Below are 144,179 nucleotides of genomic sequence, written 5' to 3' on the forward strand. Positions count from 1 at the left end.
AGGATGTCTTTGGAGGCGGAACTGGTAAATGTTTTATACTTATTTGAAAAACTGGTATAAATATTTCAGGTCACAAGTGAGCTTTCCACGTTAAAGCCCATTCTTCTGTTTCTGTATGCGTAAGTTTTTAGCTGTGGAGTGAAAGTACTGTTTTAAAATAATTGTGTGTCAGGGGGATGGGTTGGGAGAGTGGGATTGACATATACATACTACTATATGTAAGGGTAGATAACTAATAGGGACCTCCTGTGTAGCTCGGGGAGTTCTTCTCAGTACTCTATAATGACCTGTATGGGAGGGGAATGTAAAGAAGAGTGGATATATGTGTATGTGTGACCAATTCACTTTGCTGTACAGTAGAAACTAATACAACATTGTAGATGAACTATACTCCAATAAAAATTGAAAAAAAAAGAAGCCTGACTAATACGATGGCATATAAAATCATCAATTCTAGAACTTGGAATTTCAGATCATTCTGATCTTAACCCAGTGTCTTTCCAAACTGAATATTGGCTAAGACTGGGCCATACTAATGAATAACACTTTCTCCTTATCTAGAAGTGAGTTGTAAGAACCAGTGCAATCGTGCTGTTCCACCCACATCCATGCTTATCCCATAGTTCCTGCACAATATTTTTTTTCAAAAGACATGGAGAATGTTGTAGTATAATAGAGAAAATAGAGCATTCTCAAGTGACCGGTTTATTCATTTTAGGAGAGAGTATGTATAATGAAATGGATTTTTGCTCAGAAATGAAAAGGGTCCTCTCTGCTATTGTCAAACATGTTTTTATAAACTCCTATTTTACATTTTATTTTGGTACTTTTGGTATTTTGAGTACCTTATTGTCAGGTCTTCATTGGTAAACCCCTTCCCTATGACAGTTCAGTGTGTACTCAATTTTGGAGCATGGAAAATACATGTACTTGTTTTGTACGTGTAGTTTGGATATATAATTGACATCTTTGTGCTTTGGTGTTTCAACAATTCTAAGGCTGTGATGAGGAGTCACATTTACAATATATTCTCTACAATGAATATGCTCCCTTAATTAAATCATGATGCTGGAAAAACACGCACACACACACACACACACACACACACACACACACACAATAATTGTGAAGAGCCTAATTCCATGGTAACCATGACAAATGGACTTTTGCTATAATAGGTTTTGATGAGCTTATTTTCCATCAGAACAATGACATTTTGTTATTAAAAAATCCCTTAACCTAATTTGATCTCTGCTTTTCAGCTTGCTCTCTGTTAAAGGCTGTGGTGGGCTAGAGAAATCAGAATCAATTTATTTTTCAAACCGATAGCATAACCTGTGAATCACTGTTCTCAGGAAGACTTGGTGATATTTGTTGTAGAGTTGGTAGATATCTTAAATCTTCCTTCTTTTGTTTCTGCATAAGAGAAAAATCAACGAATAAGCAAAAAAATCTTTGGTACTTTCCATAGAATTTCATTCGAATGTGCAGTAATGGATGTGAGAAATTTTCATTTCCCCTTAAGTCACTTTTAATGTCCTACCCATAGATGGCAGCAAGTGACTAGACTGCTGGGCCTTCTAGCCCCTTCTATCAGACCCCTGGGTTGTAAAACCCTGGTAAAGGAAAGAACGTGGAAGATGACAGATTACCTCTCTGATGGATGTTTCATTTAGTTGTCTGAGATGCGGTTCTTCTCTTCAGAGCTGGAGAACTCTGTTCTGCTTTGATTCTTCTTCTGAGGCTTCGGAGAAGAACCCCAGCAGCATCGAAGCAGCGGTCATGGCCAAATAAGGAGGCTGAACAGGAAGGGCCGAGGCCATGCAGGGAGGGCACGTGGTTGAGGGCTTCCCTGGATTGCCCAGTGCCTCCGCCTCCTGCCTTGACTCATTCAAATCAAGCCTTACAAATTGGAGGTGCTCTGACAATTCAGCCTCGTCCATTTGGTCCCTGCGGGTCTGGAGTCCCTCTTTCTAATTTCCCAACCTCTCAGCAAATTGTATTCTTAGGCAGCGCCTATCTGAGTCCTGATGTGCACTGCTGGCCCCAGGAGGTTGGAGAGTCAACATGCAGATGATTTTAGACAGAATAATTGAAAGTCAGCATAAACTGATTGGTAGGTATATGCCTTTTATTCCGTGCTTATTATTTGTCTAGTACTATATATACAACTTCTCATTTACCACTCATAAGGGCTCTATAAATTAGAGATTATGAATTTCATTTGACCAATGCAGGAGTGGAAGTAAATTAACTTGTTCAAGTTTGTAAATCTGGTTTAAACTGCTTTGGCTAGTTTAAGGAGGCCCCTTCTTGAGATGTGGGAAGACTTTGACCTTCTCAGTTAGTATGTACAGATTACTTCCATGTGCATCGTGAAAGATATAAATGTTCCATATCTTTGAAGACTTTACAGTGGGAAGGCTTACACACATCAAAATGACATCAAGGCAACAGAATTTGAGAAAACCCAAATTATGGTAAGTGGGGTCTTTGGAAGGTACTGGAATAAAAGAGTTTTCATAGATACGAAAGAGGCCTGGGTAGAAATGTAAGCTAAGTAGAAGGCATATTGAACTCAAGATGAGTTATCCTATTCTTTCAGTTTCCCTTGATTGGTATAACATTAAACACATGGCTAGTGTCCTTACCTGGCAAGGGTCAAATTGTATGAACTGGATCTTCTCAAGTTCTCTTGGGAACCTAGGACCTGGATCTGCTCTCAGAATATCTCTGGTGATATGTTTCCTGAAGCATGAGCGAGAGGTATTTTATAAAAATCCAAGGCTTGCAAATGGCCAATAAGCACATACAAAGATGTCAACAACATTAGTTATTAGAGAAATGCAAATCAAGACCACAATGAAATACTACTTCCCACCCATTAAGGATGGCTAGAATCAAAAAGTCAGAAAACAACAAATGTTGGTAGAGATGAGAAGAAATTGGAATGCTTATGCACCGCTGGTGGGAGTGAAAAATGGTGCAGCCCCTGTGGAAAACAGTCTGGCGGTTCTGATTAAACACAGAGTTACAAAAGGACCTAGCAATTCCACTCCTTGGTTTATACCCAAGGGAAATGAAAAGGTATGTCCACACAAAAACTTGTACGTGATTGTTCATAGAAGCATTGCTCATAATAGTGAAAATGTGGAAACAACCCAAATGTCCATGAATTGATACACGGATATAGCCATACAATGGGATATTACTCAGCAATAACAAGGAATGAAGCACTGATATATGTTACAACATAGATGGACCTTGAAAACACTGCGTGCCAAGTGAAAGAAGCCAGTCACAAAAGACAACGTACTGCATGCTTCCATTTATATGAGATGGCAGAATAGGCAAATCTATGGAGACAGAAGTAGATTAGTGGTTGCCTAGGGTTGGGGGGTGGGATGTGAGGGGATAGGATGATAGCTAAAGAGCATGGGGTTTCTGTCTGGGGTCATAAAAATGTTCTAAAATTGAGTGTCATGGAGATTGCACAACTCTAAGTATACTGAATCATACATTTGAAGTGGGTGAATTGTATGTATGTGAAGTATATCTCAATAAAACTGTTAAAGAAAAAAAGAATACGTAGTCTGCTACAGCTACTTCCTTAGAACTTTGTCAGGTACTCTGCTAAGCGCTTTACATATGTTAATTTTTGTGATCTTCACAACAATCTCATGAGGTGGGGACTTTAATCTTCCCTATTTTACAGGCAGGGAAACCTAACCGTAGACACGGGGGGATTGAAGGATGCTGCCCAAGGTTATTTAGCTTTCAAGAGGCTGAGTTAGAGTCTTTTGGGTAGAACTAGGAATCTCTGCTCTTAATCATAGGTCATGCTGCCTGTGAGAGAGGAAATCACCTGGTTAAACCCCTCCTCATTTAATATACAGGAAGAAAGAGCACACGTAGGGTGGAGCTGATACAGATGCCTCATCGACTGCTCCCCATCTGGGACTCTTCATTGAATCCTGTCACCGACGCACAGAAGGTTTAGCAAGGACAAAATCCTAGCCATTGGCGGACACAGGAAGACAGTTTTCTCTTAAACTCTATTTTTATTATTTTTGAATCTGGGAGGAGAGGTAGGTCAGAATGCATAGATGGTGTTGGAGGAGTATTAAAAATAACATGATGGAGCAGGCAATAAAATTGGTTGGGGATTTGGGATTTATGAGTGGTAAAGTGAAATAATATGCAAGCATGTCCATGAAATAGTGCCTGTTTCATTCTTCAATATGTATTATCAGAGGATTTCAAGGCAACTAAATTTGCAGAAAGATCTTGCCTGAAGTTAGAGTGATTCTTTTTTGTAGGAGAAACTATTAGGTATTCCACATTCCACTTCTGCTTCACTGTTAAGTCTAGTGAGAAAGTGGGTGGCTAGCAGCAGGCTATGGAGAAAGATGGGGGAGCAGAGACAAACCTTGACATCCTAGTAAGTGACTTAAAGTCAGAGTACCAATGAAAGCCTTCGGAATTAGCGTATGATCGAATTCCCCGTCACTGTTCCTCCTCCTAGCTATCTTTCATGCATCATTCTCTTATTTACCTAAATCAGCCTTCTATAGCAGACCTCCGACAGCTCTCGTGCTCCTCCTGTCTCTTTACAATATGGGCAGTCATTTGGTCCAAGGTCTTCTGAGATTTCTTTGAGCCTGAACTACCTTTCTGTTCCCTGGCATTTTCATCTGCCTTCTTGAATTGTTCAATTGCTCTGTTTGTTCCCATTGCTGTCTCCTGAACGGCTCAAAATGGAGCTGAGCTTCAAAGAACACTCTGATACTTGTAGTCTTACATTAGATTTGTAACTGTGAAGGTTTCCCTTGGGGGGAATTTCTATGTCTGTGGGCAGCATTAGATTGCAACACGGTCAGAAGAACACGGCAGTGGATCTGTGAATCCAAGACACGAGGGAAGAGCCATCCCTGCAAGAATAAAGGAAATAAATTTGAGGTGAGCCAGAACAACCATAAAAGGAAGGCTGTAAGGAAGCATCCTGAGAAGCGGTGATAGAAGATAAATGGCAGCTGTAGTCAGGCTAGCAGGAAGTGACAAAGGTTGGGTGACTCAGTTTGAATGAAAGCTCCCAGTTACGGACAGATGGAGAGGAATTTCCCCACAGGTCGGGATAAGCCTCCGGGGCCCAGTAATTATACACAGCCACTATTTAATTTAGCAATGAGTGTGAAAAGAATAAATAGTGATAGCCTTTCGGCTTAATTTAAGTAAACATAAGATAAATGTTTTCAGTAACCCCGTATAAACATATCCAGGACAATGAAACGAACTATAGCTTAAATCAAGAAGACAGCCTTGGTCTTTAAATTCAGCCCTTTATCATCATCCTTTTTGATGATGATGATAATAATAACAACAATAACAGTGGGCTATTATTATTATTTGATTTGGTTTGGATTAACCTGTATGGAAAGTCCTTCATTCACTCTTATCCGTACTGATTTATTGCCCATAAAGTACCTTCTCAATACTGAACTAGATGAAGAGCAGTGTACAGTACTTAGCAGGTACAGTGGGCTGCCTGCCCAATAACCCTGTCCCCTTTTTCTTGCTCTCAGAACCTATTTCTTTTTTTTACCTGACAATGTGCCCAGCTCCAGCGAATGATGTCATTGGTCTACACCGATCATGGCTTCAGAATTTCTCTTCAATGGTGATTGGCCCAGGGTGAGCATGTGACCCAATTCAGTCCACCAAAACTAAGGCTGCTGAGAAATTCTGGGAAAAAAATATTCCTCCCTGATTAAAGGGAGGAACATGATGAAAAAGGCCTTTTGTCACATCCCATTTCTACCTATTGGAGGTAGTTGTGTGAAGACGTGACGTTTGCAGCCATGCTAGCCATTTGGGGACACTGGCAACTACTGGGAGAGGACAGCAAGGAGACAGCAAGAGCCCATCCTTTGCAGATGTCATGAGAACTGCCTTCCTGCAGAACTGCCTTCCTCTAGATGTCTTGTTTTATGAAATAAACACAATTATTGGTACTACTTTGGGTCAGTTATTTCCTTCCTAGTAGTTGAAGGCATCCTTCCTGCTCTAAGTTGCTATGGTCTGAATGTTTGTGTTCCCCCCAAATTCCTATATTGAAACCTACTTCCCAATGTGATGGTATTAGGAGGTGGGGCCTTTGGGAGATGCTGAGGTCATGAGGGTGGCCCCTTCACGAACGGGATTCATGCTCTTATAGAAGAAACCCCAGAGAGATCCTTTCTCCTTCTGCCATGTGAGGTTAGAGCAAACAGATGGCTGTCTATGAACTGGGAAGTTGGCCCTCACCAAGATGACTCTGCTGGCACCTTGATCTTGGACCTTCCAGCTTCCAGAACTGTAAGCAATACATGTTTGTTGTTGAAGCCACTCAGTATATGGTATTTTTGTTATAGCAGCCCGAAAGGACTAAGACACAGGTACTTTAATGTAATTGATCATTTTGTTGCCACAAACGTGAAAACAGTCAAGACGAATATCTGGGACGTATGCCGTTTGTTTGGCCCAGTGTCCCCTGAGGCTGAGCTGTCTTTCTGCTCCCTGGCATTTCAATCACTTTAATCATCTGATTTTGCACACACGCATTCCAGTTTTACAAATAAAGTCCCTGAAGAGAAAACAAAACCAAATTAAAAGTTTGCTTAAGCAAATTGATCCTATAAAATCCTTTCCGAGGAAAAGCTGACGAAACAAGTGTGTCTCTAGCGCTAGGGTGTTCAGGGCTAAGCGGGGCAAAAGTCCAAGAAGGAAAAAAACCTCCAACAAAAGAAGCCCACGTGAGTAATTAGGGACGCAGGGAAGGAAGCTCAGATTGCAACTCCAAAGCTGGGCTTTTGTGCCTTCAGAGCAGTGGGATGAGTTAATTTCCAGGCCACGTTTTACAAATGGGCACCTCTTCAGTTTGCCTTCACTCAAAACCCCCAACAACAAACCACCACTTCCCACACGAAAGAGAAAAAACAAATCGTTGATGTGCACTCTTGTCTGACAACTAAACAAGATGCCGCAGCAATGACCCTGATGGAAGTTATACCTAGGCTGGGAGTTCTGTGTGGGATGAAATACTTACCTAATTAATTCAACAAACAAACTGCCTATGGAGGGCAAGACACCAGGCTAGGGGGAAAGAAGCCATGCTAGGGGCTATGAGGGATTCAAAGAGAAGACACCAAGCTTTGTGGTTCAGGAGTTTTTGTTCCTGACATATGCAAATACCACCCTAGCACAAAATGCAAGGTGGTAAGCCCAACAAGAGAGATGCAAGGTCATGTGCTATGGGAGCTACTGGGTGACTCTATCCCACCAAAAGGATGACAGATTGCTTCAGTGAAGGATGGGCATCTGAAGTGAGCTTTTGAAGGGTGGGTAATATTTGAACCCAGGGAAAGTTGGAGAAAAGGGCACTCTGAGCTGAATAAACCTGTCACTACAGATGGACAGTATGTTTTAGTTCAGCTGTGGCCCGAAGACAATGTAGTAGGCATTACAGTGGGAAAAGTAAGTTAGTGCCGGATCGCAGAGAGCAAAAGAGTTGGGCAACGTTGTCTTTCTGTAGGCAATTGGGGGGTTAACAGAGTGTCCGGGAGCATAGCATGGCCCGTTCAAAGCTGTGCTTTAGGAAGATGAGGCCAGAAACAATGAGTCACATGACACAACGTGAGGGGAGACTGAAGGTCACATGACCAGTTCAAAAGCTATTATGATATTTCAGATAAAATATAGTAAAGTCCTTACTAGAATTATGAGAATGAAAGTGAGTAGGAGAGTGGGTTTGAAATTTAAGTAAAAACATGAAATTGACAGAATGTGGCACATTGCCAGAAAGCAGAGAAAAAACGTTCACTGGGGGTTTCCTCTATAATGTGAGTTTCTGAAAGGACAGAGTACCTCTCAGCCAACAGGTTTTGTTTTCATGAAAATCAAACTGTTCTAATGAATGTCTTTCCTGTTAAATGAGTTAACTGAAGCCCCTTGTGATTCTGCGATCTCCGTGGGCCTACACAACAGGCAGCTTTGGAGGATTGCTGGCTCGCTGCCTTTCTCCGGCAAGCTGTCATTGAGGATGTTGACAATGGCGCTGGTCTTGGCGACACTGGATATCCATCCATGGGAACCTGGACTGGGACCAGCCAGCCTCTTAACTTCCAATACACTTCATTATTAATCACATTCTGCTTTAATATTTGCTCAGCTCTTTTGAAGGCAGTCTCAAAGAGAATGTCAAACAGCATTCCAGAAAGGATGTGTGTGTGTGGGGGTGTGTGTGTGTGGGGGGTGTGTTCACCTAGAAAATAAAGTCCCAGCTCTTCAGCTGGAAGAACTAGGGTCCCCTGAGGCTGTTAGTATTGAGAGTCACCAGGAAGTGGGAAATTCCATGAGGGAGGCGAGTTAGGCTCTGTGAGGTCCTGTTCACCAGGACAGAATTTTTCCAGGGCTAGATTTTACTATCCTGAGTTTTAATTTTACTAAAGAAAAGGACTCTTCCTTACAAAAGTCCATACAATCTGGTCTTTGCTACTGTCCCAGTATCATTCCTGCCACTGGCCCATAAATACCTTGAATTTTGGCCACACTGAATCAAGGTCTCAGAATATGATACACTGGCTCAGCATCTTAGCGCCTTGCAGCTGTTGTTTCCCCTACCTGGAATGACCCCCTTCCTTTATTCAAGAGCCAATGGGAAAATTACCTTCTTGGTGGCCATCAAGACCCGAAGCCTGATCTGCAGACTGCTACAGAAGGCTCACCACCTGTGCTACGGTTACTGTCACCCTTATCTGCCCTGCGGGCTGCCTTGCCTCAGGGCTGGGCTGCCCCTTCTTTGCCTCTGGATCTCTGGCCTAGCCCGGAGACTGCACATGGAAGGAATAAAACCTTTGAATTCGCTAACGTTCATCAACAGTGAAACAGGCTAGTGTCTTACTAGTGGATTATTCTTCTCTTGGTATATCTGTTCTCATTTGTTAAAATGTCTGTGGCTTTTCTTTTTATTAGAGGTTGACCTATTTGGTGCATTCCCTGGTCTTCATCCAGCCCCTCTGCTGAATTCGATTTCTCCGTGTAGACATCTAATTCAGCGGCAAGTATGGCCTTTTGCTGGTGAGGTCAAGAAGCCACTCGAATGAGATCAAGGAAGAGAAAAGGTTATTATAAGGACATGGCTATTTTATGGCATCCAAGGGTAGAAAACAATTTATGGCCGGCTCCCTGCGAGCTAGAACCTGGAGCTGGGAAACCATCCGGTTCAGAACCCCTTCACCAGGCCTTTACTGAGTGCCCACCATGCCAGCTGCTGTTCTAGGGGTGGGGGCATCAGCATGAAAGGGCCAGAAAAGTCCCTCTGGTCTGGAAGCCTGCATCCTAGAAGCAGGGGTGGTGGACAACGCACATGTAAGCGAATGACAATTTTAGAAGATGGTGTTTTGAAAACAATAAAGGAGGATTATGATGTGATAATGAGAAACTGGGTGCTCTTGCAGATTGGACGGCTGGGAAAGTTTTCTTTGAGTGGGTGACATTTGAGGGGGTATTGGAAAGATACAAGGGAGGCAGATCTGGGCAGGGGACTCGGACAGGAACGCACTTGATGTATTCAGAGAACAGAAAGCAAACCCGTGAGGCTTTAGGCCTCTTAGAGAGTCACACAACTCTGGTCTCTGTTTCTGTCTTTGCAGTTGCTTGTCCTCCTTGTGCCCTGGGATGAGCATGGTGGTCAGCATTGGCCGTGTATCACACGTTCCAGCTCCGTCCACTTCTACCCACTCTTCTTTCAGGAGAGAGAATCTCACTGGCCCAGGTAATCTCCCTCAGCACGGAATCCTTCACGGCAGGCCAGAAACCTAGAAGGCATTCTTGGTGCAATCCTCTCCTTCTTGTGCTGGAGGAAACCCCTTCCTAAGACTTCTCTGTTCTTCCTCTAAATGCCTCCTTAATCTTTTCACTTGTCTCCACCTCCTCTGCCATCACCCACCCAGCCCAACTCAAAATCATCTCCCACCTGATCTACTGCATTGATACACGCATGAGTCTTCCTGTTTTCATCTTGCTCTCCCCAAATCCGTTCTCCATAAACTACACAGATCTTCAAAACATTGCTAACTGGGGAGACAGCCTCATTCATGTGGTCATGCCTGTTAGAAGCTTTGGGATGGATTTTTTCAGACTCTAGTATCTCCTTGCTGGGAAATTTGATGCACTTCCGGGTTCTCAGGGTTCTTTGGTTCTGGGAATGGTTTGGAGGCAGAAACATTGAGAACCACCCTTCTAGCCCAATATTTTAAGACTCACTGTCAGCTCCCTCTTGTCACTGAAGCCTTGATCTTGTCCCCTGTTCTAAGAACAGCCTTCTTCCTCTCCCAGAGCTTCCTCACATCTGCCCTCACTTCCTTTGTGGACCATTCACTGGCACTGCCATTATTAGCCATTGACCATGAGGATGTTGACGAGAGATCTTGTTCTGCCCACTAGCATAGGTTCTTCCCAGGAGCTGCATCTGTACCTGATGTTGCCTGATTTAGCAAATAAAGATAGAGGATGCCCAGTTAATTTGAATTTTAGATAAACACAAAGAATAAATGTTTTGGTATTGGTATGTCCCATATATTTCACGTCCTGTATTTTATCCGGTAACTCTACCCTGCCCTTTGCCTGGAGTCCTCTCCACCCCACTGAGCAGAGTTTTTCTCCCACCTCTACCCCTGCCTAAGCTGCCCTGTCTGGCCACTGTAAACGAGCCTACGTCTGGGTATTTCCTGTCATCTGTGCCTGTCCAGCAAAGCAAGGTATGCTCTCAGAGTGATGGTGAGGCAACAGTGGGAGGCTGCTGGGCATCTTTGCCTCGATGTGCTGTGTGCCTCGTCCACGAAGAGCCTGTCTGGTCACAACACCCATGGCTCTGATGGCGCAGAGCTCTTCATTTATAACCTTCAAGAGACCTGGTCAAAAGGAGGGGCCTTCAAATCGTTTTACTATTATAACGATGTGTACAGCACGTGGTTTCCCTTTGATACCAATTCTAGTCTCTCACTCCCAAAGTATTTCAGCATTAGAATCACTCAGAACCTTTGATCAATGAGCTTTACTGAACGATCTAATTCAAACTTATGACATTCTTTACTGGGAATAAGGGCAGCCTTCAATATCCTCATTTTATGGATGAGGAAACTAGAAACAAATCATTTCCATTCTGCTAAGAGCTAATTTGCAGCTCTGTCAGGGATCAATAAGTAAATGAACTATGAATTTAAAACATAATGTTGGAACTGGTTTATATTCGGACACATTTTTGCTGCTGGAATGAGGTAAGCTGTGAGTGTGGAGAAGGTCTGATGCCAGGGAGCCCTGAAAAGAGGTGTGAGCCTCTGTCAATGACCCGAGAAAAGGAAGCAACTTTTTTTTTTTTTTTGCGGTACGCGGGCCTCTCACTGCTGTGGCCTCTCCCGTTGCGGAGCACAGGCTCCGGACGCGCGGGCTCAGCGGCCATGGCTCACGGACCCAGCCGCTCCGCGGCATGTGGGATCTTCCCGGACTGGGGCACGAACCCACGTCCCCTGCATCGGCAGGCGGACTCTCTACCACTGCGCCACCAGGGAAGCCTGAAAGCAACATCTTTACACTGCCTCTGAATACAACGTTTTTGAACACAGCCCCAAAATAATTTATTTAAAACAAAACTTATTTAAACCAGATTAAAGCACATCAAAAAGTTTAATAGAATCTGGTCGATATCACATTATACTTTTGGCTGAGGTATCATGTCGGATCTCTCCATAGAGACCTCTTGGCAAGGAACTGTGATGTATTTGCTTGTTTAACTCTCTGTTTCCCTGCCGTTTTTCCCACTGGCAAATAATATGTATATATTTTTAATTGGGCTGCACAATAAACACCAGGGGCTAAGAAATGTTCAATAGGACAGTGCTTCTCAATCCTGTCTACTTTTGCCTGTATTCTCCAGGATTCCTACAGGATACACTACTCTAATTAGCAGCAAATTTCTCACACTGATGTTGATACGTCAGATAGCTCAGTGGTTAAATACATCGCCACTTCCAATTATTGACAATAATTTTTGCAATACCTGGATAAAGAGCAAGGTAATTTCAAAATTCATCTTATCTTTGTGGAATGGATTGCAGTGAAAAGTTAGTCCTCCTTCAGCCCTATCAACAATAATGGATCTGTTTGGCCTTGGTAAGAAAGCTAGCTAGAGCCATTTGGGAATCCATAGTCTTTTGTCAACCAACACATTACACAAAGTGCTCATTTCAAGTTAGGTGACATTCTTGTCATTTGGTTGGATCTTTATCTCTCTAAGAGATTCACTCTGATGAAGGAATTGAGAATGTTAATTGGGCATCTCTTGGAGCCTTTGAAACAAATATGATTTAAACTGTCCTGTATGGCCACAGGTTTTTTAGTCCAAGGGACCCAAATACCTTCTTCGAGCAAGGATGTCCATACCACTTACGGGCAGTGCGTAAAGGAGTGTGTTTTTCTCTACTTGCGAGGATACGATAGTCAATATTTGCCTTTAAGCACAGATTTGCCTAGTGTCCTGGTTGACGGGGGTGGTATTGGGAGGAGAGGAATTTGTGACTTCTGAATTTTTAGCTTCTGTAGCCTCTGCAGGATGTTTGGTTTTTTGTTGTTGTTGTTTTTATTCTTCCCCAAGACTTCTAAATGGCTGGAACTGGGCTTTTCCAATAATTTTGAAACTATCCATGAAGAAAATTAATTTAAAAATAGACAACAGAAGTATTTTTTTACATGTGTTTCAAATGTGTCGATATTACCTCATTAAACAATGTCAGAACATGACTAGGAGGCAGGGGTCAAAGGAGATATACGTAATGAGGTTGTAACTGGAGAAGACTGAAGTTTGTTTTTTTTTCTCTGTTTATTCCTAAACTCATAGCTTCATGGGATAAAACATATTTGAGCTCAAGTTCTCAAATAATTTAAGGAAATTTCTTAGTGTGTAGTGCTTAAGAGTCTAGGAGTTTGGCTACTAAATAACTGTGTGTAATAAAGATTAGCTATTATTATGATTTATAATTGAAGAAGAAATAAGGACTCGGGTAGGGTCAAATTCCAAATTATAGAACAGGAAAATTTTTATATAAATGCTTCAGTCGAGATATCTTGTTTATTTTACATATTAGGGATTTGATGATAATATATAGAATGTATATTATCTTGAGGGTATTTGTTGCATTTTGTTAAACCTGGAAATCTTATCTTTTATCAAAATGAAATTATTATGAATGCTGATGTAATGGAAAATTTTCATTTATTTTGCTATTTTAAAATGGATCAAAATATCTCTTTGATTTTGATAATAATTTTATAACCAGTTCAGGGGTGAGGAGAATTAAAATTGGATGGCTCAGCCACAGTGCCAATCAGTTTATTTAAAGGAAGATGGAAAGATTTGTTATGACTAACCAGACAAATAAAGACTAACCAGAATTGAAAGTTAAGAGAATAAGTGACAGATTTGACAAAGTATAATAAAAATAATAGTTAAAATTTATTCAGCATTGTATATGATCAGGCATCATAATTAGAATTTTTCATACATTTTTCATACATTTTTCATACATTCATTTATCTCATTCTCAGAACAACTCAACGAGGTAAGTACCATTACGATGCCCATTTAGCAGATGTGGAAACTGAGGACCAGATGTATTAAACTGCTTGCCTGGGTCATGTAGCTAATAAACAGAGCTGGGATTCAGGCCCAGGTAATCTAACTTTGGTGTCTGTGGTAAAATCATTCTAAACTATAAGCAAATGAGCTACTATTTGTCTACGACATTTTTCTATAAGTTTAACATTTTCAATAGGTTGAAAACATTGAACATAAATTGCTATATTATGGCACATGTATGAATTGGAAAGCATTAATGAGGTAATTATATTTTGTTTTAACCAAAAGTTAACTTTGGGTTTCTTGATGATTTTTAGCATAAACACTAGTAAAATTCATTACTTTACATATTTCAAAAATGGTGAGAATAAGAAAGGCCAGTCATGCATCCATACAATAATTTTCTCAGCTGTACTACCTTCATTTCCAACTTAACTCATTGGATTAATGGCTGCCACTTAACTTGTTCAAATGATATGTCCTGGCAGGTAAGGTGACAAATTTTAAATGGATGGTTTCCTTACAATCTTGTAATTTTGTCTGAGAGCTAGAATGGGGTAGACCTTAAGATAAAACTAAATCTCCTTGAGAAAAGCGAATGTCTACAAGAATACCTCACAGAATAAGGGAGAACCAGGTCACGAAGGAATTCACTACGTGTGGGCCCAACGTGGGCTTTCCCAAGCCTTCAGCATCCGGGGTTAGGGGTGGCCAACTCAAAAGCTATTCTCTGTTCTGTATTTAGTTCTCAAGCAGGCAGCAATGCATAGGTCAACAAACACTTATTAAGGGTCTTTTGATTCTTCATTGAAAAATTACTAATACTTGCTCACTGAAAAAAAAAAATCAGACCAAATCGAATTGCATATAATTCTTCAATTCTTAAACGGTAGTTTCAGAGGTAACCACTATTAACAAGTAGGTGTGTATTTCCCCAGACCTTTATCTATATGTCTATGTCTATGTTTCTATCTACCTAGAAATTTCTTGTACAGAAATGGGATTACCCCATTTACATTGTTCTGAAGCCCCTCTTTTTTATTTAATAAGAAATCAGTATCTTTTTATGTATTTTATATATTTTGTTCTTTTTTAATGGCTGCATAGTGTTACACGGTGTAAGTGTGCCAAACGTATTTAAGCACATCACTACTGATGGACATACAAGTTGTTTCAAATTCTTGCTATTACATAGTTGCTGCAATGCACACCATTGTACATCTATCATTATACACTTGTGTATTTCTGTATGACAAATTTCTGAGAATCGAGATAGCTGGGTGAAAGGGATGTACATTGAACACTTTGACAAATACTATCCAACTGCTTTTCAGCCTGTGGGAAAGACCTCGTCGCTTGACTTCATCTGGAAGTACCAATGTTCCCAGTACAGGAAAATGGCCAACCGTTCTGAGGAACAAGCTGTTTCTATTCTCCACCATAAAATGAATCTTCTATTTTCATTAATTAATATGTGTAGCTTCAATTGGTAATAACATTGTTCTGCTTTATGGCTTCTCAGATAGGTAGCAAGCCCAGAAAACATCAGCGACCCTGGGGTTTTGTTATAAGTAATTGACATTCCTTTGGTGATTCACAAGTGCCAGAAAATAAAGGCCATGCTCCCTGGGGTCTAAACGAAGACGTTGTACGTTTTGGGTTCAGTAACTGATGTTTCAAGAAAACATAGTATGGGGTGATGACTCACCCCGTGGTAGCTGTCCTCCAGCTCTGTCCTTTGGAGGAAGCATTACTGTGGATGTGCTAGTACTTTTCCCTCCTTCACCAAGAATTTCCTTAGGAGAGGATGCCTAGCATGTGCCATGGTTGGCCTCACCCTTATCTTCTATGGAGCACGGTGGCCTGCAGTGCGCGGTCCGGGCTTGGCACAGAGAAAGCCAGCGCTCAAGGTAGGCGCTTAGCAGTCACCGCCAGTAGCTGAGCAGTGGAAGCAGCAGAGATTCACAATGCAGCCTCAAAGTTGAGTTTTAGCGTGTAAGGTTACAAGCGTATCCTGTGTTTACGATAAAAACTGAAGCCCCCTTCCCCCTCTTTCCTACTGGGGCCCTCCACCCGATTCGGGTGGAGTGAGCGCAGACCCGCTGAGGCGAAGCTTGGTAAGAGAGGGAGGTGGCGGCGGCGGCACGTGCGTCTCGGCAGCTCCGAGGTTGCGGCGGCAGCGGCCGCAGGAGCACCAGGACCAGTTGCTGCACGCTTCATCAGTTTGCACTGCTTTCTTCTCTCTTCAGTGAATTTCCATTTTGAGGGTATAGCTCCAAAGGAGAAAGGTGTGGAGGGGGCTTTGGAATGTCCAGTGTGGGAAGCCAAAGGGGGTGCCCACTACGAGGCAAAGAGGAATTGGCTCTGGCCCCCCTTCCCCTCTTGCTAGGGCGAGACCGACGCTTTGGCAACGGAGCCTGAGAGAGGGGTGTGTTTGTGGTGGTGGCGGCTCCTTAGGGGTCCTTGTCTCCTCGGAGAAGCCAGACTGCTGAGGAGAAGGGCAGGGGTTCCGGCGGCGGCCCGGCGGGTCCCTGACCCCGGGCGCCGGGGGGTCCCCACTGGGCCTGGGGGCCCCGGCGGTTGCCATGGTGACGCAGGGTCGGTGGCTCCGCGCAGTGGAAACAAAGCCGCTCGCCTGCCCGCCAGCTCCTCGCCCGAGCTCCTCCTCCGCCGGCGCCGCCCTCCCCTCCCAGGCGCCGCCGCCGCCGCCGCCGCCGCCGCCGCCGCCGCCGCCGGAGCGGCTCCCGGCCCCGTTCCCGCCGCCGCCGCCGCCGCCGCCGCCGCCGCCGCCGCCACCGCCACCGCCACGGCTGCCGCCGCCGCCGCGGGCCAGGTAAGGCGAGCGCGCCCGCCGCGCGGAGGGCTCCGGACGGGCGCCGGGGGTGGGGGTCCGTCCGCACGCTGCGGGGAGCGGGCGCCGGGGCCCGGCTGCACCGGAGTCCCCGAGGGGCGCGTCCCCACCGGTGACGGTCTCCCCAGCCGCCCCGCAACCTCGGAGGCGCCCGGGGCACGGCGGCGGCGGCGGGCGGCAAACTTCGCGGTCGGCGCAGGGCCCGAGCCTCCTCCCGGCGCGACGGCCCTGCCAGTCCCGGCTCGACGGCGTACGGGGCGTGGAGCTGCCCGGAGACGGCCCGGCGCGCGGGTGAGGCTGTGCGGAGAGGCGGGGGTGGTACCTGCCTGCGTTATCCTTTCTCTCTCTCCCTCTCCCTCTCGGCGTGTTACCGAGGCTTATAGAAAGAAAAAAAAAAAAAAAGATACGAAAATATTTACCTCTGGACTTTAATATTAGTTTCCTAGCTGATTCTCTTTGAGGACGGGATGATGCTAAGGTCTCCGAGGGAACAAACGAGACTTTTTTAAAAAACAGTCTCTGAAAAGTGAGCCCAGGCTTACATGCCTGGGACGGGAGCATTTTGAGGTGCTTCTGAAGTTCGTTTGGATTTTGAACATAACCGCCTTTATCTTTGGAAGGTGTAACTAAATGGGAAAGGTAGCCCGGTTTTCCCATCCGGCAATACCAGCGTTAATAGGATCAATACTTTGTAGATTAGATACTTGGTACCGATGTCATTGCTGCTGTTTCTGGAAGGTATTGTGTTCGTGCTTTAAGGAACTGGAAAATGCCTTGCGTTTCTATGTGTGAACCAGGTGCAAACCAAAGCACCTCTGAGGGCAGGTATCTGGGCGGTGTTTGCATCTGTTTATGAGTGTGATGCAGAGGGTTTCGATGGCGTTGCTAAGGGCATTCGGGTACTGGATGGGGAATTGCTCAAGTTATGGGTAACCTCCTCTTTTCTCAACGGCCCCAAGCCTCGCCATCATTTCGTGATATTTAGTTTGTTGCAGACACAAAGAATGGATTAAAAATAGGATTGTGAAGACTGTTTTGTAGCTACTTAGGTATCATCTTAGGTGTACTCATGTGAAAGACGGAAAACAGTTTTCATTTTTAGAAATATAGCTGATCAATTCAGAAGGAAATAATGTATTTGTTAATATTTTTTAAATTGGGGAGAAATGTCACATTGATAACTGGAAGATAATTCAACTTATTAAATTGTGTACCCAACTTAGTAAAATAATTTATAAGTTGGAAGAGGTCAGTTAGAGAACATTATATGGAAAGCAAGAAATTATATTTTTGCTAAAAGGTAGTTAACGAGAAGAAATCATTGGCAGTGATCATTTTGAATTGCAGTTAAGTTGATTAGCATTACGGATGTTAAAGCTACTTGAGGTGTTAGACATAAAGTGATATTCCTCTTCCCTCTTTTGGGATTTCAGCACCTGTTAGCTAGCTGATTACTAGGTTTCTAAGTCTGTTCATATTTGCTAGTAATTAAAATTTTTTTTAAATTTATTTATTATTTTTGGTTGCGTTGGGTCTTTGTTGCTGCGAGCGGGCTTTCTCTAGTTACAGCAAGCGAGGGCTGCTCTTCGTTGTGGTGCAAGGGCTTCTCACTGCAGTGGCTTCTCTTGTTGTGGAGCACGGGCTCTAGGCACGCGGGCTTCAGCAGTGTGGCACGCGAGCTCAGTAGTTGTGGCTCGGGGGCTCTAGAGCGCAGGCTCAGTAGTTGTGGCACACGGGTTTAGTTGCTCCACGGCATGTGGGATCTTCCAGGACCAGGGGTCGAACCCGTGTCCCCTGCATTGGCAGGTGGATTCTTAATCACTGCGCCACCAGGGAAGCCCTTTGCTAGTAATTTTAAGTCATGTCACTTCATTAGAAGATTGTATTGGAAACTAAAGAATTGAGTTGCCACAACAATTTGCAGATTATTTCACAATTGGGTTTGTTGTTCAACTGAATTTTACCTGTAGAGTGATTCACAGATATTCTGCTAAATACTCTTTGATGATGGTAATGAAATGGGACATTGATTAAAATGAAGTCTATCTGTTTTCAGAAGATAACCAGGAGAGAAAAATAAGTATTTTCTCATTTAAGCATGAAAGGCAACCAGGATATTGAATCCTGGTCCTGTTATATAGACAGAATATAGTTTCATGTTTTGTAACAAAAATAATCGTTTTTGTGTTCTTTTTAAGGCACCAAGAGTACAGCTTTATTCACATCCCTGTTAGCAAATCCAACATTCAAGTGAAAGTATTCTGGACCTGCTTTTCAGCCACATGGGCCCCTCACTATGAGTTCTAGCCTGTGGCCCTTAGTTTGTGTTCTGAAGAAAGGAGATAGCCAATGTTAGTTCAGCACAATAAGGACTCATGTTTTGCCTTTGCTGCTAGCTCACACAAGGCACAGGATTCAAGACAGTTTGGCATCTTTAAAGCCGTATCGCTTTCTGCCAAAAAACTAAAGTCAGTAAACATCAGCAATAAACAGGCATGTATTGCAAGCACCGCTTTGTTCTAGTGGTTTATTTACACAGGCTCTGAAACAGGAAATGAAGCTTTTGTCAGTGAAGTGAAAAACAACAATTTGGCATGCTTATATATGTTACTAGCATCATGAGGTAGGTGCATAACCAAATAACGAAAGCAAAAAGTGCTGTGATATCCACAGTACCTTCTTAGGAAATGCCAATGGGAGTGTGGTGTACGTCCATGGTTGAGACTGGCCACCTGGTGGAAGTAGGGAACAGCACACAGCATCCTCAGGTGTAGAATACCAGTTGTCACTCTCGCTCATTCACAGTAATAGGAGTCTTCTGCGATTCTAGGCTTCAGAGTCTTAAAATTAGAAAAGTCTTAATTTTGTAAAATTATTTTATAATTTTGGAAAGTCATAGTTTTATAAAGTCTTAATTTAATGATTAAAAAAAAAACCTGGTCCTAATTTTTGGTTTACGTTGTAAAATTTGGTCTGATAATTAAAACCACAGCCATTGTTCTACCTGAAGAAGTATGTAACTTGACTTACCAAGCAGGTCCAAAGAGATAAAAAGAGCCAAGGCATGTTCTTGTTTAAGTAGGATTAACCTTGTACTTGTGCCATTGAAAGTCATTTGTTTGTAACCGTATGAACCTGCATGGACAGTATTAGGCCACAGAAGCCTTTGTTGGCTGTTTCTGGGTCAGTGTTCTCTAGCAATTTCTAGCACTGTGGTAACGTGATGACTGCTTGGTAATTTAGCATGTTGTACAATGTGTTGTAGCATTTGTAAAAGCACATTTCTGAAAAAGTGATAGTTTCTTTTAAAAATGATTTCTTCATTACCAAAACACTTAGGTTTGGATTTGTGGCTGGGGAGAATAATGTTAGCCCCGTGACCTCGAGGAAAAAATGCTATAAATGTAAGGTATTGTCAACTGACCTGCTGTGCGTGGTGGGTATTGATTATAACCACTGTGCTGAGAAAAGGCATGGGAAACCCATGCTGGTGGTGATATGAAGGGGTGTTTTGTGCCGTGAATTATTAGCAGAGATTGACGGAGGCTGAAAAACATTTGTGGGCCCATACTTCATTTTTTTTGTGCCCTCAGTTAAAATGAGGATAAGCTCTCTTAAGCCATTTTATAAACCACTTTACAAAATGGGAAACACATATTTATACAGTCTAGCACAGAATTGGAGTGTTATAAACATAGTTCGAGGTCAGTGATTGATTTCCATATGTGCCAGTTCTTTGTAGCAATTATATAGTTTTGGACATCAATCAGCAAATGTTTATCAGGTGTTTCCTTCTCTTTATTCCGTATCACTTGATAAAGTCACCTGAGCTCTTATGGTTGAGGACTTACTTGTTTTCCAACTACTATGATTATTCTTTTATTGTATGTGTAACTCATTACATACAATACCCAAATATTCTCCATTGGCCTAGTTTTCAGCCTTCCTTTTCTTCTGGGGAAAAGTTACCAGTTAATTCTTAATGCTATTTAAGTAATTTTATATCCCCAGGGCTTTTAGAAAATATGATTTGGTTAATTTCTTATTCAATCAGAAAAATATTAGAAACTTAGTTTATAATGGTGTGTAATTAAAAAAAAACCCACAACACATGTTATAATCCTTAATTTCACATTTCAGACATGTACAGAGGTTGTGTGGTGGATAGGAAAATTTGGGATCCTGTTAGGTGACCAAGTGCTCATTTCCCTAACTGCCTGGATCTAGATCTCTGCTTCTTTACCTCATAATCAGTTGAAATGAAAGCCAAAGAACCTCAAAGTGGAGGCTTCAGTGAGTTAAAAAGTCTTAGAAAGGGAGATTAATACACACTGAGACCCCGCCTGGCTTGGAGTGAAGGGGAGGGGAGGAAAAAGATGGATGGCACTGATCATCTCTTCAGCACCTTATGGTTCAAACTCCTGAAGCAACTCCCCACGGGCTGTTTACACGGTTTCCAGAGACTCTGCAACAGAGACGCGGTTCTCATCACTTAGCCCCGCTTTTTCTCCTGACTGAGTAAAAAGTGACTCCCCTGAATTGTGGTGCAAGCACACTTTGAATATTATGAACCACAAATTAGGGCATAAGAATAAAGATTTTCAACGCAGATATATTATATAATCTAATTGGTCAGGGAGAACAGTTAGATAATCAAGACAGTAATGGAGCTATAAAATAAAACTATGTGTTTGTCCCACATATTTGGTGTGTTCAAACGAGAAATTGTTGCTCTGAGTATCAGTCCATTATGAACTGTCTTCCCTCTATGATAACCAAAGTCGTTCACGGGAGACATGGCATTTTACACAATTTTATCACTACGTGTCGTGTCAGGCATAGTTGTATTGAAGAATAGATGCTTACTCAGACTCTTGAATGGTAAACCTCTAATGAAAGGTTTCTGTGTGGTCTTATCTGGCATTTCGTCTTGTTTCATATAGTTTCCTCTGACCCTGGTTAGTATGATTGCAGTTCCATCTTTTTTCTATCAATCAAACCCTTGCTAGCACTTCCTAATAGAAGCTGTGTTCTAAACACTTTACAAATATTAATTTATTTAATCCTCTTAAGAACTCTACGAAGTAGGTACTACTGTGATTCCCCATTTTCAGAAGGAGGAAACTGATGTGATCTTTCTCTGTTATATTAACCTACAGATACACAAAATGTACCAGATTCCTGGCTTCTTTATGTCAAGGAATGCAGCAAGCTTTGCTGTTTAATTCACTGAAATAAAGGCACTTGGGCTTTTTTCTTATTTTAATGGAAAGAAACAAAACCTAAAGTCATAAAACGAGAATTATTTCTTCATAGTGTATTGTGACATATGCCAGTGTGTTCTATACTTTAAAGAACTAGAATAAGCTAATTTATACAAAAGATACTTTTGAAGGTAGTTGTTCTTTCACTTCTTATTTGTATTCATATATTGAAAGAATATATATTCCCTATGGTGTTAGCCTTGCTATATACATGTAAATATATCTTTTATATGTGTCTATTTTTTATTGCCTTATGTAGACTATCATCAGTCTAGGCTCACCTTTTAAAAAAATTGAAGTACAGTTGATTTAAAATATTATATTAGTTTCAGGAAGACAGCATAGTGATTCCGTATTTTTGCAGATTATGCTCCATTATAAGTTATAATTCCCTGTGCTATAAGCGCACCTGTTCTTTTCTCAGTAGCTCTAACCTGTCCGGAGGACCAGGTGATACTCCCTTCTCACTCAGTCTCTTCCAAGAGAACTCTGTGTATACCATTTTTTTTTTTTAACAATTTAGCATGTTGTTGGAAAATACATGTATCTGTTTTTTGTGCTAGACTGTAAACTTCTTAAGAACAAGAACTTACTCATTTCCAAAGATAAGATAGGTACAAATGTGCTTTTCTTATTTGAATACTTAAAAGATTTTTTATGTGATATTAAATTATTATTTTTAAATCTAGTTCCAAAGTCAGTGTTGAGGGCCTTAAAAATGTCAATTTTAGGGTCTTAGGAAAGTGACTCAAATTTCTTAGAGTAGTATTACTTCAGTTATCCAAGTTTCAAAATGTATCATTAGGGCACTATAAAATTACTTTGAGCTTTTAGTTATTTGAAGTATGACATTAGAAATCAAATACCACAATTTCATTTTCAAATTATTTGGGTTCCTGAGGGTCTTTTCTTAAAAGGTTATATGTAAAAAGCATAAAAAACACTAGCTAGCTTAATTTTATACCAGCAGTTATGCATAAACTTTTGATTATTCTAGTCAAAGAGAGCAAAAAATGGATCTTTAAAAATCATTTACGTTTGTCTTTATAATGCTTTTAGTATTTTACCTTCTAACCTCTCTCCCCCTTATAAGCTCATGTTCTCGCTGTCTCCATAGAAGAGTGATTAAGTGTTTTAATTTCAGGGGGCTTTTCTTATTTAAGCTATATGAAAAGTAAGATTAAATAAGAGACAGGTGTCCATAAAAGCAAGTAATGAAATATAGTTCTGTAGGTTCTTTTAATAATAAATATTGTAATAGCTATCATTAGTCTATTAAGTATGCTACACAAAATATCTTTTTGAACTTCACAATAACTCTTGTTTCCTCATGTGTAAAATGCTAATAAATAGCTTATCCAAGATCGCACAGAGTTGGTACATTTAAAAACATGATTTGCGTGATAAATCACAATCTGAAGTTGACTATGATTGCTTTGTTCATTACCAGCCAACAAAGAAGGCCTTCCTGCTGCAGTGAAGATGCTTTTTGACTATGTATGTTTTGGAAAGAGTGCAGTTGAGGACTGCCTGGTGGGGCAGATTCAGGATGGTGGGTGTGGTCAATTTCGAGAGGGGAGATGGTTCTCAGGAGGTAACCAAAACCATATGTCCTTGTTTATGTTCATCGATGCAGACTCTAGGTGGGGTTTTGGTGTAGAAGGAGGGGGAGAAGTTTCCCCTGAAACCTATTTTTAGAATTAAAAACAAAATGAAAAGGAATTATCTTCTCTCTCCTGAATTTGTTTTATTTGGTACTGTGCCCTGGATTCAGAATTAACCCCCAAAAGGGCCATATGAGATGTTACAGGATGAAAAGAAATGCAATGAAAAGTAACTCAATAAATGTCACATCCCTCAGGCTGGACTTCTCTGAGGGTCAGAGCAGTATGTTCTCTGTCACTGCGGGAGAGTTCCTTGTCTTAGGAATCCGGAGGCCTGGAGTATGGGGATCAGAATGAAGTCAGAAGCCTTGAAAACTGTTCTCATTTGGGTCACTCCCTTTTGTACATCATGGTTTTTTCCTGGAATTCCTACTGCAGACCTTTCTTGGTAGCTACTGGGAAAAAAGAGGGATGAGAGACTTTTAGTTAAAATCTTAACAGCATGTAAAAGCTCACTTTTTTGAACAATTAGTTATTTTTGTCGATGTGAGCCTTTTTTCAGGTTCAAGGGCAATCTGAGGGTCAGTAAAGCACAGTGGTTAAGAGCATGCATTTTGAAGCCAGGCGGCCTGTATTTGAATGCTGGCTGTCCTACCATCTAGCTGCATGACCTTGGGGCAGCTCCTTCATCGTGCTGTGTCATCATTTCTTGACTGTGAAATGGGGAGAATATTTACTTACTTCATTGGGTTGTGAGGATTAAGCGAATAAATATGTGTAAAGTCTTAATTATTAGCAATTAAGAGTATGTTTTGTCTACAGAAAGAACAACTGATATTTGATGTTTTTACAGGTAAAAATAAAAATCGAGTTTCCTTTAGGCCTCTAAGTTCCAACTTACTTATCTTCTTATTCTGCTTATAGAACTGGTAAATGTGAGCCATCACCTTCACTTTTTCTTCGATGAAACTTTAGTTCAAATCGAACAGATTGAGCGCCTTAAACTGTCAGTCTCATTGATAAACTTAGTTAAATTTCAACCCTTAAACATTTTCAATTGTGTATATAAATTTCATATAGTTGATTTTCTTTTTAAACAAATCAGATGCTTAGTGGGCAAATGTACGACTCACATGAGTGAAACCTTTCCAAATACTTAGCTCAAGTTCCTTTGACTGTTCCATCACTTACAAAATTAATATTTTATAGACATAGCCAAATCCTCTTAAACATTTCAGTCTAAATAAATCATATGCCTAAATATAGCACACATTTTAAACGAGAATCACGGGGCTAATCTGTCAGTTTATGTCAGATTCTTCTAAACATTAAAAACATAATAATTATGCACAAACTGTTCCAATTAATATAAAACGTATTTCTAAACTTTTCTAAAAAGTATTAACGTGAGTCTGATTTTCTTCATCATGTCTATACACTCTAAACCTTCTCTAGATTGGAAAGGCACTTACCCATTGGAAAGAAGTTTATTATCTCGGGTAAGCTGGAGGTACCATCTTAGGTGAACTTTCGTTATCGTACCATTCCACATTGATTTCGAGTTACTGCTTGACTGTTTTTCATTAAAACATGGCTCCTTATTGATCATAGATTTAAGGCTTAGATGCTGCACTTGGGCTACATACATCCTGGATAATTCTTCCTGTGACCTTGAATGACAGGCTTCACCCTCTTTTGTAGTCACCATGACAACAGGTGACTCCAAATTGTGCTCTTCAGATAGTACTGGTGTTTTAATCCTTAGACCAGTGCTGTCCAATATGTCATTTTAAGTTTCAGGTAGCCATATTAAAAAAGTAAAACGTGATTTTAATAAGAGATTTTACTTAACCCAACATGTGCAAAATATCATTGTAATTTCAACATGTAACAATATAAAAATTACTAACAAGATTTTTGACATGCTTTTTAATTTTTTCGTGAAGTCTGGCATGTATTTTACACTTACACAATTTCTCAATTTAGATGCGAAATTTCCACCAGTTACAATGAAGTGTAGTCCTGCGCAAATGGTAAAGTTGTCGTTGATGGAAAAATATTGGACATTGCTTCAATTTCTAAATTTAAATTAATTAAAATTAAATAAAATTAAATTATCTTTTCCATAGTTGCACTAGCCGTATTTCACATGCTCAGTAGCCAGATGTGGTTTGTGGCTACCATATGGACGAGTGCAGCCCCAAACTGGATTCAGATTTGCTTCTCACCTAATTTTTCTGTCATCTCCAGGCTAAGCCCCGCTGCTGTTTCAGATATCTTCTTCTACTCAGTTGGGTTCTTCATTTCTCCAGCTCACAGTAATTTTAATGGCATCCGATTGGCTTGAAAGGCATTTTAGTGTCATTTCATTAAAGCCCAATTTCAACTCTTTTCTACTTTTACAACTGGTTTCTCAGACAGTTTTCTCATTTGTTCATTTACAGCAGTAGTAGTTTCAAAGGAGATGCACTGTTTCATCATACGTGGTTTGCCACGTAGAGAGAAATGTTAAGACTTCAATGTAACCCGTGTGTGAGCCCAAGCGGCTGATTCTGGCAACCCTCCTCCTTTTCCCTGTCTGCTCACTATCCTGCCATCCTCAACAACCATCTCTCGTCTTCTTCTGTCCCCTCAAACATGTGCCCCCTCTTGCCTCCTTGCCCTCTGCCGATGACCTTGCTTCTAGAGAACTTGCACAGGCTTCTACCACTGCGTCTTCAGTCTCACCTGCTTCTGAACGCACGCCTACTACCATCTCCTCGAGGGACCCCAAGTGGCTGGGCTCCTTTCTAAACCCTCCCCCTCCACTTGTGCGTTTGTACCTTCCCCTCTTGCCCACTCACAGATAATGGTCTTTTTCTCTATCATCAGTTTCCCCCCACTATTGGATAATTTCCATCAGTTTATATACTGTAATATTATAAATTTTTTTTTTTTTTTTTTTTTTTGCGGTACGCGGGCCTCTCACTGTTGTGGCCTCTCCCGTTGCGGAGCACAGGCTCCAGACGCACAGGCCCAGCGGCTATGGCTCACAGGCCCAGTGGCTCCGCGGCATGTGGGATCTTCCCAGACCGGGGCACGAACCCGCGTCCCCTGCATCGGCAGGCGGACTCCCAACCACTGCGCCACCAGGGAAGCCTTATAAACTTTAATAATTTAAGCTCACCTTAAAAAACCCCACAAACACAATACTTCCTTAACCCCTACATTTTTCTTCAGCTTCAACACCATTTCTCTGCTCTCCTTTATAGCAAAATGTCCTGTAAGAGTTGATCTTTGCTTTTTCTCTCCTCCCATCCTTGAATCTATCCCAGTTAGATGTGCACACCCACCATTCCACTGAAAGTGCTTCAAAATGACCTTGCCAAATCCGGAATCAGTTCCCAGTCTTCATCTTACCCAGCCTTTCAGTAGCATTTGAGAGTTGATCAATGCCTTCTTCTTGAAAGACTTCCTTCACTTGGTGTATGCATTCACTGGTGCTTTAGTCATGCTGCGTTACAAACCACCCTAAAACTCAGTAGCTCACATTTAATTTTTCGTTCATAGGTCTCCTAGGTAGGCTGCATTTCAACTGATCTAGGTTGGGCTGAGTTGGGTGGCCCTGCTCCAGGCTGTGGATTGGGTTCAGATCTGCTCCTTGTGTATTTGTTCTGGGATTTAGGCTGAGGAGACTACGCAGGGTCTGCTCTTGTCATGGCGGATCATTGGGGTCCCACAGTGAAGTCGAGCCACACAAGCACACCGAAGGCCTTTTCTTCCGTCTTGTCCACTAATGTTCCTGTTGGCCAAAGAAACTCACATAGCCAGGCCTGACATCGGTGGGCAGGGACGCCACTCCATCCACAGTTGGGAAGGGAAGGGGAGTGAATATTTGCTGAACAGTCATTCAGCACATCACACGTGGCCTCCAGGACACCTTTCTTTCTTGCTTCTCTGCCCATCTCACTGGCTTTACAGCTGAGCGTCCTTTGACGGTTTCTGCAGATTTCTCTAAGCATTGCACGGCCTTCAGATCTAGTCTTTGGAGTCCTTCCTTTCTTTGTCTACCCCAGTTTTCTAGGTATCTCATCTTATCGCACAGCTTTAATATCATCTTACCTGCTGATGAATCCCAAATTCTTATCTTCAGTAGAAAATTCTTCCCTTCATTTCACGCTCATGTGTCCACTTGACATTTCGACTTGGATGGCTAACTAGGCATCTCAAACTCAACAGGTCCAGGGATGTACTCCTGAGTCCCTGTACCAATACTGCCCCAACCTGCTCCTCCCACAGCTTTTCCCAACTTCGTAAATGGCATCTTCGTTCTTTCAGTGGCCCTGACCCTAACTTTGGAGTCATCCTTGACTTCTCCCTTTTCCCTTCCTGTGTTAAGTTGAATCCATTAGTGAATTTGTTGACCTTGCCTTCAGATTTGATCATTTGTCACCACTTCCACCACCCCCAGTAAGTACAGTCTGCTACCATTACTCTTGTTTTACCTCAGGTACCTTCTAATTGGTTTCCCAGCCTCTGCCCTTAATACCTTACAGTCTGTTTCCTTTGTAACAATGAGAACAATCTTTTGGAACTTGGAATCAGCTACAATCATTTCCTTGCTCAAAGGACTGTGATGCCAAGAGAAAACAAAATACAACCCCCGCCCCCAGGTTCCCTTCTCACTTAGAATGGATGGCAAAGTCAGTTCAGGGGCCTCTGAGGCCTCCCCACATGCTCTGGCCCCTGCTAGCCCCCACCCCGCCCCCTGCTGGCTCATTGCACTCCAGGCTTGCTGTTCTCTGAACGTACCAAGCCTGCTCTGGCCTCCAGATCTTAGCACTGCTGTCCCCTTGGCTGGGACTCTTCTTTCGCCAGATATTTGTATGACTTAACTTCCTTGTTCCTTTCAGGTCTGTACTTGAGTGTTATCAGAGTGACTTACCCCAAACACTGTAAAAATGTAATCTTTTTGTCTCTCAAAGTCTCTGTCCCCCTTACCTGTTCGTCTCAATAGCACTGTTACCACCTAGCACATCGTGCAAACAAACAAAAAGTATATCTTTGTCCTCCTCTTTCTTCTACTGTATAAAACCCATAAAGACAGTGGCTCTGTTTTTTTTTCCTGCTGTATTTTCAGCTTCAATGCCTAGAACATAGTAGGTGTTCAATAAATATTTCTTGACTGAATAGAAGAATTTTATCGGATGCCTGATTCCAGCACAGGGGAGCAATCTTAGAAAAACTCCAGAATATTATAGAAGAGTTTTAGATTCCCATAGTCACGCCTTAGTGTTGTCAAGTGGTTGTCTCTGTAACTTACTAAATGATTCCAGAGAAGAGCACAGAAGATGCCATCCTCTGTGCTGGTAAACAGATCAGAATTACTTATGTGGTAGAACTTGAGACATCTGTAATCATCGAGACATGAGCATCTCCACGGCAGAGACTTTTTCTTTTAGATGAGGGCTTATAATAGTTCCTTTATACGTTAACTGTTTTGTTGAAGTCTTAAAAAAAAAAAAGGTATAGTTCTGTCTTCTCAAGTCTTTGTCAAAATGGATATAAACCATTTGAAGATCATTTTTGAACTCTTGCCAATGTAAATATGAACTAGAATTTCTTATGTGCAACTTTAGGTCTAAGAAATAAAAGGAGAACACCTAAAACCCACTTCTCTATAAGCTTGAATTAGCAGTTTGCTTGCAGATATTCAAATATTAATGATAATAACAAGCACTTTAAAAAACATAGTGTCCCAAGAGCTAGAGGCTGCAAAATCAAGTAAGTCTAATAGATTTATCTCTTTTTCAAACTGAAGTAAATGTATTTTGGGGAGGAGAGGGGTTGGAAAGTTGCGCTTTAGCAGAGCTTTTAATTATCTCATAATCACTGAAATGTGAACAGGACTATAGAAAATACAAAATATATCCCCACTCTCAACCTATGAATTAAAAAACAATTTTGCTATTAATTGTAGCTGATGTGTGGGTGTCATTTATGAACTTTCTCCTTTTGAGCTTGCGTCCATGTGTCCTGAGAAAGTGAATAGACTTATCGGAGATGATTAAGTTAGCGCCTAGGTACTAAAAGATGGAAGTTATTCATTGGTGCATGGTCTGCCTTGCTGGCTCACGGTGCCTGCATTGCACAGACATGAAGAGCATGGGCTTCCTGGTGGTCCGATCTGGTCCGAGTCCTGGCTTTGCCACCTAGTGACCTGCGTGACCTAGAGTAAGTTCCCTTCCTTACTACAAAGCGGAGCGCTAATGGTACCTATCATGGTGAGCTGTCTGGAGGGTTAAAAGATTAAATGAGGGAATTCCTTGGCAGTCCAGTGGTTGGGACTCCAGGCTTTCACTGCCAAGGGCCCGGGTTCGATTGCTGGATGGGGAACAGAGATCCTGCAAGCTGTGCTGCACTGCCCAAAAAAACAAAAAAAAAATTTTAATGAGGTAATATATGTATTTATTGTTATTTATTATCAGCTTATGTATTATGTTTCTCATTAGCTATACAACATTATTAATTTGGGGAGATTATAATAGAAGTGGATAGTAGTAATTACAGTTTTATATGGGGAGATGGTATAACTATCTTGAACATAACCTTTTCTAGTGCTGGGAATTGATTTGTGTAGATTTAAAGACGTTTTTGTCATTTAGCTCCTTTGTAAGTGATGGTAGTTTCATTGGAGTTACAGAGCACCACGTTTAGAGTGTGTGTTCTCGTAACTGATATCCGTCTGCAGGTGGGAAGTAATTAGATTTAGCTCTTCCTCTGAAGAGAGGGCTGTTAATGAATGATTTGGAGAATGTTGGGAATCAATAAATCTGTTAGGATAAGGCAGGAAGTTCACATTTTAAAGAGTACTCTTTTTGTTAAAGCTCTTATTATGTATAGTTCTGGTGTCAATCCTATACTCAGCCCATGAATTTTTTGTTTCATAAGAGAATATGTTCATTTACATAGCGCATTTACAGAGGTAAGATAAATGACACATATTACTATTAAGTAGTTTAACATTAAAATGTCAGACATACTTACTATAGTATCAATAATATCTCAACGAATAGAACGAGTGTTTCTTATTAAACTAGATCTACAAATAAATTTTCATCAGTTGATGTGTTTTATAAAACATCTTTCATATAGCAGGTTTTTTTTGTTTTTTAGTTGGAGCAATCATTTGAAATCAGGATAGAAAAATAAGAATAGAGACGATTAAATTATGGGATTTAGGTTAAATTTATTGTAGTAATGCCTTTTAAAAAAGTATTACGTATTGAATACATTTTAATCTTTTTTATATGCCACATTTGGTTTTATTATTATGAAATAATTATGTAGTGTTTTTTACATAGAGCTCTTGTTTTTGCTCAGACTTGACAGGCGTATTAATCTCATTCTGTGAGAATTGCCTTTATACCCTTCAAACAGCTAACAGATCTCTCCTAACATCTTTCTCAGCTATTACTTCCTTTTGGACTCTGACCTCCAGTCTCATGCATCTTCTTTTAAGCCCTCATTTGTGCAGTGTCTCCTTCTGCCCCTGCGCCTTTGCACTGGCTGTTCCTTCTGTGTGGATGTCCTTCCCTTCCTTCTTCCCTCAGTAACTGCTGCTTGTTTTCCCAATTTCAGCTCAGTTGTTACTTCCTTAGGGAAATCTTCCCTTACACTCCTGACCAGGTCAGACACCACTATTCATTCAACAGATATTTATTGAGTGGCTGCCGTGGGTCAGGCAGAGTTCTAAGCTCTGGGAATATAAACAGACAGGGTTTCCCTATATCTTATAGACAATGATGGAAGAGTTTGAGACCTTTAAAAATATTTACTGCAACAGTGAGACACATAATTAGGAGGAGCTTAAAGCATTTTAGAACTCAAAATTATATCTGGACTGAGGTTCGTTTATTCTTTGGTCTGCAGTAAATTTAAATGGTTTGATAATTAACCTCTAGGTCACGGCTGATTGGTCTATAAGTGGTAGACTTTTCTGCCAGAGAAAGTCCACTTAAAAAAAGAGACACTGGCTGAGATTTGGGTTAGGATTTCATTGAATTTGTAGATCAATTTGGGAGAGTTAACATCTTCACAATATTGGGCCCTCTAGTCAATGAACTTTATAGAGCTGTCTGTCTAGGCTGTCTTTAATTTCTCTAAATAATGTTTTCAAGTTCTGTTTGTAGCATTCTTACGTATCTTTCATTAAGTTGTATTCTTTTCGTCGTTACTGCAAATTACATGTTTTAACATTTCACCATCTAATTTTTGTTGCCTGTATAAATCTACTGCAATACGATAGATTTTGGTGTGTTGACCTCGATTCCAAGGATTTTGCTACATTCATTTCTTAGTCTTAATAGTTTATCCATAGGTTCATTTGGATTTTCTGTGTGCATGATCATTTTATGTGGTAAAGAGTTTTATTTTTTATTGTCCAGTTCTTATACTTTCCTTTTTTTTTTATTGCCTCATTGTACTAGCTGGGACATTGTTTATAATTTTGAATAGTAGTGATGATAGCATATGTTTGTCTTACTCTCATTCTCAATTTCAGGGGAGAAAGTTTTCAATATTTAAAGTAGGCATTTACTTAGTGTTGTTGAAACCTTTTTGCTAAATTAAGAAAATTCTCTTATTTCTAATTTGATAGGCATTTAAATCATGAACATGTGTTGACTTTTCTCAAAAGCTTCTTCTACATTTATTGAGATTATCATATAATTTGTTTTTCCCTTATTTTGTCAACGTGGTAATCATATTAAAAAACGTTAAAACAATCTTGCATTCCTGTCATAAACCCAACAGATGTGCTATCATTTTTCTGTTTTGTTGGATTCAATTTTGTTGGATTCAATGCTAATATTTTGCTTAAGAATTTTGTATCTATGTTTAGGGAAGAGATTAGCTTGTAATTTTCATTTTGTGTAATGAACTTGCCTTGTTTTGGTATCGAGGATATGCTGGTCTTATAAAATCAATTGTGAAGTGTTTCCCTTTTTCATCCAATTCTCTGGAAGAGATTGGTATTACTTCTTCCTTCAATGTTTGAAAGAAAATTCATTAGTGAAGCCATCTGAGACTGGGATTTTCTTTGTAGTAAAGTTTTAAATTATGGATACAGTTATATTAAGTATAGACCAATACATATTTGCCATTTCTTCTTATGTCAAGTTTACTATTTTTTGGCTATAATTAGCTGTTATTTTTCTAACTTTTTGTGAGAAAGATACTTAGATAATTGATTTTCAGCCTGCTTTTCTAATATATGCATTCAAAGGTCTGCATTTTCCTTTAAACCATGGTTTTAATAGCATCCTATAGGTTTTGATGTCATATTTAAATTTTTCTGCTCAAGAAGTTTTAAAATGGCCATTGTAGTTTTTTTTCTATGACCTATAGGTTACTTAGACACTTAATGCTTAATTTTCAGTTATTTGGGATATTCTAATGATCTTCTAAAACTGATTTCTAGCTTAATCCCATTATTACCAAATAACATGCTGTAAAGATTTTAGTCTTTTGATATTTTTGAGACTTGTTTTATAGCCTGGTTGTGGTTACTCTTGGTAAATGATACGTGTACACTTGAATAGACTGTACAGTATATTCTGTAGTTATTGGTGTAGCATTCTATATCTGTATATTAGATCAGATTTATTAATTGAATTGATCAAACTTCCTATCCATAGGGTTTTTTTGTCAATTCTGTCAATTACTGAGATAGATAAGCTAAATCTCTCGCTGAAATGATGAATTTTTATGTCTCCTTTTAATTCTGTTAGCTGTTTCAAATATATTTTGAGGATATGTTATTAGATACATACAAATGTATAATTGTTATATATTCTTGTTGTGTTGGATCCTTTTATTATAATTAAATGCCTTTAGTTCTAGTAATGGTTCTTGACTTACAGTCTGCCTGTCTGATATTAGTATAGCTTTCCTTTGGTTAGTGTTTACATGGTGTATCTTTTTTATACTTTAACTTTTCAGACTTATTTTTGAGTTGTTTCTTTTATGAGCAGCATGTAGTTGGATTTTGCTTTCTTTCTCTCACCTTACAAATCTTTGGAGTATCTAGTAGTCCATTTACATTTAAAGTAATTGATAATATATTTAGGTTTAAATTTACCATTTTACTCTTTGTTTTCTAATGATCTGATCTGTTTTCTTTTTTAATGATCTGATCTGTTTTCTTTTTTTCTAATCAAGTACTTAACGCTCAGTTTTCTTCTCTTTTGGCCTGTTAATGATATACTCTGTTGTTATTCTTTTAGCCATTATCCTAGAGAGGACAGCATCTGTCCTTCACTTGAGAATTTAAATTGTTACTTTAACCACTTTCCTCAAAATGCATGGCTCTGAGAATAATTCAACTAAATGAATCCCCTGCTCCCTTCTGTGCTGTTGCTGTCATTTATTTTAATTTCACATATGAATAAACCTCATGACATACTGTTATTGCTGTTTTATGCAGTTAGTATTCATTTATATTTACCGTTTCTTTTCATTCCTTCATGTGAGTCTTTAGTTCCCTCTGGGATTATTTGCCTTCTGTTGGAAGAACTCCCTTTAGTATTTCTTTGTATTTTTGTTTGTTTGAAACGTTATTTTTTCTTAATTCTTAAAGTATATTTTTGCTGCATGTAGAAGTCTCAGTTGTCAGTTTCTTTCATTGCTTTAAGGATGTAACTTCATCATCCTCTGTCTTCTGTCTTCATCATCCTCTGTCTTCCTCTGTCATCCCTCTGGTGGATGAGGCTATCTAAGAGGCTTGTGCAGGTCTCCTGATGTGAGGGACTGGTGGTGGGTAGAGCTGGGTGTTGCTCTGGTGGGCAGAGCTCAGTAAAACTTTAATCCACTTGTCTGCTGATGGTTGGGGCTGGGTTCCCTCCCTGTTGGTTGTTTGGCCTGAAGCAACCCAACACTGGAGCATACCTGGGCTTTTGGTGGGGCTAATGGCAGATTCTGGGAGGGCTCACGCCAAGGAGTACTTCCCAGAACTTCTGCTGCCAGTGTCCTTGTCCCCACAGTGAGACACAGCCACCCCCCGCCTCTGCAGGAGACCCTCCAACACTAGCTGGTAGGTCTGGTTCAGTCTTCCCTGGGTTCACTGCTCCTTCCCCTGGGTCCTGACGCGCACACTGCTTTGTGTGTGCCCTCCAAGAGTGCAGTCTCTGTTTCCCCCAGTCCTGTCGAAGTCCTGCAATCAAATCCCACTAGCCTTCAAAGCCTGATCCTCTAGGAATTCCTCCTCCCGTTTCCAGACCCCCGGCTTGGGAAGCCTGACGTGGGGCTGAGAACCTTCACTCCAGTGGGTGGACTTCTGTGATATAAGTGTTCTCCAGTCTGTGAGTCACCCACCCAGCAGTTATGGGATTTGATTTTGCTGTGATTGCGCCCCTCCTAACATCTCATTGCGGCTTCTCCTTTGTCTTTGGATGTGGGGTATCTTTTTTGGTGAGTTCCAGTGTCTTCCTGTTGATGATTGTCCAGCAGCTAGTTGTGATTCTGGTGTTCTCACAAAAGGGGGTGAGAGCATGTCCTTCTACTCCGCCGTCTTGACTGCTCTCTTACCTAATAATTTTTAAAAGCCATTTTCAAAACAGATTTTTACTTTCCATAATACAATGAAAAGTATTAAATTCAAAATAAACTAAAATGAAAAATTAAGCATTCTGTGTCATTTTTCTAAAAATTATTTTTTTAAAAAATTGACAGTAATAAGTTAAATATTTGTGTTTTTCAAATAATAAACTCAAATAACATGGTTCTTAATATTCCACAAATTACAAATAAAGATCTACACTAAAAGTCATATCATTTTTTTATAAAATTGCCTTATATATTTATAAGTAATTTTACTGTAAGAAATAATAAAGAACTGATTCAAAAGAAAGTATTCAAGACACCAAAATTATAACAACACTGCAGGTCAGTTTAGGCAAAACAGTTTAGTCTCTTAGCTACTGATATATATTGAGTAAAATTTCTCTAGTTCAAATTTTACAAGATGATTTTTTAGCCTTTCCTGTCTAGTTATAATATCTTCAAGAGGCTCCTGATTATTCCAAGATTCTAATCTAGAGGAAAAAAAATTGCATGATCATACATCTCTTTGTCAACTTAGATCAAATAAAGTAATAACCCTAAGAATGCTTTTGGAGTTCCACTTCCATAAAGAGTGAAGCAGTCTGTATAAGACCAACGATCCCATGAAGAAAGAGGGGACAAAATTTACAAAAGCAAAAAAACTGTTTAATTTCTTAAACAGCAACCAAAGCAACCAGGACTTGAGGGACCAAGTTGCTGGAAAGAAAGGAAATGCACTAAAGTGGGCCTGACATTCTCTGCCACTTCAGTGTTCAAGGCATTTGCCAATTTTTGGCACAATTGGGGGCCAGGAGGCCAAGAAGAAAGTGGCAGCTCAAGTATTTTGGTTCACTGCAGTATGTGCTCAAAAATTAGAGTTCAGGTTTACCAAAGTGAGTAGGACTGGACGAGCCAAGACCCCAAAGGAAAGAGAAGTGCCGAGAGCAAGACCAATATTCTACATAACGTTTCCCTTCAAGATTCCTAAGCTGCGAAACATGAAACACCAGAAAACCAGAGAAAGTGGCATACGTGAGGTTAAAATACTAAGTAGAGCTTTTGGTAGATTTGTAGGACTGAGGAAACAGAAAGTGGAGCTCAGTCTAACCAAGGAGGAGGACCCCAGTAAACACTTCAGGTTTTCAGTTGGGATCTCTAAAAGGCTATGCCCTAGGAATAAAAGAAAACCAAAGTACAATATTCCTCAAAAAGAATGAAACTCAGAATCAAATCTTTTCAATTCGTGACTGAATCAAAACAGGCGGGCCCTAACTCTGTCTTCCAGAAGAAAACTAACTGCACTCTGAAGAAAGATAACATCATTCTGAGCATCTACAAGTTTTTCAAATACACTGTCTGACATTCTGTCAAAAATATCATGCTAGGGGACAAGACCAAATGACTAAAATTGGGACAGAGGAGTTGGGGGTGGGGGGAGACATAAGACAAAGTGACGCACTGGTGATCCAAATACTGAACTTATCAGGCATGGACATTAAAAGAACTATGACTAATATGTTCAAAAGAATAAAATGACAAGTGAAGAATTTCACCAGAGAACTGGAATCTTTTAAAAAGAAAAAAGAAAGGTAAGAATCAAATAAAGATTGTAAATCTCAAAAATACAATAACTAGAACAGATTCACTTTGGCATGATGGAGTGAAGAGGTTGATAAACCCTCTCCCCACAAAGCAACTATAAAGCCAGTTAGAACAGTCAAATACAATCATTTCAGGATTCTGGAAATTCCAGCGCACAACAAACTGAGAAGGTGAACTTTGGGTGAGATTAACATAAGTATTGTAGTACTCTTGCCTGGGGCCCCTCCCATCACCCCATGCCCCCCTTCAGCATGCTAGTTGAACCAGGGCAGAACCAATTGTGAGAAATAGCCACTTTGCTGCCACGTTCAAGGAAGCTCACTTGATATGAAACAATGTTGTTCAAAGTGGTGATCTCAGTCACAAGTTAATAGAGACAGAAGTTCCACGAGCCTAAGAAAACAATTGTTTGAGACAAGCCACAGATATGGTGTTCCAGAAGTTAAGACAGCAAAGGGAGGCTTGAAAAAGTTTCCACGTAGCCTGGGTTAACCAGAGGCTGGGCGCGTACATGGTAGAGACTAATGTCTAACACACTAACATATTCACAGCAAATAGAGTCTGAATACATGCACAGAGAAGATATGAGTGCCCATGGAAGTAAAAACAAGGGCAGACTTGAAAATGCCCTGAACTTTGAATGGACTCCCCAGGCCACATGCAGATCTCTCCATAGACGGTGGAAGCCTTACTGGCTTGAGACATTTGAGCACAACCTCTATCTCTGGCTGAACCTTCAGCTATGCAGACACAGAAAAGATCCCTAGGAAGCCAAGCTTTAAAAATAAACAATGAGGAAAAAAACCTGAGCAAAGACATCAGCTACACATCATGCAGGGACTTCACAAATTTAGGCCAATTATTAATCACAAACAAAATAAAACAACAACAACCACCCTTAGCAGGAAATAAATCACAATCCACAGTTGCTGTGATATATTATTAAAAATGTCCAGTATTCCACAAAAAAAAGATAAGATATACAAACAAACGAGAACGTGACCTACACTCAGGGGGGAAAAAGTAGTCAATAAAAACTATCTGAGTGCCCCCAGATATTGAGTTTAGCAAAGACCTCAAGCCACTACTATAAATACATTTACAGAACTTTAAAGAGAAAAAAAAGGTTGAAAAACTTACAGGAAAGTATGATAATAATGACTCAACAAATAAAGAACCTCAATAAAGAAATATTATTTTTTAAAGAACAAATAGAAACTCAAGAGTTGAAAATTACAATAACTGAAATGAAAAATTCAGCAGAGGGGCTCAATGCTACATTTCAGATGGCAAAATAAAGATTAATATTAAGATAGATGAGGTGATATTATCTGGTCTGAAGAACAAGAAAAAAAGATCATGAATTAATGAGTAATTAATAAATAGCTCCATAGACCATTGCGATAACATCAAGTATACCAACATACATGTAATGGGAGACTCTGATGGAAAGGAGAAAGAGAAGGGGGCAGAAAAAAATATTTGAAGATATACTCCAAAAAAATCCCAAATTTGATGTAACAAAGAGATCTGTACAAAGACACACCACAAACTGTTGAAAGACAAAGACAAAGATTAAATCTTGAAAGCAGCAAGAGAAAAACCATTCATCACATACAAAGGAATAATGAGATTAACAACTGACTTCTCAATAGAAACAACAGAGGCACTGGATGACAAAGTTTTGGAAAGAAAAACAGTCTATCAATCAACTGAGCAAAACTGTGATTCAAAAACCAAGGTGGAAAAACAGATATTCCTAGATAAACAAGGACAGAGAGAATTTCTTCCTACCAGACCTGGCTTACAAGAAATACTAAAGGAAGTCCTTCAAGCTTTAAGAAAATGACATCAGACATTAACTTAAATTGACATGGAGAAATGAAAAGTGTTCCAAACGCTAAATATGTAGTAAATACAAAATGTTCTATAAATAAATATATTTTTTCATTTCTTCTCTTCCTTAAAACACATAAAATTGTAGAAAGCAATAATTATATATTGTTGAGTTTGAAGTATATATAGAGGCAATTTTTCAGTTCTTAATATATGTAAAGAACCCAAAGGAAGGGGGAGGAAAAGGATATATATTTGAACAAAGTTTCTCTTTTCACAGAATTAAGTTACTGTTAATCTGCAGTACACTTCTATAAATTACAACACATTGTAATCCCTAGAGCAACCACTAAGAAAGTAACTACAATGACAACAACAAAAAAAGCATATTTAAAAATTAACAAATTAAAATGTCCCACTAAAAACTAGTTAATACAAAAAAGTCAAGGAGGAAGAGAGGCATGAAACAGAGAGCAGAATGGCAGACACAAAATCATATCAATAATTACATTAAAAGTGAATGGATTAAACATTCCAATCAATAAACAGAGATTGTCCAACTGATTAAAAAAGCACAACTGATGCCCTGAGAAACCATAAAGAGTCATGTACCACAATGTTCACTGCAGCACTATTTACAATAGCCAGGACATGGAAGCAACTTAAGTGCCCATCAACAGATGAATGGATAAAGAAGATGTGGCACATATATACAATGGAGTATTACTCAGCCATAAAAAGAAACGAAATTGAGTTATTTGTAATGAGGTGGATGGACCTAGAGTCTGTCATACAGAGTGAAGTAAGTCAGAAAGAGAAAAACAAATACTGTGTGCTAACGCATATATATGGAATCTAAAAAATAAAATAAAATGGTTCTGAAGAATCTAGGGGCAGGACAGGAATAAAGACACAGACAGAGAGAGTGGACTTGAGGACACAGGGAGGGGGAAGGGGAAGCTGGGATGAAGTGAGAGAGTGGCATGGACATATATACACTACCAAATGTAAAATAGATAGCTAATGGGAAGCAGCTGCATGGCATAGGGAGATCAGCTCAGTGCTTTGTGACCGCCTAGAGGGGTGGGATAAGGAGGGTGGGAGGGAGATGCAAGAGACAGGGAATATGGGGATATATGTATGCATATAGCTGATTCACTTTGTTATATAGCAGAAACTAACACAACACTGTAAAGCAATTATACTCCAATAAAGATGTTAAAAAAAAAAAAGCACAACTGAACTAGATGCTATCTAGAAGAGAAACATTTCAGGTTCTAACATACAAATAGATTGGACAAAGGAGAGAAAGATCGATACTGTAAATAAAGATTAGAAAGAAAATCAATGAGCCAGAAAACAATAGAGAAAATCACTGAAACTAAAAGTTGGTTTGTAAAGGAAAACCCAACAAAACTGACAAACCAACTAAGCTAGTTAAGCTAAGTTAGTTAAGCTTCTGTTAGTAAAACAGAAGATGTGAGTTGTCAGGTTATCAAGTTATATACAGAGAGGACATCACTATGGACCCTACAGAAATGGAAAGGCTTATACAAGAATATTATAAACACTTTATGTCCACAAATTAGACAACTTAGATGAAATAAGCAAATTCCCCCCAAAAAATACCAAAATGGACTCAAAAGAGAAACTCTGAATAGAACTATACAAGGAAAACAATTGCATTGGTAAATAAAAATCTTCCCACAAAGAAAAACCCAAGGCCAGATGGTTTTTTTTAAAAAATGTTAAAAAGAAATGAAGCCCATTCTTCACAAACTCTTTCAGAAAATAAAGGAAGGGAAGAGTTCCCAGCTCATTCTATAACACCAGCATTGCCTTGATTGCAAAGCCAGATAAAGCTATAACAAGAAAACTATAGAGCATAACTCCTCACGAATACAGACACAAAAATCCTTTTAAAAAGCAGACTGAATTCCAGAGGGCAGACAGCAGAAGCAAGAAGAACTACAATCCTGCAGCCTGTGGAACAAAAACCACATTCACAGAAAGACAGACAAGATGAAAGGCAGAGGGCTATGTACCAGATGAAGGAACATGATAAAACCCCAGAAAAACAACTAAATGAAATGGAGATAGGCAATCTTCCAGAAAAAGAATTCAGAATAATGATAGTGAAGATGATCCAGGACCTCAGGAAAAGAATGGAGGCAAAGATCGAGAAGATGCAAGAAATGTTTAACAAAGATCCAGAAGAATTAAAGGACAAACAAACAGACATGAACAATACAATAACTGAAATGAAAAATACACTAGAAGGAATCAATAGCAGAATAACTCAGGCAGAAGAATGGATAAGTGACCTGGAAGACAGAATGGTGGAATTCACTGCTGTGGAACAGAATAAAGAAAAAAGAATGAAAAGGAATAAAGGCAGCCTAAGAGACCTCTGGGACAACATTAAATGCAACAACATTTGCATTATAGGGGTCCCAGAAGGAGGAGAGAGAGAAAGGACCCGAGAAAATATTTGAAGAGATTATAGTTGAAAACTTCCCTAACATGGGAAAGGAAATAGTCACCCCAGTCCAGGAAGCGCAGAGAGTCCCATGCAGGATAAACCCAAGGAGAAACACGCCGAGACACATAGTAATCAAATTGGCAAAAATTAAAGACAAAGAAAAATTATTGAAAGCAGCAAGGGAAAAATGACAAATAACGTACAAGAGAACTCCCATAAGGTTAACAGCTGATTTCTTAGCAGAAACTCTACAAGCCAGAAGGGAGTGGCATGATATACTTAAAGTGATGAAAGGGAAGAACCTACAACCAAGATTACTCTAGCCAGCAAGGATCTCATTCAGATTTGATGGAGAAATCAAAAGCTTTACAGAGAAACAAAAGCTAAGAGAATTCAGCACCACCAAACCAGCTCTACAACAAATGCTAAAGGAACTTCTCTAAGTGGGAAACACAAGAGAAGAAAAGGACCTACAAAAACAAACCCAAAACAATTAAGAAAATGGTCATAGGAACATACATATCAATAATTACCTTAAACGTGAATGGATTAAATGCTCCAACCAAAAGACACAGGCTTGCGGAATGGATACAAAAACAAGACCTATATAGATGCTGTCTACAAGAGACCCACTTCAGACGTAGTGACACATACAGACTGAAAGTGAGGGTATGGAAAAAGATATTCCATGCAAATGGAAATCAAAAGAAAGCTGGAGTAACAATACTCATATCAGATAAAATAGACTTTAAAATAAAGAATGTTACAAGAGACAAGGAAGGATACTACATAATGATCAAGGGATCAATCCAAGAAGAAGATATAACAATTATAAATATATATGCACCCAACATAGGAGCACCTCAATACATAAGGCAACTGCTAACAGCTGTAAAAGAGGAAATGGACAGTAACACAATAATAATGGGGGACTTTAACACCTCACCTACACCAATGGACAGATCATCCAAAATGAAAATAAATAAGGAAACAGAAGCTTTAAATGACAAAATAGACCAGATAGATTTAATTGATATGTGTAGGACATTCCATCCAAAAACAGCAGATTACACTTTCTTCTCAAGTGTGCACGGAACATTCTCCAGGATAGATCACATCTTGGGTCACAGATCAAGCCTCAGTAAATTTAAGAAAATTGAAATCATATCAAGCATCTTTTCTGACCACAACGCTATGAGATTAGAAATGAATTACAGGGGAAAAAATGTAAAAAACCCAAACACATGGAGGCTAGAGAAGAGCTAACACCCATCCTTCTCAAACTCTTCCAAAAAATTGCAGAGGAAGGATCACTCCCAAACTCATTCTATGAGGCCACCATCACCCTGATACCAAAACCAGACAAAGATACTACAAAAAAAAGAAAATTACAGACCAATATCACTGATAAATATAGATGCAAAAATCCTAAACAAAATACTAGCAAACAGAATCCAACAACACATTAAAAGGATCATACACCATGATCAAGTGGGATTTATCCCAGGGATGCAAGGATTCTTCAATATATGCAAATCAATCAATGTGATACACCATATTAGCAAATTGAAGAATGAAAACCATATGATCATTTCAATAGATGCAGAAAAATCTTTTGACAAAATTCAACACCCATTTATGATAAAAACTCTCCAGAAAGTGGGCATAGAGGGAACCTACCTTAAAATAATAAAGGCCATATATGTCAAACCCACAGTAAACATCATTCTCAATGGTGAGAAACTGAAAGCATTTCCTCTAAGATCAGGAACAAGACAAGGATGTCCACTCTCACTGCTATTATTCAACATAGTTTTGGAAGTCCTAGCCTCGGCAATCAGAGAAGAAAAAGAAATAAAAGGAATACAAATTGGAAAAGAAGAAGTAAAACTGTCACTGTTTGCAGATGATATGATACTATACATAGAGAATCCTAAAGATGCCACCAGAAAAAAAAAAAAAAGATGCCACCAGAAAACTACTAGAGCTAATCAATGAATTTGGTAAAGTTGCAGGATACAAAATTAATGCACAGAAATCTCTGGCATTCCTATACACTAATGATGAAAAATCTGAAAGAGAAATTAAGGAAACACTCCCATTTACCATTGCAAAAAGAATAAAATACCTTGGAATAAACCTACCTAGGGAGACAAAATACCTGTATGCAGAAAACTATAAGACACTGATGAAAGAAATTAAAGATGATACTGACAGATGGAGAGATATACTATGTTCTTGGATTGGAAGAATCAATATTGTGAAAATGACTATACTACCAAAGCAATCTACAGATTCAATGCAATCCCTATCAAATTACCAATGGCATTTTTTACAGAACTAGAACAAAAAATCTTAAAATTTGTTTGGAGACACAAAAGACTCCGAATAGCCAAAGCAGTCTTGAGGGAAAAAAACGGAGCTGGAGGAATCAGACTCCCTGACTTCAGACTATACTACAAAGCTACAGCAATCAAGACAATATGGTAGTGGCACAAAAACATAAACATAGATCAACGGAACAAGGTAGAAAGCCCAGAGATAAACCCATGCACCTGTGGTCAGCTAATCTATGACAAAGGAGGCAAGGATATACAATGGAGAAAAGACAGTCTCTTCAATAAGTAGTGCTGGGAAAACTGGACAGCTACATGTAAAAGAATGAAATTAGAACACTCCCTAACACCATACACAAAAACAAACTCAAAATGGATGAGAGACCTAAATGTAAGACTGGACACTATAAAGGTCTTAGAGGAAAACATAGGAAGAACACTCTTTGACATAAATCACAGCAAGATCCTTTTTGATCCACCTCCTAGAGTAATGGAAATAAAAACAAAAATAAACAAATGGGACCTAATGAAACTTCAAAGCTTTTGAACAGCAAAGGAAACCATAAACACGACCAAAAGACAACCCTCAGAATGGGAGAAAATATTTGCAAATGAATCATCAGACAAAGGATTAATCTCCAAAATATATAAACAGCTCAGGAAGCTCAATATTAAAAAAACAAACAACCCAATCCAAAAATGTGCAGAAGACCTAAATAGACATTTCTCCAAAGAAGACATACAGATGGCCAAGAAGCACATGAAAAGCTGCTCAGCATCACTAATTATTAGAGAAATGCAAATCAAAACTACAATAAGGTTATCACCTCTCACCAGTTAGAATGGGCTTCATCAGAAAATCTACAAACAACAAATGCTGGAGAGGGTGTGGAGAAAAGGGAACCCTCTCGCACTGTTGGTGGGAATGTAAATTGATACCGCCACTATGGAGAACAGTATGGAGGTTCCTTAAAGAACTAAAAACAGAATTACCATATGACCCAGCAATCCCACTACTGGGCATATACCCAGCAAAAACCACAATTCAAAAAGACACTTGCACCCCAGTGTTCATTGTAGCACTATTTACAATAGCCAGGTCATGGAAGCAACCTAAATGCCCATCGACAGACGAATGGATAAAGAAGATGTGGTACATATATACAATGGAATATTACTCAGCTATAAAAAGGAACAAAATTGGGTCATTTATTGAGACATGGATGGATCTAGAGACTGTCATACAGAGTGAAGTAAGTCGGAAATAGAAAAACAAATATCGTATATTAATGCATATATGTGGAACGTAAAAAAATGGTACAGATGAACTGGTTTTCAGGGCAGAAATTGTGACACAGATGTAGAGAACAAACGTATGGACCCCAAGGGGGGAAAGCCGCAGGGGTGGTGGTGGTGGTGGTGGTGGTGTGATGAATTGGGCAATTGGGATTGACATGTATACACTGATGTGTATAAAATTGATGACTAATAAGAACCTGCTGTATAAAAAAAAATAGAGAAAACCTATTTATTAGGTTTATAGACGTGTGCAATTTAAAAGAAAACAACAGTACTGTTATCTTGAGAAAAAAAAAAGACTATACATTTTCCTGTAAGCACAGCTTTAGTCACCTCCAAGCTTTGGTATGTAATATTTTTATTATCATTCAGTTCACATTATTTTCTAACTCCAATTGTGATTTGTTTTTTGGGGGGTTACTTAGAAATAGTGTATTTCATAACTTCCAGTTACTTTTTTGTTACTGATTTGTAGCTTAACTACAAGTCAAGAAACACACTTTGTATAATTTTAATACTTTGAAATTTGTTAAAATTTGCCTTATAGCACTATATGGTCAGTTTTAAAAATGTTCCAAGTGTGCTTGAAAATAATTTGTAATTTAAAGTTTTGGAGTATTGTGACTATATATCTGCTTGTTGAATCAGATTTGCTGCTCACATTATTTAAGTTTTTTATATCCTTACTAATTTTTTTAGGGGGGGGTCTACTGGTTCTGAAAGAGGTATGTTAAATCTCCTATTATATAGTGAATTTGTCTATTTTTTCCTTGTAGCTCTGTTGCTCTATATAATTTGAAGTTAAGTGCATACAAATTTAAAACTTCCTGGTAAATTGGTCTTGTTGATATGAAGTGCCCTTGTTTATTTCTAGTAACGCTTTTGCTTTCAAGTCTACTGTATCTTATTATATAATTTCCTTTTGGTTTATATTTGCACAATATATCTTTTCCACTCTTACTTTCAGCCTTTTTGTACCATTATGTTTTGTTTTTTTAATAAATTTTTAAAAACTAAAAAAAAAATTATTAGGTAAGAGTCATCAATTGTAACATGTACTGCTCAGATGAATGATGTTGATAATGTGGGGGGCAGTGGGTATGTGGGAAATCTTTGTATGTTACTCTCAATTTTGTTGTGAATCTTAAACTGCTCAAAAAAAAAAATCTTCGAAAATATTGTTAGATACACAGAAATCACATTCACCTATTCTGATATACCAGTGTTACCCTGATATATTGCTGGAGAAACCTTTTTATTATTAACCCTAATTTATTTTTATATATACCACTGTGGTAAACAACCAATATTGTGATGAACTATAATGTCCTTATGTTTGTGTTTTTGATAGACGTTGATTTTGAATTAATAGAAGCTCAAAAGTGGAGCCTGTAACATTTTAAAATAAATGTTTTTGTTCAATATATTAAGTTTATAAATATTTATAGTACACTGCAGAACAAAAAAGGAGAAACCAGTGACTTTACAGGAACATATGAAAGAAAACCTTTCCCTGTTTTTTGTCTCTTTCTGACATTCCTATTTGGTAGATTAGTAGATATGAAATAAGGCTTGATAGAGTTATAAGTATTTAATTACACATAGGGGACACGAATGGCTACCTTATAGACATCTAGATAGTGAAAGTTGTTTCTAAATTGTAAAGTGCTATATACTTTCATTCATCCAGATAAGAAAGTATAACAAATAACAGTATGTATATCAAAACCCTTGATGAAATTACGAAATGCTACACAATGTAAGGCATTCTTACTAGAACCCTGGAGCTGGCTCCTGCTTTGGAGTTCATGGTTTTTCAAAGGAAATACAGAAATAGCAAATAAGTTTGCAGCAAATAAGTTAGAATACTTGGTAAATGAACATCGAGATGCCACCAGCATGTATCTCGCCGCCTTGTAACTCCTGTGTTTTACGTACATGCTAGTCCCTGTCACTAGATTGTGAGCTCTGTGAGGAGGGTGACAGCGCCTTCCTTGCTCCTTATTAGGTATATGGTACCTGGAGGTGCTCTATAAATGTTGGCTGGGCTTCCCTGGTGGCGCAGTGGTTGAGAGTTCGCCTGCCGATGTAGGGGACGCGGGTTCGTGCCCCGGTCTGGGAAGATCCCACATGTCGCGGAGCGGCTGGGCCCGTGAGCCATGGCCGCTGAGCCTGCACGTCCGGAGCCTGTGCTCCGCAGCGGGAGGGGCCCCAACAGTGAGAGGCCCGCGTTCCGCAAAAAAAAAAAAAAAAAAAAATGTTGGCTAAGTAAGTATGTTAAAGAAAAATTTTATATTGGACACTTGTTAAAAATGGCAAGGGAGATTTTATTCAGTACTTCTGCAGTAGGGGAGAGAGACTTCAGTGTAAACCGAGCCACAGAAACAAAAGGCAGGAAGCCTAGGAAATCCTGGGGTGTGCTAACAGAAAGGCACTAAACGTCTTTAAGGGGAGTTGGTCCAGATGGTTGGGTCATCTGGGTTTGTTCATTGTCCCTTATCTGGAGGAGAAACAAACCTCTCCTATCTTTAGGACGCGAAGTAGTTTTGCAACTTGGAGCAAGGTGCCCACTGAAGTTAGGCTCTTATCCTCCCATAGGAACTGGGAGACAGGAGCGCTCTCTCCCTGGGTGTTTGCATTTCAGAGAGGTAGCTCCCAGCTCACTGGGGACATGTTTCTGGGTGGTAGAAGAGTTACATCTCAAAGGGGCAGGAAAAGTTGATAATTGCAAGCTTTTTAAAGCTCTAAGAAAAGGGAGGTCAGGGGTCGGTAGTCAGGTGTTGGCTGGAACAAACAGTGAATTCTTTTGGCAGTTTTGAGCTTTCTAAGGCAGGCATTTCAGGGAGCTGGGGTCATCATTCTAGGAATATGGCCTTGAGCTGATAGAAACTATGCTAGTGTTTGCTTAAGTCTCTTAGTGTACTTAAGGGTGGATGAAATCCATTTGTGCTGAAAGTTGTAGGTCTCATAGGCCAAGGGGGGGCCCAGTTGAGTAGAGGTCACAGGGGAGCCTGATGCACGTCTGGTCAAGGAGAGAGTCTTTGTCAGTAACACAGGGCAAGCCAAGGGTCTTTTTTGAATGGAAATCCAGGACGAAACCAGAAGTGGCATAGAGATCAGGGATGTTTAGAAGAATTTAATGTCCAGTAATTGCTGGGGGGAGAGGGGACTAATGTTTGTTTACTTGGGCATGTTACATCTGTTATTTTTACTTAATCTTTCTAATAACCCTTGTGAGGTCAGTACTATCTTCATATTAAATCCAGAGACAGAGATTCAGACATTTTAAATAACATAATCAGGGTCATAGAGTTAATGACTGGCGGAGTTGGGATTCAAATCCAGATTGTTTTGACTTCAAGTACCAATATGTGATCTGTGCATGACCATCAGGATGTATTTTAATATTGTTATACAGCAATTTGCTTTTCTTAGAAGTAGTTTACATTAGTAACAGTTAATACTGATAAGCTGGTTACTAAGTGTCAGATCCTAAGAGGTAAATTCAGTGAGGTCTAATAGACTTTGTTTTCTTTTTGTTTTAATCCAGCATGTTTTTTATTTTTATTTTTTTAGGATTTTTTTGATGTGGACCATATTTAAAGTCTTTATTGAATTTGTTACAACAGTGCTTCCACTTCATGTCTTGGTCCCTTGGCCACATGCAGGATGCAAGCTCCCCAACCAGGGATCAGATCGGCACCCCCTGTACTGGAAGGCCAAGTCCCAACCACTGGACCGCCAGGGAACCCTGTAAGGTCTAATAAACTTTGATTAGTGAGAAAGTAAGAGTATTACTAGTAATTTGCTTTGTCTAGATGTAGATGCTCTCAGCTGTCATTTGAATGACTGCTGACACCCCCATACATATGGAAAGGCCACTCCTAATCCTAGATCCCTGTAATGTTGGAACAGGAAGGTCTTTAGCCATCAAGTCCAGAATCTTAATTTCTCAGGAGAAACAGCCATGACCCAGAAAGGTTAAGTGATTTTCCCGAGTGATTTACTCAAGATCCCAGAGCCTACTCATTAGGAAACGCTGGGATTGGTTTAACCAAAAATGATTGCAGCCCAATTTGGGGATTTACCTAAGATGTCCTCATCACAGAATATATTTACTATATGTCAAACTGCCACAGTCTTGCCACTGCATTGTCTTAGCAAATAACCTTAAAAGGTGAAGTTGCCTGTGGGTGGAGACGGCAGTGACTCAGCAGTGTCCCTGTAGCCCCGTCAGTGATTGAGCAGAGCTCTCTGTGTCAGACACTTCTGCCTGAATCTGCTAAACCTCTTTTGAGTGACCCTCCGCTTCTCTGCCCCCGCCCCCAGCCCCAAGACTATAGTTTAGGCAGAAATAAAGTAACAGCAACTTGACAACAATAAGAAAGCAACCAACGCAGATCTAAAAACAAAAACAAACCTTGAAAATTTTTTTTTGCCTAAATGTGACCGTTAGAGTGTTTTAAAAATTTCAAAGATCGAAATACATCATTTCTCTTAACTTACGTCAAAACCTATTCATTTATGCTGTTTTAGGTGTTAAACAGTAAGCTGGTTTCCCCCTTGTTATTTTCCCTCTGTATTCCTATGCCTAAATTTCATCTTTGCCTCTGCATTATTTTCCAGTACTAAAATAACCCATTTAAAAAAACTGCAGTAAGAGCACTTAAGATGAGATCTACCTTCTTAATGAGTTTTTGAGTGTACAATACATTGCTGTTGACCATAGATTCAATGTTGTTCAGCAGATCTCTGAAACTTACTTTTTGCTTAGCTGAAACTTTTTGCCAGTTGATTAGTAATTCATTTCCCCCTCCCCTCAAACCCTGGCAACCTCCATTCCACTCTTTGGTTCTGTGAATTTGACTACTTTGGCTACTTCATGTAAGTATTGGCGGGGCCAAAAAGTTCATTCGGGTTTTCCATAAGATGTGGTGGCGAAACCCGAATGAACTTTTTGGCCAACCCAGTAGGATCATGCAGTGTTTGTCTTTATGTGATTGGCTTATTTCACGTAACATGATGTCTTCAAGGTTCATCCATGTTGCTGAAAATGGCAGAATTTTCTTCTTTTTTATGGCTGAATAGTATTGCATTGTATGTATACCACACTTTTTTTCATCCATTTACCCATCGATGGACATTTAGGTGGTTTCTACATCCTGGCTGTTGTGAGTAGTGCTGCAGTGAACATGGAGTGCTAATGTCTCTTTGAGATCTTGATTTCAGTTCTTTTGGATAAATACCCAGAAGTGGGATTGCTGGACCATACAGTGTTTCCTCCGTTATGTTTTCCATAGTGGCTGCACCATTTTGCATTTCTACCAAGTGGGTTCCAGTTTCTCCACATCCTTGCCAGCACTTGATATTTTCTGTTTTTTTTGATAGTAGCCATCCTAACAGGTATGAAGTGATGTCTCATCGTGATTTTGATTTGCACATCCCTGATGATTAGTGACATTGAACAGTTTTTTTGTTTTTTTTGTTTTTTTGTTTTTTACCTTTTAGCCATTTGTATGTCTTCTTTGGAGAGATGTCTCTTCAAGTCCTTAGCCTATCTTTAAATCAGATTATTAGTTTTTTGCTGTTGAGTTGAAGGAGTTCCTCATATATTTTGGCTGTTAACCCCTTATCAGATATACGGTCTGCCAATATTTTCTCCCATTATGTAGGTTGCCCTTTCACTCTGTTTCCTTTGCTGTGCAGAAGCTTTTTAGCCTGATGTGGTCTCACTTTCCGCCTTGCCTTCTGGACCCCTGGGTGTGGAAACATCGCATGGCTCTTCGTTCTGTTGGGTCACACGGGGGGATAGGTGGAGTTACTAGCAAAGCCATAGAACAGGGGGGTTAGCGCTGCGGTGGACGTGAGTGAGCGGGGAGTTGTTAACGACCAACGAGCATGGATAAGTAGGAGAGCAGGGGGCGAGGATGGGAGTTGGGGGCTGTCAGATTAAGTCACTGCAAAAGTGACTTAAAAGTGGCCCGTGGGGAATAGAGTGGAGGCAGAGAACGGTGTTTCATTTTCATGGAGGCATGGAATAGGCAATGGGAAACCTGGGCTATAAGATGGAGTCAGTCAGGGCCACTTAGAGAAAGGAAATCTACTCCTTAAGAGAGAAAAGTAGAAAATCAGGGTATCTTAACTCTAATATAAAAGAATATTAAGGTGTGGAAACAAGGAAGGCAGGAGGTGTAGCTCCCCCTTTCCTGCATCCCCTCAGCATCCTTTGACTCTTCCTCTCGCAGCGTTTATCATCAGGTGCTGTCATAGCCGAGTTACTTGGGCTCCACCTCAAATTGTACATTCCTTGAGGGTTAGATCATCATCAACACCAAGCACGAGGTCCAATAAATATTTGATTTATGAACAGATACACATGGTGGATGGGCAGCAGGAGAAACTCAACATCCCTGAACACAAACATTGGAAAGTAGAGACAGAAAGCTTTGCTACTGGTTTTTATTTTTGTCTTTTTATTATGGAAGAACTTTAAACATATTCAAAAGTAGAGAAAATGGTAGAATGAATCCCTTTTTACTAATCATGAAGCCTTAACAATGGTCAACATATGGCCAATCTAGCTTCCTTTATCTGCCCCCTCCCCATTGGATTATTTCAAACAAAGCCCAGATGTTGTATTATTTCGTCTGTGAAAACGCCAGGGTGTATATTTAAAACAACAAAGAGACTTGCCTTTTTATAAAATATAACCACAATGCTATTAGCACACCAGAAAACAGCATTCTTTGCTGTCATCAAATATCTGATCAGTGTTCAGATTTCCCTGATGGTCTTGTAAACTTTTTCCCAGTTGGTGTGTTAGAGTCAGAATCCAAATAAGGACTACACATGCATTTAGCTGATAAATGTCTTAGGACACTGTTAATCTATAGGTTCACCCTTTTTTCCCCCCTTGCAATTTATTGAAAAAAAAAAAAACAGATCCTTTGCCTGTAGAGTTTCCCACAGTGTGGAGTTTTGCTAATTATATCCCCTGGTGTAGCTTAATTTTTCTGTCCCCTATATTTCCTGTAAATTGGTAATTAGAACCAAAGCTTTGACAGATTTTCCATTTTTTGGCAAGATTTCAGGAAGGGATGGTATATACTTTCTACTGTAGGACATCAGGGAGCACATACTACCTGGTCCCCCTGTCTGTGAGGTTAAGTTTGACCTGTGAACAGGTGTTGTCAGCCTGATCCATCCATCATAAACTTCCCCATCTGCTTTGTGCCCAGTGGTTTTAGCAACCATTGATAATTATTGTCTAGATCAGGGGCTGGCAAACATTTTCTGTAAAGGGCTGGATAGTGAATATTTTGGGCTTTAAGAGCCATATGGTCTCTGTCATTGCAGACAGCAGCCTGATGCAATATGTAAATGAGTGGGTATAAGTGTGTTCCTATAAAACTTTATTTACCAGATTAGATCTGGCCTGCTGGCCCTTATTTGCCAACTCCTGACCTACATCAGTTATTTCATTAGGGGTTGCAAAATAATATTATGATTCTGTCATTCTTTCTTTGTTTATGAAACGCTTTTATAAAGAAGAATTTTGCCCCATCAGTTATTTGGCTACCCTAAGGAACTGTTTGCCAAGGAAAGGCAGGGTAAATGCTTGAGTCTTTCCCTTTATTTATTATACATCTTCAGAATAAGGTGTTGGGTTCCTAACATCTTCCAAAGGTGTCATTTTGTTTTATTAAATATCATCATGAAATTATTGATTTTTTTAAAAAAAATTTTTATGTGTTTATTTTATTTTTGGCTGTGTTGTGTCTTTGTTGCTGTGCACGTGCGGGCTTTCTCTAACTGTGGCGAGCGGGGGCTACTCTTCATTGAGGTGTGCGGGCTTCAGTAGTTGCAGCACACAGGCTCAGTAGTTGTGGCGCATGGGCTCAGTTGCCCCAAAGCATGTGGGATCTTCCCGGACCAGGGATTGAACCCGTGTCCCCTGCATTGGCAGGTGGATTCTTAACCACTGCGCCACCAGGGAAGTCCCGAAATTACTGATTTTTTACATATTTGATGTTTCAGTCCTGCTAGGCTTAGGCCCTGTAGATGCACAGGAGAGCCTAGTGGCTAGTGTCTTAATAGTCACACTGCAGCCATGTGGCACTTCCTAGGCGTTTTTAGCTGTCCAGCAGAATGTCTTTGATGTACACTTGTCATACAATAAATCAGTGGTCTCCACCTGCAGCTGTAGAATCCATGATGCTCTAGTTTTCAGTTTTATTAGGTAAGAAAAACAATGTTTTTCAAATTCATTCAAATTCAGCCATTAGATTCCTTCTCGAAGTTTTACATGGTTTTTAATCTATGTTAAAACACTTGTTTTTAATCATGACTGGGTCACTGCTATTAAAAGCAAAATTGACATTTAAATGTTCATAATGGAGTATTATTTAGTTAGCCTACAATCTGAAATTTGATTTAATACCCTTTGGTTTTTCATTAGTGCCTAGTGGGAAAAAAATGGACAGTTTTAAAGAGCTTAATGTTTTTGTTTTTTTTTTGCAGTACGTGGGCCTCTCACTGTTGTGGCCTCTCCCGTTGCGGAGCACAGGCTCCGGACGTGCAGGCTTAGCGACCATGGCTCACGGGCCCAGCCGCTCTGCGGCATGTGGGATCTTCCCGGACCGGGGCACGAACTCGCGTCCCCTGCATCGGCAGGCGGACTCTCACCGCTGCGCCACCAGAAAAGCCCCTTACATACTTTTATAGTTAAAGATTTCTTGGGGAGTTCAGATAATCAGATTCAATATTTCTTTACAGAAATGGTGGGGTGTTAGATTTATAATTTAAAAATCTGGATTAAAAATGCATAGTATTCAAGAATATTTACCAAGACAACGTGCTGACTTCACCACACTTAGAAGGGTGTGTTGTACCATCATCACACATTGGTAGAGATAGGAGGAGTCTTGGAGACAACGCAGTCTATTTATTTACGTGGCAAGTATTTAATGAGTATTTACTCTGTGCTGGCTTCTGCTGGGCGCTTGTGCTACAGTGGTAAACGGTGGATCGATGGCTCTTGTATTCTTAGAGTTGACGTTTTAGTTGTGGACATCAAGAGTAGACAAATGAATTTTTAGTCAAATTGGGCTTGTAGAGGTCTGTTGAAGAACGTAAACGGGGTGCTGTAATAGAAAATAAAGGGTAAGGAATTAAAAAAATAAGGTACAGGTTTTCCTCGCTATCTGAAGGTAGAGTGTTCCTATAAAACCTTTCGTTAAGCCGAAATGGTGTAAAGCGAAGAAGCAATGACCTTAGGACACATCTTGCTAACAGCTGCACAAAGTAAATTGAGGAAAAGTACAGATGCTTACAGACACAGTTCAAAGCTATGGCGGCTGGATGCTGAGATGTTGAGATGCTGAGCGCGGTCCCTAGGAAGGAGCTTGGTGGGGCCCCTCTTGCTGCTGGGGTGCGCGCTGCCTCTGTAACGGTTGCTGCAAAACCAACACCGAACACTGTTTTCGCTTGTCGCCTTTTTTCATAAAATTGAAAATCTTCCATAGATTTCTTTCGATTAGCAAAAACAGGTATTAAGGTAGGTCTTTTGTAAAAGGGAAGTGACATAAAGTGAACTTTCGAAAAGCGGGGGATACCTGTAATTAGGGAGGCCCTCTTTGAGGACTTTCTGTCGAAGTTGAGATCAGTAAAAAGGAATGAGCTTGGCAAGGACATTTCATATCGGCCTAAAGCAGGATAGAGTTTGGACTGTTCCTGGAACTTAACAAAGGCAGATGTGCCGGGAAGGCAATGTGGGCGGTGACTCAAGACGAGACTGGAGGGAAGGCAAGGGCCAGATTGTACCGTGAGCACCGTGCTGTATGGAGTCCGGATTCTACTGTCTGCGTAACAGAAAACTATTGAACGGTGGTGACTGTTTTGCTTAGTATATTAGGAAACATTTAGAGAAAATGTAAAAGCCTTAATGACAAAGTATATACCTCCTCAGAGTGATGTCTATATAAATATAATCTAATTCACATTTTTAGAAGCTTATATTCGGCTGCTGCAAAGAAAAGGGTTTGTACCAGGGCAAGAGAGAAGCAGGAAGATAAGATCAGTTAGGAGGCAGTATCGTAATGGATAAGATCAAATGTTGGGTGACGCTGGAAGCTTGGAGAGACACTTTGGAGGTAGAATTGACTCATGCCGCCAATGGGCTGGATGTGAGGAGTGAGACGCAGTGTGCAGTCAAACATGACGCCTAGACTGTGGCCTGCAGAACAGAGAATCGGTGGTGCCATTTATTATGATGGGGTAACTGTGTTGGGTGAGGTTAGAAGTGAAGATCCAAACTTGTCTTAGATTTAACTTACGTTTGAAAGGTTGGTAAGAATATAAGGGCAGGGGTCCAGTAGGCGGTCTGGAACTCAGAGGAAAGGTATGAGCTGCAGACACAGAATCGGGGGAGCTGTCAGGTGGTATTTAAAGCTATAGGAGCAGACGAGATGATCTGGGGGAAAGATTGCAAATAAGAAGAACAATGGCTCAAGACCAGGTTCTTGGGGATTTGGTAGAAGATGAGCTGTAGAGAACACGGAGAAAGAGTGGTCAGGAAGAGAGCTGGGAAAGCGTGGCATCCCGGCAGGGATGAGAAGAGAGGGTCTCAGGAGGAGGGGCGTGGGCGATATACCAGTAGGTATATCATCTCTGTCTTCCAGAAGAAAGGCAGTTATATTGGTTTGGAAGAAGAGGGAACATTTGAGTATGTGTGAGAGAGTGTGTGTGTGTGTGTGTGTGTGTGTGAGATTAGCTTCATTTAGTGAAACAATCATTAAAATAATTAACTTACTTCTACCTAAGTTTGAAATTGTAGAAATTGTGCAAAACACCTATGTTAGTTTCTTTGATCATTTGATTCTTTCTTGATATGATTAGAGAGTTTTATTAAATTTTGACCAAGGGAAATTGTGGGGAAAGGAATTAATAGCAAAGAGATTTGTCTAATGGGAAAGGGCTCAGTCACTTTTAATAATGTAATTTGCAACCTATATTCCTATTAACGCTTTATCTTCTTATGTTATACCTTTGCGTCTTCCAAGTAAAGAGTAAGGTACCAAGCAAACAACCTAAACTTATAAGACTTATACATTATCTGTTCGTGCCCCATATAGATAGAATAAAGAAGAAAAAAAAACGAATGAAATTTCCTTTTCATCTTATCAGGTAGTGGAGATTATTAGGATCCTGTACACTTGGTAGATTACGTCTTACTTACTGTATGTTCTATCTATAGATAGAAAACCTGGGTACCTTTTGATACTGTGTTTGATGCATATCTTATATCTACTGCCAGTTTAGAATGCTGAAGTACTTAATGTCAATGGATACATTATTTCTAAATTTCTAATAGCATCCCTATAGTGCTAACTTATGTAAAATATTTCTACCCGTATGATTCCATTGAGTCCTTACAACAACCTGTGAGGCAGATGTTCTCTGCTAGTCCAAGCTCATATATAACATGTCAGTCCTGGAGTCAGGCCCCACATCTAGGTCTCCTGATTCCACTTCAGGCTGCCTGCAGGCAGTGGCCATGCTTCTGGCTGCACAGGTCCCAAGGCTGCAGGCGTGGCTATACGTAGGGTGAGGAGTACCTGCCTTTTCTCCCTCGTTGCTGGACATTCACTGGTTTAAAAGCCCTGGCAAATGATGCATCGTAAATCCCTTCTCCATCTGTTTCAATAGTGGCCTCTGAGCCAGAATTACAGCCTGGAGCTCTAGGTCATTAACTTGGCTGTATTCTAATAAATAGATTATGGTTCCCCATCAAATTAAAGTGCTTGGTCTTGGAGGAGGGGTAAGGTAAGAGTTTCAGTCTCTGAGGGGAGGTTTCTGGAAGTGCTCAGAATGCTGCCAAGCAGCCATTAAGGGTTATTGGTGTTGGGGGTTAAATGCATTTAGAGTCAGCTGTTGATGCTTCAAGAACGAGCGCTCGGCAGCCTGCTGAGCCTCTTCTTCCAGGGTTTTCTAAGCCAGAGCCTTTTATTATGACAAGAAGGATTTTTCTTAATGTAAAGGCATAGCAAAACCCCCAAATCTGAGCCTATCACGCTCTACAAAAGCTTAAATAGTGTTAATGTTCCCTAAGGGAGAACTGTAATAATTGGGACTGAGACCAGCTTATTATTGACGATCTGTAATCATTAACAGTAATGCGAGCCTTTTAAAGTCTAACTGGAAGCCAACTTAACAAATCTCTATATGGAAAACCTGGACTTTCTTGAGGGTAGATGCCACATGTATGGTTTAATCTTAATTTGAGACTCAAGTGCCGTAAACACTAAGATCTGGAGTGCAGGGTTTTGTGAATGAGAGATTTGGCATTAGCGAGATAGCATGTGTGTGTCATTTATCAGTAGCTGAGCTTAAAACCAATGTCCTGCGTCGGTTATTCACAAAGAAGGATGGTGCTAGAAGTGTCAGAATCTCTCGTATGTTGGGGGTAGGGGAGAGCTATTAGTCAATTTAGGATGTCATAAAAAACTGATGAACAAAACCTGACTATGTTTGAATAATGATGTTCCATTTTGCACAAAAAGAAATTAAAGATAGAAGCAAGTCTTTAGCACCATCTCTAGAAACAGGAACCATAGATAATGACAATGACAGTTGCTTAATGTGTATCAGTTTTTTGGTTAGAGAGCCGTTTAAAAGGGATTGTCTCTCAAGTAGGGAGCAATGTTAATACTGTTGATTTTCTATAATGGGAGGAGGATCCAGGAAATGAGAATCAAAACTTGGCAGTGTTGCTGTTTCATAAGGGGGAAATATAACCTGTCTTGTTAACGACAAATTAAAATGGTTGATGAACTCTGTGAGCGTGATTCAGGCTAAATGAAAGCTGTATGAGAAATACTTGGAAGAAACTAAACTCACCCCGAGACGTATAAATATAATTCATGTGGACAGTGGGGTGAGACACAGGATAGAGCCCTGGGCAGGCAAAAAACAGGATCACAGCGATGGCTTATTTTTTGAGCTCCCTTTGTCCTGACTTTTTATGTGATCTTGGAAAAAATGCTTACCTTTCATGGGCATTTACACATCTATTGAATGGGAATTATGGTGCCCTTCACTATTGTGAAGGCTATGCAATGTTTCTAAAATTTTTGAGCTTCTTAGAGAAACTCTCTGAATTAACAGAAGTCATTATAGTAAAAATTATAGAAGTTTATATACAGAAGAATATACAGGAACTTTATTTTGACCAAGAACTTTCTAACACAAACACAAATTTCCAAAACTACAGAGTTAGGTAGTTTCAAAGTGTGTAAGAAAGTCTTCTAGGTGGGATGATAGCCGTGGATAAATGAAGAAAATTTCTTTGGGACAGAGATTAGCTTTGGATCAGCTTTGGATCAGCTCTGGAAAGGGATAGTTTAGCATGACGTGTTGGTCACCTGTTGTTACGAAACAAACCACCTTAAAGCTTAGTGGCTTGAAACAGCAGTCGTTTTGTTTGCTCATGATTCTGCGGGTCAGCATTTTCTACTGGGATGACTTTTTCACTGGTCTCTCTCTGGGTCACACCTACAAGTGGCTGCAGTCACTAGTGGTTCATCTGAGGCTGATTGGTCTATGATGGTGTCACTCACATGACTGGTGTTGGTCTGGCTTTTGTCTGGGCTCCCCCTGCCCCCAACCCCGCTTTCTGGTTTCTCATCTTCAGGGAGCCTAGCCTGGGCTTCTTCACATAGTGGCCCAAAGTTCCAAGAGGCCAGGAGCAGAAGCTGCAAGGCACCCTGAGGCCAGGGTTGAGAACTCTCACAAAGTCGCTTCAACTTTGTGAGTCAAAGCAAGTCACAAGGCCAGCCTCCATTTAAGGGATGGGGAAGCAGATTCATCCAGCCATTGATGGGCTGAATGGAAAGTCACATTGCAAAGGCTGTACAGGGCTGTGGAGAATGACCATAGCCATATTACTACCCCTACGCATGATGGGGGAAGGCCAAAGGGTATTTAGATGAAATGGTCTACTAGTAAATTTAAGATTGAAATAGATGAGTTACATCATGAAAAGCTGGGGAAGGAAACCCCGAACAAAGACCCTGAATGGTCTAAGTTTTAAAAAGTAGATATGAGTGGGTTTTTTTTTTTTTTTTTTTTTGCAGTACGCGGGCCTCTCATTGTTGTGGCCTCTCCCGTTGCGGAGCACAGGCTCCGGACGCACAGGCTCAGCGGCCATGGCTCACGGGCCCAGCCGCTCCGCAACATGTGGGATCTTCCCGGACCGGGGCACGAACCCGTGTCCCCTGCATCAGCAGGCAGACTCTCAACCACTGCACCACCAGGGAAGCCCTGAATGTTTTTGAAATAGAAAAATATGAAGAATCCTTATCTACTGGCTTTTTGGTATAAATGGTGTGTGCTAATGCAACTCTCTGAAATAAAATGTGGAACTTGAGAGGTATAATTTAGGAGAGATATCCAAGGGGAAAGTAAAAGGATTCTTATACTCTCGGGTGTCATATTTATTGATTCTTGGGGTTAGACAGTTTGCTACAGAAGAATGAAAACAAACGAATGTGCAGAAGGGAGAATAAAAAAAAAAGGTATGAACTTAGGGATTAAAAGAAATAAAGTTTGAACATATCTTTATGTAATAGTCACTAAACGTGATTAGGACTGACAGTGTTCTCCTCAAATTAAACTTTTATCACAAATTCCCACCTTTCCCATCTGGATAAATATTTGAAAAAAAAAAAATCCAGGGATTACAGTTGGCAAGGATTCTGGGAAGATAGCAGGATACAGTGGCTCCCTAACCAGCCAGTCTCAATTCTACTGTTTCTGGCTCTCCTGACCCAAACCGTTCCTGGCGCCAAAAGAGCCCTGGGTTCAGGTGAAATCCTGAGCTCTGTGGAAGTTGGAGGTGAGGGGGGACAGGTGAGGGCCTTCTTCCTGGGCTGGGCTGGGCTGGCAGTGAAGATTGCCATCTGATGAGTCTTGGGGGAGGACCAGAATGCACTGGATGCTATAAAGAGCTTGACCTACAGAGGCTGGGGGTACTTCTGGGAGGAACATTGAAAATTGCCCTCATCCCACTGTATGTACGTGAGTGTCTTTGTGATGTGTATCCCACAAGAGACCTAGGAGAACGTGAACACTTGGGCTGAGTGAATCCTCCCTGTCTTGTAGGCTGGGAGGGTGTGAGGAAAATTTGCAAGAAACTTCCCTCCTGGTGACTTGGCAGGACCCTGGTGTCTGTCTGCTGTCACTCTGTGAGGTCGCAGGAGTAGAGACCACTGCGCTCCCACCTTTCACGGAAGTGTAGTCACGTGGGTCCTCCAACAATCAGACCAGAACCCCAGTGATGTAACAGAGGGACAGCTGGAGACAGACGCCGAGCGGACAAAAAATAGTAGGAGCACATAAGGAGATTTAAATGCAGCACAAGAAGACTTCTTAGAGATGAAGGGCATGCGTTTCCAATCAAACGTTTCAGTAAATGAATTGAAGGAGACGATGATCATTCCTGAGACCTGAATGAGGAGCCAGGTAGGTGAAGTGGAAGAATCTGAAAGCACGGAACAAAAATATAAAGGGATGGAAATCACAAGAGAAAATAGATCTAGGAAATATAACATATGACTCACAGGAGAGCCAGAAGGAGAAAAAGGACAGATGGAGGAAAGGCAATACTTAAATAAATATAAGAAACAAATTTTCTGAGCTTAACAATCAAGACTTGACTCTGTACATTCAAATCGCTCATCAAGTTCCAAGCCAGATTTACGAATTCTCTGTGTGTGCTGGAAAAGTTCTTGAACTCTTAAGAATACAGAGCAAAATCTTAAAATCTTCCAGACAGAACAAATTACCCACCATTAAGGGGTACCAGACTAAGCAGCAGATTTCTTATCTGTGACATCTGAAGCTAGAGATAGTGGAGTAACTTCTGTAGAAAATGGAGACAAAAAGCCAGCAGCCTGAAAGTCACATGCATAGCCAGGCTGCCATCTCTCTGTCAGGATAAAAGGCATTTACTGTTACGCAGGAATTCAGAGATGTCATCACCCATTTTCTAACAAAAATACTCAAGGAAAGAGTATCAAACAAAAAGCATCCAAACAAAAAGTTAATCAGCAATACCTCAAGGTGAGCAGGGGTAATAGCAGAGGAAATTTTTCTTTTCTTTTCTTTCCTTTTTTTTTTGAAAATTTCTAAATTAACCATTTAACTCAAGTGGGAAGGAAAGAATAAGTTCAAATATAATAATATTTACATTAAGTGTGAATGAACTGAATTTTCCCATTAAAAACTTGATACTGTTAGGCTAAGTTAAAAAGCAAAACCCGGGTATATGGTGTTTTAAAGAAACATTTGAAACAAAGTGATACAAGTTGAAAAAAAAATGATGGACGGGGCTTCCCTGGTGGCGCAGTGGTTGGGAGTCCACCTGCCGATGCAGGGGACACAGGTTCGTGCCCCGGTCCGGGAAGATCCCGCATGCCGCGGAGCGGTTGGGCCCTTGAGCCATGGCCGCTGAGCCTGCGCGTCCGGAGCCTGTGCTCCGCAGCGGGAGAGGCCACAGCAGTGAGAGGCCCGCATACCGCAAAAAAAAAAAAAAAAAAAAAAAAAGATGGGCAGAGATCTCAGGCCAATATAGAGTCAGAAGAACTGGCAATATGAGGTTTAGTATTTAAGTTATATTTAAGTTAAATGCACAAATAGGATAAGGAAAGAAATTATATAATGATTCTAAAGAAGCACAGTTTATTAAGAAGATAAATAAACATGTATGTATAAAATAACATAGCCACTAAATCTGTAAAGCAAAGTATTAGAAATGCAAATGCAGTTATGGTGAGACACTTTAATAAACCTCTCTCATTTGTCTCAACCCATCTTAACTTTGTGCAGACCCCTAAGATGGAGAAATTTTTTTTTTTTTTTTTTGCAGTACGCGGGCCTCTCACTGTTGTGGCCTCTCCCGCTGCGGAGCACAGGCTCCGGACACGCAGGCTCAGCGGCCATGGCTCACGGGCCCAGCCGCTCCGCGGCATGTGGGATCTTCCCGGACTGGGGCACGAACCGTGTCCCCTGCATCGGCAGGCGGACTCTCAACCACTGCGCCACCAGGGAAGCCCAAGATGGAGAAATTGAATAAATAAAAAAAGTTAGATTTAACGGATATACTAGAACCTTACATCCCTCGAATACAGAATATTCTGTTCTGGATTACTTACAAAACTTGATTGTATACTTGACCACAAAGAAGACCTTAACAAAGGCAAAGGAAAAGAGATTTTTATAGCTCTTGTTCTCTGATCATAATCCAGTAAGATTAGAAATAAAAGAGAAGGTAATAAAAAAGAAACTATTTACTTGGCAATTTAAAATCACTCTTTATAACATTGGTATCAAAGGAGGAGACAAAAGTCGCTTTACAAGATATATAGAAATCAATAAAAGGAGCATGATTCATTCCAAAAGCTGTAGAGTAGAATGAAAGCTGTAGCCAGTGGAAATTTTACAGCCTTTGAATGTGTTCCTTATTTAAGAATAAGGACAAAGTGTATCTCATCATGAAATGAGAAAAAAGAATGACAAAACAAACTAAAATAAATTAGAAAGAGGTAATACTAAAGATAAAAGCTGAAGTTAATGAAATAAAAAATAATAGAAAGGATAAATACATTAATAATAGCTGGTTCTTTGAAGCAATAAAGTAGATATAAAGATTATGTGTCTGATTAGGAAATTAATAAAGAATAAAATATTTACCAGACAAAATGAGAAAAAGGACATAATCAGAGCTATAGGAGCAATTCAAAGAAGATAACAATGATAACTGCATTCAACTCTATGGCAGTGAATTTGAAAAATCAGAAAAAATGGATTATTTCCTTGTCAAATATAAATGTCTAAATTTGACTCAGGAAAAAGTGGAAAATTTGAATAAGACAGTACCATAAAAGAGATTGGAAAAGTGATTAAAGATCTTCCATTTAAAAAGGCAAGGGGATCATATGAAGTTACAGCTGAGTTTTATGTAACCTTTAAAAAACAAATAATTTTATCATTATTTGGACTGTTCAAGAAGATGATGAAAAGCCCCTAATTCATTTGTAAAATAAGCATACATTTAATTACAAAACCTGATAGAGTACAAAACTACTAGTCTGGAGACCAATTTAATGTTGAATACGGATGTAAAATTCTAAATAAAAGATTAGCAGATAGAACCCATCAGTGTATTTGAGGACCCAACTATGTATGACTAGGTAGGGTTTATTCCAAGAACACGAGTGGAAATTTTTCAGTGAAATCCCTCACATGATCAAATTAGGGCTAGAAAACCACATGGTCACATCAATAGATGCTGAAAAAGTATCTAATAAAATGTATAGACACATCTAATAAAAAGTATAAATTAAGAATGGAAACTACATTAATATAATAGGCCATTTACCAAACCAACAGTATCATCCTAAACAGCAAAACACACAAAAATTTACAGTTAGTATTAGGAACTAAACTAAACTTATTCATTTAACAAATGTTTTTTCAGCGCTTACTTTGGGCCAGGGTATTGGTCTGTGTTCTCAGGAATGAGTAAAGAAGAGAAAAGGCTGTGACTCATGGAGCTTACATTCTTGTGGGAATTATTAACCTTGTCTTAGAGTTTCTGGTAAGTTTGTTAAAACAAGAAAAATGAAATAACTGGAATAAATACTGGAAAAGACAAGCTAAAACTATCTTTTTTTCCCCTAATGATATGATTGTATACCTTGTAAATCCAAGACACTCCAAGTAAATCCTGTAAGAATGAATAAGAGAATTTGGTAAGTGGCTGGATTAAAAATAAATAAAATCAAAAGCCTCCTTCTTGCCCCATAATAGCAACAGGCCCTTAGAAATGAAGAGTAGGGACAAATTAGAGTAGTGACAAAACCTTAAAAATACTGAAGAATAAGTTTAAAAGAAAGGCATGAAACGTGGAGAAAATGAAAATGTCTTATTGAAGAACAAAGATCAAGATTGTGAACAAATTAGAGACTTACCATGTTCTTGGATTGGAAGTCTTAATATTGAAGTATACATTTGATGTGATTCCAATCCCAACAGTTTTGTTTTTCAATTTGATAAAATGACCTGGAGGTTTATAACAGAAGGTTAAGTGCTACCAGTAGCCAAGAATATAATTCCTCCATTGCCTCCCTCCACACCACTGGCATGTAAGCTCAGGAGGGACGGGAATTTGCTCACTATTGAATCTTCAGCACCTATAACTGTGTCTGGAACATAGGAGACACTTAATAAATAGTTGAATGAATTAATAAAAAAACTCCCTAGAGGAGACATAACTTACCAGGTATCAAAATATACTAAAAAGCCATGGTATTCAAATTATTATGGTCGAGACAGATGGCTAGACAAATAGATCAATGGAATACAATAGAAAATCAGAAACAGATCTTGGAATGCATGAGAATTTAATATATGACAAAGACTGAATTTTAGTTAATCCGGAAATGGTGGATTATTTAACAAATGGAATTGACACTGATGGCTATTGACCTGGAAGAAAAGAAAATTAGAATCCTACCTTACACCATATATAAAAATAAAAAATAAAAGTAAGGCACGAAAAATTTTGTAAGAAAATAACTACATGTACAGTATTAGGAACTGCATATACGATATTAATATTAACTATGATCAGAGACTCAGAAGCTGCAAGAGGAAAGATAAATATATGACTGTTCAAAAAGTCAAATATTTTGCTTTTCAAAGGATATTAAGCAAAGCCAGTCAATTTGGGGAAGTGTTTGTAATACAGAGGATATAGAATTTAATACTTGTAAAAACAAAGAGCATTTATAAATTGAAAGGACCAACAACCCAATAGAAAAATAAGTAAAAAATATGAAGACATGAGCAAATACAGAGGCGGCCAACAAATGAGAAAACAGTCAAACTCAAATAATGATACATCACCCCTCAGCTTGGCAAAAATTACAAAGCTCAATAACATCTGTTGCTGTTAGAGGAAAAGACACTCATATTACTGAGTTGAAGTACATGTTACAGTCTTTTGGGGAAGCAATCTGGCAACATGTGTTAGGAGTAATATCTGTTTGACCCAAGAATTCCACTCCTTGTTCTCTTAAAAAAAATAAAACACCCGTTTGCACGGATGTATATCACAAGATTGTATTCTGCAGTAATGTTAGTGTCGGGGAAAAAAATGGAGATACATGAATGCTTACCAGGGGAGGAACTGGTGAGCTATATTACATACGTTCAAATGGTGGAACGTTATACAGCCGATAAAAAAGGAATTCGGGGCTGTATCGGTTGAATTGAGAGATTTTCTGAACCATTATTGAGTGGGAAAAAGGAGATGCAGAAAACTGGGTATAGTAGTTAGAAAAAAACAACGGAAAAAAATGTGCTTATGGTGTCTTTACAATTATATGTACATGGATAAATATATGCGTGTGGAAATATATATGGAAGAAAACACAGCAGGTAGTTAATATGGGTTACTGGGGGCAAGGGTGTGGCATTCAGGCTGATGTGAGTGGAGGGAAGTGAGGAGGAGAAGTTAACCAAATAAAACACACACACACAGACCGCTAATAAAGAAACAATATGTATGATGACATTTATATGTTTATGTATATAAATTTGTGTGTATATGTGTGCAGGCATGCATGTATGCACACACGTGCAAATGAAAATTTAAAAGTAAAGAAGTCCTGTTTGCTTTGGGTTGTTTTATTCCATTATTTATTTATAATTTCTGCAGTACTAAGCAGGAGCCTAGCTCTGAAAGCACAGTAAATTCTCAAAGTCAAATGCAGCATGGTAATTGTATCCTGGCTCTCTGTGTTGTGAGTAGCAGAAATCCAACCAAAAACACTAGCGTGAACAAAAACGGGGATTTATTGGCTTATGGGAGCCTCACACACGATTAGGTCCAGAGGCTCAGTTCAGCTCTCATCAAAGGTCTTTTGCCTTTGTCTGTATCTCTGCCTCCTGCCTTCCTTGACTCCTCTTTTTGTTCTTGGCTTTATTCTCTCTTAGTCTCCCTCTTGATGGCGTGACAGTTCCCTGATACATCCTTTTCTGGTCTATTTTCCTTCCCCTGGCCCCTGGCATGTTTCTTCTTCCTCCAAGCTTCAAATTTTAAAAGTCCTAGGAAGGAGCTTTGACAGGGCTGGTTTGAGCCGCATGCCCATCCGGACTGGTCCTTGTGAGCAGGGGGTTAGTGGAGTCCTGCAATGAGCCAGCTGGGTCACGGATCCACAGCGTGGGAAAGAAGGGAGGCACTGCGATTAGTGCACCAACCCAACCACAGCCACAGAATTTGAGTGAGGGGAAGACCTCCCCAAAGAAGCCATGGCAGTTGGGAAGGAAGCAGTGTGGTCTAAAGGAGAAAAAAAGATCCTAGGTAGGCAGGCAACAGATATCCACTGGAGGGACTCTGCTTCGAAATACAAGCCAAGTTTGCATCTTCAATATCAAAGGAACTGAGTAGTGGAGAAAGTGGATTTGAGTCAAATACTAAGTAGGGCAATGAAAATAGTCATTTGCCCAAAAGCTCAAATTGATTTATAAGAATTATAGTAGGTCATTATCTCCTTGTATATTCTTACCCCAGATGATTTATAAAAGGCTTAAGTGATTAATGAGAAATGTCAGCTTCAGATATTTGAATAGGTGTTCTTCTAGGAGAAGAAAATCTTTCGCATTTGTCTTTTCCCCCAGCTTTAGGGAGATGTCGTTGATGTACAACATTATGTAAGTTTAAAGTTCACAATGTGATTTGATACGCGTATATATTGCAAAATGATTACCACAGTAAGGTTAGTTACCACGTCCCTCACCTCACATAATTACATGTATTTATTTTTAAGGCAGTTTTAGTATGCCAGATTCTTCTTTCTCCTGTGCCTGGTGAGACATACTTGTAGCAGTTGTTCCCATCAAGTAGTGCTCCAGATTTGCTCACCTTAAAGATTCCATCCTCTTTAATATTGATTTATAGTGATGCTTGGATATTTGGGTGATAAATGAATGACTGACATTTCAATTTTGTGAAAAAAATGAATGAATTTACAGATCACAGAGGAAAAAATAAGTTGATCTGAAATATCCATTGACAGAAAAATCTGGGCTATCAAAGTAGCTAATGTATTTAGCCGTGGATTTTTTTTCTTTTTTTAACTTTTTACTGTAAAGATGACACCAGTACAGAAAAATGTCCCGCCTGATGGTGTAGCACGACATGGACATTCACAAGGTTCTACCAACAGGTCAAGAGATGGAACCTCGTCAGCCTCTTAACAGCCCCCCTCTTCCTCCCCCCACCGCAAAGGCATCTGCTGTCCTGACTTTTATGCTAATCGCAACCTGGCTTCTCTTCTTAGTTTTACTACCTAAACTTGCATCCCTACTACAGCTTAGTTTTGCCTATTTTTTGAGCTTTCTGGAGATGAAATCATATAGTATGTGCTCTTTGCGGTCTGGCTTCTTCTTTCATTCAACATTTGAATTGTTGCCCACAATTACGGAGTGAACGCAGGGTGGCAACGGGCTGGAATGCCCGTCTTTTAGAGGATCAAATTAACGCCTCCACTGATCGTAACCCTATAAAGTTACAGATTATTATCCAAGTTCTTTGGGGGACCTTAGAATCATAATGAGATACATGAAGTATTTAAGAACTCTAGCGGTTGGTACCCCATCCTCCCAAGAGGAGCAATCACTGGGCTGTTTATGCCATTCTAGAAAGAAACACTTGTGCTGGTGCCATTTCCAGGGATGCCACCAGAGCTCAAGGCTTTCAGCCAGTCCTGCCCAGAAGTGCCACTTGCAGAGGCAGCAGTTGATGAAGTATTTCAAGCTGATGGAGTGGGTTTGCTAGAAAACTCAGAATTAAAGTAGGTATCTTTTTAACTGGATGTTTGAACATTTAGTATTTTCATTGCATGTTACCAAGAAGCCCCCATATGAATTTTTATAAATATGAACATTATGATCATAACACTGTATCTTGACATATTCAAAGGTATGAAGAGTGTTTCTGTGAAAAAAGAAAGCTTTATTTAAAATAAAGTTATTCTCTTAGACAGCTCAATACTGCTTAAGCGAATAACTTGTTCCCAGAATTAGGAACTAAAAATGGTGGTGGGCCTAACATAGAACATTCTTACTCCTCTTCTAATGGTAAGAAGCTTGGTACAGAAAGTATTAATGTAACCAGCCAATTGTCAGATGCTGACAGTGTAATGTATTCTCACATATGCATACGCCTTTTAAAAAGTTTTCATTTTTCCCCAGTTTTATTGAGATCTAATTGACATACGGTACTGTAAGTTTAAGGTATACAGCATAATAATTTGACTTACATATATTGTGAAATGATCCCCACAATAAGTTTAGTTATCCATCATCTCATATAGATACAGAAAAAAAGAAAAAGAAAATGTTTCTTCCCTTTGATGAGAACTCCTAAGATTTACTCTCTTAACTTTCAAGTATACTACATACAGCATTGTCAAAACTACAGTCGTCATGTTGTGCATTACATTCCTAGTACTTATTTATCTTATAGCTGGAAGTTTGTACCTTTTGACTGCCTTTGTACCAGTCCCCCTTCCCCCACCCCACCTATGGGTAACCACAAATCTAAAGTGACCTCTTTTTCTATGAGTCTTTCTTTTAAAGTTTCCACATGTTAAGTGGGATCATACAGTACTTATCTTTCTCTGTCTGAGTTATTTCACTTAGCATAATGCCTTCACAGTCCATCAATGTTGTTGTAGATGGCAAGATTTCCTTTTTTATGGCAGAATAATATTCCATCACATATATATGAAGAAGTTGGTATATACACATATACTTCTTTATTCATGTTTGACACTTAGATCGTTTCCACGTCTTGGCTATTGTAAGTAGTAAATAACGCTGCTATGAACATGGGGGTGCAGACATCTCTTCGACATAGTGTTTTTGTTTCCTGCGGATACATTCCCAGAAGTGGAATTGCTGGATCATATGGTAGTTCTGTTTTTAATTTTTTGCAGAAACTCCCACACTGTTTTCCATAGTGGATGCACCCAATTACGTTCCCACTGACAGTGTGCAAGGGTTCCCTTTTCTCCACACCCTCTCCAGCATTTGTTATCTCTTGTCTTTTTGGTCATAGCCATTCTAACAGGGGTGGAGGTGATATCTTATTGTGGTTTTGATTTGCATTTCTCTGATGATTAGTGATGTTCTGCACCTTTTCATGTACTTGTTGGCCATTCATATATCTTCTTCAGAAGAATGTCCATTCCTGTGCTCTGTCCATTTTTAAATTAGAGTATTTGGTTTTTTGCTATTAAGTTGTATGAGTTCTTTATACATTTTGGATATTAACCACTCATCAGATATGTGGTTTGAAAATATTTTTTTTCCATCCCGTAGGTTATCTTGTCATTTTGTTGATGGTTCCCTTTGCTGTGCAGAGCCTTTTAGTTTGATGTCGTCCCACTTGTTTATTTTTGATTTTGTTGCTTGTGCTTTAGGTGTCATATTCAAAATGAAGTCATTGCTGAGACTCATGTCAAGGAGCTTTGTCCCTATATTTTCTTCTAGGAGTTTTATGGTTTCCAGTCTTAAATATTGAAGTCTTTAATACATTTCGAGTTAATTTTTGTGATTGAGGTAAGGTAGGGGCTAGTTTCATTACACATCAGCCTTTTGTGGGTGTTTCTAGATGTATGCTCTGGCTCTCTGTGCCTGTAGATGTCATTGTGCTTACTTATCCTCACTGAATGTTTTACTCTCTCTTTTCCTGATTTCTTTATGTATACGCTTGCATTCTGTTTTCTCCTTATTCACACAGCTTCATGCCCATCAGTCCTTTTGACAGTAATGGAGGCAGTTACTGCTATGAGTTCTACTGTTACCATCAGCTCCAGCAAGGCTGGGTGGGACAGTAGCTGCAGAGAGAGTACAACGTGTTCTCTTGGGATGGGCCTTGGGTCTGTGTGTGGCTACCAAGAGAGCTGATGGAATGGGAGCCGTCCAGGAATTGGATCACTACTGACCTGCCCAGGACTAGGGACCATCCTCTGCAGGCAGCTATAGGACTGGCAGTGGTGACAGGGATAGAGCTCCTTCTTGTCCCTTGACTGTCGTCCTGAAGATGTTCATCCCCCAAGAGAATAAAAATCCAGTTTTGTAGCACTGTGGCAAGATAAAGTCACATTTTGCAAGGACTTGGGCACGTGGAAGGGAAAGGGATAGAAGAGCTGATGTTTGTGTCTATATATTCTTTTTTGCATGTAAGTGTGGATACAGAGAAATTAGCTTACGGTAGCAATTTTGAAATACATGCCTTCATATACAGTCACTCTATTAAAAAAAACTCTACCTACATTCTTTTGGCTGATGCCAGAGATTCTATTTATTGATTGACTTCCTTTTCCCACCAAGAGTATCTTGCCACGCTAACCATTATACTATCCATTCTTATATGATATGAAGTCAATTTAAAAATTAACTAAGTCATAATGAAAAAGGAAGATAATATGTATTCACAAACCAATTATACATGATTTCAAAAATCATCCAAGTTTTCCTACCCACTGCCTCTTCTCTTTAAGGCAGTAGGAGCCATAACAAACTTAAAATTCTAGCAGAGTTGCAGTCTCCCTCTCAGCACTGTTATGACAGCCTTCTGCTGTTATTGCTTGGGGGTCTGCTCAGAAATTCAATTACATTTTGATATTTTTCCAAGCAAAACATAATTTAAGACAAATGTACTACCGCCCCAATCACATATATTAAAGCAAAATAAAAATTATTTAGAGATTTCCCATATTGCTGCTCCCTTCCATTAGTGCTAATAATTGAGAACAGACTGTGTACGTGAGTGAAATCAGCTTTCAGCCATTTGTCCAGAGCCAGTAGTAATAGCAACTAGGGGTCAACATTAAGGACTGTTGATTGTATCAGGCTTTCTGTAGGCAAGTGGGTGAAGTTTGAGTACTTCTTGATAGCCAGGCATGCACGATTCTTCATATTTGGAGACAACTGCATATGTGCTCTGTTTACTTCTTTGTCTTGGGAATTAGACTTGACTTGGTTATAATGCTTATGTCAGGTGTCATATGCTTCACTCTTCCTTGAGTGTATGTATGTATACAACCATGGTTTGCAAGACTAGTATTGAAACAAAAAGTTTGAAATTGATCAGTCAGATAAGGAAGGCATTTATAACAGATTTCTTTACACTGGGAAGGTGAGAACCGTCTGCTGTATTTAAATGCGCTCTCATCTTTATAAAGCACTTTCTGAAAACATATTTTAAATCTTTATCCTTAAGATTTCCCTTCTTTTGTGTGTTCCTAAGCACTATTGAGGGTATTTAGACAATTGGAGCTTATACCAATGATCCGCTGAATGAGTGAGTCTATATTGAATGGAGTTTAATTGCAAACATCTATTTCTGGTAAGTGTCCCATTCAATCTTCATAGAGGCCAGCATTTGTTACAAGTTTCAGAGAGAAAAATCTCTATATCGAGCCATATCCACAGTGCTCTGGAGTGTACTTCACACCACTACGATTCTTAATTCCTTCTTTACTATCATATTTGTGGACTGAAAAAGCTGAGCATGGAGATAACACTTTCCTATCCTGGAGGCAGAAATGTGTGAAAAGATGAAGGGGATTTAACCTTTCAAGTCTACCGCTTCTAATCGTTGAAGCTCAGAAAATTCCATAAAGCACTTTTCAGTGAACTGTTCACAATATTAGAATTTCTTTTCCTTTGCAGACCCTTCATGTGGCCTTTGTAAATATGCGTTTGAGACACAGAGAGATAAGTAGCAGCTGAAAAAAATGCCTGGAAGATTTCTGTCCCTCCTCTTCCTGCCCATTTGCATCTCTGCCTGATTCGAATGATGTGATATTCGGAGAGACAGCTTCATCGAAGTCGTCCTTCAAGGAGACCCATCTGGCCCAAGACTGGACGTACAGAATTCAGGATGGCCAGTCAGCCGTCAGAGGATGCCGCTGAGTCTCAGGTCTCGGACGAGCTGGAGTGTAAGATCTGTTACAACCGGTACAACCTGAGACAGAGGAAACCCAAAGTGCTGGAGTGCTGTCACAGGGTGTGTGCCAAATGCCTCTACAAGATCATAGACTTCGGGGACTCCCCGCGCGGCGTCATCGTCTGCCCTTTCTGCAGGTTCGAGACGTGCCTGCCGGATGACGAAGTCGGCAGCCTGCCCGATGACAGCAACATCCTTGTGAACTTGACTTGTGGTGGCAAAGGCAAAAAGTGCCTGCCCGAGAACCCCACGGAGCTGCTGCTGACCCCCAAGCGGCTGGCCTCGCTGGTCAGCCCTTCCCACGCGTCCTCCAACTGCCTGGTCATCACGATCATGGAGGTGCAGAGGGAGAGCTCACCGTCGCTCAGCTCCACGCCCGTGGTCGAGTTCTACAGGCCCTCCAGCTTCGACTCCGCGACCACCATGTCACACAACTGGACCGTGTGGAACTGCACGTCCCTGCTCTTTCAGACGTCCATCCGGGTGTTGGTATGGTTGCTAGGTTTGCTGTACTTCAGCTCCTTGCCCTTGGGCATCTACTTACTGGTATCCAAGAAGGTCACCCTCGGGGTGGTCTTCGTCAGCCTCGTCCCTTCCAGCCTCGTCATCCTGATGGTATATGGCTTCTGCCAGTGCGTCTGTCACGAATTCCTAGACTGTTTGGCACCGTCCTCTTAACCGAGACGCACGCTTGGAATTTGACACACGTTGCCACGTTTCAAGTGAGGTCATTTAGCCCATCTTTTCTCGCGCATTCTCTGTGATCGGTGCCCGTGGCGTGAACAAAGCCACTGGGCACATATTCGTGGTCCGTTTTCCATCAAAATGTTGACTCAGTTGGTTCCCCTGTGTGCTGGAAATAAAAACGTTCGTTGCTGCTTATGTGTTAGCAAAAAAGAAAAAGGGATCAGCTAAGCCTTCCTAGAGCCCTTCTGAGTCTTCCCAGAGAAAGGGCAGGTTCTGCTCAGAGCTGCTAGACAGACGCCAGGGCCAGGCGTGTTATGCTGCCGTAGGGGTCTTTGTGGACAGTTAGGCATGAACTGATTCCTCTTCTCATAATCTTAGCCGGGGATGGAGGGTGGTCCAAGAGGAGAGCAGCCCCGAGACACACCTGTTTGCTCAGTGCTCATCCCCTGCCCCTGCCCCATTGTTGGCGCTTCTGTGGATCCTCTTCAGCCCGGATGCTGGTTCCCTCTGCGCATGCTCCTTGCCAAGAGGACCCTCGCCTCTTGTGTGGTTTCAGTTATGTACCTGTTTTGCCGCATCACTAAAGAGAATTAAAAACATTGAGGAATTTGCATCAGAGTAAACTTCAAGGCGGAATGTGGCCGCTTGTTTTTGAGACACGCGCTTTCCTCCACGTTTATTTTCCACTCTCCAGCCTTCTCTGAAATTCTCTCAGAGCAGTTATCGTTCAGAGATCTGATTTGAGCTTTTCCTTAAAGCATTTTCGTTTAGTTTCTTTTTTTTAAACCACGTTGTTCAGTCAGCCCCATTCCTTATCCTGAGTGAGGTTCCGTTCAAATTAGTTGCCATAACTTTATGTGGATTTTGTTTTTTTCCCATTGTATTTTAAATTCTATTACGGACTCAACTTAATCCCATAACAATTTGGGGTAAATTGCGGCAGTGGAAACCCAGAAACAATTCAGGAGCTGTTCAAGCTCATGGTTTGATGTGCTGAGAACCTAAGTATTTTGCTGTGCTTTACTGAGCTGTACCAAAATACTATGGTTTAGGCTTATGTGCCAGACTGTGTTGCAGTAGGTCAGGGAGAAGGATGGCCAAGAAACATCATGCCAAGTTGATACCCTGAATCGAAAAGATCCTTCAAGGAAGTAGGATGGAGGGGCAGAGTGCAATGTGACTATTGCCATCCCTGTTAAGTCCCTTTTAGAATGGATTCAAGTTCTTATGCAATCGATTTCAAATAAAAGCATAAGCTATGTGACTTGAGTTAATGAACTTCTTTTCATGATGTAGGGGAAGTTGAATGTATATATTTATGAGAAGAAATTGGTTAGCAGATTTTAGGTTTGAGGGAATAGAATGCCCACAGAAAGTAGGCAAAAAAAAAAAAAAAGCTTTTTAGTCTAAAACTCATTACTGATGATAAACATTTAAATATTTATAACTCTTAGAAAGGGGCATTACTAAGACTACTTTAACTTGTTTGTGATGAAACATTTGTTGCTTGAAATACAGTGAACCAGTTCCAATCTCTTTATTCAGTAAAAAAAATGACACTTATTTCTAGAATAGTAGTTTGACTTTAATTCTGTAACTATTAACTTTGAGAATACATATGCCCAGGCTAGGTATGACAGGAAAGTATATGTGGGATGTGGCCCAATGAATTTAAGCCCCAGTACAGCTAAATACACTTATAATTTCACGAAATCTAGTTTAGATAGCATTGTGAATGCAATTTCCAAATATCCATTTGTACTTAGAGTAAATATAATGTTTAGGAGATGTTTTGTGGTCCGGATTTATATATTTATAAGGTTTTTAAAAAATGTTCATGTTGCCTGAAATGTAACATCAAATAAATTGGTGACTTATCATAGGATGAGGTTTCTAGAAAGCCCTGGACATGGGTACTATGCATTTTGCTTCTTTGTATAATGTCTGCAGTGCTAAATTTGTGTCTCTCTTTGTATTGTGATAGTCTTTTTTTTTTTTTTTTTAGTTGCCAGTAAGTTAATTCGGTGTTAAAGAGTTTTAAATGTATGACAACAAAAAACTCTTCGTGCTGTTGAATGAAAAAAGGACAGTGCTTCAGTCTTATTTATTGTAGTGATGTTTTGTTTGTCCATTAAATTGTTATTATTTCCAAGCTAGAAGTTTGATTTCTCTGACTGATGGTTGAAATTCAATTTTATTTTGGACTTCTTTTAACATTAGATAACTGCAAACGTGAGCTTTCGAAACATTGGTTGAGCTAATCCCTTTGTCATATGAAGATTCCAGAAGTTTCTGACAAAGCTGATTTTCTCCATCCTACTTCTAAAAGGCCTTCATACCTTTTTTTTAAAGAAAAAAAGGAAAAAATAGGAAAGATGAAATAAAAACATTGTCTTTATAATAAAAATTTTTGCTTTTAATTTGTTTGATTTGTTTTCCAGATTTTGCCGAGCTACTCAGCAAAATAGAATCCAATTTAGTTAGGAATTCACTAATCTTGTGTGATCTGGGCAAGTTTAAAAAAATTACCTGATAATTAAACATGACCAGTGTTAGTCAAAGTAGCAATAATTTGGGACTATGTAGCAGTTTTATGCTTATGATAATTAGTGAATTGGCACCATATGTTAATTGAGAGTAATGGTTTCATTCACTCCTGAAATCTACATAAATGAGGAAAGACCTGTTAAGGAAAACAGTTACCTGTGCTAGTCATAACCTAAGGTGTGAACTCATGCTTATCTGCTGAGAGACCCTCAAGTGATGTGCATTTGCCTGATTGTAAAGAGATACTAGGCTTCCAAGACACCCTGAGTTTGAAGAAATTTCTTAATCCGCCAGCCAACCAGGTAGATGTGGAAACCAAAGTAATGCTGTATTGATAGGCAAACTGACAGTCATTATAAATACGAGCCCTGTGAGTCCTGGGGTGTAGAAGAGATGGAAATTAGTTAACTTGAAAGAGTATATTGGAGGCAAATTACGGTTCTGCATGTTTCTGCATTTTTGGGGAATTGTTCTCTTTTCAGTCTTCTTGGTAATAATAAATACTTGCCCTAATTCTTTTGAAACACTGCAGAAGCACCACAAATTATTCCAGAACCTTCCTCAAAACCAATGAGCAGTTTGGTTAAAAGTAAGATCCCTGAAAAAGTTTAACCGTTTGCTCTTGAACTTGAGTCTTGTATGTTTTCCACCTCTTTACCCCTGTGTTAGATGTCTACTTCTCTTTGCCTCAGATCTTTTATGAATTTTACTCCTCTGTGAGATGCTAGAATATTGGGTCTTCCCTTCAAGTTTAGGTTTGTGTGAAAGAGAAGAAAGAGAATAAGAATAGTAGTAGTAGTAGTAGTAATAATGCAGGTAACTAAATGTTAAAATTGGTGTAAATTCCAAGTGAGTCCTGGAGACAATACAGATTCAGCTCGTTTGCTTATAGCATTTAAATCTGTGTTATAATCCAAATCTAAGTATACTCAGTGTACAGATAATCTCTATGGTTCTGACGTGAAGGTGCTTTAATAGAAATTTAAAAAAAATTATGTCCTGAATATTTTGTATACTAAGTAGGAGTAGGTGCTAATATATCTGTAAAAGTGGTTGAACCTTGATTTAATTAAACACTCAATTACATGGAACGATTACTCTGTATAAGCATTTTAATTAATCAGAAGTTTATAGATTTGCAACATATTAACATTTTCCCTTTACATTTCATAAGAGAAAAGAATAGGCTGTTAGTAAGTCATTTCAGACCTTGGTTTGCCCGTGAAGTGTGATGGTTTAGGCACGAAAGTTTCTTTCAATGTTCAGATTCATTTGCCCCAGATCAGCGGTCTGGCCTGAAGACTTACATTTGGGAGTCTTTGGCATTCAATAGCAACTGAAGCTAAGGGAATAGAGAAATGGAGAGAGGGAGCAGAGGGCCAAGGCTGAGCTCTGAAGCTGTAACTTTGAAGGATCAGCAGAGGATCCAGCAAAGGGACTGCCTAGGAGCAGCCGGAGCGAGGGAGGTGGGACAGGCATGGAAATTGGGGCACGTGTGGTCACCGGAGCCGAGAGACAGAAGGTAGAATTAGGATTACTAGGTGAACACAGATTAGTATGTTAAAAGATTTTTCAAGCTTTTTTCATGAAGTTTTAAAATAATACAGAAAAGTTGATAGAACCCTATAGTGATCACTAGTACGCTAACCACTTAGAGTTGTCAGCAGTCAACCTTTTGTTATATCTGTTTTTCTCTCTCTCCCCTAAGCATAAGGGACTTACTCTAACTAAAATATCATTACTATATCTAAGACCATTCAGAAATACTTTTGTGATATTATTTAATAAGCAGTCTATACAGATTTTTCTATTTGTTCCCCAAATATCTTTTAGAGTTTAAAGCACAAACCAGGATCCAGTTGAGCTTCACACGTTGCATTTGGTTGTTGTGTATTTTATTCTCTTTATTCTGGAACAGTCACCCCACCTTGTTTCCCCTGTGACATTGACTTGAAGCAGGCCGGTTACTTTGGACAATGTCCCACATTCTGGATTTGTCTGACTTTCAGGCAAATGGTGGTGTTGAATGTTACTCTATCACTTGTATTTCCTGTAAACTGAAAATTAGGTTTGGAAGTGTGGTTGGATTCAAATTTGGGGCAAGAGGTTGTCTTAGATGATGCCATGCATTTGGAATTGCATCACATGAGACATGAATGGAATGTTGCCCCACCATTAGAAATACTGACCCATCACTCAGTTAAGAGGGTGACCTCCAAGTCTCACCATTTCCCCTGTGCAATTAGCAAGTGATCTGTGGGGTGATACTTTGGCACCGTGCAAATTATCATCTTCCCTAAAAACTTTTACCTGATGGCCTTAGCATCCAGAGATCATCCTTGCCTGAATCAATTATTTCATTCTTCCAAAGATATGAAATCTCGTCTAATCTAGGTTTTCAAGAGACAATGGTCCAGTGCCTCTCGGCAGGTGAATTGTGGAGGAGATGGAATCATAGGATCCTACACCCGTCTAATGCTTTGGTAAATCTTAAGGTTGGAACACACCGTTACAGTCATCCAATTATTGAAGGACTCAACTGAAATGTATAATAATCTTTTATCTCCTGAGGTATTTTCTATAAGATCAGAGAAGAAGAAACCCAAATCTTATGTGAAATAACAGTGTTTTAAACCTGTAAATACTGCCCTTGACTCTAGCCTCAAACTTTCAGTGTACCACGTGGGTTTCTTAACCACCCATCTGAAACACGTCATTACACTCTTACTTAAGTTGCTTATCAAGCTCTCTGGTTATCTTTCAAATCATGTCTGGACTATGTGTGATTTTTCTTCAGACTCCTTTGCCTAATTCTTTATCAGATCTTCTTCTTGAACTCTTCACTTAAGACAGCTCCATCTTCTTGTTATTCTAGTAATTAGTTCACTCCTCAGTTTATTCTTCAAAGTGATCTTGTTTGGTCAGAATAACCTCTTGTTTATTGTCTGACCATTCCCTCCCTTCCTAAAACCCATCTAGATGGTGGGTTCATTCATAAAGTTCACTGTATGTTTCCAGCCTTGATACTGTTTGAGAACTTTCCCCACGTGCACTCCAGTTTTTAGATTTTCCAGTGCCTTGGGTGGTAGATGGAATACATGCAGAGCTATTGCCAGTGCACATAATAGATCCTATAGTCTTCACATAATGTTTTAAAATGTTTAGTAAGTATTATGCGTAGGTAAGATGTATGCTGTATAATCCTAAACTTAATGTCTCTCCCTGACTCTTGCCAATACAGTTCTAATTTGGTTGAGCCAATCATGGATTATCTTTTGGCTAATAAATGTATACTGGACTAGGGTCAGATCATTCTGAGAGTTGGTTTAATGCCTCAAATTCCTTCTCAATAGTTTAGAATAAATTAAGATTTTTATTGTTTCATATCTGTAGATAAGAAAGCTTCGCTTCTAATGTGGAATATAAGGTGAATTAAAATAACACTTTTGCTATGAAATGTTATTTTTTAATACTAAATAACCTTATTAGTCAATAAATGAACATCTGTGTTTGTTACGTGCTGAGCCAAAACCTCTGCGCTTTTCCTTTTTTCCCATTTCCTCTGATTTCTTTAATGCCATTTACGGAAGAACCCACAGCTCCCCACTGCCACCCCCCTCCACATCTCCTGCACACGCACACACACACACACACACACACACACCCCAAGTCTTCACATTTTATGAAATTTGAAAGAGATTTTAAAAAGAACAACATTAGTTTCCCACCCGTTGGTAATTATCCATTTAAGGACCATTTAAAAATATTTTTGTGACCTCTGACAACTACATGTATGACTTCTCATAGAATAATGGGTTTAGCTGCTCGTCTCAGGGGTAGTCATTTCCTCTTGTACAGTATCCGCCGTTACTAAGCAATGGAAGTTATCCTGAGCCATACGATGGGCTGGTTGGTGACACTGCTTCCGTTTGATGTGATGTTTCAAGATATTCCAGCTGGAACTATGTATTTCTATGGTTAAGTTTATTGTCATCAAAAATTTTATTTTTGGTTAGAGTTTTAAAAATGATAAAATTATTCTCAGCTCATAATTTGACCAACTCTAATCACTAGTTGAAAGGGAGCAAAATGTATCATCATTTTGTGAGATTTTTCTGCTGCTACAGTGGAGGATGGAGTGACATGGCACCAGGAGACCAGTTCTTGGAACTGAGGAGGAAGTTTGCACGTCTGATTACTTCATCCTCTTCCTTACCTACAGCTTTATATCCCAAATGGGAACCTTGTCAGATTTTTTGATAAAACGATTCATTATTTAACTCATATTATTGACTCCCTATTATGCATAATATACAAATATTCCTTGACTTTTTGACATGCTATCCATGTCTGTCACACTCTATTGAAAAATATAAAGACAATCTTGGCATTTAAAAAGAGTATCTTATTAAAGCAGTTGTTCTGAAATATATGACATGGAACGTATCCAGGTAGGTGGTCCAAGAGAGGACCTCCCGGCTGTGCACGTTTGAGTAGCTGTGCACACTGTGTCTTCTTCTTAGAGATGCTCACTGAGCATCAGCCCAGGAAAGTGTTCAAGACATTCCGATAAAGAAACCTACTTAGCGATTTAATCCAATGTTTTCTCAAACTTAGTTTTTCTCAAAACATCGATTGATATTGTGTGGAATGAGTGCTCTATGGAGCCCATTTTGTGAAATTTTCACTAGAAAATTGATAAAACAGTCATAACGTGGACTCTGCCTACAGATGTAAATCACAGGGCCAGTACATGAATTAAGAAGGCAGTCGAGAAGAAAGTCATAATTAGACAGTAGGTCCGAGTAGAATGGTGAAATGCAAAGGAGGACAGGAACAGGCTGACTGTAGCAGCGGCAGTAAAATGTCGATCATTTCACTTGTTTCCAAATTAAACCATTCACATTCTTATTGAAGTTTTATGGAATGACACAGTCAAACTCTGCCTCTCACCCAGCATCCGTATTCACATTACATGTAGGGAAGTAGCTAAATACATGCAGAAGGAGGGTGCAAGCAGAAGAAAGTACTGGTTGTTTTTTGAGCCCATGAAACTTCCCCAGTTAATTCTCAAACAATGGAACACAAGGTTCCAAGTTTTGAAAAACATGTACCAGACTTAAAGTTTTGATCATCGAATGTTAGGGCTGGAAAGATTTCTAAGATCACAGTCCAGCTGCTTTATTTCACAGACTGTAAAACTCTGAGAAAAGGTCAAAGGAGTCATGTGAGAAGTGCTAGAGCCAGGTTCTAACCAAGGCCTTTGAAGTCCAAGTCTGCTCTTCACCTTACACGTCCCTGCTGCTGAGTCAACATCAGCCAACTTGTTTTCCACATGGATTACGAAATTATGGGCAACCAAGATGCAGCTGGGCAGACATTATTTTATTCCTAGAAGTCATATCTAGCTGTAAAAATATGTAATGAAGACAAGAAATAATCATCGGAGTTATTCAACTTCCTCCTTTTTCCTAGAGAAGTAAGATCAAAGCATTTGGGTACTGAAAACTTATCTGTGAAACAAACACGAAGAGCTTTATCACACACAGCAGGCAGATAGCTGTGGTCATTAGGAGAAGGAAAAGAGTATTGACAAAAGAAACTGGACACGGACTTCCCTGGTGGTGCAGTGGTTAAGACTCCGAGCTCCTAATGCAGGGGACCTGGGTTCAATCTTTGGCCAGGGAACTAGATCCCACATGCAACTAAGAGTTCTCATGCCACAACTAAGGAGCCTGCCTGCCGCAACTAAGGAGTCCACGTGCCACAACTAAGGAGCTGGCGAGCCGCAACTAAAGGAGCCCGCCTGCCACAACTAAGACCTGGCACAACCAAATAAATAAATAAATTAATTAATTAAAAAACCCCTGGACATACATACCTCATGTATACAATGTGATGAGTTTGGAGGTGTGTATATACCTGTGAAACCATCACCACATTCAAGGTAATAACCAAATCCATCACCTCTGGTAATTTCCTCTTGTCCCACCTCCTTTTTCCTAGTAAGAACACTTCACCTGAAATCTACTCTCAATAACACTTAGCTGTTAACCGGAGGCGCAGGGTTGTAGGGCAGGTCTCTAGCACGTAGTCCTCTTGGATACTGGACGGTAACTTCCTGTTTCCCCAGCCCCTCAGTCCCTGGAAACCACCCCCACTTTCTTTCTTTTACAATTTGTAGTTTTCCCTGGAATTAATTGCCTCATTAAAAAATGTACTTCACTTTCTCTGCACTTATAACTGGATCATCCTTGGAGTCTCTCACTACTGAAAAGCCTTTCCTTCCTCTCAAACAGGATGGATAATCTACCCGTTTACCCTCCTGCAGCCCTGTGTCGTCTTGACCTCCTCTAGATTAGTTGCTTTCTGCACAGCTGTCATCCAGGGACTTCCTTTCATCCTGGGAATCCTCTTTGCTTAAATCACATGCTATCTTTTTCTTGGTTGATTCATTTTTTGATGAAGCACATTGTCCAGCAGCTTGCAGGGGGAAAAAGGCATAAGAGGTAAACTCTTTAAGACCTCGTATGTCTGAAAATATCCTTATTCTAGCCTTAGGCTCGATTGATGCTGTGTTTAGAAGTCATTCTCTCTTGTTGCTTCTTTGCCATGCAACCCCAGTTTGCTATGGAGAAGTTCTACAGTATTCTAGTCTTGGAGCCTTTGTATGTGATTTTTTTTTTCCATTGTGGAAACTGTTAGTGTCTTTTTTGTTTCTGGTCCACATTGTTCTGAAATTTCGCAGTGAAAAACTGTTATACATTCATTTTTTCCCCCATTTATTGTGCTAGGTGTTCGGTAGACCCTTTCCATGTGGAAATTTATTCCCTTGGTTCTAGAAATGGTTTTGTATTCGTTTTTACAAAATATCTTCCCCTCTATTTTTTCTCTTGTAGTTTCTGGAATGCATGTTGGTTAGCTTTGGAACCTTCCTGATTGATCTTCTAGTTCGCTCCCATTTCTCATCTCTTTCATTTTTGATCTAATTTCCTAGAATTTTTCTCAATTTGATCTATCAGCCCTTCTCTTTAATTTTGTTTGCCATCATTTTACATTTTTAAGAGTGCTTTCTTGTTCTCTGAATGTTTCTGTTCTTTTTTTTAAACAGCAGTCTCCTCATTTCATGAACACAGTATCTTTGTACCTCAGGGAGAATATTCATTCTAGAATTTTTATATGTTCTTTTGTTCCCCCATCAACTGTTTCCTCTGAGTTAATTTTGTCTGTTTCCTTCGGTCTGTGTCTTGCATGGAGAACCATCCTCATCTGTCTGATCCTTGGCTGTCTTTTCAGTTTAGTGAGGAACTAAACACGCCGGTTGGAAACTGTACACATGGCTGGGGCTTGTCAACTGATGGGCCTCTGGGGATGGTCCTCCTGTTTCATTGGCGGATGCTCAGTTCTCATTCCATCTAGGTCTTTCTTTTAAGTTGATGAGTTTCTCCACAGAGGAAATGCTGGCTGCCAGTGTTTTGGAAGCTGAGTGAGGGGAGGAGGGTGTCAGATTCCCTTTTCAATACGTAGCCTGTCATTTAATACCTCTGTTCTCAGTAGGACTCCGGACCTCCACCCCCAGGTGCTCCCTATGCCTCTGGAGAAAGACTTTCTCTGATGCAACCCCTTTAGAAAGAAAGCCTTCGTCTTCAGCAAGCCGGGGAGGAGACAAGAGGACCCGGGAGGGTAATTTCCTCTGTGCCAACTCTCAACAGCTCTGTGACCCCATCTTCAGAGATGGTGCCTCTTTTCTTGAGCTTTTCCAAGGTTCCGGTTCATGCATCAACTTGCTTCTTTTTGACATCCTTCTTCTCCTTTGCTGCCACTCCTGCAGGCGTAGGAGCGGCTTCCAGTAAAATGTATGCTCGCTATATTTATTAGCTGCGGTGATTGCAAATGAGCTTCGATGGGTTCCAGAAATTTTAGAACTTTTTCTTATAATGTGGTCAAGGTATATATACAACACAATGAAGGTTAAACTTTTCAAAAAGCCCATGCACTGTCATATACTGATTCCCCCTGAAACATAGATGGAGTCCCTTGGAGTTCAGAATTGCAAGAGACACCCATCCTCGGTAGCAGTCTCACCAAAGAGAAAGATTTTTTATCTGTGGGTGTTATTATCGTCTCACTATATTAGGGGGTGAAAAATTGGGCAGAGCAGCCTGGTAGATTTTTTAAAAGCTTACTCTTTCCTATATTTAATGGAGAAATGGGAAAAATCGTCGTTGGCTTAGAAATTATTTTTAATAGAATTTGAATAGCTATGAGCAGAAACCATTTTCTTTTTTAACTTATGTCTAATAAACATTCCATAGCCCTTAAGGTAGAAAATAACTCTCTAGCAGTAATGAGACATAACACTTGCCATGATTAATGACCGCATAAACTGAAAATCTCAGATCATCAAAGTCAGTATTTTTCTTTTGAAAGGTTTACTGCGGCCAAGCTCTTCGTCAAAATCTATTTTGCAAGATGCTGATACTGTGCTAATATGAAATTCAGAAATAATTAAGCATTTGTCAGACGTAATTTGTTTTCAGTTACACAGGTAAATGTGAAGCTGGAGTCTGTTGCCTGTAAAAGTATTTGACACGTTGGTACATCGGCTAATTACTGCTTAGCACTGGGTTGCAAAATGATAACATGCTATACATTAAGCAGTACTAAAGCGGAAGTGATAGCTTCTGTTGAGCAATTAAGTCGTTTCCTGCACTTGTTAAGTTACCTTGTGTTTATGAATCAAGCCCCTGAGGAATCTGAGGCCCTGTTCCCTCTTCCTGTAGCATGTGTTTATGGAGGCCTGCGATGACGGTCCTCTCTGGGATTTACTGGACACTTACCATGTGCTACACTTTGCGTGAACCATGTGCCTTAGGTTCCTGATCTCAGTCAATCGTCACAGCAGGTATCTTAATATCTCCATCTAGCAGCTAAATTCAGGATGCTACCAGGTGAAAAGTGAAAGTTTTCTTCTTCCAAATCCACCTGCACTTCCTAGAAGTATTCCTTTCAACCTTTAAAAAAATTTTTTTAAAACATATCTCCTTTACACAGTACTTCTTGATTCCCCTAAGAAGACAAATATTTAACTCACATTACCTGCTACTTTCTCTTCTCTCCAGTTTTGTTAGTTATGCTATTTCTAGTCTTTCTGTTGATTATGTTTATAACTTAATATATATACTTCAACTCCCAGGCTTATTTCTCCACGACTGGCTGCATTTCCCTGTTCCCTAAACTCTTAGATCCGAGCTTTTTGTTGATTTGGGCTGGAGACTCTGAGGAAGGCTTAATGCCAAGCTTCTGAGCAACATTAAGTAAATATTTCTTAAATAAACTTTTTCTTTTAGAAAAATTTAGACAATTATATAGAGAGTCCCCATATACTCCACTCCTAATTTCCTCTCTTATTAATATCTAACATCATATGGTACGCTTGTCACAATTAATGAGCAATATTGATGCATTATTATTAACTACAGTCTATACTTTATTTGCATTTCCTTGGTTTTGCCTTAATGTCCTTTTTCTGTTCCAGGCTCCCATCCAGGACACCACATTACATTTAGTTGTCATGTTTGCTTAGGTGCCTGTTGGCTGTGGCAGTTTCTCAGACTTACCTTTTTTTTTTGATGACCTTGAAAGCCTTAAGGAGACTGACAAGTAGTTCTAAGGAGTCCTTGGCAGTTTTAAGAGCTTTGGGTGTTGTGTACAATGTCCCTCAAGTAAACTGTGTCTGAAGTTTTTCTTGTGATTAGACTGGGGTTTGGGGGAGGAAGATTGCAAAGATAAAGTGCCACTTTCATCACATCATATCATGGTCCATAGTGTCAACATGACTTTTTATGGTGGTTATGGGCCTTGATCACATGGCTGAGGTAACATTTGTTAGATTTCTCTGCTTTAAATTTACTTTTTTTCCCCACAGATGCTGATTTTGGGGTTGTACCTAAAAATTCCTCACCAAATCCAAGACCACCTAGATTTTCTCCTTTGTTTTATTCAGAAAGTTTTATGGGGACTTCCCTGGTGGTCCAGTGGTTAAGAATCCGCCTTCCAATGCGGGGGACGCGGGTTCGATCCCTAGTCAGGGAACTAAGATCCCACATGCCGCAGGGCAACTAAGCCCAAGGGCTGCAACTACTGAGCCCTCGTGCCACAACAAAAGATCCCGCATGCCACAACTAAGACCCAATGCAACCAAAAATAAAAATAAAAAAATATTTTTTAAAAAGTTTCATGGTTTTATGTTTTACATTTAGGTCTATGATTCGTTTTCAGTTAACTTTTGTGAGAAGTTTAAAGTCTGTATATAGGGGTGTTTTTCTTTTGGTATATGGATATCCAATTATTCCAGAAGCATTTGTTAAAGACAATCCTTTCTCCACTGAATTGCCTTTGCTCTTTTATCAAAGACCTGTTGACTATATTTGTAGTTCATTTCTGGAGAAAACATGAAAGAATGTTGAAATGTCTTTCAACAGTAGGTATGCTGCTGTGTAGAGTTTTGTAGATGCTCCAGCAAGTTGAAATAATTCCCCCTCCCGGTTTGCTGAGAGTTTTTATCATGAATGTGTGCTGGATTTTGTCAAATGCAATTTCTGAATCGATTGATATAATTGTATGATTTTTCTTCTTGAGCCTGTTGATGTGGTGGATTACATTGATTGATTGTTCAAATGTTGAACCAGCCTTGTATACTTGGAATAAATCCCACTTGGTCATGGTATATAATTTTTACACATTGTTGGATTTCATTTACTATTTTGTAGAGGGGTTTTGCGTCTATGTTCATGAGAGATATTGGTCTGTATTTTTTCTTTCTTATAATGTCTTTATCTGGTTTTGGTTTTGGAGTAATGCTGGCCTCGTAAAATAAGTGACAAAGTAGTCCCTCTGCTTCCATTTTCTGGAAGGGATTGTGGAGAATTGGCATAATTTCTTTTTTAAATGTTTGGTAGGATAACCAGAAAACCATTTGAAGTTGGTGCTTTTTCTTTTTGGAAGGTTATTCATTACTGTTTAGATTTCTTTAATAGATATAGGGTTATTCATGTGATTTTCATGTGATTTTTCTGTATTCTTCTTATGTGATTTTTTGGTAATTCTGTTGAAAGCTAGACATTTTGTATTACGTACTAGGAACTGAGGTAAATAGCCAAACTTCAAGGATTTTGTATTATCAATATAACCGTGTTTGAGTTTGTTAGCCTGGCAGTCAAACACCTCCGTAATTTTGCTTCAATCTAGTATTTCAGCCTTCTCTTCAAACAATAATGTCATTTATCGAACACATACTATTTATAAGTGTTTAACACAAAAACACTGGTAGGCATATATAAATATCCGAGTTTTACAGATGTGAACTCTAGATGCAGCCAAGTGGAATAACTTGCCATGGTTACGTAGATAGTAAATGACTAAGCCAGGACTGGATGTCCTGTCTCTCTGGTCTCTGAATCCCATACTTTTTCTCACTAGACCTGAATGTTATTCCCTTGATCAAGTCCTCAAGTCTAGCCCAGTCAAATTTGTCTGTTCATTATCCCCCAAACATGCTAATAGCTCTTGCTGTCCTCCTTGGAATGCCTTGCCCATCTGTATCAGTGATGGAATAGCCAACAAAATAATTAAATAATAAATGCATAGTTATTTCATATTACAGAACATTTGGAGGTGAGCAGTCCCAGAGTGGACAGAATGGCTCTGCAATGTCACCAGTGACCCAGACTTGTTCACCCTTGTGTTCTGCTATCTTCATCATCTTGGCGATGCCACCCATACTGTTCACTAAAAGGATGATTCAGCTTTCAGAATCGTATCTGTAAAGGACAGGAATCCAAGCAGAAAGAAAGGGAATGGGGCAGAAGGGAAGAAAATATTTCCCAGAATTTTAGCAAAACAGGACCCTAAACCCATCCCTAGATCCATCAGCTGCACAGAGAGCAGGATTGTTGTAAGACATGGTTTATTTTCCAGAATATGCACATGGTTGTCCCAACAAAATCAGGGATCTAGAAGCAATGAGGAAGGGGAGAATGACTTTGGAGCCCAGCCCCCGGGTCTGCCAGACCATCCTTCCTTTAAGGTCCAGATCAAGCATCATTCTCTGCTCCTCGATCTCCTTCCCACACCACACGGCATGGTCTCTTTTTGCACAGAATGTCTCTAGAGCTTTAAATTATTTACTGTCTTGTATGTTGAGTTATCTTTTCAAGATTATATCTATTCTTCAAAAGTATCTTAACATATGCCTTGTAAAAAGAAACTATGTCTTATGCATCACTCACACACTAAACATTTGCTTGAGCACCAAATGTGGTCTGCTTAGCAACATCACCTGATAGGCTACATATAGTTCTTTTTTTTAAAATTTATTCAAGTAGAGTTGATTTACAACGTTGTGTTAATTTCTGCTGTACAGCAAAGTGATTCAGCTATACACACACACACACACACACACACACACACACACACACACACACACACATATATATAAATACACATACACACACACACACTCTTTTCATATTCTTTTCCCTTATGGTGTATCACAGGATATTGAATATAGTTCCCTGTGCTATACAGTAGGACCTTGTTGTTTATCCATTCTCTATATAGTAGTTTGTTACGTATAGTTCTTCATGGCTTGGATATCTAAACTCCTTATCTTGTCTCTTCTCACATATGTAAAAGAAAGATTTGAGAAAATACATAGTTCTGAAAATGATGAACATATAAAATTGTTTTTGTAGTACATGATATACAGAAAGAGTAAGTAGACCTTGAAAATAGAGTCCAGTCTTCTGAAGTCAAGAGAAGCCTCACTCAGGAGCAAAGTGGTTTAAAAGGCTGTGGCTTTGTAATACGGCATCTTTCCCTCTATTGTAAGAAACTAAACAAAAAAAAGGAAAAAGCATTTTTCATTCATCACTTTGACGGTATTATTTGACACATTGAGATAATGATATCAGTTGAGAAGAAACGTTGAGAAATCAACAGACCAAGTTGTTGGCTGAAGGGCTGTGTTTTGGGTGTAAACATGCAACTGTGGCTTTTCAAAATTCCAAGCATTCATTAAAATAAGATAGGCTGAGAGAGCAGCAGGATTATATATAGGCTGTTTCGCAGAGTAGTCAGTGGTTTGGAGGAGAAGAGGAAAGAAGACTGGGGCTGGGGCCGGAGGATGGTGTTAAGATGCTACTTCCACTCCCAGGATCTGAGCAATCTGCTTGGTGTCCATTTCTTGTAAGATCATCTGGGGTGGTTATCATTTTTACTTCCATAAAATAGATGAGAATTTTATTTCTCATTCCTAAGGAGAAAAATCACTTACTACCGCTATAAATCAGATACTGAATAGGGTAATTTATACACATCATTCTTATTTAATTCTTCTAGCAACCCAACAAAATAGGTGATATTCTTCCCATTGTACTGATGGAGAAATGGATAGTGCAGTTGCCCAAGGTTATAGAGCAATGGTAGACCTGAGGTTCTTCCCCCCCAGATTCTAAAATCTGAGTTTTTTCCCCCATTTTTTTGAAAGCAGTTATTCTCCACCTTGGCTGCACATTAAAAATCACCTGGAAGCCATAAAAATCCCTTACCGCCCAGACCACATCCCAGATGAATTTAATGAGACTCTCTGGAGGTGGGACCCAGGGGCCTCACCAATTCCAACACGGAGCCGAGTTTGAGAACCAGTGTCTTCCGAAGCTGGCTTATGCAAAAGAGGTATGGAAATGCTAGAATTAGGATTTACTGATTTTAAATTTATTAACATAAGTGTGGGGAGGTGAATAAAACACTAATCTGGGGTTCATCTTACCATTTGCTCATTATGAGGCCTTGGGAAGTCATAAATGAAAAAAATTTCATTCGTAGAAAAGTACAGAGAATAGCACAATGAACATGTGTGAACCCACTTCCCCGCTCTGTCCAATTTCAATTCAATCTAAAGTTCAGCTGTATTCGTTTCATTTTTTTTCTTAATTATTAAAGTGATACATATGCATTAGAAACCCCCCATGTTCCTGACCCCAATACCGTCTGTCTCCAATTGTGTTTATCATGTCCATGCACCCTTTAGTACTCTTACAATGTATGTATTGTATTCGTACAATGTATGTATGTATGAATTAAAGTGTATGTGTTTTCAAATTGTGTAAAAATGGCACATATACCACACAACTTTGTGCAACTTCATTGTTTTTGTTGTTGTTTAGTGTTGTGTTTTTGAGATTTATCCATGTTGACACAGGGGCTGTGTAGTATTCCATTGCATGTACGGCAAATTACTTACCTACCCTGCTGCTGATGGATATTTGAATTGTTTCTAATTATTTGCCATTAAATACAAGCCTGCAATTTTTTTTTTTTTTCTTTTTGGCCATACCGCGTGGCCTGTGGGATCTTAGTTCCCTAGCCACAGATTGAACCCGGACCCTCAGCAGTGAGAGCATGGAGTCCTAACCACTGGGCCACCAGGGAATTCCCTGAACATTCCTGATTAAACATCTCCTTGTGCAAATGTGCAGCAGTTCCTAGGAAATACACTGAAAAGAAGAATTATTATTGGGTTGAAAGGTATGCCTGTTCTCAACCTCACTAGACTTGGCCAAGTTGCTCTTCAAGTGTAGTTTTTCTTTACATCCTTGACATCCTTGACATTCTTTACATCCTTTACATCCTTGACAATCATAGGTATTATCAAATTTTACATTTTTACCAAACTGACCAGTGTGAAATGGCTTAAATTGCTTTAATGGACATTACTGAAGGATTTCAACAGTTTTTCTGTATGTTTATTGTCTTTTCACACCTTCTGCCTAGTTTTCTTTTGGCTTGTTTGTCTTTTCTCTATTGATCTTTAGGGTATTTTTATGTATGTTCTACACTAATCTTTTGTCGGTTATACACTGCAAGTATCTTTTCCACTTCGTGGCTTATCTCTTCAATTTATGGTGTGTATTGGAGAACAGATGACTTTAAGCTGGCTGCAGTCAAATACATTGATCTTTTCTGTCATGGTTTATAATTTTTAAAAACCTTCAAAAGAAATCTTTCCGTACTCTGATGTCAGAGAAATATTTGCCTTTTCAAAACTTTTATAGTTTTCACATCTAGATCTTTAATCACCTAGAGTTTAATTTGGGGTTTATTTTTGTATTAGTTAGGAGGAGGCTAGGTTATACGGAAGAAACCAACAACCCCAAATCTCAGAGGTTTAACCTCCAATTTATGTCTCATGACGCTGTTGTCCACTGTGGGTGTGCTGGGTCTCTGCACATCACTGCCCCTCAGGGAGCCAGGCTGATGGAAGCTTGTCTAGACAGCGGCATCCAGGATCCTGGAAGCAGGGAGCGGAATGTGGCAGGTCACACACTGTGCTTGAAGGTGACACACAGGTCTTCTGTTCGCATTTCAGTGGCCACAGCAAGTCATGTGACCATGTATGTCTAACTTCACAAGGGACGGGAAGTGCAACCCCATCCTGGGTCCAGAAGGAGAGAATTGGAGTATTTGATAAACAAAATTAATTTTTTATTGGAATAATCAATTCTCTCAACACCATTTGGGAAGAGTCCATGCTTTCCTGATGGATCTGTAACACCGCCTCTGTCACACATCACGTTTTCACATTGGCGTGTTTGTTTCTGGCGTTCTCTTGGGCAGCATTGGTCCATGATACCACATCATTTTAATCACAACAGTTCCACACAGTTGTTGATCTCATATCTTACAGTGAAAGATCCCTAACCTTGGTCATCACCTTTAAAATTGCCTCAGCGACTCCCGATCCTTTGCTTTTCCTATGAATTTCTAAATCAGTTTGTCAAATTTTATGAAATTCCTCCAGGATTTTGCCTAGCGTTCCCCAGCAAGCAAATACTGGTGCCAGAGTATGAACTTAGATCTCTCCGATCCCCGTGTGAAAAAGACATCGACCTGTCAGCCTAGGAACTGACGCCAGCAGGTGAGGACAGGGTACCTGGCTTGCTTGGGTCTTACAGCACCCAGCATGAGGCTGGCCTGGAGTAAACACCACTTGGTGAATGTTTATGTCTGTGCATTTCACTGAATGTGAATATATGAGTCGAGAAGTCTTGGTGCCCCCAGTGGAAAGGGGCTTGGAACATTCTTAATAGGCTTGGAGGGTGAAAATAGAGAATTTGCTCCTACCAGAGATGGCTTGATCTCATCACTGGATGTGTTGGAGGAAGGCCACCTTTGCAGAGTAGGGACAGAATTTCTCATCAGCATTCAGAGCCAGGCATTCTGGGAATGAAATCCGTTTGCCACCTCTTCCGGAGGCATTGATCTCTGATCATGAGTCACTCAGCCCCCAGGCGCCCCCTTGCAGCTGGCTCAGAAGGATTCATCAGCTCCATCACTCGGTGGTTTCTCCCTGGGGCAAATGGTCAGTGTATGTACAACAAATACTTATTGAATCAGACTGAAGGGAGATGGCAGCAATCGAGCCCTCAGTTCGTCCTGAAATATGGCTGGTTGGAAAAAAAAGAAGGCAATGGAACATATCACAGAAGATGTTTCTTCCATGCCCTTGACTACTCCAGTGGGATTTCTCTATTACCAATGGTCCTCTATGACTCACAGCTCTTTCCCTTCCCTGCCCTTTTGTAGCAGGAAAGGAAAATTCTGTGCTCTGGCTCACAGATTGTGCTTCTCATGACTCAGTCGGTCAGCCGGTTGACATTGATTTGTTCTTTGGGGCTCTGTAAGTCACAGAGGAGAGAGTGAAGTGTGCTCTTGCTTTTTAGTTTGTATTGGCGAAGCCAGAACTCCGAGGCTGTTTGTTTCCATCCACATACCTAGTACTTTTGCTGCCTCAGAGTGAATGCTGGTGCCTTGGTTATGGGCTAAGCTGTAGATGCCCACATATTTTTCTATGCAGCACCCTTTTATTGAATGTCAAATAGAGCTTTATGTAAAAACAATAGCAAAGCTTCACATTAGCTAGTATTGCTAACAATTATATCACAAAAGTATGACACCCATACACGAAATAATTGGAGTTATTCAATAATTGCATGCATTGCCCCAAGAACAGTGGCCCCATCCCTGGAAGTGTTCCATGGAGGCTGGCTGAAGTGAACATCGATCCATATCGGGAAGGAGATGTGCAATAAATAGGAGGTTGGATGAAATTGCTTGTAGGCTTCCTTCTGTTATTAGTTTTCTGAGGCTGCTGAAACAAGGCACCACAAACTGAGTGGCTTAAACAACAGAAAACTGTTGTCTCACAGTCCTGGAAGCTGGAAGTCCAAGCTCAAGGTGTCAGCAGGGCCCCCCTTTCTCTAAAGCCAGTAGGGAAAGATCTGTTCCAGACCCCTCTCCAAGCTTATAGTAGTTCCTTGGCTTGTGGCAGCCTAAGTGCTGCCTAGTTCTCCCTAGATTTCGATCTCTGAGTCCAAATTTCCCTTTTTTTAAGGTCACTGGTGTCATATTGGTTAGGGGCCCACCCTACTGCAGTATAGCCTCAACTTAATAATTACATATGCAACAACACTATTTCCAAATAAAGTGCCACTCCAGTGTGGGAGCTAGGATGTCAATATATGAATTTGGGGGGGAACACAATTCAACTCTGCAATTCAGTCAGATTCAAGAAATATAGAAGTCTAATTAAAATTAATAGCCATTGACACTACTTCTAAACACTTTTTGGTTATTGCTCATCTAACCCTGGTGTCCCCTGTGTCTGGGCTTAAAGAGAACATGTCTTTCTTTAAACCCTGAAGTTCTTTTACTTCCCCATATTTCTTTAGCTCCATGGAGGACTGACTACTGCCTTTGCTTACCTCTAACAAGAGATTCTTGGACCTGATCTAATAAAGTTATTGATAATAGAAGTATAATCTGGGCTTTAGATCAGCAGTTAATCTGGCTTTCCCAATAATCCCTCTGCTCTCTTTTTGTCCCTGCATTTGCCAGCCTGAAATCCTGGCACTGGCTTTTCCAATCTGAAGGGTGGATTCTTCCCCATCCATGTCAGCTCTTCGCCCTTTGAACCATGGGTATGCAGGTGTGGATGGTCACACTCAAGATTTAGAACAAACTCGCACAAAACTCAGTTACATTGGAACCTTACTTTACAATCCCTGCTTAATCAGAAACTAATGAAACCTTGAAGCAAAAGCATTTAAAATGTGATGAATGATTCTATCACAGGAGGGCAAGAGCAAAACAGCTAATTAGGAAAAAATCTTGTCCGCGGGGTTTCTCTGGTAATGTGGGAATTTTCTTCTTATAATGTTGAAAGAAAAATAATCAGGAGATAAATTTATATTTTCAGTACAATTTCAGCTATGGGGAAAAGAAAACAGAAAAAGAGCTGGGGTGGATTGAAGACACGTGTTAATAGTCATTATTGACAGTTCATAGAGCGCAGGTGATAAAAATTTTTTTCTTTATAGTTGCCATTATTTTCAAATGTCTTTAAAATAGCCCATGTTTTATCCTTTATCTTTCTTTTTTTCATCCCACCTTCAACATTCAATAGGCACAAGGATGTAAGTTCCTGAACCTCAAAGGCTGTGCTGTGCATTATATAACCTATTGGACTTAGTTCTTGACCATGAGATGGTCGCTCAATGTTGGTTGAATAAGTATAGGAGAGGGATGGTTTGGGCTGTGGAACTTTGTATGAGAAATAGTGCAGAGTGGACATTTTTCTCATTTTGTTATCCCATTACACTTCCAGTGCATACCATACACTACAGACATAATGATGTTATGCTCAGGAGGCCAAGTTTAGATGAAAATGAGAGTTTAGGTTGAAGGTCAGAAATGATCCCATAAGTTGCTAGTGATAGAGACCAGTTATGCAGGCTGCTGTCTTTCAATTATCTTGATAAAGAAACTTATTTTGTTCCTGGAAATTGATGAGCTGGAGGAAGATGAATGGAGAGAGATTTAAGATGTAAGCGTCTGATTTAGTAGATCTCTTAATTTATGTAGAGGTGTGTGACAGCTGAGGCCTAGATCAGCGTACATATTCTTATTCAGATTGCAGGGTGAAAGGAGAAGTCAGTGCACTTCCTCAAACCATTGCAAATCTCCGTAGCAACAGAAATAGATGGAACTCCCAGGTGTGAACCATGAGGAGCCATTGACAGCTGTGCAAAAGGTGCTACCCAGCTGCCGTGACTTTTCCCAGCATAACCTGCTCTTCTTTTTTTCTGTACACGGGCCTCTCACTGTTGTGGCCTCTCCCGTTGCGGAGCACAGGCTCCGGACGCGCAGGCTCAGCAGCCATGGCTCACGGGCCCAGCCGCTCCGCGGCCTGTGGGATCTTCCCGAACCGGAGCACGAACACGCATCCCCTGCATCGGCAGGCGGACTCTCAACCACTGCGCCACCAGGGAAGCCCCATGACCTGCTCTTCTTGTTCACCATGACTAACTCCACGGTAAGCCATTCTGAACACGTAAAATGGAGGAAAATGGAAAATCCTCCTTTTTTTTTTTTTTTTTTACAACGTTTGTAGTTTGTTTTTGTTTTGTTTTGTTTTGTTGTTTGGGTGTTTCTGGCCATGCCGCACAGCTTGTGGGAATCTTAGCTCCCCGACCAGGGATCAAACCCATGCCCGCTGCAGTGGAAGCACAGAGTCCTAACCACCGGACTGTCAGGGAAGTCCCTGAAAATCCTCTTATTAGGATTCTTATTTTATGACTTAAACAGAGGACTCCATTGGGCTACTTACCAAATGAGTGTAGGTGAGCAGCTCAGAGTTCTCTAGTGGTAAATTCTCAGGGCAGCCCTAAGACAATCACTCAGGTGTTTCCATTCACGACCGTGGGCACATAGCCGTGCTCCCTGCTCTACCTGATGCTTCCTTTTGTGCACCTTAAAAATCAGGACCACAAACATCTATGTCCCTAAATTTGAGGGAGGCATTTCCAGTAGAAAGTGCGGTTCTCCTCCCTAGAGAAACAGAGCTTAAGACCCACTCCCGGATGACACTTCGTCAGACTTTATTCTGCTGGTCTATTGTTTTTCTTATCATGGAAAAAGATTGACTGATTTGCTCTTTGGGATTCTTGCATCACATTTTCTCTGTGTTTAATCCATAGAGCAGGCAAAACAGGTGAAGCAGGTACCTTGGAAGGTGCTTCTAGCTCAGTATTGGGGGCGTGTCTTTACAGGTTAGGGTGATTCATTCCCTCCTCTCCCCTCTTTATTCCTCTCTTCCCAGATATAAATGATGAGGATTCGATGCCCGCCTTCTCCCCGCCCTCCCTAATTCATACTCTTTTCTCCCCGCCCTCCCTACTTCATACTCTTTTCCTTTTTCCAATGCTTCTTAGATTCATGGCTCCCTTAGGGTGGAGGGAATGAGTTTCTGTAAGTACAGTTATTCTTATCTTGTCCCACACCCTCATTCCAATTTTCCCAGTATATACATTTCATTTGAAGGACTCTCCCCGTCTCAGCATCCTCTACAAACACTTGCCGGTCCTGTCACTGCTGAATTTCTCCACCGAATGCTTTGGAGGGAGCAGGAAAGCCAGCGGAGGCCTCTGCAGGGTGGCTGCCTTGATCTTGTCATTGAAGCCAGTGCATTGCTGACTGCCACTCCACTGCTAAGTGGAGTTTTTTTTTTTTCTCTTTCTTTCTTTCTGTCTTTTTTCAAGCCTGACAATTTTCTCCAACTCACCTGAGATTTGATTTTAACTTCATGATCCTTTACATGTTTTGACATTTTAGAAATCAAAATGTCAGTGAGATGAACTCTCAGCAGAGTTTGATCAGATATAACACAGGCTTTACCAAAACAGCGATTAGTCTCGCCTGGCTCTTTGCTGTTGAAGGGGGACTTAAAAGAGTAGTTCAACTTTGAGCCTCTCCACCTGGGGAGGGGATGGGGGAGGGATCTGAAGGTCTGAGTTCTTGCCCGGCTCTGCCACTCACTGCTGTTTGCCTTCTCTGCCTCAGTCTCTGTATCTGTAAAACAATCAGAAAGGTCCCTTTCTAAGTGAATGTTTGCTCTGTGCCCATCTTTTACTTAACAGCAAGTCCCTTCTTGCACTTTCAAGCATCTTTCTGAGATAAAGTGTAGGAAGTCAGTCAAGAAAGTTAGGGGCATCAACAAGTTTCTAATCCTTGGGTCAGAGGCCTTAATGTCCTATCATCACCAGGAAACATTTGTTGGGGGCTTATCTGCAGTGGGCCCTGTGTGACGTGTCTCCCCATTTCCCCGTGCACTGTGCCATATGGCTTTGGGAAGGTCATTTCTGGGTTTCTCTGTTTCCATTTGTGAAATGGACACGCTGATTTCCATTTCACCTATCTCATAAAGCTGTTCTTAGGTTACCTGGGAATGAGTTAAAATGCTCTGAGTTCGTTAGAAAAGAAGACTTTTTTTTCTGTTTTCCTGTTGTACAAGCTTTTGTGGGCTTAGTGAAAAGCAAATGCATCCCCTTAAACATTTGTACTCAATAGTAATCTTATAAACACTGGCATGATCAAGATCTTTGAAGCAACTGTCGGCCTCAAATAGCAGAAGATACTCCTGGTTGTGTGGAATATACTACATTGCAAGCTAGAGAGAAAAATGCTGAAATGAAGGTTTTTTTTAAAAAAAGTTGTGGTTTTTTTTTGGGAAAAAAATCTATCAGTAGTGTGCTGGAAATGGACACGTCATTACAAGTAAGTTTCTTCAATGAAATTACTGTGAAAACCATTACCTTTCTATAATAAGGCACCTGAATTTAAGTAACATGGGAGATAACATAGGCTACTTTTGAGGCTAACAGCCTCAGATCTTTTTCTGTATCTGCTATCAGAGCTATTTTCATTCCTCCTGGCTGCCTCTGGGAGACACAGCCCCAAGCCAGCAGCACATCCATCCCCCCCCGCCCCCCCGCCACAAAGTCCACAGCCCCCAGATGGCTCCACCAGTGCTGTCCTTGCTGTAATCCCAGCCCTCCCTCCCACCCCAGTGCTCATGTGAGAGTTTGCTGCGTCCGCTGCGCAGATGTCATCAGCTGTATTTCCAAAGCCCTCACTGTGCCTGTCTCTGTTAAGCTCATGCTTATGTTTGAACCATGCGGGGAGTCTTCTATTCAAATATAAGCATCGTTGTTGCTCCCTGACAAATGTCATCTGTCTGTCTGTCTGTCTGTCCTCAGAAAATGGGGATCTCTGGGGTGAGGGGTAAAGCCTTCCTCTAATTTAAGATAGAAAAAATATCTCATGAGAGTGGGTCCTGTCCAGTATAATCTTCTTCCCTTTTTATCCTGAAGCCTTTTTATTTCTTGATACAATTCATTTTCGATAGTTAAAATCTCTCCACCTGCTCTTGCACGGCATTTCACTGTTTGCAGCGTCCAACAGCTACAGTTGTTGTCAGGACTTAGCACATACTGTATTACAGAACAACCTGACTCTCAGGAAGGTGACAGATTTCCCAATAAATCACACTTCGCTACAGCGGTAATCCGTATGCAGAATCAGGGTCGTGCTCTTAGGACTGATGCCTAGCATGTGAAACACTTAAAGGAGCGGAATTAAGTGTCCATAGAGATGGTAATAAGTAGGCAGAACATTCTAGGGGTGTGTGTCTGTGTTGCATATATTTTCTTCAGTCTTCCCGGGGAAGAGTGAATTCACTAATAAACCTATTATGCAATCGGTTTGAATTAATACATACTTGTTAATGAAAATCAGCAGTCACATTTTTTTACCTGTGTAGAGCTTTACGGGTTACAAGACACCCCAGTGTGCCTATAAGGCAAGCAAGCAGACAACAGCTGATTATGCACTGATTTTTTAACGAGACCCGCTGATACTCACTCAGCCTCAGATACTCAAAAAATGCTCTAGGTCTTTATCTCTCTTAACCAAGCCCTGCTTCAACCCTTCCAGAAGCAAATTGGGCCGGCTTTCAAAGTTTCCAGTTGTCTTATGGTTGTAGAGCCTGAATTTGTAACAATACTATGGTGAGTTCAGAATTAACCCCCAGTGGAGGTATTAAACCCATACCCATGTATCTCTCTTCTGATACAGGATGTAGAAAGTCATCTAACCACAGGTAGGAGCCGCCCAACCGTCAGATTTTCCATGGGCTCATTTGATTGGGCCCTGAGTATGCAACGTGTTTTCCAGTTGGGGATGAGGTGCCCATCACTGGAGGTGCTCAAAGACAGGTGCGCCGTACTCGTAGTACTCATATAGGTGATGAAGGGGAGGTATGAAAGATGGTCCTAGGGAACTATGGTGAAGCTTGGCTGGTTACCCATCAACGTCTTTTCTCTTCCTCCTGAACATCTACTAGGCTACACTCTCTAAATTTCTTCACAATTGTAAACTTTTATTTTAAGTCACTAAGATTTCTGGGTTTATTTGTTTTAGCAGCTAGCAGTCACCTTACCTAATATCAATACAACAAACTTGAAATTTCCATCCAATCCTGAGGTGCTAGGATTCTAAATCATGAGAGATAAGATTCAGTTGTGATTACTTGTGACTTTCTCACCACTTATAGTCGATGCTTCTTATCTTTTCTCTCCGTCTGGTTCTCCACAGAATTTCCATTATCCGCCTTTTGATTTTTTTATAGGGCTGCCGGTTTACTCACGGACAAGGAAGTGGCTAATGTGGGTTTAGCCTGTGCAGTCACCCAGCTTAAAAGCATGCTTCCTGGGCATGTGTTCAGCCTGCTGTGGTTGAGCCCAGGTCAGGGGGGTAGGCTGAGTACGTGGGACAGCAAGGGTGACACAGCCCCGGGATGTGGTGATGACAGATGGCATCTGACAGAGACTGAAGTGGGGATGGGACAGGGGTGGTGGAATCAGTGGCATCGTGGTGGCTGCTAAGAGTTACCTGCAGGAGACGGCCAGGCTCTGATGCTCCCACGATACCATTAAAATTCGATTTCCCTGCGTATCGACGCACTGCAGAAGCCAAGTAAGCAAGTGCTAAATGACTCTAACGTTAATTTCTTCTGGAGTTTCCCCGTGGGTTCCTAACACACACTGCACAATCGTTAGGTAATTAATAGAAGCAGAGGGTTCAGAACTTTGGAGAAGGACTTAATGAAATTTGTTTTCAATGGTATCTACTTACTGATAAACCAAGGGAATCGGCTCTAATTAGCATAAACCTCTTTCCTGAGAGATGGTGTGTTAGTTTTAGGATAAGTTTGAATCGGGCTGTCCCTCAAAGGGAAAAATCGCTTTAAAGCACATCTTTCTGAAAAATCCTGGTTTTTGTTTTGGAAACTTTTAAAAAATCATCATCAAGATCGTCATCATCAGATTTAGAATTTCAATAAAGTTAGAATTCTGGCTCAAGAGACTGAAACTCTTGACCAATATCCTGATTCTTCCCTTTAATTTTATAAGAAAGGGTGTTGAATGAGTCTGCCCAGCCTCTTGTCTGGAGTGGGAGTGATAGTGTGTGTGTGCGTGTGTGTGTGTGTGCGTGTGCGCGCGTGTGTGTGTACTGAGGGGGGTGCTTTACCAAAGACTTTAACGTGATCATTTTTATCACATTATACTTGTCAATTACTCTTGACTCAACTGAGGTGCGATCATATTCTCATAAACAAATGTGAACACTGGAGTGCTTTATTTAATTTTAAAGTGTGCCTTGTTTGAATATGTTTATTTACCTGAAGCCTTTTAATAAAGTGCTTCTTGTGTACACTTACAGGATTGTCATAAGCGCTGAAGGTGAGGCAGTTATTCAGCTGAGGCATGTGGTATTTGAGGTTTTTTGCCCTCTTTTACTCAACACTTGGATGTTGCTAAGATCTTCACTAGTATCTGTTGCTGTTGACATCCAAACCAACAAGTATATTTAGCACAACACACCAGAGGCTGGAAAGTAAAGCTTTTAATTAACCTGCAGGGAATTTTCTAAGATCATAGGTTTATTCTTTTCTTTTCTTTTCTTTTCTTTTTTTTTTGCGGTACGCGGGCCTCTCACTGCTGTGGCCTCTCCCGTTGCGGAGCACAGGCTCCGGACGCGCAGGCTCAGCGGCCATGGCTCACGGGCCCAGCCGCTCCGCGGCATGTGGGATCTTCCCGGGCCGGGGCTCGAACCCGCGTCCCCTGCATCGGCAGGCGGACTCCCAACCACTGCGCCACCAGGGAAGCCCTTTTCCTGACTTGTGGATGAGCAGGAGTTACCTCTGACCCACCAGTGTAAAGCAGTAGGTTACCATTAAAAAGGGTACTTACACACTCTGAGTGACCCTATACAGTGACCCTGCCCTGCAGGAAAGGACAAGGAACATCCAACAAATGTGTTGCTGGGATTAGTTTGAAATTTCAAAAGCCCACCAGCCCCAGGCAAAGTCATGGGGGGGTCTTACCACTCCCTCCTTGCTGATGTCTGCTCATCACTAGGGGCCCCTCATCCCTGCCCAGGGCCTGTGCCCTCCTGCTGTTCCCTCTTTTCCAGGAGCCAGGAGCCCTGTCTTGAAGCCAGCCCCATCCATCTCCCTCCCCTCCCCCACGAGGCCCAAGCCTACCCATGGGGCGCCCATCCCTGCTCTCTGCTTTCCCACATAATAAGCATTTCCAAGTTCCAAACGCCGTATAAGTGTGTTGCATTGAATCCTTAAGACCATACTCTACGGTAGGTGTTAGTATGTCTACCCTATAAGCAAGGAAGCTGCCGGGAGAGAGGCCAATTCTTTCCTTCCCTCCCCTCGTGTCCTCTTTCTTAAGGGAGGTTTCCTGGAAATAACTACTGCTTCCCTCCCCTCTCCTCCCCCAGAATCCTTTCTTGTTGGGACCCAGTCTGCCTGCAGACCCTGTCCATTCTTCATCGGACTCTCTAGTCCCACAGCCCGTCAGCTCAGTTTTGCATTTTTCATTTTCCCCAAGTGGTCACTCTGAGTGAACAAGGGGCTGGGGCTGGGTGACGGGGGTGATGAGGCTGGGTGTACCGCTGAGGCCAGCTGCTGAGAGCCATGCAGGCCAAGGCGGGGAGAAGATAGCATCACCCCAGAACCAGGAAGAGAGGCCCCTTCCTCCTGCACACCCCCTACAGAGCTCTTTGCTGACAAAGCTTAATATTGCATTTGCTGCAAAGGAGAAATGCTTAAAGCTGTCTTGTCACAGAGCAGGTGAAGAAGCGTGGATTTGAGACTGATGGGCAATAGGTGTCTAGCTAGACCCTGGCCTGTGACTGCTCCCCCGTCTGGCTCAAGCTTCTCCTCTGGTTCTACTCTAGCCTCTGATCTTCCTGGCCTTAGGAAAAGTGTTCTTCCTTCTCTCTTCTTGGTCAGATTCTACCCATTCTGCTCAAGGCCCTGGCAGGCATCCGTGGACTGCCTCCTTACTATCCTTCCGCTGTGGTTCAGCCAGCTCTGTGACATCCATTCTTGTCAGTTCCTGATTGTCTCCCTAATAAGATTGTTAAGTTTTTTGAGAACAAGTTCAGACACTCTTTCTCCATGTTTTACTGTTGCCTGGAATGACCCCCAGTCAATATTATGATGTGATTGATGGAAGGTCTGGAAAGTTCTGGGTTGGGGAGCTACTCGGGGAATGTTTAGAAGTCTCTAGAAAAAAAATCCAGCGGCTACTTCTTTTCTCCACTTATACCCAAGACTCCAGCCTGGGTGTTTGCAAGAGATTGAGAGCCTCCTTAACATGCAGCTCTACGTTCTTCTCTTCTCTAGGAAGTAGTTATTGCAGTGTGCCAATTAATAGCATGTGACTCCCTCCCATAATTCTGTGTACTGGGTGAAAGAGATGCAAGAATGTCAGGGATGATGAAAACGATTTTGCCCACTCTGACCTGAGTCTGGTTGGGAAAGAATATCTTCTTCTTTTTATCACTTTTAAAAAACAAGAGTTGCTTTAATAATAGAGACTTATTTCTCAAGATGAAATACTAGCAATCATAAAGAAATAGAGAAAGAGAATGACCCAGGTGCTTTATAAAGGACAGTTTATTGGATCAGGGCCGCTTTGACTTATTACTCTGTGTTTTCCCAAATGACCCCTAAGTGATTCTTGAATCACTGTGTTCTCGGCCTCTATGGCCAGGACTAGATTATATTAAAAGCTTGGGCCTGTGCCATGAGTCGCTTGTTGTTTGTCAAGTAAGGCTCCTCTACCTGCTCCCTGGCATTTCTAGACAGTCCTTTATAAGTTATCAATTTCCGCTTATATTTGACTGAGGTCTTCCCAGGCCACATCCTCCTACCATTGGACTGAGCTGATGTTCCTCTTTGGTATTTCCTCAGCATTAAAAAAAAGTGTGTGTGTGTGTGTGTGCCATCTTTAACTATAGATTCCCCAGGATCTAAATCTGTGACTTGCACAAAGCAAAGGCTTAATAAATATTATTGGAATGAATGATGGTTGAATGAAGAAGCAGCCATAGTTCTTTTGGTAGCCAACACCAAAACCTCAGTTTAACCTCTTTCAAGCATAAGAGAAAATTTATTGGCTCACGTAATTGGGAAGATCAGTGGGTACCACTTATGGCTTCAGGCTTGACTGGACCCAAGGATTCAAACTCTATCATCGGGATTCTGTCTTTCTCTCTTTCAATACACTATATTTCAGTCCTGCTGTCATCTAGATTTGCTCCGTTTTCATAAAAGGTCTCTCCATGTGGCTTAAATAAACAAACAAACAAATAAATAAAGCCACTGAAAGTTCCAGCCCAGGGTTTCTCAGTGCAGGTGCTATTGACAATTTGGAATAGATAATTCTTTGTTGTGTGGGGCAACCCCATGCATTGCGAGATAGTTAGCATCCCTGGATTCCAGGCGTCAAACGCCAGTAGTGCTGCGGTCCATCGTGACTGCTAACTATGCCCCCTACCTCTCCAAATGCCCCTCAGGGAGGCAGTGTGGCTTCTGGTCGAGATCCCAGAGAAAATGGCCTCTCTGTTGCTTGGTGTCCATCTCAGTCCTTGTAAGGATACCTACTGGCTCTGCTTAGATTGTGTTTCCACCCCTGGACCAATCATGGTGTTCGATGTGCTCAGGAGTTTGTCTGATTGGCCCACGTGTTAGTTACCTATTGCTGTGTTGCAAATTGCTCCCAAATTTAGCAGCTTAAAACCTTTATTAGCTCAAATAATTTCTATGGGGCAGGAATCTGCCAACAGCTTTGTTGGGTAGTAGTAACTCATGGTGTCTCACAAGGTTGCAGTCAGGCTGTTGGCCAGGGCTGCCATCTTGTCAAGGCACCCCTGGGGCTGGACGGTCCACTTCCAAGCTTGCTCACCCATGTGGTCGCTTGTAGGCCTCACCAAATGGCCTCTCCATTGCCCACCTGAGTGTCCTTTCCATGTGGCAGCTGGCTTCCCCCAGAGTGACAGGAGGGAAAGAGGGGAGGGGAAGAGGGGGGAGAGAAGAACCCAATATAGAAGCCATAGTCTTTTACAACCTAATCTTGGAAGTGACATACCATCATTTCCTCTGTATCCTATTGGTCATACAGACCAACTCTGGTCCCCTGATGGTGGGGCTACACCTTTGTGTGAGCACAAGGAGGCAGGATTTTGGGGGGCCATCTTGGCAGCCGTCCCCCTCAGACAACAAGGGCACAGACCATCTTCATTCCTGTGCATGGAAGGCACGATTACAGGAATGACAGCTCCGGGAAATCACAGGGGGTGAGGAGGAACATTTCCCAAAAGGAAGCCATGCAATGGAAACAAAAAGCAGATGTCTGCCACAAACGAATATCTAAATTCACTTGTTACCAACTCAAAGCAGGGTAGGGGAAGGTCTAGTTGAAACCAGTGCTATGAATTACTTCTTTCTATCTGCAGATCATCATTTGTCCCTTAAGAATCTTTTTCTACTGCAGACTAATGTTCCTGGTCAGTGTTTATTTGTGCAAAGGTGTTCCCCAGCAATTCAACGGCTGATTTATAAATAGGTTTTGTAGATCTTGGGAGTAGACCAATATCTGAGTGGGTGTCTCCTATAAGTTGCTCTGACAGTAGCTTACTTTCTCTCTAGAATTCTCCTTTCTTTGGTGCTCTTGTCATTTTTGTTTTTTGATTTATAGCAGAGAGAAAGCATCAGCTCTATCCTAGTATGTTTCCATTAGAAAGAGGTAGGGTGCACGGCTGGAGCAGCCCCGGGAATGGGGTGCAGCTGAGCGCACTACAAGATTGGAGATGACTGTTCCAAAGTAGGTATTTTGAGTCTGTGCACCAGGATAGATTTTTCTGCGGTTGTGTTCCCCAGAGACTATGTGGGATAAGTAAGTGCTGTTTTCTCATTAGGGAGTACTGTCATACAGAGGCAAGGTGATTTTTGAGACTTGCGTCTTTTGTTGAAGTACCGCCAGCCACTGCGCCATCCCGACACCCCACTGCTCTCAGTAATGAGAAACCACTATTTGTCTTCCCACTGCCCTGCCCTGTGAGAAGGCTGCCAGGTATCACATAACCAACACCCCAGAGAGCTGATTGAAGATTTGGCGTCCTCAGAGTCTTCCTGCAAAGCTTTTGGAAAGTAATCATAACAACGTAGAAAATGAATGACTCAGGACTAAAAAGAAGTCTTGCTAGGGTTTAATCACACAAATGGAGACACTGCATCCCCTCGTTCTCTCAACTAATGAAGACAAAGATGCTACGTGTGGGACCTTGTGTCATTTAAGCTGCATCTTACACAAATCCTGCGTGTCACATTGGGCACCCATCAACAGTGACAGATTTGTGCAAAGTGGGAGAAGTCGTCTGTCTTGGGGCAGCTCCATGGATCGCCAAGCTGAGACCAGGATTTGTCAAGTCTTTGGTAGAATTTCCGGCCAACACAGCGACCATGCCGCATGGCAATGGTGTGCAGATTTATGCACTGGCCTTTGCAGCGGATCTTCAAAAATGATTAAACATTTGAAAATGACATTGCCCCATATTTGTTTTGTCCCTGACAATTCCCACCCCTTTAACTTTCGAGGTAGCTGACAGAGGAGAGTCAAGGTGAAGAAAGGTGAAGAAAAACACCATCATTTGTAAACACACTCCCTGTTACCCGGCACATCCCAGCGCAGACTGAAAGGGAGGGAAAGGAGGAGGTCACATATATTAAATTTTTCGTCTTATGCTGCATCTCACAAGGCTTGATGTTTCTGTTTTATGTCGGTAAGACCCAGAATATCTGGGCAAAAAATTATCTATGACCAGTTGGAGTCACAGAATGGGGGTCACCCCCAGGGGTACTGGAAGAAGTGTGGCATCATTGCTGGAGGAATGGATGGGGTATCGTTCGCCCATATCTGTGTCCCTGTTTTTCCCCCTGTACTTAGGCTTTGGCTGTTCTGCTCAACCATGTTCCTCTCCCTGTTCCCTAACCCTGAGAGGCCACTCGACAGGGCTAGATGGGAAGGAGCTGATGACAGCACTCAGGCCAGCCCGTTTGGCAGAGAATTAAAAAAAAGGTCAGGGTCTCAGGCTATGGACTCAGACAGTCCTGAGTTTGAATTCTACTAGCTGTGTGAGCTTGGGCAAATTATTTAACCTCTCTGGGCTTCTGTTTTCTATGTGAACAATGGAGATGATCATTGGACCTCCTTAACCCATGGAGCTGGAGTGAGGGCTAAGTCAGATAATGCAGTGGGTGGCGAACTTGGGAAGGATCTACTCTTCTTTTTTTGTTTTTGTGTGTATGTGTTTAATATCCGGCTTTATTGTGGGTGGATTGGTGGGTAGCAGCCTTACGAATCCTTTGTTACTATAATCTGCACTTAAGCTAGATGTGATATGTTTCTGCTTCTAAGGGCCAGATTATTATTCACATGAAACTTGTGTTCTTCCAGTCTTGTCCATCTCATTGAATGAATCCACCCAAAGCATCTCCTCTTCTTGTTTCGGTGCCCAGTGTGGGCCGCCCGCCCAGTATTGCTGCCCTTCATGGCCCCAGGAACAATGGGACACAGGGTAGCAGAGCTGGAGGGACCTTACTGCTTACAGGGTGCCCTTCCCTCCTTGGTGCTTAAGGGTCAAAATCCAATCTTGTTGTTGCTGAATCGGGCTTCGTGGTTTTTCTCTTGGGGAGGAGTCTGTAATGCTCCACCTGCTTTATCTTAGGGAGTCAGGGGACCCCTGACACAGCCCTTGGAATTACCTACCACTCGCCATTTTACTGGAAGAAACAGAGCTCCGAGGACCTGCCACATGATCTTTCTTGCCTCAGTAAAGTTTTATGAGGCTGTAGGTAGACAATTTATCCTATCATTTAACCGTTTTTTTTTTTTTCTTAAAGGAAGAAAGGTAATACTTGTGAAATGCAGCCTGTAGGGAATAAACAAAATACCTCTGTGCTTAATACGCCTTTCATTCATTTTCTTAATCTCCTACTAAGGACTCTTTTCCTTTTCTTAAGTGGAAAAATCATTTTGTCTATTTTTTTCCTCACTGAAAGACCTTAGTAGAAGAAATATTTTGGGATATTTGGTCCTCTGCCCTTCTTTCTCCTTCCTAAAGCTCTGATTTCATCACTCCAAAGCACTGCAGCCAACACCCAGTTAGGAATAAAATAGGATGGGAGTGGCGCAGCCAGCTTGCCCAGGGGGAGCATCTCACCGCCTGGGGGTGCGCACAGCGGGGCAGGCTCCGCCCTGCATCTCAGAACTTTGGCGTTGAGTGTTTTATGCGCAGAGCTTTCTGCCAGCTGACAACATGCTTGAGTGCACGTCCAGCCCTGGCCCAGGAAACTGGACCCCCGCTACCCGGGGTTACTGGGGGCGCACCTGCCGGGCCAGGCTTATCAGATGTGAGGGACCCAAGAGAATAGGCACGAGCATCTTTCAGTCCCTCAGGGGAGGTGCAGGCGTGAAACAGAGGGCCCCAGGCAACGAATTTCCGACAGCGGTAGGGAGGAGGCATCCGAGGGGCGGAGGCATCCGAGGGGCGTGGTGGGGACTCGCTCTTTCCTCGATGCTCATGGCCAGGGAAATCTTTTGAAGAAGATGTTCTGGGTAGGTCTTCCTTCCCAATCATGTTTAAGACCGAACTAAGTGGAAAACAACAGAGGGTGGAGGGATTGCAACTACCAAGCAGCCCCCAGCCTATTTGCACCTATCCGGCCTCCCTGGGTGGGTGCTTCAGGGAGTGAGCCGGGTTCTGACTCTCCTGGACAGACCATGGTCATCCCGAGGCTGCAGAGGAGAGGGCATGAAGCCCAGCCCCGCTACCCCAGGCCTTGCTGAGGTGTGGACGCCAGCCCCCATCCCCTGAGCCCCACCTTTCCACCCATGTTAGGGATGATCTTGATGACATCGTTCCACGCATCCTTTTGTTTGCTTGCATTTGCAGCCAGGACTAAAGCCCAGCCATTGTTTTCGTCTTTCCGCATCTGGAACATTTTCCTTCACTGCTTTCAGATAGTGTCTAAATGACACCACGAAATGAAATGGAAGCAGTCAGATCTCTGGCCCCGGCTAGGGTTTGCAAATGAATGACAGTGAAGGTGGCTTCCCTTGCCCACTCCTGGCACTTAATTCACTCAAGCATCAGTGAGCTCACCTCTCAGGACTGGCACATCAGTGACCTCACTCAAATAACTTTCCAGGCAGAGGCAGAAGTGACAGCCTGTCCTGAACCATTACGTCACTCCCCAACCCCTGCCCGGTGTAGACAGTCTCCGATGGTTTATCACCGCATGTGAATACATCCAGTGTGCCGAGCCCGGCATCGCAGGCTGCGAGCATCTGGTCCCTGCTGCCTTTCCAGCCTCCTTCCCCACCTCCATGTGACCTATGCTCTGAAAGAACTCTATCCACCCTTCCCTGAACATTCTCTGCATCTTCCCACTTCTGGGCTTTTACTGACGGCATTGCCTTCACTGAAATGCCCTTCCTCCATCTCTACCTGTTTTGAAATCCCATCATCCTTTGGGGCACAATGCAAATACTATATCCTTGATGAAGGCTTCTGTGATTTCCAGAGCCCGAAGTGATTCTGGGCTTCATTGTGACGTTTTGAATTCCCATCTCCTTGTCCCTCTCAGTCCCTGGTTATCCTCTCAGCCCTCATCTTTGGTGTCTTCAGCTTTCTGGACCAATTTTTTTTCCACAAACATCACTGAAGTTCTTCAAGTTCCAACTACTATGTTAGATACTGGCAATACGAGGATGAATAAGAGACCGAGGGGCTTCCCTGGTGGCTCAGTGGTTAAGAATCTGCCTGCCAATGCAGGGGACACAGGTTCAAGCCCTGGTCCGGGAAGAGCCCACACGCCACGGAGCAACTAAGCCCGTGCGCCACAACTACTGAGCCTACGTGCCACAACTACTGAAGCCCACATACCTAGAGCCCGTGTTCCACAACAAGAGAAGCCACTGCAATGAGAAGCCCTCGCACCACAACGAAGAGTAACTCCCGCTCGCCACAACTAGAGAAAGCCCGTGCACAGCAACGAAGACCCAACGCAGCCAAAAATAAATAAATAAATAAAAGATAAAAGACTGAAGGTGTCTTTGAGGATGTCAAAGCCCAGTGAGCAGACAGGCAGGTAAACACCTAATTGTGATGAAATATATTGAGACACAGGAACAGAGCTCTGGGACCGCACGGGGATGGACAAGGGCCCAGAGCTACTGAAGTTCCTTGTGTGTCCAGGGAACTGTCACTGGTCTCTGAGTGGGCCAGAAAAAGGGCTCGTGTAGGAGCATGATAGGAAGAGAAGCTGGAACACCATGTCTGTGATGGTTAATTTTATGTGTCAACTTGGCTGAGCCAAAGGACCCAGATATTTGATCAAACATTATTCTAGATGTTTTTGTGAAGGCTTGTTTTAGATGAGATGGACGTTTAAATTAGTGGACTTTGAGTAAAGCAGATTACCCTCCATAATGTGGGTGGGCCCCATCTAATTAGTTGAAGGTGTTAATAGAAAAGAGACTGACCTTCCCCAAAGAAGAGGGAGCTCTGCTGGCAGGTTGCCTTTGGACTTGAGCTACAACGTCAGTTCTTCTCTGGGTCTCCAGCCTGCTGGCCTGCTCTGCAGATCTCGAACTTGCCAGCCTTCACAATCAATGAGCTAATTCCTTAGAATAAATCTCTCTCTGCCCCTCCCTGGCAGCAGTGGCATCCTGTCGTGCAGCCATCAGTAAGGAGTTTTTGTCCCATTACCTGCAATGTTTGGAAAGCTGTCTCTTTCCATTCCCACAGACTCAGATTGGACTTTCGTCCTCAGGAACTGCTGAGACTCTGTCCTACCTCATCTCTCTTGCTCTCTCCCATCCAGCAGAGGGCTCTGCTCTGCCCTGCCCTGCCTGCCTGCCAAGGGAGCTAGCCCCTGCATTCTGGAAGCTAAGTGAAGGAAGTGAGTGTTTGGATTAGGAAAGCACCCAGGTGGAGATGCTGGCCTGGACAGGTATAATCACAGCCGGGGCTGCATGGACAGAGCCTGTTGAGTCCTGTCTACTTGCTGATAGGCATCGAGAAATAAGTGGCCCTCGAGAGCTAGGATATGGCCTATGAACTGCAGACTTTAGGACTGCCCTGCCCAAGGTGAGTGAGGCATCAGCACAGTAGGGGGTAGCCCAGCTCCTCGGACCGGACCCAGACTGCAAGGGCAGGGATGCTCAGACTCGAGGCGGTTGGACCTTGGAGGAGTCCAGAAGCTCAGGGTCACTGGTTCCGCATCGGGGGGTGTCACTTAATCCCATGCCACCCTGGCTAAGGAGGCTGATTTTTTTCCCATTGCTGTCAGATCATGCTCGGGTTCTGGAGGGGACCAGCAGGGGCTGGGGCTGGGGCTGGCTGGAGGCGGCAGAGGCCGGGGAAGCGAGGCAGGGCTGACAGTTGTCCTGGTACCATGTAGCCTTTCTTAAATTAGCGGTGGGGAGAGGAGATAGGAAAGGAGAGCCAGAAAGTCAGCAGTCAGACTTTTCCATACCATCTGTGATGGGAAGCAGAAGGCTGCCGAGAGAAGCCACGTGCTGGGGCTAATTGGTAGAACTTGAAAGCAGAAGTGACATGCCATCCTGCTAAATCAAGAGGCTTTTCTTTTCTTTTCTGTTTTCTTTTCCCCTCTCCTTCCCTCCCCTCCCCTCTCCTCCTCCCCTCCCCTCTCCCCCCTCCTTTTCCTTTTTTTTCTTTCTTTCTTTTTTAAACACAGCTCTGTGGAGTCTCGAAGTCATGGTACTACTAAGGAAATACAGCTCTAACATTTGGGGAAATAGGAAAGGAAGCATGTAAGCTAACGGGTAAGATTAAACTGAGCCACAGTGGATGCTTCAGTGCAAAGCAATGCTAGCTTTGAGGGTAGGAGTTCGATGTTTTAAAATCTTGCTACAAATTGGATTCCTAATCTGTAACACTGTTTAAGGGACGTTATTTTTCAGAGAAGATAATCACCATTGGGTCATTACATGCCTTAATTTCTTACCTTTTTTTATGACTCGTGATGAGCAGGAGTTGAACCGGGGGTCCTGTGCGGCCGTGTCTGGTTAGTGAGCACTCCACGTCCTGGAGGAATTAAGGAGTCTTTCGATGAGTACTTGACATTTTTAGCCTTATCCAGATACGTTAAGGGCCTCATAAAGGGTGTGCACTTCTCGGGGTGGAGTACTTCCATCTTTGCTCAAGCAGGTGAGGGAACCGGGTCTCTGAGGAGCTGTAGAACCTGGACCCAGTTGACAGCCAATGGTTTGCAGAGCCAGCATCTAACAAGGCTTGTGTGATTCAGAAACCTGTTCACTTTCTGCCATATCGTCTTCTTCCTGCTGCCTCTTCACCAGTCCTACGGGGAGGAGGGGGTGGCCTGGAGGTGGAGAACATCTACCCTGATTTGCCTTTAGCCCATTTTCAGTCCTCTAGCCTCCTGCTTCTACGTACAGGAATCGCTGCCCTAAGCCGATGCCCCGGTGATGTTCACACAGGCCCAGCATCACCTGGACACGGCTGTGTACCTTTAAGCACAGCTCTGCCACATGTGCCTTTTCTCTCACGGTGCCTGTGATCTTATCCCACCGTAGCCTGGCAGCCCGGCTGACGCATCCCCACATCACCTTCAGGGATTGCCCTTCATCTTGCTCTTCCAGTGGTGCATGCTTAACCGAGTGACCCGCTCAAGGACACATGGCCCTGTCACTGTGCACTGACAGGAGACACAAGTGTGGCCCCAGCTACCTGGTCCAGGCGACTTTCCTTCCACCAGCCTGGTGCTCAGCGGCGCATCCTCAAAGGGCCTCTCCGGTGTTGGCAGTACACTTTGCTTTCTTCCTCTGGTTGAATTGATCACCTTTCAGCTCCCTGTTGGGTGTTATTAACTATGGCTTACGCGGAATTATTGTCCTGGGAGCAGGTGACAGCTTGTTCTCTCACTCCTGATGCATCATGTCAGTAACTGATGGTTTTGGCAAGGTAGACTCCCGAGACTTTAAACATTAACAAGGAACTTTGTTTGCTGTGAAACGAAGACACCCACCAATACTGTGTTTTAACTTGTGGTGAAATAGAATAAGTCCTGGACTGAGAGTCAGAAAACCTGGATTTAAGCTCCAGCTGCTTGACCTTGGTTCTTCGCATCACTTGGTTACCCTTCATGTCTTCAAGTGTGAGATGGAAACGCCCAGTGTAAATTCCTTACCGGGAGTCAAAAGGCGGTCAGGACGTGAGAGAGCACTACCCTCCACAAAAGTTTAAGCAGATGCCAGGCATCGAAGGTTAAAACCGTATTTTTCATTGTTTCTCCTCCGGGATCCACAGGCTCGCAGCTCTTATTGGACGGAGAGAACATGTGGGTTATAGACCACACAAGGCCCTAAGGGCAACCTGGAGACTTTTATACTCTCACTACCCCTCATCTCCATGAGAATCACTAACGAGAGGGTAAAGGCTGACAGAATCGTGTTTCACTTCAAATGGTACAAAGGAAGGGAAAGGATGATTGCATATCTTAACATTTTATCCGTGCTCTTCCCTCCTCCCTCCCTCTCTCCCTCCCTCCCTCCCATGTACTCATCCATGCACCCACACATCCATGTGTCCATCCATCCATCCATGAATCCACGCATCAAACTTTCACCGACCACCTGTTAGACCCCATTATGTGGGGATATACAATTGATTGGGTCACAGCTTTTGCTCTTCAGTTGCTTACTGTAGTGAGAGAGACAAATGAGTAAACAAAGAATTAAAATATTATATGACCAAGTTCTGCAAACTTGACCAAGCAGCCTCCCCTCCCTCCCTCCCTGCCTTCCTGTCCTCTTTCCTTCCTCCCTTCTTCCTTCTTTCCATCCCTTCATTCTTGCATACAACAGGGTGCTCAGGGGGTGCCTACACTCTTTTTTCTTTTTTCCTAGGAGACACCAATATAGGAAGAAACTGCTCTTTTTGAAGCTGCCTGTAACGTTTCTTTTCCTCTAGAGATAGAGGACAGATTTTTCATTTATTGCAGAATAACACTTTTTTTTTTTTTTTTTTTTTTTTTTTTTGGTAGGCGGGCCTCTCACTGCTGTGGCCTCTCCCGTTGCGGAGCACATGTTCCGGACGCGCAGGCTCAGTGGCCATGGCTCACGGGCCCAGCCACTCCGCGGCATGTGGGATCTTCCCGGACCAGGGCACGAACCCGTGTCCCCTGCATCGGCAGGCGGGCTCTCAACCACTGTGCCACCAGGGAAGCCCCAGAATAACACTTTAATGGACCTTCTGGTTATGAAACTCATAAATCCCAGATCATCTTCTGCAGTGGAGATGTTTAAGACAAGAATCTAAATGTTTTACATAATTAAAATGTCTTCACTGAGGGCAGAATTGTAAGTCTCTGATGATTTTTCTTCAGAAACATTGTTTTTCTTCTGTGGAAGCCTCAGAAAAGACCTGCTCTTTTTGAAGCTGCCTGTAATGTTTATTTTCCTCTAGAGATAGAGGACAGACTTTCTCATTAATTGCAGAATAACACTTTAATGGACTTTCTGGTTATGAAATTCATAAATCCCAGATCATCTTCTGCAATGAAGACGTTTAAGACAACAAGCATCTAAATGTTTTACATAATTAAAATGTCTTCACTGAAGGCAGAATTGTATCAGATGATTTTCCTTTAGAAACAACATTTTTTTTTCTTCTATGGGATCCTCAGAGAAGACCTGCCTGGCCTCCAATTTGGAAAGACATGGTCCTTTGGAAGCCGAGGACAAAACAGTGAGAGAATAAATTTCTGTTCTTTTAAGCCACCAAATTTGTGGTAATTTGTTACAGCAGTTCTAAGAAACTAATACATCAACACACACACACACACACACACACACACACACACACACACAATTCTACACCAAAAATTTCAGAAAGAAAACTGTAAATAGGGAGGAATACTGAGGTGTAGCTCTTCACCAGTTCTTGAAATTTAGAACGTGAAAGACTCACACGCACAGAAAGGTAATGTCTCCGCGAGGTGAGGGAGAGATCGCTGGGAGGGATTTACCTTCTCTCTTTCTTCGCCCACTCTAAAGGGTCAAGGAGAGGCTGGTGGATTCAGGCGGCTGCTTTAAGCAGTTGTCCCATCTGTATTCCCTCCAAGCCCGTCAGTCCCTCTCAGCCACAGAAGGGACTTGCTGAGCAAAGCCTGACATTTTCTAGCTCTTGGGTCTGCACCTGCGACCACCCTCACCAGGCAGGCTGACGTATCCCTAAGATGTCAGCGCAGAATTCCTTTGGTGGCCTGGATGCGGCACGTCTCCCCTCCCCTGAAGAGAGTGTCTCAAGGCTCTGTGTTAACAGATGACTATTCTCCGAGCAGAATCATGAATACCCTAGTGGCTACAGGAGAGTGGAGACCAGGGTTGCCCCCTTAGCTTGGGATGGCCAAACTTAAAAGTTAGTTAAGGTTATAGAGCAGTTTTGTTTACTGGCCCCAATTTAAGCTTACCTGGAGCCCACGTGAGTGTCCATCCAACATGTCAGAAAGCTCCCTTATCCACAAAAGGTCCAAGGTTTGCATGACTGGGAACATTGCCCCCGTGGAACTGGTGTAACCAGTTTACTGAATGGACTAGACTTGATGCAGTGTCAGCAAGAGAAACTTGAGGCTTCTTCTCCATCCTTGCCTTTCCTTCCCCAGCTTTTTGACCTGTCTGATTCCACCGCTTTCCTGGTCAGTTTTAGATCTTAATGAAAAGTCTCACTTTTAGGTTTAAAAAAAATCAAGTCTAAGATCAAAGCTTGAGTGTCTCCAATTTAAGGCTTTTCACCTGGAAGCCTTGGGGGCTGCTTGCTTCGGATCCCGACTGACCGTCAGCTGGGCAGAATTGCCCTAGTTTGTGGGTCATCTTTGCTCTTTTGCTTTCTTTCACTTTCCTTTTCAGGCAGTGACTCTGCTGCTGGACTACTTGTGATCACCAGGATGCCATTGTCAGGATGCTCCAGGAGGGGACATTTAAGGCTGTGTGTGATAAGCTTTGGTGAGAGGTTTGGGGAAGGAAGTGAAATGCCGTTTACATTTACATGACTTAGGGATTCAAGCCCTGTCTTTATTAGATTAGTTGTGGATTTAAATCCTAAAGTTAATTCAGTCTCATGTCTGGTAAAAATATTTTAAAATCAGTTACATTGGTTTGACACCATAGGAATTAACCGATATGAACATAATTTGAATTTATTTTCTCCTAACAGGTAATCATGCTGCCATTATAGAAATGTTTGCCTTATACAAGTTGGGCAGCTGGCAACGTATGCCCTCCAACATATCAAGGACATTTAAACCAGAATCTCTTAAAACCAGCTTCAGTTTCAATTTAAAGAATGTATTATGCATTACATGGAAATAATATACACTTGGTATAGTTATACCTCTAACGTATTTGAATAAACAAGTGTCCTTGCAAATAGGAAGTTGACTTCTTGAGGTGGTTTTACTATGAAAATGCTTATCACGAATACATTGCCTTTTTTAAATTAATTTTTTTATTGGAGTATAGTAGATTTACAATGTTGTGCTAGTTTCTGCTGTACAGCAAAGTGAGTCAGTTACACATATACATATATCCACTCTTTTTTAGATTCTATTCCAATATAGGTCATTACAGAGTATTGAGTTCCCTGTGCTATACAGTAGGTTCTTATTAGTTATCTATTTTATATATAGCAGTGTGTATATGTCAACCCCAACACATTGCCTTTTTTTTTAATTTTTTTTTTTTGCAGTACGCGGGCCTCTCACCGCTGTGGCCTCTCCCGCTGCGGAGCACAGGCTCCGGACGCGCAGGCTCAGCGGCCATGGCTCACGGGCCCAGCCACTCCGCGGCATGTGGGATCTTCCCGGACCCGGGCACGAACCCGTGTCCCCTGCATCGGCAGGCAGACTCTCAACCACTGCGCCACCAGGGCAGCCCCACGTTGCCTTTTTTACTACTACTTAAGAAAACTTATATTTGTAATTTTCATACTTCATACCCCATGCATTGTATGGCAACAAGGGCACAGGGTCAGGACAAAATAAGAAGCCAAAAAAAGTTGCATTCTGTAGCTGGACCATGAGTATTCGGGGAGTATTTATCCTCTGCAAAGAATGATACTCCTGCATGTTCTGTGGGCAACAGTAAATCATATTTCAGATTCTGCACTGAATGAACTCATCGGCAGCCTCTGCCCACGTCATTCATTGCCTCTGACAGATCTATCCCCCAGCTGGTGTTGATTTCTCCCTGCAGTGTGGGGAGACCATTAATCTTGCATGTTTTCTCACTGGGTGGGTTCTTTTTCTTTACTGAGATTTTAAATGTGGCTGTTTCCACTGACTTTTGAGAGATTTGTCATGTGTGCTCTTTTAAACAGGTTGTGTATAAACTAATTCCTTGAGTAGAACTGGGGTCACGGGCAGAAATTCTGTCGCCAACGGGGAGCTTTGATTTTATCATCCTTCCCCATGTCAAAATTGGTGGGGGGCACTGCCCACGGAAGCATTTATTATGAAGCATCTGAAGAGATGCTCCGGCACCATCCTGATTGGTGGGGGGCACTGCCCACGGAAGCATTTATTATGAAGCATCTGAAGAGATGCTCCGGCACCATCCTGATTGGTGATTCTTCTCCGGGACTGATGGAGCCACCCCCTGCTGCCTCCTGAGCTGCACCGATAAGGCAGTGGAGACTCACAAAATCAAATGCCAACGGCAAGTGAGGAGGGAATTCCTGAAGGGGCAGCTGCCCTGTGGACCTCTGTAGCTGAACTTTGCAGTGGGCAGTTCTCTGGCTACAGAGAGAGAAAGGGTTGTCTCTGCCCAAGCAGCAAGGAGCAGAGTGAAAGAATTATCTAGTGAAGACAGGTGTTCGGAGACGTCAATTCTTGCTGAACAAAAGAATGCGTGTGCAAAACCGGACAATCCTCTTTAGGCTGAGCGAGCCCTTCCTCCTCCCGGGCTGGTTCTTTCTCTTTTTCTTTCTGAATGATTTACGACATTTTCTGAACTGCCCGCTTCATATAAAGTTTCCATTCTCTCTCGTAAAAAGGCTTTTGATTTAGTTTAATTATTTAAAAGTGGCAAGGACACCCCAGTTATTGAGGGCTTACAGGGCTTCTCACCCCACATTAAAGCTCTTTGTAGGATTCAAAGCAAGTGAGACCAACCTACAGAGAAAAAGGCTGCCTGCTTCTATCAGACTTAATCCCCTATCAAAATGCATCTCCTTCACGTTCCAGTGACTGCAGAGCCTGTGAGGTGACCTGCTGGCGGCCTGTCTGAAAGCTCCTGTAAACCCCCATTCTGGCTGCATTTGGCACTGGCACCAAATGAAGAGGTTGCTTATCTACCTCTCCAGGTTCGCGCTGAACCCTGCTCCTGTTCTCGGTCGTGACACCTCATGGAGACCCTCCCAGTCAAGACACTGCGGCTCTTCCTCTGATTTCCATTCTTCTTCCTGGATTTGATGTGAAGCCCTGTGTGATCTCTGGTTACGAACTTGGGTTCTCTTGGTAACAATCTTGGTCTATCCTGGCTGTATCTTCAGGTCTCCTGAGCGTACATCGTTCTGGTTATATTTGACCCCAAGACCTTCCCAATCCAGTTCCACCCCAGCAACTTTTACCAGGTTCAGCCTAACCCTGGAAAGAGACAAAAGGCCCAATGAGTAAGGTGATGAATGATAGAATGTTCATGATTAAAAAAGAGTTGCTAATACATTGGAAAAAATCCAATAATGTATATGGAAGCACTTGTTTACTCTTGATTTCTGTACACTTTCAAAAATATTGTTGTTACTGGCAAAGGCAATGCTAAGTAGGGCATGCACGTGCAATGCACGTGCAGGGCATGCAGATCCTTGCGGTGCCCGCACCTCTGGCCCTGGCCCTGGCCTGACAGCCACCTCCCTGTGCCTCGCACCCACACGCAGACCCTGCGCACTCCAGGCCGGGCACCGCCCAGCCGGCCGGCCCTGCAATCCTGTCTCCTGACCTCCTCCGCATCCACCTGCTGGCCTCATACCTGGTGGGCTTTCTTCAGCTCCGGGCTCTTACTGGGCACACTTTCTCCCGTGCTTGACAGGCGCAGTGGCACCCTGTCCTCTAGCGTGAGGCTCCTGCAGTCACTTTCTGTACCATTTGTCTCCTGCAGCACTGCCGCTTTCTCCAGCTCTTTGGTTTCCTCAGAGACTCCTTCCCCAGCTCCCTTTCCAGCAGGGCTGGGCCCCCAGCAGCGGCACCCCAGGGGTCAGATTTCCACGTGGTCCAGCCGTGACTTCCCTACCAGCCAGTGAACTGAAGCCCCGGCCTTTCCAAGGACGTCGGGATCTCAGCTCCGGAGCTGGGCTCATCCTCGGGTGGTCTATCTCAGCCCTGGAGGGAGTGTGTGAGCCTTACAGCTGATGCTTCTGTATTCTTCAGAATTGTCTTTAATTCTCCCCAGCCTCCCTGTTAATAATTCTTTGTATTTACCTTTCCCTGTTCAGGATACTGTGTGGCTTTTGCCCCCTTATTGGGAAATGCCCTATCTCAGGGTTTCTCAAGTTCAGCACTAGTGACATTTGAGGCTGCACCATCCTGAGTTGTGCGGGGCTTTCCTGTGAGCTGTTGAGCATCACCCCTGGCCTCTCCCCACCAGATGCCAGTAGCACTCTCACAGCTGTAACAGTAAAAAGTGTTTCCAGACATTGGGAAATTCCCATGGGAGGCAAAATCTCCCCTGACCGAGACCCACTGCCCTATCTCACACCTCCCCTTCCCACCTTGTCTTTTCCTATTTCTGTTTTTTTTTCCTCTTCACAGCACCGTTCACCACTTAGCAGTATATTTATTATATGCAGATTCTTTGCTGCACGTCTTTCTGAGTAGAACGTAAAGGACATAAGGGTGCGGGCCTCGTTTTGTTTCCTGCTGTCACTCCAGCACCTAGAACTCTGATATATCCTATCAGCTACTTGAGAGATAGGAATGAATGAGTGAATGAATGTGTGTGAGGAGACAAGTTTGGAGAAGGCAGGAGAAAGTGCAAGGCCCTGAAAAGAAGGAGTAAGATGCAAAGAGAGCTGGAGGGAAGGACCCAAGAGTCCAGAGGCCAGGAGACCCTGCATGACGAGGGGTGGTGGGCGTAGAAGCAGCTGGTGGCCCACAGGGCACAGGGGTCAGACGGTGCCCATTGGGATTTGGGTGAGTTTCGCTGCACGCAGACATCGGAACCCTCTCTTTATCAAATCTTCGGAACTATGTCTCTCCGTAGACTGTGTAATGAAGTTTTTCTTTCAAGGAATGAAGGCAAATTCCATGCTCTGCTCCACAGCTGGTACTTACTGAAGATAGACCCTCCCAGGAGTGCTCAGTCAAGTCTGAGTGACCCAGATAAACACATTTACCCACCAGGACTCTGAGTCACCTCAATGCCAGTGACACTAATGCCTGTTCCCCAGGTTGGTTTTCGTTAAGGTTCACTTTCTCCCTGAGGAAGCCTGAGGACCCCAGGAGGCTGGTAGCAGAGGTGTCGCTAATTACATGGATGTGATGAACAGTGCAAAGCGCTAATGAACAGAGACTAAACTGGCTTATTTAACAGTTATTTTGAGAAGAGAATTTTTTTGCTTTTGCTAAACTGGTCCGTTTGTTTAAATTAAATGAGATGGTAATGGGTGTGACAGTGTTGGTTAAAGTGCAGGGTTTCATAAGACAGAGAGGCGTGATACTATCACTGTAAGTGGACACGTCTGCTTTCTGTTAACAAGGCTTTGAAGTGGGGGGGCACATCAAAAGGTTTACTGGGGAAGAGATTCTGCACCACCTGCTAAGGATGCCTTTTAAGGAAGCCAGGGCAGTCCGCCGGTCCTTCTCCTATTCTCCACAGGGGGCGCCACTGAGCCAGATGCGGGTGTTCCAGTGTCTCCTGGATACACCCTCCAGTTGAACTGGAGATTTCCCTGGGGGCTGAAGAAGCTTCTGTCTACTGTGACTCTCCCAAAATAGCCTTCTCAAGTGTGTATAGGCAACCGAACAGGGATGCAGGACGTTGGGAAGATAAGATGGGATACCGCTGATGCTGTTTCAGTGCTCTGTGATGTGACTACGTACCTCCTAGGTCACTAACTGTGCACATTTTCCAGTGGCTTTTTGATGACATTTTCGTGCTCCATCAGAGAAACAGAAGGTCTTGTGAACAAACACAGATCAAAAACAGATGTTTTATGTTCAGAAAGGAAAAGACTGAAATGAAATCCACCACCATGACATGGATTGCCAGTTTCTTTTATGAAGTCTGATTTTACTAATGGGTGCCCTACATAGATGAACTTAAAAAGCGTGAAAAAGAAAATAAAAGTTTACTTATTTTTTTCTCATCTTCTGCAGATTTCTGGGTCAGTCCATTGCTCTGAACCACGCGTCTCTCCAGGTTATAATGTCCCTCATTTTCTACAGAAGCTATGCATCTCAAAAAAATTTTGCCCCCAAAATTCCATTAAACAAGAATTAGATAGTGATTTCAGTTTAGGTTTTAGAGCTGTTTATGGATAGCCTGAAATCCCACCCTCTTCCTGGAGCTTTCTGAGCTTCCATCATAGTAAAATGCGGACCATGTCCACATCATTATATGGTTGAATGAGGTGGTGAATAGTGTAATATGTGGACAATAGAGCATAGTATATAGAAAGTGCTCAATAAATGATAGGGATTATTAAAGTTATTATTGTGCTTCAACGTTTGGATGCATGGTTTTTCTACCTTGCACCTGCTGTCAGGTAAAGCCAGCAGGCAACATAAATGACTCTCTGGGAGGTGACTGTAGAGGCCAAGTCGTTGAGCTGTTAATTCAGTCTCCAGGAAAAGGGCACATCAGTTAAGAGGATGTTTATCAGATGCCCACCCCCTGCCTTGCAGTAAAAATATGTTTTGAGTTTTTCCTGTGTGTGCTGGACATCATGGGGGCAGATGGAGGTGTGACCCACTTTCACAGGTGGTGATTTTGTGGGTCCTGAATTTTATCGAAATCTTAATGCTTACTGAGTCAGATGAGATTAGGTACCCACTCTGAATTCCAGGATATTTCATCAGTGGGGTCACGCTGTAGGTTGGGGGTAATAAGGAACATAATTTATTGTTTTTCTCTGATTCCTTTCTCTAAAGATCCAGCCATTTTTCCTAGTCCCCTTTCTTTCAATGACTACTCTGTTGGGACCTACATTGTGTCAAAACAACTGACTACTTCATGAATCGAATCCTGGTTAATTAAGTGAGGGGGTAGTCAAGCAAACATTGCAGATAAAAATCTCTTTAGGCTGTGAGAAGTCAGTGAACTCATTTCTGTGTGTGTAGCTCGTGAACTCAACCTCAGGAAAATCCTGGAAAAGAAATAATTTTTTCTTCCTGTTAGGAAGACTACTATTAGGCTGGACTACTGGTTCTGCACAAGTAAGGAAGAAAATTCTCAATACAGTAGAAGTATTTTTGTGGCCTGGCGACAATTTAATAATAATAAACTCTTGAGAAGTTTTTCCTAGTGAGCTCAGCTCCCAGAAATATGTCTTGCGCTCAGCTGCCCTCTACTGGCTGAAACATGGATTATTCTCTCTACCAGTGGCTTCCCTGAGGATAGAAGAGCAATGATAACGTGCTCACAAATACTCATCTGGTGCATTTTGTACATGTGGAACAGGATAAAGGTCTATTTGGATTTCAAATTAACAGATTTTTATGAAATGTACGCTCCACTCCTTATCTCATCTCCTTGACTTGCCTAATTTCTCTTCTTAGCACTTATCCCATTTTATGGATCTCCACTTATTTATTTGCCCTTTGTCTGTTTCCTTGACTAGAAGGTAAGCTTCATGAGATCCAGGACTTCATTTGGTTCACAGCTGTATCCTTGAGCCTAGAACAACGCCTGGCACTTAGTAGCTGTTCTATAAACAGTAGTTGAATAAATGAATGAGTATCAAGTATATCTTAGGACTGGGTGCTGTGATCAAAGATTAATAACACACAGTTCTGGCCTTTTACTGTCTTTGTGTCATGTCCCGGACCTTTGTGTACACTGTCTTGGTCTTGTGGGAGGTTTGGTAATTAACAGGGGGAGTAGAGAAAGGGGTTAAAGGTTAATCACTCATCTTTCTCAGCTTTTAATGCAAACAACTTTTATTTAAGAACTTGGACACGTTGGACAAGTCCTAGCCTGCACTGGTCCATCCACGGTAAGTGCCCAATAAATGCCAGTTGTTGTGATGGTTATTCACTGAGTGCCAGGATGCGCGTGTGAACACAAAGATGAACAGTCTGTGCTCACTGCCCTCAAGAAGCTTGGAGGCTGGCTGTGGCGATGGAATCACAACAAATGTGACAAATGTTATACTAGAGTCCTTAGCACTTGTGCTAGTGTGTGTCTCTGGTGTCCCCAGTTCAGTCTGAGCAGACATCGTGTGAATGTGGCCAGTTACTTGCCCTGACCACGTTATTAACTTGTATGCGTTCATAAGCCTGGTTACCTTCCTGTTTTGTTTTGTTTTCTTAAAGGAGGGGGAGGAAAGGTTTATGCTTGGGTCCCAGGATAATCAAGAAAAAGACAGGAACCTGGAGGGGCAGCATGGCGCCCTCCTCCGGCCTGGTCTAAGAGGCTGGATCAACAGAAAGGGGAGAACAACAGAAGGTGAAGGGGGCCTCTTCAGAGTCGGGGTACACACAGAGTGTTTCAAGGCCCAGGTGATGAAATAAGGCACAGAGCTGAAGGAGAGCCATTTCCCTGTGCTGCTCCACAGACCAGAGAAGCCCAGAGAGGCAGAGGGACCAGGAAGGAAAGACCTTCCACCAGGGCATCTGCTGGGCAGATGGGGGTGTCTTCCTCGAGGGGACTTGGGGTATAGTATCTCTAGGTGAAGACCACGGCCCAAGTTTACCCGGAGGGCTTGCTGAGTGCCTTTACTGCACTCCTTGGAGGCCCACAGAAATAACTGGGGGATACTTTGAGGATGAACTTAAGGCTTGGGTCAGCAGGTTAACAAGCTAGTAAAACTCAGGTATTTTTGGTAATTATTTTGTATCACAGGCCGGGGAAGCCATGACCCTTTCTGTCGTAGGAACACAGAATGGAGCCAGGAACCTGTGAGAGAAGCCAGGTGGATGGGGGGCAGGGAAATCTGTGATAAGGAGGACGTTGTGAACTGAGCTTTGCAGGATGTGTAGGAGTTGGTTAGGCTGACATGGGTCAGCGAGTTTTCTCTTTTGAGCGTCTCCCTTGCACCTTCCCACCCTTTCCCCAACCTCCAGTATCAGCCCAATGCTGCGTTGTGTCTTCTAGATAGACAGAGGGGAACAGAGCAGACTTTGGGGTCTCTCTCCAACCAAGTCTTCTCCCAGGCATGCCCAGTGTAGACTGCTGAACCCTGATTCCCCACCTGGCCCTGGTGGGGCTTGGGATTGGCCCCAGTGCTAGACCAGGGAGCAGGAAGCTGTCTCCATCCTTGTCTCTGTTCAGATTACGTATTTACATACGCACATGCAAGGGAGAGTGATTCTTATTAAACTGCAAGACAGGTTCTACTGGAAGGCCCCTTGTTCTCCCTGTCTTGCCTGCCGGCATCGTGGCTAGACTGCTGGGCATGGAGAAGGACTGGATTCCCAAACAGAAGCAAGCAGGGCGGGTGAAATGAGGGGCGCTCAAATGAACCAATCAGAGAAACACTTTAAGGACATGTTGAGGCCGGGCTGGAGATGGCTTTCCTGGGGAGCCTTCAGATTCAAGGGAGGTCACGTTGATCTGTCTGCTGCTAACAGAAGGCAAGTGATTATTTTTGACCAAAGGTGTCAGGAAGCACACGAATCTGATAGACTGTCCAGTGTGAAGCATCAGGCTTGGGAACTTGAGTCCTGCCCCCCCAATCCCCTTTATTTGTATTATTATTTTTTTTTAGATATTTATTTGGCTGTGTTGGGTCTTAATTGTGGCACACGGGATATTTGTTGTAGCATGTGGGCTTCTCTCTAGTTGTGGTGTGCAGGCTCAAGAACGTGTGGGCTCAGTGTGGAGTGAGGGCTCAGTAGTTGTGGGGTGTGGGCTCAGTAGTTGCAGCACGCGGGCTTAGTTGCCCCATGGCATGTGGGATCTTAGTTTCCTGACCAGGGATCAAACCCGAGTACCCTGCATTGGAAGGCAGATTCTTAACCACTGGACCACCAGGGAAGTCCCCCAATCCCCTTTAATTCACCCCTACTCCCTTTAAATCACCCTTGCAGGTGGGAACCAATCCATTCCCTACAGCAGGAATGTGGGCACATCCACACTTTTGGGGCAGGGAGGGAGGCGTCTTTGCTTTTCTACCACAAAATGCAGCCTTCTTTACCTACATTCCTGGGGGTATGGTGACCATCTGGGAAGATGTTCTCTTTCCTGTCAGCTCTCTGGTCTCCAGAGTTTGGGAGGAAAACAGAGTTCAGGAAGCGAGTGTAGATCTTTCACACAGAACTACACACAAAGAAACAAATGGCAGGAAGCAAAAAGAGTCCATTTTGCTAAAGCAAAACTACTGTCTCTACGTAGCTGTGCTGCTGGTCAGGCTGGGAAGGGCTCTGCCACACAATTAAAAAGATAGAACCGTTTCCTGTTCAGTTAGCATCCTTCCTGCTGTTGCCGCACCTGTTCAGGGGACCCCGGGGCTTTCTGTCCTCATGCTCAGGATCTCACAGATCTGAGCTATGGACACTGTGCTTGTTTGCCCCACCTCGGGTTCACATACATTGACTTGATGTGTGGAGGGGCTGGAGAGGGCCATGAGGACGTGTAGGGCGAGCAGCAGCTCACCAAGCTTGCCAGGAATCTGATGCTCTGGGAAGATTAATTATGGGCTCAGCCTTTTACATGCTCTGTCATTCGGCAGACATCTCTGTTGCTTTCAGAAATTAACACAAATAATTAAAGCCAACCTGTCCTCTGCTTGAGGGCCGCTCCAGCAGGGGTCCTGCTCTCCACAACCTGGACACACTTCGCTGAATGAGCCCGGAAGCAGCACAGGACCAAAGGAGGAAGTGAAGTATGGAGACAGAGACTGCACATGGGGAGAAGGTGTCACTCCCCATGCCAGCTGGGGCACGTGTGACTCCCCTGCAGAGCTCCTGCCTCAAACACCGGCAGAGCCCTGAATGTGTTTTTATTAACTGGTGTGGTGAATTCAGTGGGAGAAATAATTCCCACAAATCATGCTGCATTGAATGCAAATTGATTTACTTTTGCTGTGCTGCTATTTAATTAAGTCAATGCAGGCTGCAGCACATAGAGAAGTGGAAGGTATACATTTTGGGGCAATAGGATTCAGACCCCTCGAAGTCAAGTAATATCCATGATGGCATATTTGGGGGCTGGCTAATTGGATGGGGTAGCATGTGTGTGTTTGTTCGTTTTTCTGTTTGTTCGTTTTTTATTTTTTTGGTAGAACAGGCAATCTTGCCCATATGGTTTATTTATTTATTGATTGATTGATTTAATTTTTTTTTTTTGCGGTACGCGGGCCTCTCACTGCTGTGGCCTCTCCCGTTGCAGAGCACAGGCTCCGGACGCGCAGGCTCAGTGGCCATGGCTCACGGGCCCAGCCGCTCCGCGGCATGTGGGATCTTCCCAGACCAGGGCACGAACCCGTGTCCCCCGCATCGGCAGGCAGACTCTCAACCACTGCGCCACCAGGGAAGCCCACATGGTTTATTTTTTAAATGCCCCCCAAAACTGTTAAAAATGGTAGTTAGATTCCTAGGCTAGCCCACAAAAGCTTGTTTAACCCACACAATGCTGGACTGCCGGGCTGGTTCATTGGTCCATTGGAAACACATCCTATGTCCCTTGTTTGGTAGGGACAGCAGCCTCTGAACTCTGAGGACGGCACAGCTCATTTGTTTGGTTCTAGGTATTTTTACTGTAAGAATCTTTGCTGCAGGCAGTTTCACTGCACAATGAATTGTGCCCTGTAAGACTATTTTGCTGTAAAAGATAGAATAACACTAATAAAATAGAAGGACATTAAAAAAGACATAATGAAATATGAAAAATTAATAACAAATTTTAAAAAGATTTTATTGTGAAAATGAAAAACACAGTTGCATACATATAATATGTGTGTAAATTCATGATTGTAGTTTTATTCCTGTATATCTTAGAGAAAACGACGATACTTGCTTTCTCAGAGTCGATCATGAAGGATTCAGGGTCTAATGTCGGATCTAAGTCTTTTATGATATGAAAAGGTCTGCAGTGACTCTCTTCAGACTCCCTGGAAGTAAAACAAACAGACAAGGGGTGCTGCTATTTCTTATCAATATATGTGATGTATAGAACTGGTAGCTCATGTCTGGACTACATTTAAATGTTATGTTGCATACCTAGACCTTGTATTTCACCCAATCATCTGAGGCAGATTCTGTGCCAAATACCGCAAGTCTGTCTACATCCTGTTCTCCACCTTCAAACAGCAAAAAAAAAAAAAGTCACCATCTTCAAGAAACTTATCAGTAATCACGTAACCATTTTGGGGGGTGTATAGGAAAAGCTCGATTGTTCTTTTGCCTTCGACTTCTAATATTGCATGATAAATTTGGTAAAGACGTCACGACAGAACCAGCTGTTTTATCTAGAACTAGCAAAGAATCGATCATTGAGGACTGTTGTCAATTACTAGCCTCCCCTTTTATATTTGCCATAGTTTTTGGTAAACTTTTGGTTTTGATGGGTGGGAGGGATGACGGTGCTCCCCGAAGGATTTATAAATGCTATGCTGTCATTTTCTAGTGGAGAATGCAGTCTGGCTTTACACTCTCTTATCTCACATTTCCGGTAGGTTTTCTTATCACTAAATTTTCTATCAAGTTGATATTCATAGTTGTTCTCATTGTGTTAGCACACAATTCACAAATAATTATACAATACACAGTACTCTGTATTGTAAATTCTGTATAGCCAATTGATACTTGCAGAGTGCTTTTGTTGATTTCCGCTGGACTCTTGCATCCACTGTCAGTCTACAGTTGGGATCAGACCACGAATGGACAAAATCAGACTATGAATAAATGTTTGATTACCATCCGGTTCAGCAAAGTCACTGAAAGCACTGACAGATGAGCGTGGCTTAAACATGAATGTTGGTGGATGCTGTTATGTCCTTTGAATAAGACAAGAGAAAAAAATGAAGACATGTAGGCGCCCCATTCATTCATCAGTATGTGGCGTCTTCCCGGAATCAGACCACAGTTTTTGAACACTAGAAGAGTATTTCCTCATTTTTTGGTGTTATTCACAATCGAGCAGCCACAGATAGGACATACTGTTATGTTTAATCTGCATCATTAACGTTTTCTCCATCACCTTCTTAAGTCTGGACAAGCAACGAAAAACAAGAAACCAAGCCCTGGTTTGTAGTGTTTGCCAATTTCTGTGGTGTAAATGCTCCTTCCATTATTTCACGCTACCAACCTGAGATGCGTAGTAGCATACGGCCATGTAGTATTTCCATGATATAAGCACAATTGTAGAAAATAACCTTGAGACCATAGATAATAGCAAAATGTAGTAAAATAATTAGGAAGAGATAGAAAATTTGAGTATTTATTACCTTTATTTTAAATATAATTTAAGTGTAAATTTATACAATTTACATTTTTTAAATAATAAATTTATTTATTTATTTTTGGCTGCGTTGGGTCTTCGTTGCTGTGCACAGGCTTTCTCTAGTCGCGGCGAGCGGGAGTTATTCTTCGTTGCAGTGCGCGGGCTTTTCATTGCGGTGGCTTCTCTTGTTGCAGAGCATGGGCTCTAGGTGCGTGGGCTTCAGTAGCTGTGGCTCGCGGGCTCTAGAGCGCAGGCTCAGTAGTTGTGGCGCACAGACTTAGTCACTCCGCGGCTTGTGGGATCTTCCCAGACCAGGGCTTGAACCTGTGTCCCCTGCATTGGCAGGCGGATTCTTAACCACTGCTCCACCAGGGAAGCCCACAATTTACTTTTAAATCATGGTTGTATTTAACAACTGGCTTGCAAAAATCCTGAAAATTTAACAATGGGCTTTCAAGAGCTGGTCCAAACCAGCTTGAGCGCACCACCGCCCGTATCACTCCCATGTAGGTGGGAAAGATTAGTTCTTATCGTAAATGCTGTGACACTTGGCTGCTAAAGTGGAACATATAAACCAGGTGCTCCGTGTATGTATATTGAATGAATGGAGACTTTCAGTAGATTATCTATTTGCTCTGATCAAAGCACGTTCATACAACCAATGGCAGAGTAACTACATCCGAACTACACAGTATTAGCAAATACCACACTGACTGCAATCAGTCTGTTTTCTCAGCTGCAGCGTGATTTTCTACCCTTCCTCTGAAGGCACAGCTTGCATTTTAAAACTAGGCCCCTACCATTTGATCCTCTCTTGTTCAGCGTGGAATAATAACCTCTAGCGAAGCTAACTGAAACATACCAGCAGGTTTCTTAGGCCCCGGAACATAATGTCTTCTCAGACGAGCAGCTGCTAATTGGCTAGCAGGGGTCTGGTCTTCTAGGATTTGTCTCAAACAGCTGCTGACAGGCTGTTTACCTGGGAGACACTCACCTTTATCCTTGCAGTTAACTAGAGGTGGGGCCTCCGAGCTGTGCTTTTGATTCACAAAAGCCGAACAACTTCCCTTGTGGCGCGCCCCTCTGTGACGTTATTCTTCTATGAGTGATCTGTGGGTGGGTTCAGGGAGCCGCAGCCACAGAAGGCCAGCCTAGAGTTGTATTGGCTTCACTTCTTTGCAAGCACAGGAGGCGGCAGCCATCCGTCAGAAGGTCAGGAGATGATCAGGGACACCCTGCACGAGACTGTGCCTCTGACCTTCATTCATCTTCATTTATTCTCACTCCCTCACTCAGCTAATGAGTTAATAAGTACCAAGTGCCTACCTGGAATCTGAGCAGTGTGAGTTTTCAAACATTTACGAACCTTCATGGACTTTTTCTTACAAAAGCAAAGCATATTTATTGTAGAAGACAATTACAAAATATTATACAAATAAGTGAGAACAAAAGGAAAACAGTCATAATCACTCTAAGATATTTATTGTTTTCTTCCAGACTTTCTAGTGCATCTGTTACCCGTGGTTGCAAAATTGGGATCATACTTAATATAATGCTTTTTGATTTAAAATTATACAGTGAAGAAGTTTTAATATTAATAAGGTTTTTGCACTGGTCTTGGGAGGGACAAAATGTCCCTTTAGCCTCGTAGTATTGGAGGGAAATAAAGTGATGTTTCTTGAGGGAATGCAATATTAGAATGGAGGAAACCAAGTGATTCGTCCAAGCCCTTCTGTCTAGAATATGCTATTCCTGGGGTCAGAGAATCTGAGGTCTTGGAATCCTGTCATGGTTTTTTGTGATGTCTTTTGAATCAGAATCTTGATTTTGGAAATTAGACTATTGCTACTAAATGCATATTTCTGTAACGATTTCCTGTAGCTTACTCCATGGTAAAAATATTAATGCTGCCTGTGCTAAGAGGAAATGCAGAAAAGAGCTTTCGGGTATACGTTGCCTCTAAAATAGAGGGAGCCGCGGTCTCCCGGGACTCAGACAGGGGTCGCCAAGATCAGACGCTTCCACCCTGCTTCCACCTCCGGTTTCTTGGCAATGGTGTCCCCACCCCTCAAGCCTGTTGGGCCATCTTTCTGCTGTGTCTCTTCTATTATCTCCACTGTCATGGCTTGGCTCAGGCCCTCATTACTGCTCACCTGCATTGCTGGAGCACCCTCCTTCGCGGCCTGCAGCCCTACCCCTTCCAAGCATCACTGTCACAGTCACCTCTCTATGGCCTTGCTCATGCAAGCATGATTTCTGGGCCAGCAGCAGCAACATCACCTGGGAACTTGTTAGAAATGCAAGACCCATACTGTCTGTCAGTGAGGATCCAGTATGAAGACAGCTTCATTAATTTGAATAGAGAAATTTTAATGTAACAGTTGGATGAGTGGATAAATAAATTGCATGCCCGTATGCAATGGAAACCTACTCAGGGAACAACACGAGTGAGCAAAAGACTCAAATCTCAAAATATCACACACAGTGTGATTCCATTTATATAACATTCTGGGAAAGACAAAACGGTAGGGGCAGAGTTCAGTGGTTTACAGGGAGACTTGACTACAAAGGGGCAGCATCAGAAAATTCTGGGGGTGCTGGAAGTGCTCTGTGTTCTCTTTGTGGTGGGAGGTACACTTGTTTAGACATGTGTTAATACTTGTAGAAGGAAAGCCAAGTGGACGGTATGTAAACTTAAACATGGTAATAAATAAAGAAATGAACAATGATAGTGATGAGTTACAAACCATTAAATAAAATCTGAAACCTTGTGTTCATATTGATATAAGTTCTTGCAGACAAACACTTACCAACCGCAAGGGGGGGAAGATTAACGTTATGGTGGAGAAGCCTGGCTGACCCCCACTTAATGGACGATCAAAGTTAATATCACCAGCAACAGATGAAGCTGAATCGTTTACCATCTGATAATGGAGCAACGTTAAGAACACAGGTGAGGTGAGCGTCACAGGCGTGAGATGTTTGTAGTTGCGCAGGATCCCATGCTTGGTTTTAATGCTCTGCTGTCGCTGTCTTGAAATTCCTAATAATTTTTAAGTAAGAGGTACAGGATTGTGTAGAGGGTCCTTTGGCTGTAAAGGATGTCGTTGGGACAGTTAGTGACACTTGAATGAGGTCTGAGGACTGGATAGCAGTAATGGACCAGTGTTAACTTCCCCATCTGGTTGGCTGGATTATGGTTGTGTGGGAGAATATTCTTGTTGTAGGACTTCCAGACTTAAACATTTGAGGCTGATGGGGCATCGTGTTGGCAACTTACTCTCAAATAGTTCAGGAAAAAAGGCCTTTGTATTCTTTTTGCAACTTGTCATTAAGTTTGAGGTTGTTTCAGACAAGAAGAAGTGATAGGGAGAGGAGAGCGTTGTGGGGGAAGGAGGGCCTCTCTAACAAGGTGACACTTGACCTGGGACCTGAATGAAGTGAGGGAGAAAGTGGGTATCTGGAGGAAGAGCATTCTAGGCAGAGGGAACCGAATGTGCAGAGGTGTTTAGGAACTAGCTGGGGGGCCAGTAAGGTTGCTGCAGAGTGATGGAGCAGGAAAGTGGCAGATGAGTAGGTCAGGGAGGTAATGGGGACCAAATCAAAGCCCCGGTCAGGATTTTGGGCTGTGTTCTGTGTGCTGGGGACACATTGGACGGTTTGCTCTGCAGAGGGGTGCATGACCCCACTTAGGTGCCACCAGGGTTGCCCTGGTTGCCACGTGGAAAGGACACTATGGGGCAGCAAGACTCGAAGCAGGGAGGCCAGTTGGGAGACAATGGGGATCATTCACTCTGTGATGGACACTTGAGCTGCAGAAACTTCCGGGGAGGCTTTAAAGAGTTTCTGACCAGCCTCCAAGTGCAGAGCATTGGGATGGCTCAGCCTCAGCAAAGCCATCTGACTGCTCCCACCCCTTCCTGCCCATCTTCCCCTGGAGACCTGCCAAGATGTGTCCCGCACAGAAGCTGCTCGCCAAGGGGCAGCTCTGATCATGACTTGCCAGGAATGTTGAGAAGCCAGCTGATTACATTCTTAATCCAGTTTTTCTATTATTTGGCACAAGTGCTAGTGTCCTTTTAAATTAATTACCATAGAACCAAAGACAGGCTCAGGGGAAAATATTGTAACCGTCAGATCTTGCCTCCTTTCCTGGGGCTGCCTGACAACCACAGCACTTCTGTCCTGTGCAGAAGCCCCCAAATGAAAGGATCTTGGGGTTTTATCTGGTCCCAAATGACAAAGAAATCTGTGCATTGACCCATGAATTTTGGATCCAAAAGGACCTTGGTGAGGAACAATTCCAGTCTCCTCTTTTCCTGGCCTCACCAGGTGACTGACAATTTATAGCTTGATTAGTTTTGTTTTGCCCCAAACTTGCTCTCAGTGGTCATACAGTCCCAGTGAGAGAGGGACCTGAACTTAGGTCCAAGGAGTTGTGTTCAGCTCTTGGAACCCCCAGTGATCGCAAGGACATACCTAAAATTTCATGTCTTTTTTATGTTTGCACAATGATGTTTGAATCTATTGTGTAATTCTTTTCAAACATAAATATACACCTGTGGTGTTATACTTAAAACACACTTTTTAAAATCCAGGAACAGGCTCCCAGTTGAAGATCAACATGTAAAAACGTTTCTCCCCCACCTTTAATAACTGCATATCTATCGTAAAGTGCATTTCAAATGTGATCTTAAGCCTCCAAGATAGTTAATCCCCAGTGTACAAAGCAGCGACCCGCACAATTAGATGATGATTTGCTCTAGGAAGGAGACAAAGCCAGTGACCTTGGTAATGAGGCAGCTAGTTAGAGTTGAGTGATTTCCAGGTCAGGACTCAGGATGATGTATGGCCGACAGAGCTCTTCCCACTCATTTTGTTGGCTTGATCATGACCGAACTGGTTCTTATTTGGTCCATGGTGCCTGCTCTTAAATTCAGAGTACAGTGATTTAGTTTCAAATTTTGTTTGAAGAGATTTATACCATTCGAAGGGTAAGATAAAAATACGATCTCCTTCCTTAATAACTTTTAGGATTATAACTCTGAGGCAGATAAAACATTTAATTCTAAAACTGCAATAGAAATAGTTAAGCCTTAAAATAAAAACACTGTCATGAATTTAACCTTTCAAGCGATTTACAAAACACATCAAGCACGCTGCAATGCTTTGATCTGTCAAATTCGCAGTAACCCTTTCAAAATCATCTGCATTTCCCGTGACCACAACTTATCTTTTGGTCTTACTTCCTGACAACCATTCATAGGTCTACTTACTTGGGACATGTACTTCCAATACATTTTTTGCCGCCTTCATAGACTGAACAAGCAAATTCAGAATATCTAGGTCTTGAATATACTAGCCATGTGATTTTAAGTTCCTATGCACGTTAATATCCTCACCTGTGGGTTTAATTCTCATCTGTGTCCTACTGCATGCTATGGGCTGTATTGAATGCATATGTTGACGTTCTAACCCCTCTGTCTCTCCGAATGTAACTGTATATGGAGATACGGTCTTTAAAGAAGTAATTAGATGAAAATGAAGTCATTAGGGTTGGCTCTAATCCAATGTAACTGATGTCCGTATGAGAAGAAGAAATTTGAACACAGACACGCACAGAGGGAAGACCATGTGAGGACACAGGGAGAAGGTGGCCGTCTACAAGCCAAGGAGAGAGGCCTCAGAATGACATCAATCCTGAAGACACCTTGATCTCGGAGCTCTGGCCCTCAGAACTCGGAGGAAATAAATGTCTGTTGGCTAAGCCCCCAGTCTGTGGTCCTCTGTAGTTGTGGACCCAGCAAACTCATACAGATTTTGGTGTTGGGATCTGGGTACTGCCATGACAAGTGCCCCAAAGAATGTGGAAGTGGCTTTGGAACCGGTAGTGGGCAGAGGCTGGAAGAGTTTCGAGGCACATGTGAGAAAAACCTAGACTGCTTTTGAAGAGACTGTTGATAGAAAGGTGGATCTTAACGGCAATCGTGGGGAGAGCTCAGATGGGAACGAGGACGTGTCATTGGGCGCTGGAAAGTGATCCTCGCTACAAAGTGGCAAAGATCTTGGCTGAATTGAGTTTCATGGAAGGTAGAACTCAGAAGTAATAAACTTGGATGTTTAGCTGAGGAGATTTCTAAGCAAAGTGTTGAAGGTGGAGCCTCGTGTCTCCTGACTGTTTATATTGTAGTAAAATGCGAGAGGAGAGAAGAACTGAAGAAATAATTGCTCAGCAGAAAGGAACCCGAGCTTGAAGTTTTGGAAACCCCTCAGCCTCTTCATACTGCAACACACGAATGCACTGCCTTTTTAAAATAAATTTTATTTTATTGAAGTACAGTTGATTTACAATGTTGTGTTAATTTCTACTGTACATCAAAGTGATTTAGTTATACATATATATACATTCTTTTTTATATTCTTTTCTTCATGGTTTATCACAGGATATTGAACATATTTCTCTGTGCTATACAGTAGGACCTTGTTGTTTATCCATCCTGTATGTAATATTTTGATGAATGTGCTGCCTTTTGCCTTATAGGGTGGCTGTGAGGACCAAATGCAAGAAGTACTTATAAATCATAAGCTGCTGTATAAAGATGAGATGCTATAATGCTATTATTGCCTTATATATTTTGATACCTTCCTCATGGGCTTGAGGGAGAGGAAAACATCAACATTGTTATTCTTTTCATTTGGAATATTTGAAGTCTGGAGGGATGAAGAGATTTATATGATAATGTCGTAGTGTTGCAGGCCCTGGATTAGGCTTGGACCTTTAATATCTCAATCCAGTGCTCTTTCTGATATAACGTTCTCTCCTGCGACAGACTTCTAGACTTTTAGCAAATCAGATCAACAAGCATTTAATTACACACCCTGACCAGCGCCGCACTGGAACCAATGAGGAATACAAGATAAGCAGAAGGTGTAGTCTTGTCTCCACGTTATCCAGAAAGCAAAAAGCAAACATATGTCTCAGCTAACAAACTACATAGCAACCTTGGGATAATACCTTTCTAGCTTTCCACATTAATTAATGGGTTAACTTCTAAAGGCAGGTTAGTGAGCCCCATAACATTTTTTGGAAAAATAATAAATGCAAATTAGATTTAGAGTTTTAAAAGCTTTTATTGTTTTGGTGAGGTGCCATTTTTTTCTTATAACTTCTGTGATTGTCTTGAAAGGAAAAGGTTTCCCAAGCGAAGGTTCACGTCACAGTACGCAGCTCCTGCCAAGCATAAAAAGTTATGATGGGGACTATTTGTGAATTTGGTCACTGATTTAATTAGAAGTGGTCCCAACCATTAAAATGTTCCCAGGAAGAGAAAAAGTACCATTTTGCATATCTTGTTTTTGCACCTGTAAAGCAATCTGGACGCTCGAGTTGTGGTGTCTATCATGATTTAGTACAAACCTCCGGGAAGCTCAGTGTGGGATTTTCCTGTGAGTGAGAGGCCTTTCCCTTTCAAATCCACATTCATCCTCACAACCGCTTCTGTAGCATGTCTGCTGGAACCTAGGTGTTAAAATTCTGTCTTCTCCTCTTACGAGGTAAAAAAAAAAAAAAAAAGCCTTTGCAAAATAATGATAGTGACATAATTACTGTATAATCTATAAAGCTTTTTGCTTTCTAATGAATCTACTTTAAAGAAGATCTTCAGATTTGATGACTCCATAATACGGTTCTGGGAGGTGGTATGGAAATGTAAGCATGATCCCGTCAGTGATTTAAGGGAGTCCAATGGTGAATTATTTTGTAAACTGTAGAGTTTTTCTTCCTACCTGAAGACTTTCCCACTCATTTTTGATTTATACGTTTGTATTTCCATGTATTCGATTGTCTCAAAGCAGGATACATAAATCAACATAGGGCCAAAAAGCTATGAACTTTCCAAACAAGGCTCTCACCAAGAGCAAACCCACTCTGATCCCACCCAGCTGGGCTCCACTCATGACGCCCCGCCGCGGCCTGGGTCAGGGCTGTGCCTCAGGTCCTAGAAAGACAGGCCACGGTGAGGGCGTTGGACTCTGCCATCGTACAATCCTGCACACATAGCCCAGGGGGTTCAGACACTGGAGAAAGAAAAGCTACTTCCTAAAAACAAGGTTTGTTCACATAATCAGCCCATGAACCCTATCTTCTTTTCCTTCCTTCACTCTGAAAAAATAGGTTCGCTACCTACTCATTCCTAAGGCAAATTAGCCAAGACCTTTGCACACCTCCTTCAGGCTTTCATTGTTCCCTTTTAAACTCCTTTTGACATTCTTACTTACCTGGTTCCATTTGTGTCTCTGTTCTGCAGAGGTTATGTGTGTGTGTCTGTGTGCATGTGTCTGTGTGTCTCTGTACTCCGGTGTGTTAGGCAACTCATTCTCTTTATATAGTTAACTGATTTATTCCTCATAACCCTATGAAGTTGAAACTATTAGCCCCATTTTACATATGAGGATACTGACACATAATCTCTTGTAAATAAATCCAGGAGAATGATTTAATAAACTGTCCCTCCAATGCACTCTCTCCTTAGGCTCACATGCTTCAGTATGTGTGTATGCATGTGTCTCTGTATGTGTGCATATATGTGTGTATGTGTGTGTATGTATGTGTTTATGTGTGTGTGTGTGTGTGTGTGTGTGTGTGTGTGTGTAGAGAGTAAATATAGAAGACAATTTGCACAAACCCCCGTCAAATATCTTATTCCATTGCATCCTTCATATGAGCCTGTGGCTTTCTTTCCCTCCTCCCTCCACCCCAGAGACAACGGTGGTGACTGACCATCAGGTAGGTAGCCTTGGCATCTGGGAATCACGTAAAAATTTCCTTGAGGTTCTCCTCAGCCTTAAAAGTTTGCAGGCTGTTTCTAAGCGAGTGAACCACAAATCTCCGTGGTTCATTACTGCCACCTAGAGGTGACATGTTGAAATACATTTTCTAGACACGGGAGCAGAGCAAAGCAAAACAAAAAGTAACCCCCGGTCCTGTCCTAAAGCAAGTTGTTTTAGTCTGAGCTAAAGGGCTTCACGTAGATGCTTCCCCTCCCTCCAAGTTAAGAGCTTTACTGGTACTTGTTTAGCATAGAGGAGTGTAGGCTTACGTAAAGCTTTCAGTCTAGGGAGGCTTGAGGTTCACTGCAGTCCAGTGTACACACTGTGACTTTTCTGGCCTCCCCCTGCCTCCCCCACCATCAGGAGGAGGAAAGCAGTCTCCTAGCTGCATCCCAACCCCTGGGCAGCTCTCCCAAGCCAGGCCTGGTTGTGATGGGTGGGGCAGGAGCGAAACCAGGACTGTGGGCAGTGCAGGGCAAGCAGCTGGTGGAAGGAAGAAGGAAGGAAAGGGCAGCTCGAGGAATTCATTTGGAGCTTTAAAAAATGGAGTTATCCCAACGATTCCTTGTGAAAAGGGAAATTCTCAGTATGACTCAGACACACCTACTCATTTCCCTAGTTCCATCTCTGTTACCACAAAAAGCCAAAGAGATTATTTTAAAGCACATGGGCCACATCCAATGAACAAAGTGGACGTGAGCTCACCTCTTCCCAGCATTCGACTCATGTCAATAGATAAACCACAGAATTCTCCAAAAGAATTAGGAGGACAGCCTGATGGAAAGATCTCTTGGTTTTTAAGGGTCTTTGTTTTTTGAGATGACAGACACTAAAATGATTTGGACTGAATAAAGGAACACCAGAGGATGTAAAATTTTTTATAATTTAAACAGTTTATTTTGGTAAATATCCTTTTAGTTTTTTATTTACATCAACATTTTAATGCAAATCTAAACATAACACACTTTTTATATAATTTGTGTTGTTTAAATAATACATTATGTATATTTTCCCATCATAACCTGTAGCCTTTGTAATTAGCAACTAGCTGGATATATGGAGACAATGTATTGTAATTTATTAATCATGCTGCTATCATTGCTCATGTATTTCTTTTCCAGTGACGTGCTATTTTGAAATATTTCCTTTAAAGAGCATTTCCTTCATTTGAATTAAGCATAAATTTTTAGGACAAATTCTCAAGAGTTGTATACCTGGATCATACAATATAAATATTTTATCTAAATCAATATTATCATTTTGCTTTGCAAAAGCATTGTGCACCTTGACAATATTACCAGCAATGAAGGATGTTCTCATGTCATCAGAAATTCAGCAGCACAAAGTCCTGTCTTAAAATTTTTTTTTGCTAATTTGGAGGGTATGAAATAGTTCATTTACATCTGCTTACTGATGAAACTGGACATTCCCTCAAACAACAGTTTTCTATTTGTGTTTTCTCTTTGGGGGAATTATCTGTCCATATCTTTTACAATTTATCTAGTGGGTTCATCATGCTTTCTTACATTGGAAGGACTTCTTTATAGATATTAACATTTTGCTGTTCATATTGGTGGCAAATAATTTTATTTTTTATTATAAAGAAATATATTTGACATGGTCAAGCATGTCAATCTTTTTATTTATTGGTGATTTCTCCTAATGTTTTAAATTTTAGAAAAGTATCATCTTCAATGATTTATCTAGTATTTTATTCTCATTCCTCATTTTTAAAAGTAATTTTGAATATTTAAAAAATTTAATCCTTTAATCCTCCTGCAGTTTGTTTTGGTGCCTAACAATATTTCTCACATATTGACCGTTTGCATCAGAACCAGTTGGGGCACATGTTAAAAGTCCAGATTTCAGGAAACCCTAGATTTACTGAGTCAAACCACTGAGGTGGCACCAGTGCAATCACGAGAGAAAACACTGGAGAAACCTAAACTGAGGGACATTGTATGAAATACCTGACCAGTACTCCTCGAGACGTTCAAAGTCATGAAAATGAAGGAAAAGACTGAGAAACTGCCATAGACTAGAGAAGCCTAAGGAGATGTGACCACTAAACGAGGTGGGGTCCCAGATTCGATCTGGGAACAGAACAAGGACAATAATGGAAAAAATAATGGTGACGTTTCAATGAAGTCTTGAGTTCACTTAATAGTAACGCACCCATGTTAATTTCTCTGTGTTGACAAAGTATAGCGGTAATAACCTTAGGGGAATCTGGGTGAGGGGTATACAGGAACTCTCTGTGCTGTCTTTGCAACTTTTCTGTAAATCTAACATTATTCTCAAATGAGTTTTTTTTTTTAAATTTATTTATTATTTTTGGCTGCTTTGGGTCTTCATTGCTGTGCATGGGCTTTCTCTAGTTGCGGCAAGTGGGGCGCTACTCCTTGTTGTTTCGGTGGCTTCTCTCGTTGCAGAGCACGGGCACCAGGCATGTGGGATCCAGCAGTTGTGGCATGTGGGCTCAGTAGTTATGGCTCGTGGGCTCTAGAGCACAGGCTCAGTAGCTGTGGCCCACGGGCCCAGTCGCTCCACGGCATGTGGGATCCTCCCAGACCAGGGCTCGAACCCACGTCCCCTGCATTGGCAGGCGGACTCTCAACCACTGCGCCACCAGGGAAGCCCTCAAATGAGTTTATTTTTAAAAAATATATTGAGGGTCTTTATTTTAATAAGCCCATCAAGTGATCCACACTGGTGGAAGGCATGGGTGCCCATCTGAGTTACTCACTGATGCTGGGATGGGCAGATGTCAAGGTGGTTGGTGGTCAGTGCGGGGAAAATCTACCACTTCTCTTTTATTCTGAAAAGCTGACTGTGGTAGGGTTTGTTTCTGAATTGTCTAGTCTGTTGCTCAGGTCTATCATTTGGCTTTTGGAGCATTAAAGCTGTCCTGACCCAGAGCTCAGTGGGCAAGAGCTGCAGTGTACCAGCTGAGCGAATGTTAGAAATCAGCCAGGGCCAAGCTGGGGTGAAGGCAATCCCAGTTACCACCTCCAGCCTCCCACCTCCTGGTTAGTGGCCTCTTGTTTTCCACCTCAACCCTCAGAGCCCAGTCTGTGGGCTCAGCCTCTATTGTTCTGATTCCTTGATATTTTTCTTAGCTCAGCTACAGCCTTGAGCCCTGAGCTCAGATGCAAACGTCCAGGGTGGGAGGAACAGAAAAAAAGGGGAATCGTTGGTCTCTCTGAGCACATTGTAAGAGAAATTTTAAGGTAGTAAATTGTCACGATGTTTGTTTAAACTATGGCAAAACATCCTGAGAAGAAACAAGGAGAAAATAAGGTTGTGAGGCGTTGAGAGAAGGTGGACATGAGAGTTGTCTCTGACCCCAGGTTGCGTGATTCCATTACGTGAAAAGTCCAGACAGGACCAACCCATAGAGGCAGAAAGCAGATTGGTTGCTAGGGGCTGTGAGGAAGGACGGGCGGCGAGTGACGGTTACTGGGTATGGGTTTCTTTTTAAGGTGACAAAAGTGGTCTGGAATGAGACAGCAGTGATGATTGCACAACTCTGTGAATATACTGAAACCCCCTGAATTTTACAGGGTGGATTTTATGGCATGTGAATTACCTCTAAAAAAGATAGGTGCTGTCTTTTTTTTTTTTTTTTTTTTTTGCGGTACGCGGGCCTCTCACTGTTGTGGCCTCTCCTGTTGCGGAGCACAGGCTCCGGACATGCAGGCTCAGCGGCCATGGCTCCTGGGCCCAGCCGCTCCGCGGCATGTGGGATCTTCCCAGACCGGGGCATGAACCCATGTCCCCTGAATCAGCAGGCGGACTCTCAACCACTGCGCCACCAGGGAAGCCCTGGGTGCTGTCTTTTAAAATGGTGTTTACTGGGACTTCCCTGGTGGCTCAGTGGTTAAGAATCCACCTGCCAGTGCAGGGGACACGGGTTGGAGCCCTGGTCCGGGAGGATCCCACATGCCACAGAGCAATGGAGCCTGTGTGCCACAACTACTGAGCCTGTGCTCTAGAGCCCGCGAGCCACAACTACTGAACCTGTGTGCCACAACTACTGAAGCCCACGTGCCTAGAGCCCGTGCTCCACAACAAGAGAAGCCCGCACACCACAACGAAGAGTAGCCCCCGCTCGCAGCAACTAGAGAAAGCCCGTGCGCAGCAACGAAGACCCAATGCAGCCAAAAATAAATAAATAAATTTTAAAAAATGGTGTTTACTAATACTGCCCCAGCCGAAGGCACAGGCCCTTGCCCTGTCCAGAGGCTGTCTAGTCCATGTTAGTACAAAGCCTTGCTCCGTCTCTAGCCTCGTTTAGCCAGGAGCCTGACACCCTAAATGCCTGGCAGGGAAAAACACAGACAGGATTTGAATCTTGGCTCTATCAGTTTCCAAATGAACAATCTTGGGCAAGTTACTTAACCTTTCTGAGCCTCAATGCCCTCATCTGTCAAATAAGGATGAGGATAATATTTATCCCATAGGTTATTGAGAGGATTAATATACTTGGAACAGTGCCTGGCATGGAATAGAGGCTGTATAGGTGTTAGCGACTGTTCTCGTTCATTCATTCAACAACTAAAAAATGCTGTGTCTGTTCCTCTGCGCCCTAGTCTGTAGGGACGCAAAAGTGGACAGGATGTGGCCCTGCCCTTAAGATACCTGCCGCGGGACTGGAGAAAATGTATCTTACTTGCTCCTGAGGCTGCTCAGAGGCACGATGTGAGACTCCCTCTACTCTGAGGACCTGGGATGGGCCAAAGTGGACCATCTGGGCTTTCTGTGGTATGTCATGTGCACAGGAGATTAACCTTCCCCTTGGTACCAGCAAGGGGTTTCAGTAGGAATCTGTGGTTTCTACTGTGCAAATTTCACAAAGAACTATTTTGTATGAGATTATGAGGAGGAACAACTAAGGCAGACATTTATTTCTTGGAGAGACCGACAGACCTGAAGGTCCGCAGAGACAGCCCCCCAGTATCCAGGATGCCGGCACAGCCGGGAGTCTCTGCGGCCCAGAAGCCGGGTGTCCTGGGACAGCTCCCCTAGGTCTGTGTGGCACTCTGGGGTCCGCTGACCTGGCCTCCCTGCACGCGATCGTCCTCCCCAGCACTGGCCTCCAGCACCGACGTAAAGTTTGCTGGTGTTTATTTCCTTGTGTAGACAAGGCCTGCAGGCAGGATCACCAGGTAGAGAGTCTGGAGATGTCGCCTCTGGTCCCGGTGCTGCCCTTCCCTTGCTCTCTGGTCCTCACGCAACCTCAGGAACTCAGGATGGCCACATGTGCTGGGACTTTAGTCTCCAGGAGCCTAACCTTCCTCCTTTAAAAAACAAGTTGGCATTGGCTGAGGGATCTTCAGACTGGCCTTTCTAAAACCCCTCCGGGGCCTGGGGTGAAAGGCCAGGGGGGACCTCGGCAGGCTGCTGGGCGCCCCACCATAACCTCAGCAACTTCACTTTACCAGGGCTTGTGGGGAAGCTTCCTTTGGAAGAGAGAATCCCAAGCTTTGAAGCTCGATGAGCCACCAAGATGGACCTCTCTGAGGTCCCTCCTGGCTCTCCCTTTCTGTGGCTGTAGGAAGATGGAAGGTGACTTTCCGTAGTAAAGGATGTGTAGAGACACGCGCCTTGTCACCCTTTGTCGCCATCAAACCATCCCCACAGTTCCTAGTGCTCCAGTTACCCCCATGGGTTCCCTTACGCAACGGCCTCTCGGGGACCCTGGGCCTGACCCCAAGCCATGCGAGCCTGCCCAGGTCCCTCCCCGAGGCCGGTGGGGGGGGCGTTTCCCCACCAGCTACACAAGGTGGTTTCTGCGGAGGAGCTCCTTTCGGTACTTTGACACTTTAAAGCCAGGGAGGCCTTATTTAAGCTCGTGGGAGTCTCTCTCTCAGCGCTCTTTACTGAAGAGTCCTCCTTCAAGGACGGAAATCTTCAAACTCCGTCAGGCCTGGCTTTGCGGATTCGTGCCACTGTCTCAAGGCCCTGAGTTTGTGGGGCTACAGCAGAGTGGCGTTGAGATTTTTATCATGTCCATCTCCCCCTGCAGTTGTAAATAAGGTAATTAACTAAATCAGTTCTTAACTCTGCTTAAACATTTAAATCACCTGGGGCAGGGGCCAGAAGAATGCTGATGCTGGGTGCCTCCCCAGGAAGTCTGATTTTATTTTAACCGCATCTTGGGGTGCAGCCTGAGGGTCAGTTTTTAAACTCCCTCTCCCTTGGGGCTCTGTGCAGACGAGTTGGGAACCACTGGGCTAATGGAAGTGTTCTGAGGAGACCAGTAAGAAACACACAGAGAGACACACACGGACACACACAGGCATACACACACAGACACATATAGACACACATGCCCTTACAGATACAGACACATACACACGTACATATACACACACACAACACACATACATACACAGACTCACACAGAGATGCACACATACCTACATACACATGCACATACACACATAGAGACACACACAGACACACACATACAGACACACATACACACATACATACACAGGCACACATACAGACACACAGAGACACATATACACACATACACACACATACACGCATACATGCATACACACACACTGGATTTAATAGCTTGAAATGTGTCTGTTCAAAAATATCATTGGATAATTTCATCTCTCATTGTATAAAAGGTCACAGGGAGAATATTTGCTTCAAAGGAAAATGACTTCTGAGTTGTGAGAATGATCAATTTAAAGGGAGTGGTCAGAAAGAGAAAAGCAAATATTGTATATTAATGCATATATGTGGAATCTAGAAAAATGGTATAGATGTTCTTATTTGCAAAGCAGAAATAGAGACACAGACGTAGAGAACAAAGGTATGGATACCAACGGGGAGAGGGGAGGGGTGGGAGGAACTGGGAGACTGGGATTGACACACATACATTATTGCTACTGTGTATAAAATAGACAACTGATGGGAGCATGCTGTATAGCACAGGGAACTCTACCTAACCTACTGTGGTAACTAAATGGGAGGGAAGTCCAAAAGGGAGGGGATATCTGTGTGCGTATGGCTGATTCATTTTGTTGTGCAGTGGAGGCTGACACAACATGGTAAAGCAACCGTACTCCAATAAAAATTAATAAAAGAAATAAATAAAGGGAGTGGCTAAAGTAACATTCCAGGTCTAGTTTATAAGTGAGGTTTCTACTCCCACTTTTCCCCACAGTTCATCTTGCATTTTAAATCACACAATAGACTGTCACAAATGGGATCACATTTTCCTCCAGGGACCCTGCTCTAATTTTTGGCTGACTCTTGATTAAGGATCATGCAGCCCATAAATTAATCAGAGTAGTGGTCTATTGGAAAAGCAGCTATTCATTTTTTAAAACATCCTTATTTTATAGAGTACAACCACCCTTCAAATCCAGTACCTGGGCAACATGTGTTGTACACATTGGCAGGCGGACTCTCTGAGGGGGCTAAACTTCTACTAAATGAAGATGTGATACATAAAGATACACCCCCACTGTGTTATCAATTTAATCTGAAGCTAAATAATGCCAGCTGTGACAATTACCTCAAAAGATTGTTCTGGAAATTAAGCTAGGAAGAAGTGTGTGAAAGAGCTTGTTGAAAATAACAGTTATAACCACTCCAGTTTAAGTGTCGACTATCTGCTGATCTCTGGGCCTGGACGCTGAACAGACCTCATCGCATTTCCTTCTCCCATTAATCCTTTGACGAGGAATTAACTCACCCCTCGTTCAGGCCACACCGCTGGGAGGAGGTGACATCAGGGCTGAACCCAGCATGGCCTCACCCAGATTTCCTGCCTATAAACCTTGCTGTGTTCAAGAGACATACAGCCAGATGATATTGTTATCAGATAAGGTCCTCTGAGAATTTAGAAAGTTACAGGATTATCTGGGAGACCCAAATAGCTTTAACAAATTGCTTAAGGAAGGATGAGCTGACAGTTTCTTTTTCACTTATGAAAACTTCCGACATCACTAGGGACATTTCATCTTTCTGTTGGCCTTGTAGTTGTTATGATAGGAAAACATTTTTGTGTTGGATGATAAAAAGGTCATTATTTAAAGTAAGACTTCTAATTTCAACTCTTTCTATCTTTATATCTCTAGGATATATTAAGTGGGAAAAAAACCCAAGCTCTTAGAGCAGATAAAATGCTAAACTATATATAATGCTGGGGCTCAGAGCAGGCTGCCCTCAAATATGCCAGAGTGGCATATTGATTATTTTGAGTTAAAGTTACTTAAGAAACATCCAGTGCAAGAAAAACCACTCTGACCATACCCCGCCCCCCTTTCTTCCTGAAATTGGGAAATAAATCTCCCATGTGGAGGTGTCCTCCCTTTTCCAGGAGGATAGAAATCGTCCTATCACCAGAGTTCGGGAATTCAAGGATAAGAGAGCTTATATACAAATTTTGTTACTTCTTGGCTAATTTGCTACCCCAAGCCGAAGCCCCTTTGTTTTGTTAAATCTTCACCAGTAATTGTTTTGTTTTGTTTTGTTTAAAAATGATACATAAACAGCCTGCTTTGCTCATTTCAGAGGTC

At 41.9% G+C, this 144,179-nt stretch overlaps 1 protein-coding gene across 1 annotated transcript; it reads left to right on the forward strand.

Annotated features, from left to right (window-relative positions):
• The first annotated feature begins 16,429 nt into the window (after nucleotides 1–16,429).
• RNF182 (ring finger protein 182) lies at nucleotides 16,430–74,674 on the forward strand. Its single transcript, XM_060023614.1, has 2 exons — nucleotides 16,430–16,811; nucleotides 71,329–74,674. The coding sequence occupies exon 2, from the start codon at nucleotides 71,540–71,542 to the stop codon at nucleotides 72,281–72,283; it is 744 nt and encodes a 247-aa protein (XP_059879597.1). The 5' UTR covers nucleotides 16,430–16,811; nucleotides 71,329–71,539; the 3' UTR covers nucleotides 72,284–74,674.
• Nucleotides 74,675–144,179: the final 69,505 nt, after the last annotated feature.

The sequence above is a fragment of the Delphinus delphis genome, chromosome 10, assembly GCF_949987515.2.
Source record: "Delphinus delphis chromosome 10, mDelDel1.2, whole genome shotgun sequence".
Lineage (NCBI taxonomy): Eukaryota > Metazoa > Chordata > Mammalia > Artiodactyla > Delphinidae > Delphinus > Delphinus delphis.

What these genes read in the sequence shown, in the direction of transcription:
- RNF182 (XM_060023614.1), top strand. Translation starts at nt 71,540, where the DNA reads ATGGCCAGTCAGCCGTCAGAGGATGCCGCTGAGTCTCAGGTCTCGGAC.